Source organism: Hoplias malabaricus, chromosome 2, assembly GCF_029633855.1.
Source record: "Hoplias malabaricus isolate fHopMal1 chromosome 2, fHopMal1.hap1, whole genome shotgun sequence".
Taxonomy (NCBI): domain Eukaryota; kingdom Metazoa; phylum Chordata; class Actinopteri; order Characiformes; family Erythrinidae; genus Hoplias; species Hoplias malabaricus.
The window spans coordinates 12,323,576-12,466,864 of NC_089801.1; the positions used below are offsets into that span (position 1 = coordinate 12,323,576).

General features: G+C 37.7%; 7 protein-coding genes and 3 non-coding genes across 18 annotated transcripts; 5 read left to right on the forward strand and 5 right to left on the reverse strand.

The window, feature by feature from the left end:
- Nucleotides 1-9,522: 9,522 nt before the first annotated feature.
- Nucleotides 9,523-24,786, reverse strand: LOC136675832 (macrophage mannose receptor 1-like). Its single transcript, XM_066652605.1, has 9 exons — nt 24,726-24,786; nt 24,253-24,351; nt 23,891-24,103; nt 21,602-21,729; nt 21,402-21,502; nt 18,769-18,927; nt 13,322-13,466; nt 13,131-13,231; nt 9,523-9,673 (listed from the first exon to the last, which is right to left on the reverse strand). The coding sequence occupies exons 1-9, from the start codon at nt 24,784-24,786 to the stop codon at nt 9,523-9,525; spliced, it is 1,158 nt and encodes a 385-aa protein (XP_066508702.1).
- Nucleotides 24,787-36,620: 11,834 nt separating this feature from the next.
- patl1 (PAT1 homolog 1, processing body mRNA decay factor) lies at nt 36,621-47,743 on the forward strand. Of its 2 annotated transcripts, XM_066661869.1 has the most exons (19): nt 36,621-36,751; nt 38,418-38,517; nt 40,153-40,553; nt 40,716-40,796; nt 40,947-41,147; nt 41,497-41,598; nt 41,796-41,882; nt 42,084-42,295; nt 43,368-43,521; nt 43,732-43,849; nt 44,009-44,106; nt 44,253-44,312; nt 44,492-44,637; nt 44,931-45,090; nt 45,728-45,853; nt 46,037-46,128; nt 46,250-46,399; nt 47,292-47,309; nt 47,640-47,743. In XM_066661869.1, exons 1-19 carry the CDS (start codon nt 36,737-36,739, stop codon nt 47,695-47,697), a joined length of 2,379 nt encoding a protein of 792 aa, XP_066517966.1. In that variant the 5' UTR covers nt 36,621-36,736; the 3' UTR covers nt 47,698-47,743. The 2 variants fall into 2 exon arrangements, with proteins under 2 accessions (XP_066517966.1, XP_066517968.1); XM_066661871.1 differs by lacking the exon at nt 47,640-47,743 and having other exon boundaries at nt 47,292-47,597.
- Nucleotides 47,744-49,259: 1,516 nt separating this feature from the next.
- On the forward strand, nt 49,260-62,812 carry dnaja1 (DnaJ heat shock protein family (Hsp40) member A1). 4 transcript variants are annotated; one of them, XM_066661882.1, is made up of 10 exons: nt 53,086-53,114; nt 53,857-53,999; nt 55,162-55,315; nt 56,339-56,522; nt 57,883-57,987; nt 58,090-58,317; nt 58,632-58,746; nt 59,398-59,513; nt 59,825-59,925; nt 61,314-62,812. In XM_066661882.1, exons 3-10 carry the CDS (start codon nt 55,184-55,186, stop codon nt 61,539-61,541), a joined length of 1,209 nt encoding a protein of 402 aa, XP_066517979.1. In that variant the 5' UTR covers nt 53,086-53,114; nt 53,857-53,999; nt 55,162-55,183; the 3' UTR covers nt 61,542-62,812. The 4 variants fall into 4 exon arrangements, with proteins under 4 accessions (XP_066517981.1, XP_066517982.1, XP_066517979.1 ...); XM_066661884.1 differs by lacking the exons at nt 53,086-53,114; nt 53,857-53,999 and adding an exon at nt 49,260-49,506; XM_066661885.1 differs by lacking the exon at nt 53,857-53,999 and having other exon boundaries at nt 53,081-53,114.
- Nucleotides 51,987-52,059, reverse strand: trnak-uuu (transfer RNA lysine (anticodon UUU)). Its single transcript has one exon. It is a non-coding gene; the product is annotated as a tRNA-Lys (tRNA).
- trnar-ucu (transfer RNA arginine (anticodon UCU)) lies at nt 52,469-52,559 on the forward strand. The gene is given in 2 exon segments: nt 52,469-52,505; nt 52,524-52,559. It is a non-coding gene; the product is annotated as a tRNA-Arg (tRNA).
- Nucleotides 57,194-57,284, forward strand: trnar-ucu (transfer RNA arginine (anticodon UCU)). The gene is given in 2 exon segments: nt 57,194-57,230; nt 57,249-57,284. It is a non-coding gene; the product is annotated as a tRNA-Arg (tRNA).
- A 517-nt stretch (nt 62,813-63,329) lies between the features above and the next one.
- On the reverse strand, nt 63,330-81,985 carry smu1b (SMU1 DNA replication regulator and spliceosomal factor b). Its single transcript, XM_066661875.1, has 13 exons — nt 81,910-81,985; nt 78,567-78,777; nt 75,721-75,873; nt 74,728-74,838; nt 73,876-73,953; nt 72,763-72,891; nt 70,434-70,553; nt 69,559-69,675; nt 68,611-68,738; nt 66,395-66,521; nt 66,139-66,306; nt 65,556-65,708; nt 63,330-64,750 (listed from the first exon to the last, which is right to left on the reverse strand). The coding sequence occupies exons 1-13, from the start codon at nt 81,933-81,935 to the stop codon at nt 64,652-64,654; spliced, it is 1,620 nt and encodes a 539-aa protein (XP_066517972.1). The 5' UTR covers nt 81,936-81,985; the 3' UTR covers nt 63,330-64,651.
- A 681-nt stretch (nt 81,986-82,666) lies between these two features.
- LOC136687461 (uncharacterized) lies at nt 82,667-93,144 on the reverse strand. 4 transcript variants are annotated; one of them, XM_066661879.1, is made up of 12 exons: nt 92,837-93,144; nt 88,370-88,448; nt 86,896-87,007; nt 86,662-86,802; nt 86,457-86,555; nt 86,318-86,368; nt 86,147-86,194; nt 85,405-85,443; nt 85,231-85,328; nt 84,259-84,418; nt 84,063-84,166; nt 82,667-83,101 (listed from the first exon to the last, which is right to left on the reverse strand). In XM_066661879.1, exons 1-12 carry the CDS (start codon nt 92,995-92,997, stop codon nt 83,036-83,038), a joined length of 1,158 nt encoding a protein of 385 aa, XP_066517976.1. In that variant the 5' UTR covers nt 92,998-93,144; the 3' UTR covers nt 82,667-83,035. The 4 variants fall into 4 exon arrangements, with proteins under 4 accessions (XP_066517976.1, XP_066517975.1, XP_066517978.1 ...); XM_066661878.1 differs by having other exon boundaries at nt 85,141-85,328; XM_066661881.1 differs by lacking the exons at nt 88,370-88,448; nt 92,837-93,144 and adding an exon at nt 87,409-87,508 and having other exon boundaries at nt 85,141-85,328.
- Nucleotides 93,145-95,587: 2,443 nt separating this feature from the next.
- Nucleotides 95,588-100,736, reverse strand: rps6 (ribosomal protein S6). The gene is made up of 6 exons (XM_066661931.1): nt 100,608-100,736; nt 99,397-99,528; nt 98,842-99,052; nt 97,853-97,999; nt 96,996-97,153; nt 95,588-95,733 (listed from the first exon to the last, which is right to left on the reverse strand). The coding sequence occupies exons 1-6, from the start codon at nt 100,611-100,613 to the stop codon at nt 95,638-95,640; spliced, it is 750 nt and encodes a 249-aa protein (XP_066518028.1). The 5' UTR covers nt 100,614-100,736; the 3' UTR covers nt 95,588-95,637.
- Nucleotides 100,737-101,993: 1,257 nt separating this feature from the next.
- Nucleotides 101,994-110,844, forward strand: LOC136687476 (alkaline ceramidase 2-like). 2 transcript variants are annotated; one of them, XM_066661926.1, is made up of 7 exons: nt 101,994-102,023; nt 102,773-102,914; nt 103,170-103,284; nt 104,985-105,126; nt 106,486-106,623; nt 107,915-108,052; nt 108,586-110,844. In XM_066661926.1, the coding sequence occupies exons 2-7, from the start codon at nt 102,807-102,809 to the stop codon at nt 108,770-108,772; spliced, it is 828 nt and encodes a 275-aa protein (XP_066518023.1). In that variant the 5' UTR covers nt 101,994-102,023; nt 102,773-102,806; the 3' UTR covers nt 108,773-110,844. The 2 variants fall into 2 exon arrangements, with proteins under 2 accessions (XP_066518023.1, XP_066518022.1); XM_066661925.1 differs by lacking the exon at nt 101,994-102,023 and having other exon boundaries at nt 102,250-102,914.
- The last annotated feature ends 32,445 nt before the right edge of the window (nt 110,845-143,289 follow it).

Genomic DNA, 143,289 nt, shown 5'->3' on the forward strand with positions numbered 1-143,289 from the left:
TGGATGAGTTTTTACTTTAACTTTTTTACAGTACATTTCAAAGTTAATTTTTATTCCACTAAATTGTGAGAAATCTGTCATTACATTTGTCTAATGTACATCTATCCATCCATCCATCCATTATCCACTGCTTATCCGGGTCCGGGTCACAGGGGAAGCAGTCAGAGCAAAGAAACCCAGACCTCCTTCTCCCCAGCCACAGCCTCCAGCTCCTCTGGGGATATACCGAGGCATTCCCAGGCCAGTCGAAATATTTAGTCTCTCTAGCGTGTTCTTGGACTGCCCCGGGGCCTCCTCCCCGTTGGACATGCCCGGAACACCTCTCCAGGAAGGCGTCCAGGAGGCATCCGAACCAGATGCCCGAACCACCTCAACTGGCTCCTCTCGACGTGGAGGAGCAGCGGCTCCACTCCGAGTCTCTCCTGGATGTCTGAGCTCCTAACCCTGTCACTAAGGGAGAGTCCAGACACCCAGCGGAAAAAACTCCGCCACTTGTACCCGCGATCTCATTCTTTCGGTCACTACCTAAAGCTCGTAACCATAGGTGAGGGTTGGGACATAGACTGAATGGTAAATCGAGAGCTTTGCTTTTCTGCTCTCTTCACCACAACGAACCGATACAGAGCCCGCATTACTGCTGACGCTGCACCAATCTGCCTGCTCCATCTTTCCCTCACTCGTGAACAAGACCCAGAGGTATGTAAACTCCTCCACTTGAGGCAGGATCTCACTTCCAAACTGGAGAGAGCACTCCACCCTTTTCCGACTGAGTACCATGGACTCAGAGGTGCTGATCCTCATACCTACCGCTTCACACATGGCTGGTCCAGCAAGAGCTGGAGGTCCCACTCGATGAAGTCAACAAGTCCACATCATCATCAAAAAGCAGACTTGGAATCCTGAGACCACCAAACCGGACACCTTCCGCCACTTGGCTACGCCGAGAAATTCTGTCCATAAAAGTTATGAACAGAACCGGTGACAACAGGCAGCACTGACGGAGTCCAACTCTGACTGCAAACCAGTCGGACTTACTGCCAGCCATATGAACCAGACTCCTGCTCTGTTTATACAGGGACAGGATGGCTCGTAGCAAAGAGCCCAGTACCCCATACTCCCTGAGCACCCCCAGCAGAATACCCCGAGGGACATGGTCGAATGCCTTCTCCAGATCCACAAAACACATGTAGACTAGTTGAGCAAACTCCCACGCACCCTCCATTATCCTAGCAAGGGTAAAGAGCTGGTCCTGTGTTCCACGACCGGGGCGGAATCTGCATTGTTCCTCCAGGATCCGAGGTTCAACTATCAGTCGGACTATTTTCTCCAGTACCCCTGCATAGACCTTACTGGGGAGGCTGAGGAGTGTGATCCCCCTGTAGTTGGAAACCACCCTCCAACCACCCCAGTCTGCCAGTCCAGAGGCACTGCCCCCGATGTCCACGTGATGAGGAACCCGGGGCAACCCCCCCCTCCCCCCGGGATCCCCAAACTCTGCTTCCTCTGGTGGGATTGAGAAAATCCTCGGAGTATTCCTTCCAGTGCCAAATGACGTCCCTGGTCGAGATCAAAACAGTTCCCCACCACCATAAAGAGTGTTGGCGGAAAACCGCTTTCCCCTCCTGAGTCGCCTGATGGTTTGCCAGAAACTTCTCAGAGCCAACCAAAAGTCATTTTCCATGTTCTCACCAAACTCCTCCCACACCCGGGTTTTTGCCTCAGCAACAGCCGAAGCTGCGAGCCGCTTGGCTCCTTGTTACCTGTTGGCTGCCTCCGGAGTCCCCCGAGCCAACCAGGCTTGATAGGACTCTTTCTTCAGCTTGACAGTCCCCCTCACCCAGGGTGTCCACCACCGAGTGCGGGGATTGCCACACCGAGAGGCACAGACAACCTTGCAGCCACAGCTCCGTTCAGCCGACTCAATAATCGAGGTCCGGAACATGGCCCATTCGGACTCAATGTCACCAGCCTCCCCCGGGATGCAGTCGAAGCTCTGCCAGATATGAGAGTTGAAGATCTTTCTGACAGGTTCCTCTGCCAAATGTTCCCAGCAAACCCTCAGCACACGTTTGGGCCTGCCAAGTCTGTCCGGCATCCTCCCCCGCCATCTGATCCAACTCACCACCAGGTGGTGATCAGTTGACAGCTCAGCACCTCTCTTCACTCGAGTGTCCAGAACATATGGCCGCAGGTCCGATAATACGACTATAAAGTCGATCATCAAAATGCGGCCTAGAGTATCCTGATGCCAGGTGTACTTATGGACACCCTTATGCTCGAACATAGTGTTCGTAATGGACAAACTTTGACGGGCACAGAAATCTAATAACTGAACACTACTCAGGTTCAGATCAGTGGGGCCATTCCTCCCAATCACGCCCCTCCAGGGACCAAGGATCAGAATGCCAAGGCCCTGGACCCCAGCTGCCACCCGATCCACAATGCACCAGATCCAGATTACTACCTCTCCCACAGGTGGTGGGCCCATGGGAGAGTGAACCCATGTTACTCTTTCAGGCTGAGCCCGGCCGGACCCCGTGAATGAAAGTCCGGCCACCAGGCCCTCGCCAAGGAGCCCCTCCCCAGGCCTGGCTCCAGGATGAGGCCCCAGTAACCCTACTCTGGGCAAGGGAGGTTGTGTCCCTGTTCTTAATCTATTCATCTTGGTCTTTATGGATCACTCTTTGTCTGGCCCATCACCTAGGAGCAATTTGCCTTGTGAGACCCTACCAGGGGCTATTGCCCCCAACATCATAGCTCCTAGGCTCATGCAGGCATGCAAACCCCTCCACCACAATAAGGTGGTGATCCAGGGAGGGGATTTGTCACAAAAAAATTGTGCACAAAAAATTGGACATTTTAAAACAAAAGAAGCATGTAATCACACCAATCAGGTTACTGTGTGCACTTTAACAAATTGTCATGTTATCATGGTTAACCTCAGTAGCCATTTAAACCCATGTGTGTCAAATTGCATTTATGTTAACATGCCAAAACTTCCAGGGTATGTAACTTTTAATCAGGGTCATTTCAGTAGTTTCTGTTGTCATTATAATTTGAAAAGGACAAACACAATTGTTTGATCATAAATGACTTCACCCAACAACTAACCAAAAGTAAAAGAAAAAGTTTATTTATTTTCTTCTAAAAAAGGCCAAAAAAATATATAAATAAATCACATTCTGCCAGTGTATCTACATTTATGAGCATGACTGTATATACTCATCATTGCTTTCCAACTTTACAGGAAAAGAAAAAATCTTCAAAAATTCATAACAATGTAAAAAGATTATATTCTGCATAATTTAGGAGCATTTTATTGTTCATTTCATCATGAAAATTTCACACATTATTAAAGATAACTGTTGTGTTCAAGTGATGTAGTAAAAAGAATATTGTATGTATTTAATTTGGCTTAGAAAATCAGCAAGCCATAATTTAAAAAGGGGCACCCGAAATAATGTAACCGTGTACCTTTTCGTTCAGACATGGAGGTCCAAACCCGAACCTCAGCAGAGAGAAAGATCCTCTTATTCAACATCATCAATCTGACTGAAGAAAGAGATCAACTAAAGCACAGAAACCAGAATTTGTCAAAGGAGAAACACATCTTACAAAGCAGATATGATTATTTCCTGAAGCAGATCTGTGAGTGAAGTAACTACTCACTTATTGATAAACAGAACAATGTCTTTTCAAGCTTCTGAAATGTTTCTTTGTCTTTTTTTACAGCATTAGTGATTTTTCAGGACTGGAAGAGGAGTGGAAACAGCTTTTACTCTTTCTCCACTGAAAGGAAAACCTGGAATGAGAGCAGACAAAATTGCAGTGAGAGAGGAGCAGATCTGGTGATCGTCAATAGCATGGAGGAACAGGTGTGTGTGTGTGTGTGTGTGTGTGTGTGTGAGAGAGAGAGAGAGAGAGAGAGAGAGAGAGAGAGTTGGATATGTTAGAGTTGTTGTTTTTTTTTTTCTTCCAGAGATTCCTCGTTGACCAATATAAAAAAACATTCTGGATTGGTCTGACAGATAAAGAAAAAGAAACAGAGTGGATGTGGGTGGATGGTGAACCTCTGACCAATGAGTATGTTACAAAAAAGAAGTAGATACAGTCACAAATGTCTCTTTTAACAAAATGTATTCATTCTCATTTAATTAAGTTTGCACTTGAATCACATCAGATTCAGGATTACAGATGAATACTGTATGTGTTTTTCAGATTCTGGATAAAAAATGAACCAAACGATGCTGGTAAAAATGAGGACTGTGCAGTTTTCTCTGATAGAGCTGGATCTGGACTGCGAACATGGGATGATATCAGCTGCTCTGAGAAACACAACTGGGTCTGCGAATTAAATCTGACAAAAAGCAATTTAATTGCAAATCAAATATATTCCGAATCAGATACTTTCCAAGTAAATGATAAGGCAGTCTAGAAAATGCATGTCCCTCTGATCAAATTAATAATCGCAACTTTGAATAACAACCAAAAGCCATTGATTTACTGAACAAAATTATAATACATTTATCACTTCAGGTACTGTGCATTAACATTGGTGTAGTGGAGTATGGCCCAGATCAAGAAATGAAAAGTTTAAGACTCTCCACTCTGATAAGGATTTTTGGAACAGAACCCCACATTCCACAGAATGTGTGTGTGTTGAAAGACTCTGCACACCCCCCCACACACACAAACTCATGCACACACATATGTCTACAACCAAAGACTAAGCAGAACACACTTCAGTGACCCCAGGATGAATGAGTCACCACCTTCAACCCAGATGACTCCTAACCCAGGGTTATGACTCTTTTAAACCGAGGAGATCAAACTAAGTTTTGGAGACCAGGATTAAAGAAGCCCAGTTTTATAGCCATGGGCGCCTAGATTATCTTCTGCAAAATCAACAGATGGCCCCCAGAACTGACCTTATAGTGAACTCTTGCAACCCTAGTTCAAACAAGACAAACAGCATGGACCAACAGTGCCCCCAAGTGAACATTTGCGAAATCACGCTTCTCCCTGCCGCCCTCTAAATACATAACGGACGCGTCGGGGCGCCGCTGTTTATAAACATGTTTTATGCAATATGTATTAATGTTACCCTCTGTTATTCTCAGGTGAATGTCTACTAACTAATGAAGTGATGTGTATCACTGTTTCAATCATGAAGGAAAATTTCTGTCTCTGTTTAGGAAAACGAATTAGTTTCTAACATCTAGAATAGTTGGTAATGTACTCAAGATATATACATACATATATATTTGATAAAATTAATCCAGTACACTCATTATGCTATGCCCAAGTATGTATTTTATCCAGTATTTTATTTTATCCAGTATTTTGTAGGAGCCAAAAATATGAATTCTCTCCCTCTCTCTGAAACGTGAAGGAAGTCACGTGAGCCTCAGACCCAGGATCCAATCAGAGAAAGGAGACCTCCCAAATGGGCGTGACCGCGCCACATCTGAAAAGGGGTCACCCAGCCCTTGACTCGCTCTCTTACACTCTCTTGCTACCTTCTTTCCGAGCTCTCTTGTTTTCGCTCCTTTGTCTTCTCTCTACGCCGACAAGGCGACTCTTCAAAAATAACTCTCTAAAAAAAGGACTTCACACAACTCCCAAGGGACGCCTTGTGTCAGTTAGCAGTGCGATACAGAAACTACAGAGTCACGTCGAGTAATTGTCAGTAATCTTTTCTTTGTTTATTTGTGTTCGTGTTTGTAGCCCAATCCAAGTTTAATTTTACAACTGATCAAAGCAGGTGAAACTTATTCGTGGCCAAAGTAAAAGACACCGCTAAGACAGAGGAAAATCGTAAAATAAGTATAAGCTAAATAATTCGAGATTAGTTCTGGAGATCGGAGGAAAAACAGCAGACTTTCATCTTGATGCCCCTCTATCGGGAAGGATAAAATCCAGCCAAGCCAGTAGCTCTCTGTGAAGGGAATCCCCGGCTGACGTCACACCGTCAGAAGGACTTCGAAAAGTGGCTGACTTATCCGGGAGGGAATCTCCCCACTGATCAGCCTAACTTCAGCCGTGACAAGTCAAGCCCCAGAGATCTGCGGGACATCAGCAGCTGTGATCATAACCCCGAAATCAGCAGAAAAGTAAGCTAAAATTCCTCATTTCCAGAGCTGAAATTGAATTAAATCTCTTGGTATCTTGATTAGATTATATCAGAAAGCCTCACTCCCAAGTCGTACAGCATAGCCTATCTCTAAATTCGAACCGGTTTCACCTGCATTGATTCCATGAGATTTTGATGATTGTGCTATGTTTATCAAAATATTATCTTTCCTTTTAATAAAGTATTTCATTGTTTGAAATAAGTGTGTGGAGTTTGTTCATTAAGAGTCTGAAAATCCTGAAGAACTCACGTAGCGGTGACAGTATTCCCTCTCTAATTAATTGTTAATATTTTTGTCATTTAAGTCAATAATAATTATTATTATTATAAGTTATAATCACTATATAAATATATTGAAGATTGTGGAACAAAAAATGCAAAGCTCCATGTCAGGTAACTGTTATGTGTAATGGTCACATATATGTCAAATGATTAATTGAAAAGTCTGTTTTTTGCCATGGACTGCCCTCCATTTAGTAGGTATTTAAAGTAAAACAAGACAGGAATCGTACCAGTCTGAGTGGGCAGAGAACTATAAACCAAAATATTCTATTCACAGTAATGCCCCCCTCCCCTCCAACATTAAGAAAATGTAAAATCTACTGCTTTCTTAAGTTCTTTCCATCTTCAATATTTATCATCAGAAGTGTGTTCACATTCTTTATACCAAAAATCCTGGTCTAGAAACTTCAGAAGGCATGTGTACAACAGAATTTTATGTACCTCTAACACATTTGACAGCTTACACAAGAAGTTTGAGTTCAATTAGTCGTGCCACTATATATAGAATGTAATCATGAAATCATCAAAAAGCAATTTATTTCAGTAGTTCAATACGGTTCTTGTTTCCTCCCATGGTCCGAAACAACTCCACACACGTTGGAAGGTGGATTGGTGACTGAAAAGTGTCTGTGGGTATGAGTGAATGTGTATGTGGGTTAGTAAGTAAGAAAAAGAGAAGCAAAAGCCCTTATAGCTTTGTGGTTAATGTCTCTGACATTACCTCACCCTTCTGTCACTTTGTGAACTTTGTAGAAAGGTCTACTCAGGGTTCAGTAGTTTAGAAAAATGAGTGTCTTAGAGAGAAATATAGAGAAAATCAATGATGAAAGGGTGAAGATTTGTGTTGATTGAGCTGGACAGATTGGAGAGCGATTGGAGAGGACAGCGGTTATTTATGAAAGTGCAGATGCTGTTTGAGCTCAGGAAACCAGCACAATGTCTGAATTTACCAATGCATGGAGGAAGGCACCAACACAGAGCACAGGTACAGTAACCGAGTACATAAAATAGAGAACAATTCCAGCTGATAGAACTAAAAGATGATGATCCAGACTGGCTGCAGTGTGTTTTGTACTGCTGTGTTCTCCTGCTGATCACCAATATAGTGCTCTACATGAACTGTAAGTACTTTAAAATGGACATGAAACACAATTTTTGAGTCTTCTACATGATTCAATGTGAGCAAATCTATTTTGAGATACTTTAGATAAAGTGATTTTACATTATATTAGAATATATTCATGTTTAATAATAAATAATGCTGTCACTCTGGTTTGCCCCATGTTGCTGTTCTATCAGTGAATATATCAGGAGACTGGTTATTTAAATGAGACCCAGGAGGACAGCAGTCCTGTTAGAGAGAAAAATGCTTGTTGTTTCTGTGAGAACATGACAGAGGATGAAGTCGGGGAGGACTTTATTCATTTGAGCCTTTGAGAAGAGAAATGCACACGGTACAAGGTGAAGTTTACACAGAGTAGCAGCTGGTGGTTTCTCAAGGTGTGGAGAAGGTGGGCAACTCTTGCTGGTCCAAGTGTGATCACAGCATTAAAATGACTCCTGCACTGAGTTGATCTGTCTGAATGCTAAACCACAAAATACTTCTTTTAATTGTAGAAAGCATGTTACTTTGAAATGGTTCTACGTAAACATTTTATTTTATGTTTTTAATTCAGATATTTAAAAAATGACCAAGAAAAGGAGAGCCTGTCCCAGAACATCTTTTCATTATCAGAAGAGAGGGTGGCAACAAAGTGTTCTCGCAAACAGTAAAATATTTCCCGGGAGGAAGATGAGGAAGTGTAGAATAACTCACCTTGTTAAAAGAGTGTGCCAAACTCATTGCTCTCACATTCTCTGCACACGAGGGGAAAGTTTCTGCGATTGTGTTTTGACAGGGGGTTGCATTCCAGACAAAATATACTCCAAACCAGAAGGAAAAGTAGACTATAACGCATTAATTTCTTTATTCATTATCTGTGACCATTTATCCAGTTCAGGGTTATGGTCTGGAGCATACTTGGAATTATTGGGCACCAGTCTTTCACAGGACACACACACACACACTCGCATGGACACTATTGAGTTGCCAATCCACCTAACATTGTGTGTTTTGGACCATGGGAGGAAACCGGAGCATTGGAGTCTTCTCCTTAGGTCCTTGTGCCCTACCTACCTCCTGACCTTATTTAGGAATATACTAAATCAAATCAAATTTATTTATATAGCGCTTTTCACAACTGATGTTGTCACAAAGCAGCTTCACAGAATTCCAAATCAGACATGAGGCGGGACGTTGGCGCAGCAGGTGTGTCGTAATCACACAGTTTGGAGGTTGTGGGTTTAAGTTGCACTCTGGGTGACTGTCTGTGAGGAGCTAGGTGTGTTCTCCCCGTGTCCATGTGGGTTTCCTCTGGGTTGTCTTGTTTCCTCACTCTGTCCAAAAATACATGCTGGTAGGTGGCTAATGAAAAAAGTGTCCATATGTGTGTGTGTGTCACCCTGCGAAGGACTAGCATCCTCTCCAGGGTGTGTTCCCGCCTTGTGCCCAGTAATTCCGGGTAGGCTCCGGACCCACCACAACCCTGAACTGAATAATCAATGAATGAAAGGATAATTCAGGCATATGGTGGTTTTTATTGTTTTTTTATTTTTGTTTAGATGTTCCTCAATACACAAAGCATAATTTTCTAGATTTGTTTGACTGATGAAGATAGAGAATCTGAAATATGAAAAGGTTTGTGATCCCAGAAAAAAAAAATTAAAACAACAAAACTATCTTTCACTGAATATTCTTTCAGGATTTTCATTTTTAATACTGGACATTTTAATAAAGAATGGAGTGGGAATTCCCACAAAAATATAAACTACTCAGAGAGAGAGAGAGAGCATGAGTTTGTGAGAGAAGTGGGAGGGTTTGTGTGTGTGAGTCTTTTTTCATGATTGCATTGTAAATGTGAATTAATCTCAGCAACAAGCAGGGGGAGCTCTGGAGACATGGGTGTGGTGGGATGTTTGTACTTGAAGGAGAAACACAGGGGAAATGATTGATAGCTATGTTAAAAGAAATTACTAATTCATAGCAACTAATGAATTACTGCAGCATTTTACAGCATAGCATATGTATATTCACAGATCCATCCTGCTTTGTAAGAGCAGGGTATATCATTCCATGTCATCAGTGGGTCAGAAGTCTCTGCAAAAGCAACACAGTCCTCATCTCCATGTGCATCATTGGGTTCACCAGTTTTCCAGAACCTTGAATAAGTAACAAAATATCACATAGATGTATTTACATATTTTTCTTGGTTTGAACATATGTATGCACAGTTTTGTGACATTTTTTACATTTTGAAAATGAAAGTAAATAAATGCATATTCTCTTATAAACGTACTGAACATTTCAATCAACAAATGCACATTGCACCACAACCACACATTGCAGCAGTATGACCCTCAGCTACTTGGTCTATAGTAGTTATGACTAGGTTTCAAGGACTGTGGCAGCTAGCTTGAAAGCAGATGTTTCCATTCTTGCCGCCTCTTTTTCCTTCTGCTTTCTTGAATTATGTTTTACTGTCCATGAGACCAAACCACACATACACTGGATGAATGTGCTGGAGATACATTTTTAAGAGTGGTTTGGATGTGTGTGACAGAAAATTTCTAATTGTACAATTGTTCAATTTAGCTCTTACCAGACTTTCCTCTGTAATAGCAGTCAGAGCCAGCCCTGACCAAATTGGAGCCCTAGGCAAGATTTTGGCTGGTGTCCCCTGGCTGCCTCATTCATTCATCAATCGGTGTAGGTACACATTCACAGAAGTGGCATCACTCCATGTGTGTGGGGTTTTTTCTTTTTTGCTAGTAGCTGTTTATTAAATTGGCAAACAAACTTTATCTAGCTAGTAACTTTACTCCAAGCATCAGATAATCACTATTACTATAAAACAGGTAAGAAATTAGTAGATTTGACAAATTCTGACTTCATGTTAAATTATTGTTAGTTTAAAATAATAATTGCTGGAACAGCTGTAATAGTAATTATTATAACAAGAAAATATATATAATATATATAGCAAGAAAAAAATGTATTTAAGTAGTAGATACTTCACTGTGTCTCACGTTATGTACAAAACAAAAACTGCAAAATCACACTGATTCTGGCAGCACATAATAAAATAAAATAATCAGAATGTAAAATATGAAATTCACAATAAAATACTACAGTAGGTTTAAATTAAATACACTCAAACTTAATCTCTGTGGATATTATTTTACATAATAAAAATGATGACATTTTCTGCCATCACAGCTTTTCAAATAAATGCCAAGCACAGGTAAAAAATTCCACTCACAAAGCTTTAACAGTTAATGTCCTCAGTTCACCAGAAATTAAAAAGTGTAATTAAAAGAAAGTTGTAACACAGTGGTAAATATGGCTGTTTTTATTTACAAAATATAATCAAGTTGGTCAGTGACAACATCGGAGATATAGCCTTTTTGCTTTTTTGTCATTTGTTTGTCATACCTGCTGCGCCACGTTTGGTTATACATTATAGAAATTAAATCTGCTAAGGCTTATTGTTTCCAGTCTGGTAAGTCTTGTATATTACTGAGTGTGTTTCCATGCCACCAGAAATTTTATTACTGGATTTAACCCATTAACTGATTATTATGATCATATTTTAGACAGCATTCTTTGTTTAAGATTATTTTTCAGATTTAATTGATTGGATTGAAGCCGTTATAAAGAGATCTCTGTAATAAGGTTTTTCTTCTTTTTTTTTTCTTCCACCATGTGGAACTTTATTCTATTTACTTTTAGCTTTCCTTATTTGAGCATTTACAGATAACTGGATAAAGATACATTTCCCAGAAATGTGCACACTGACAAAAGTAAATTATTTCATTGATACAACAGTTGAATATCTGGGGTCAAATAAAAGTCTACATAAATATTTACAAGTAAAGCATTTCTATGATGCTATGGCAGTCCTTAGGGGTTGGTTGGGGAAAAAATGTTGAAAGTACATTCCTGACTCGTATCGTACTGCAGTTCTACCGTTATTTATTCATTTATTTATATATTTTTGGAAGTAACACACCAAAAAGTTTTTAAAAATATTTATAGCATCACAATTTTAGCCTTTAAAAGCCAATTTTTTTCTACTACTGGGGTGCAGGGGTAACATATATGAAACAAACTGGCTAAAACATCAAGGATGAGTTTTTGGGGGTTTTTTTCAGTTTAAATAAATTAAATAATTTTGTCAATTCTGGAATTTTTTGGGATAAATCATATATTTTCATCCTGTATGTTTTGGAATGGTTTTTTGCTAGTTTCATATATTTTTTTTCAGTTACAGATTTTTTTTTCACTTTTTTTTTCACATTTTCAGTTTCAGACTTTGGCCCGATTCTGCAGGGGGAAGTGGGACATCAGCTGAAAGGGGCATGGTTTAATGACTGACAGCATAACAATAAAGGTGGAGGACCTCCCTCATTGTTGATTATGAAACTGAAAACTGAATAGCAAGAATTCGAAAGTGAAAAAATAAAACAGAAAAAAAAACAGAAAAAGATATAAAACTAGACAAAAATATCTGGAATCCGAAAACATCAAACTGCAACAGACAAATATTGAAAAATTGAAGCAAATTCTATTTAAACTGAAAACAAACATTGTGGACTTATTTTACTTTTGAATACATTGTAGTGTTTTTCAGGCATGGTGGCGCAGCAGGTAGTGTTGCCGTCACACAGCTCCAGGGACTTGGAGGTTGTGGGTTCGTGTCCCGCTCCGGGTGAGTGTGAGGAGTTGGTGTGTTCTCCCCGTGTCTCGTGGGTTTCCTCCGGGTGCTCTGGTTTCCTCCCACAGTCCAAAATCACATGTTGGTAGGTGGATTGGCGACTCAAAGTGCGTGTGTTTCCCCATGAAGAACTGGTGCCCCCTCCAGGGTGTATTCTTGTCTTGCGCCCAAAGATTCTGGGTAGGCTCTGGACCCACCGTGACCCTGAACTGGATAAGCGGTTACAGATAATGAATGAATGTAGTATTTTTCAATCTCAAGATCTTTCTGTTTTATTTTTATTTTTTTTCAAATGAACAAAATTTTTCATTTATTCATTCATTGTCTGTAACCGCTTATCCAGTTCAGCTTCGCACATTCATACCTACGGACACTTTTGAGTCTCCAATGCACCCACCAAAGTGTGTTTTTCACCCATGAGAGGAAGTCGGAGCACCCGGTGAGTTTATTGTGGCGTGCTGCATGATAGTAATAGAATATAAAGATAGAAATCTGATTGTTCTGACTTATAATGCTTGTAAATCTGTTAAACCGATTCTTGCAAAAATCTGATTTTCTTAAGTTATTAGATTAATGTGCTTGTAAATGTTCATTTGTAAAATACAGGTCAGGAAATGAGCCCACATAAGTGAGCACTAATCTAAGTGGACACCAAATTATACTGCACTTTAATCATTTACTTTTTAGGTATGAACACTGACTAGAAGCTGTGTATTGCACTGCTCTTGTTCTGGCCATGTCTGAGCTCAAGTTGAGTTTGGACACAAACCTATTTGTACTAGCTAGGATACATATTTTGTCTGAACACAAAGCACTTTTGTAATCCAGTGTGGATGAATGTCAGCAAAACCTGTAAATGTGAAGTGACAAGATTTGGGGGGGGGTGGGACACAGCTACTCACTTAATGGTCAGTACTGACCCATCTACCCACTTCCACTCTCCTTCATTTTCTGCATCAGTTAAACCAAGCCAGACATATAGGTTTAGTTTTTTAATGAACTCCTAGAACAGAACAGATAGAAATTAGAATAAGCTCAGCGTTCATCTCTCTCTCTCTCTCTCTTTCTCTCTCTCACACACACACTCTCGCACCTGTTCCTCTTTGCTGTTTATGATCAGTAAATCTGCTCCTTTAGCTTTGCAAACATTTCTGGCATCACTCCATGTTTTGAAGTCATTAGAGATGTAGTAATAGCTACTTCCAAGTGACTTTATTCCTTGTAGGTAAGAAATAAAGCTGGTGATCAGCAAGTGAACAAACAAAAAATGCAAAATACACTGCCGCATGTCTGTAACATCTGCTGTCAATTCTAACGACCGAAGAAGAAGTGAATGACTATAATGTTTCAAGTCTTTGGTCATATTTATGAATGAGAATAAATCGATGCCAGAACAAAATGAAAATAATTCTTTCTTTTATAAAGGACCTAAAAAATACATTTTACTTGGATGAAATTACTACTCTCATTACTATGTCATAAATATTGATGCATTAAAACAACAATCAGTCATTTTCTACAGTTATCCTTCATTAATACACCTAGTGGCACAGCACATTCATTAAGGTACTAATTTGTGAGGTATGTGAGTTGCACTAAATGTAAAAAAAGTATATTATTTTAGAGGGTGAATCTGTTTTTTTACTCACCGAATCGTTGTAATAGATCCGTATTGGTGCATTTATTTGCATTTAGAGCTTTATTTATCTGCTCTTTCTCCTTAGTCAGGTCCTGGTAGCTGCTCTTCAGCTGATCCCTTTCCTTGATCATGACCTGATTGCTGTTCTTTAGCTGATCTCTCTCTGTAGTCAGATTTTTGATGCTGGATAAGAGGGTCTCTCTCTCTGCTCGGGACATACCATCTTTCTCTTCTTTTATATTAATGTCTGCATTAAGAAAACATTACCTTTACTTAAATTAGCTCTTACAAAAGACTTTATGGTTTCTATATTTGCAATCAGAATTATGGACTGAATGGAACTGTAATATGTATTGAACTGTTTGTATTTTCTTTTTATTTGAAATGAGATATTTGTGTTTGAGAATATTTACAGTTCACGTAGAGCACTATGATGGTGATCAGCAGGAGAATGCACAGCACTCCGAGAGACACTGCAGTCAGTAGGGAACATCCGATTCTTGTTCTACCAACTAATCATACATTCTGTTGCTGAAAATAAGTTCTTAATATTCATACTCTAAATCATGCAAAGCAATGAATACATATATATAGAGCAGAGGTAATGTATATTAACACAACAGAAATAAAACCTTGTTTAGCCACTGTTTTATTTATATATACACATATATATATATATATATATAATGTGTGTGTATATATAAATAAAACAGTGGCTAAACAAGGTTTTATTTCTGTTGTGTTAATATACATTACCTCTGCTCTGTGTTGCTGTTGTCTTTCTCCCTGTGCTGTTTACCGGCACTCCTAAAGCATTTACATTTTCATAAATAGTTACAGTATTCTCCACTTGCTCTCTTCTGTCCATCTCACTCAGTTCAACTCCTTGTGCAGTTTTGTACATTCCCTTTGACACTATCTTTCTGATATATTTGCTTGGTACACACTGAGGTGTTGCTTTTATAATGTTAATACAAAATAAGCATAAGGAAGGAAGTGCCCCTACTTCAGTGTTTGTGGTTTAAAGCAGCTTGTGTGTCCATGTTTAATGATCACATCTCTGGCATCTCTCAATTCATAGCATTTAAAGTTTGTGGCACATGTTCTTAGTCACAAACCAATTTCTGTTGCAAAGACTGAACCTTTTGTCAAGCCTGTTTTAATCCTTTATATTAAATTATTTGTTTTGCTTACAGGTGAATGTTACAAGATGGTGTAACTTCTATAAACATGTTATTCATATTTTGCACATTTAACTTTTTTGGAGTGTGTTGTATGTGTAAAATTTCAAATGTGTTCATAATTAGCTAATATACAATTAGCTAATATATATATATATATATATATATATATATATATATATATATATATATATATATATATATATATATATATATATATGCGCAGGGATTAATTTACCATTTAATTCAGTGATGTAATGTGGGAGACCCACCCATGGATTCTCATGGATTGCACAAAACAAAAATAAACAATTTCAAATATATTGTCTGCTACTTTGTTAAATGTTAAACTGCTCCATGAAACCCTGTGTTCCTACTAAACACATTTACTGTTATTTCAGGAAAAAAGATTGATTTTAAAAACTGATAATGATATATCAGTGATGAGAATGGTAAGGAGGAAGTAAGTATGCACAAGTTTCTTAACACATCAGTTTTTGGCTGATTGCTTTTTTAAGCTGGCCCTGTGTCATCTCCTTTCTGTTGACTTGTTGAGTGTTTGTGATGGTGCCTTCAGTGTTCGAGCTTAATTCCTCAGGCTTTTATTATGATTCCCTGAACTCTAAAATCAACTTTCATAAATATCCCCATTCATCTCCACTTTCCTTCAGTTAATTTCACTCAGGTCAGAGCTGAGTGAATCATATCAGCCATTCTCCTGTATATCTCCTCCCATCTAATTTCAGCACTAACCTACTACACAGCAAAAGTAGAATGGTTTGCTCTGAAGCTTCAGCTGGTTATTAAAATATATGTTGTTGTCAGGAAATAAGCACAGAAGAAACACACTGGGCATATTTTTGTGTATGTGGCTTTAGGGTATTTACAAGCACAACTAGTTCTCCACAATGCAGTGTTAGTAAAATATCATTCAAATGTTACAAATGAATTTTTGTTGGGAGGACGTCTTAAATTGCTCCCATCAAAAATTAATAAAACTTGCTTCCATCATCCACAACTCTTGCCAGGATATCTTCTGCTTCTCTAGATTCTCCCATCAAAGCCACTGACCTTGTTTTGTCGGTGATGCTGCTGTTGTTCACTGTGCCTCCTCTTCATGCTCTTGAATAAATCTAGTCATCATTTGCCTTCATTCTGTGATGTGGCCTTATGAAACGCTTTCCACAAATCTTCTGACCCAAGGCCTGCTCTTCTACATCGTACTTGGCCAATCACATCCCTTAGCTCTTATGAGCTCCTGGCTACCTGCACAGCCACCCTCGGATTCCACTTACTTCCTGCTTTTGTGACTGGTGCCACTGCTTTTATCACTGCATCCCTTGATCCTGACAAAATCATCTCACAACTCATCTTCGCACATTTAAATTCCTGCATCCCTCTCCCATACTATGCCACACTATGTAAACACTGCGGCACCCCTAGCCAAATCTTTATCGCCATATTCATGACTTTTTCCATCCTCTGTACTACTGTGATTGGAAAATCATAAACTGTCAGTGGCCATATAATATGAGGCAGTAAGCCAAACTGCAGACACCACAGTTTCAGCTTCCCTGGCAAACATAATCTATCAATGCTATTAATAGCCCTAACCAGCCTTTAGGCGCATAACTTGCTCTGTGTCATTTAGTGCTGTACTGTAGTCTGGCCCCGGGCCAAATACAGCCCGCTGTAAGATTTTAATTGGCCCGCATCATCACTTGACAGAATACATCATTAGTGGCCCACTGGCACTTGGCAGTTTTTTTCTTTTACCTGATGGTGGCAGTAGTGGGCTAATGTATAGGATATGGCACCACTGTGTTAATGAACTAAGCTAAACTTAAACACCATTCATTCCTCTGGGCCAGCAAATTAATTCACAGAACAACATTTGGTGATGGCTGCAGCAAAACACAATGCAAATTTGACAGTGAGAACCAGCAATTTCAAGAGAGGGAAATATTTGCAGTAAAATGTTGGATTTTACACTTTTAATAGTTAATGCTCTAAAATGAAATTCAGTAGTTAATATATATAAACTGTTTTGTAAACGTGTTTTCATAGTTTGAATACATTGTTGTAAATAATTTATGAATAATTAGATTAGATTAGATTCAACTATGTCAGCTGTCTCTCTCAAAGTCTTTACCCTGTTGTCAGCTGCCCTGTTTACAGCAGTCACTAGCTAATCTAGATAAGTCATTGTAAACATACACAGGGTAAGATGTAAAATATCCTATGCCAATCCATTAGAGCTTCACATAGCAAGTTTATTATTGCAAGCAATGGTCTAATGACTTTATGTTTGATTTGTTTAAACAACTGCAAACATACAGGATCCAGTAAACATGAATATGATTTTGATGAGCTAATTAAACTAAACAAATCATTTTCACTAACAGGACTGAAGTAGCCTAAGTGTACCTCAGGGCTGATTTGAGGGTTTATCAATGAGTCAATGTGACTTTGGGCTGATTTTGGATTTTCAAGCGAATGTAATCAGTTTTATAAACGTCATGAAATAATTACTACAGAAATCAGAGGGGAGAATGGAGTTGATTTCTTTTTTGATGCCAACTAGTTTTGACATTGTGCTAAAAAGGAATCTAGGGCTGTTGTTTTTTTTCCTATAAGGGAAGAGATATATTGTGTTTTGACCTTTTCGTTGACTGTCAGGAAATGTGGGCACCATGGCTTTGCAATATGGTTAGAAAATAATTTGTTGACAAATTGCGAGTTTGGTTGTTTGAATGCTTGAGCACTTATCAGGGCTTTGCCTTGGAGAGAGGAAGGCCTCCTGATAAGTGTGATGGAGAAAAAATTGTGATAGAGATAAAAATGTGATAAATGTTATTGGTTTTGAGTTCCTGTTGCCCAGAGTATGTGGCCACAAGGACTGAGGTTTACAATGAAGAGCCCAAATCACTGTCATATATATTTTCAGTAGAAAAAATTGAAGCAACAAAGAAAAATGGAAATTAGAACAGAAATACAGATGTTCTCTTCAGCAACAGCTCTTCTTATGTTTACACTTTCAGTTATGGTCCTTCCATGTTTAAAATACAGTAGCATATTAATATTTACATCCTTACATGAAATCTCTGATCAGTAGAATTACCACACCCATATACAACACTTCAGTTCATGGTCGCGGTGGGTCCAGAGCCCACCTGGAACACCCGGAGGGGGCGCCAGTCCTTCACAGGGCAACACAGACACACACACACTTTCACACCTACGGACAATTTCGAGTCACCAATCCACCTACCAACGTGTGTTTTTGGACTGTGGGAGGAAACCGGAGCACCCGGAGGAAACTCACGCGGACACAGGGAGAACACACCAACTCCTCACAGACCGTCACCCGGAGCGGGAATCAAACCCACAACCTCCAGGCCCTCCAGGAGCTGTGTGACTGTAACACTACCTGCTGCGCCACCGTGCCACCCATATACAAAACTGATCTGCTTTAATGTGTATATTTTACATCACATGTGCATTCAGTCATTTATTACCACCAAAATTAGCAAACACTATTCGTGAAAGTGATATTTTATTAATTTAGCATTTTTACTGTTAAGTGCAACACGCAAGATGAAGAATCACGTTTTGTAGTTCCTGAACTTTGTTTATACTCTATAGATTGTGTCATCCACATATTTTATTAATTACTCCTTTAAAAGGAATTAAATGAAATCGACAATTCATGTAAATTACTTGAGCACTTTAGGGGAAAACAGTGTGTATTCACAGATCCATTTTGCTGTGTAAGAGCAGGGTATGTCATTCCATGTCTTCAGTGGGTCAGCAGTCTCAGAGAAAACAGCACAGTCCTCCTCTCCATTGTAGTCATTGGGTTCACCATTTATCCAGAACCTAGAATTAGAGACATCATATTTCACATAGGTGTATTAAGGTGTGTTACTTTCTTTGTACACATGCAGTGGTTGGACAATGAAACTGAAACACCTGATTTTAGACCACAATAATTTATTAGTATGGTGTAGGGTCTCCTTTTGTGGCAAATACAGTGTCAATTGGTCTTGGGAATGACATAAACAAGTCCTGCACAGTGGTCAGATGGATTTTAAGCCATTCGTTTTGCAGGATAGTGGCCAGGTCACTATGTGATGCTGGTGGAGGAAAATGTTTCCTGACTCGCTCCTCCAAAACACCCCAAAGTGGCTCAATAATATTTAGATCTGGTGACTGTGCAGGCCATGGGAGATGTTCAACTTCACTTTCATGTTCATCAAACCAATCTTTCACCAGTCTTGCTGTGTGTATTGGTGCATTGTCATCCTGATACATGACACCGCCTTCAAGATACAATGTTTGAAACATGCACATGGATGCACGCGGTCCTCCAGAATGGTTCGGTAGTCCTTGGCAGTGACGCGCCCATCTAGCACAAGTATTGGGCCAAGGGAATGCCATGATATGGCAGCCCAAACCATCACTGATCCACCCCCATGCTTCACTCTGGGCATGCAACAGTCTGGGTGGTACACTTCTCCCGGATGTGGGGAAAACAGTAAAGGTGGACTCATCAGAGAACAATACATATTTCACATTGTCCACAGTGCTTCTTACACCATTGAAACTGACGTTTGGCATTGGCATGAATGACCAAAGGTTTGGCTATAGCAGCCTGGCCGTGTATATTGACTCTGTGGAGCTCCCGACGGACAGTTCTGGTGGAAACAGGAGAGTTGAGGTGCACATTTAATTCTGCCGTGATTTGGGAAGCCGTGGTTTTATGTTTTTTGGATACAATCCGGGTTAGCACCCGAACATCCCTTTCAGACAGCTTCCTCTTGCGTCCACAGTTAATCCTGTTGGATGTGTTTCATCCTTCTTGATGGTATGCTGACATTACCCTGGATACTGTGGATACTCTTGATACATCACAAAGACTTGCTGTCTTGGTCACAGATGCGCCAGCAAAACGTGCACCAACAGTTTGTCCTCTTTTGAACTCTGGTATGTCACCCATAATGTTGTGTGCATTGCAATATTTTGAGCAAAACTGTGCTCTTACCCTGCTAATTGAACCTTCACATTCTGCTCTTACTGGTGCAATGTGCAATTAATGAAGATTGGCCACCAGGCTGGTCCAATTTAGCCATGAAACCTCCCACAATAAAATGACAGGTTTCAGTTTCATTGTCCAACCCCTGTATATGCACCATTATGTGAGTTTTGTTGATATTCTGGAAAATAAATAAGTACACATTCTCTACAGAAAAAAAAACACTCCTGGACATTTGTTAAATGTATTCTGTGTTCAAATGGTCAAATCTTTTGCACTGTGAGCTGTATGAGACAAACTCTTGTGCCTTCCAGAATGAGAAAATAGCAACTACACTTTAGTCCAGCTCCAAATCACTCCGCGTCTCTAACCAAGCCTCAAAAACTATGGCCTTTTACTACGTTGTCAGTCACAAAGTGAGGGTTGGTACCATCTAGTTTGAATCAGGAAATTTCCAGTTTTCCCATGCCATATTCCAGTGCCATGGAACTAAAATAACGCCATACAGCTGGCAATTTTCTGTGGCAGAAGTATTCTCACTGCTGAAAATTTTCATATGTAGTTCATGCAGGAGGCATGACATGATTTCATTGTGAATTCAGAAAATTACTTGCTCTTGTACTAGGAGTCTAGCAGGGTAAAATCAGGTTAGTGTCCTGTACAAATGATTCTGGCACTTGCATTCACACTTCAGTTAATATCCAGAAAAAGGGTTATTATACACTACCTATAAATACACTACACTAAATATAAGCTGACATACATGTGATGGAAACACAAGTTTAAAATTAGCATTAAAAAAAATTCTCAGTGTACACATCCTCAATTAAGTTATTGCTAGACTTTCCGTGATTGCAGTTCTTCTAATAACCACATCTCAGAACTAGTTATTTTGTGAGGAGTTTGAAGATTATAATGACTTCAGCCAAAATTTTCTGCTTAAATATATGCAAAGAAAATGTGTGCTATGTACGTCATGTAAATGTGAGTAAGTATGTTTAAGGCAGGAAAGCAATGGATACTTCTGCTTACATTTCCTGTACTGAAAAGGAAGTAGTGTGTGTAGTAAAAGCGGTGCAGACAATTCAGAAAATTTGAAATTTCTGCAAAAAAATGAAGCGGATGCGCTGTTATCAAACCAGGAACAGGTGCATATAAATATAAATTTGTAAAAGAATGCACTTTTCACTGACCAGAAGATTTGTATCACTGAGCCTATAATGGAACGGGTCAGGACTGAACTTGATCAGGACTGTACTTGGTCAGAACTGTACTCTTTTATTATGTGATGAGATCTGAAAACAACACAGCTACTCACTCAGTGGGCGCTAGTGACCCGTCTACCCACTTCCACAAGCCTTCTGTTTTTTCATCACTTAAACCAAGCCAAGTATATATGTCTTGTTTCTTAATGAATTCCTAGAAGAGAACAGATTGTAAAACAGAATTATTTAAATCTCTCTTCCTCTTCCTCTCTCTCTTTCTCTCTCTCTCTCTCTCTCTCTCTCTCTCTCTCACCTGTTCCTCCTTGTTGTTTATGATCAGCAGATCTGCTCCTTTATCTCTGCAGTCCTGTCTGGACTCATTCCATGTCTTAAAGTCAGTAGAGATGTGGTAAAAGCTGCTTCCAAATGACTTCATACATTCTAGATATATACAAAATAATTTTGGTTATCAGCAGGAGAAAAAGCCCATAAAACAGTGATTGTTTATCATGTAAAAGATGGTCATGTATATTTTCAAATTTAGAGTCTTTAAGTTTAGCTCTTAGGGTGCTTATACACACACCTACATTGTTTGGACCAAAAGACCAAAATATGGCCCAACCCAAGGATGTATTCTCTTTAAATGGGTTTCATTTTGTGTGCAGTGTTAAAACACTTTTTTTGGATGGTTTGGCCTTTCTGACCAATTATTTGAAGTTGAGGCAGTATAAATGACAGAGATGGACATGACCAGGTGATTTACTCACTGCCTTCACTCCTAATAAAATGTACAAAAATATTTAAAAACTTTAACTGTATAATAACTATACAATGCTGCTTTCAGTGAAAAAAAGTGTAGCATCCATGAACAGTTAACATTATTTTATATAAAACCTTTGTATGTGCATTTTAACATGAGGAAAAATAATATATAACACCCCCCTCCAAGATTCCACATTGATTGTCTTGGTTTTAATGTTGCTTTACTATAGTAAACATGAATAAATGCTATAATTTAAAAAAAAATGAAATTCCCAGTGCATTATTTCTTCTTTCTGTGAATAATAAGCTGGTAAATAAACAATAAACAAATGATTAACAACAAATTTCTTTAGTGTACTCAGTAAACTGCAGTGTTAAAACAGCACTTATTGATTTAATATATAGAATGTAACAAAACATAAACTTTGGTTTGGAACTGGTCTGGAATTTTACATCTCAGAAAAGCTGTTCAGTGCTGACTGTCATTGTCTTATTTTAGGTCAGCTGTGATTTTAGCTGAGAAACATTTATATGTATTTATTTATTTATCTGGGCAATCACTCTCTTGCCTCTTGGGGAGGAACAAAATGTGGTGTGGGCCAATATTTCCTCAGGGTGGGACTAACCAGCAGAGAAGAAACCCACAATGTGTGACTCCTTCCTCTGCTCAGGATGCATTTACTACATTATATTTGGTAACATTTTAAATTACAGCCTGCTAATAACTGGGTAAGTACAGATTAAGTACCTGTTAAGTAAGCTGTAAGATAAAATAAGTACTGAGTAAGTAAAGAGTCTGATACTACAAATATGTGATTATTACTTGGTATATCTTACAAACACTTTACAAATAAGGAACGTAACTATGTTCCGAATCCATTGTAATTCTAAGCATAATTATAGATTAAAAAATTGAATTAAAATCATGGCAGTTTAAGCAAGTGACTATTACTGTGATTTTTATAAATAAGGAATGCAGCTACTATTTTGAATTGACAGTAGTTCTGAATGTAATTAAAGATTCTTTCAAATTATTTACACTGTACATACAGAGAAGGACAAGGTCAGCTACTTTCATTACAGGCACTAGAAGAGTTGAATGGTGCTTTGTACTCAATAGGTTCACAACATGATTTACCAAAATTTACAATAATTATCATCACATACTTAGACTTAGAAAATATTGTACACTGTTGAGCCTATATGTCTTGAGGAATTATATGTACATACCTAAATAATGAATAAATGATTAAATGAATTGTAAGATACCCAGTAATAACCACATGTTTCTAGTATCCTTTCCTTTACCCCCTAGAACTCATTTTATCTTATGGCTTACTTAACAGGTACATACTCTGTACTTCCCCAGTAATTAGTGGGTTGTAATTTAAAGTGTTACCCAGTCAGCATTTTCTCCAGTGATTTCTCTTCATTGTAAGATACAGCCTGCCAGTTACTTGCCTGAATATATGAGAGGTTCTGCACTAAACCTATTTTGAACATGGATGCCTTCAAGTATGCACCCACTGAGCATGAACTGGTCTAATAAATGATGAGAGAATAATTCAATTTTTCATGTGAGATTTTTCATGAGGTATATAAATACCACATTCATAAATATTGATTTCAGATTACTTTAGCAGGTATTTTATTCATTATCCTTAAGCCACTATTAATATGTTAATATTTTTAAATTTTACATTCAGGTTACTATTATATAATTGTCCCTATGTACTTCAACTATGTATTATGTACCCGGCTTGTTTTACATAGCCATTTTAGCAGAACAATACAGGTGAAGGTGCATTTAGAGTTTTGTTTTTCTGTTCTTTCTTCTCACTCAGATCCTGGTTTCTGCTCTTCAGCTGATCCATTTCCTCAGTCAGATTCTGGTTTCTGTCCTTTAGCTGATCCATTTCCTCAGTCAGATTCTGGTAGCTGCTCTTTAACTGATCTCTCTCTTTAGTCAGATTTTTGATGTTGATTAAGTGGTTTGCTCTGAGAGAAAATATGTTTTTGGACATACTGTCCTTCTCTTCTTTCAAATGAATATCTGCATGGAAAAAAACTTTCAATTTCTTAACTAAGCTCTTATAGTAAAGTTTATATATTTTTCATTTGAAAGAGAAAATATGACTAACTTTATTAATTGTTTGTTTCTATGCTTTTGTATGTTTTTGTATTTGAGAGTGAAATACTCACATTTCTTGTAGAGCACTATGCTGGTGATCAACAGGAGAATGCACAGCAGTCCAAGACACACTGCAGCAAGTCTGAAACATCTGACTCTTGCTCTAACAACTGATAAAAAATGAGGAATTACACAAAATGAGGAATTTCTAAATATTCATTCATTCATTATCTGTAACCACATGTCCAGTCAGTACTTCACAGGGCAACACACAGTCACTCACACGTTCCAACCTATGGACACTTTTTGATTCGCCTATCCACCTACCAATGTGTGTTTTTCGACCGTGGGAGGAAACCGGAGGATACGTGCTAAATATTTCTTCAATATATTCATTATATTAAGTTGATATAGAGTAATTCAAAATTTTGTCACTGCTGGATCAACATAACTTAAAATGTCTTTTAATGGAAGGTGATTGACGTATATTTTTATACATGTATATGTATTGATGTATATTTTCAATTTCACCATTAGCATTTACGATGGTGATGGAGGTAGCAATCAGGGCCTCTAAGTGGGTTGCATATGGGTAGAGGTTGCATGGTGGTACTCGGTTTTCCCTAATCAGGGCTTACATGGATGGCATGATGACCCTGACAACTACTGTGTCTTGCACACGGAAGTTGCTGGGGAAGTTAAATGATAATCTCAGGTTGGCTAGGCTGAAAGTTAAACCGAGCAAGTCTAGAAGTCTCTCGATTGTCAAAGGAAAACTTGTACAGGAAAATTTTGGATAGAACGAGAAATTATTCAGTACTGGAGATACCAGTGAATAATTTAGGTAGATGTATACCAGTGCAGCGCTAAATGATATTGACCAAGTTGTGGGAATAATGGCTGAATTGGTGAAGGCTATTAATAACATTGACAGACCATGTCTGCCAGTGAAGTTGAAATTGTGGTGTCTGCAGTTTGGCTGACTGCCTCGTATTAGATGGCTGTTGACAGTTTATGACATTTCAATTATAGAAGTAGAGAGGATGGAACTGCTTATGAACAGGCTATAAGGAAGTGGCAAGGGGTGCAACAGTGTTTAAGTGGCAGGCACATATTAGACCGGTGGAGATAGGCGTTAGGGGATTTGTAGCCAAGTCTGCCACATCACTGCTTGTGCAGTTCGGCATCAGGGGCTGGAAACTAAGGACAGCTTATCAGAAACAGCTGAAAGGTCTAGTCAGTGGTTGTGGATAAGAAGAACACAGACTAGTTGGGGAAATGCACTGTAGAGGTTTAACGGTGCCCGTGGGGCTAGGTACAGCCTTAGACACCAGGGAGGACAGTGTGGATTTATGGTTGTTGAAACTTAAGAGTAAGATAGGAGTGTAAAGCTGGCTTGGATAGCGGTGGGTTTGGGGCGGCAGACTTCACTGTTGAGCCTTCTGGAGGTGTTGTGGGCATAATTCAGCAAAACACTGACGAGGAGCGGTGCCAACCTGATGACCCCTGTGAAGAGCTAGTGATGCAGTGGGTGGTTTGGGTAGTCATGTGATGGGCTTAATGATTAACCATAGATGTAAAGGGTAGCTGGTTGCTGATCAGATCATAAATGGCCACTTCAAACTTAGGGTGTAGCTGTAGGATTGGAACAATAGAAATTATGTGGCAGCTAGTAGGGAGAAAGTGGGGTGGGCCCTGTGTGAAGCTCTAATGGATTGGCACAGGATATTTTACATCTTATCTTGTGTATGATTATAATTAATTGTAAGTAGGTTTGCACCATTTAATTTAACATTGAAGTTTCACTGCAATGTAAACAGCAGCTGGAGATTTGATTTTATTAGTGTGATTATATTAGGCAATCACACTAAGGTTCCTCTTAAGTTTTAAGTTACTTCTTCTTGTCCTTCTTTATCTTTCAGTTATTATTCTACCTACTTAATGTCTGGTTTAGTCTGCCTACAATATTGCGACATCGTCTTTAATTTGTGCATCTTATTGATGACATGTATTAAGCATTTGGATATGTGCACCCGTTCAGACCTTTTTTTTTTACATTCATTACTATAGAATTTTTTCATTCATTCATTCATTCATTATCTGTAACCGCTTATCCAGTTCAGGGTCGTGGTGGGTCCAGAGCCTACCTGGAATCATTGGGCGCAAGGCAGGAATACACCCTGGAGGGGGCGCCAGTCCTTCACAGGGCAACACACACACACGTTCACTCACACCTACACACGTACATTTTTGAGTCACCAATCCACCTACCAACGTGTGTTTTTGGACTGTGGGAGGAAACCGGAGCACCTGGAGCAAACCCACGTGGACACGGGGAGAACACACCAAACTCCTCACAGACAGTCACCCGGAGCGGGGCTCAAACCCACAATCTCCAGGCCCCTGGAGCTGTGTGACTGCAACACTACCTGCTGCACCACTGTGCTGTCCAGATTTTTTTCAAGCTACTCTAATTTGTCCAATTTAAGCTACTGCCACCAGATTTTCAAATTAATTTTTCCACCTGTGAAAAGTCAGAATGTCCTTGTGTTTTTAAAATGTTATGAAATAAAGAAATATATTATTTTCAATAAGAGACATGTGGGTGGCAGCTGCAGCAGCTCATTATTCCATAGTTATGGGGCTATGACTGCAAACCACAATCTCCCCTTAGCTTCAACCTATATTTAGGAACCACCAGAAGGAGCTGATCATTGAATCTGAGTGAAGCTGATGGAACAAACATTTGTAGAAGTTCAGAAGGATATAGGAGCCAGTCCATTCAATGATATATAAACAAACATCTTAAAATTATTCTAGAAACACCCAGGAAGCCAGTATGGAAAAATATATGTTCCTCTGTGTGTGTGTTCTTATTTAAAGTCAAGTTGCAGCATTTTGGACCAGCTGTAAACATGACATGACCAACACCAACATAATGAGTGAATGAGATAAAAGCACTTATGCCTCTTTCAATATCATTTAAAAAATAAAAAGGACGTGATTTTGGTCGGCTGAAAAAAGAAGATATAATGACTGAGTTTATCTGTTGTTCTAAAATAAATTATCACTTCTATAGTTTTTACAGTATGTTTTATATAAGTCTGGAAATATAAATGGCATAAAGGGGCATCAGAGACATTACTGCATCCAAAATTCATAACTTCAGTTTTATTTTCAATTTAGCATCTTCCAGGTTAGTGTGGCACGGTGGCGCAGCAGATAGTGTCGCATGTCACACAGCTCCAGTCCCGCTCTGGGTAAATGTCTGTGAGGAGTTTGGTGTGTTCTACGTGTGCTCTGTTTTTTTCTCATGGTCCAAAAACACACGTTGGTAGGTGGATTGGTGAATCAAAAGTGTCCGTAGGTGTGAGTGACTGCGTGAGTGTTGCCCTGTGAAGGACTGGCGCCCCCTCCAGGGTGTATTCCTGCCTTGTGCCCAATGAGTCCAGGTAGGCTCTGGACACACTGCAACCCTGAACTGGATAAGGGTTACAGATAATGAATGAATGAATGAATGAATGTTCCAGGGTTTAATATAAATAAACCTTGAATGGTAAGTAAATGTTGAAAGTGTGTTCCTCCCTGTATAAAACACGTTAAACAATTGAAAAAATATTTCCATAATTTCTAATAGTTTTCTCTTTCATTTGCTTTCTACTGGTGAAAGAAACCAGAAGGGTAGTGTGGCATTACATAATGACAAAGGTAGAGGGCGTAAAAACACCATGTGAATTTCGCGAGCACAGGATGTATACTGCACACATTGAACATAATCTTTTTCTGGGTTTTACACTCTCGATATAATATATTTTAGTTTCATTCCTGCGCCGAGCTCTTTTCCCCTCGTCACTTTCTGCGCTTGAGAATATTTTCTGCACGTGTGAAATGGGCGGGTTTGTGGGTGGGGGTCGGTGTAGTTTCTCCCAGTGAATGCTACTTGCTGATGTCTCCTGGTTCAGTGACTGTACGCCTCAGACTATAGGGCCTTCTACAGGAACACAAACATGGAGTGTGGTTCCAAAGCAATCCCATAGTGTCTCTGTACAGTAAGAGCGAGAGGAATACAAAGTAAACATATTGATCAGGAGTCGACTGTCTCAGTTTTCTAAAGCCTTCTTGCAGGTAACATTTCCATATGTATATCGCGTATGCTATTATGCCCAAAAAGGGAGCAATCCAACTTAATAGACTGCATTGCACACACAATTTTGCAGCAGTTCTTTCTTAATTATAAATTATATATTTACAATAAAGGTCAGCTGAACATTTTGTTTCACTTGTGGCTGTATGATGGCCAACATACCAGAGTCTCTGCAGTGGCAACCTATTGAATTGGACTGCTGCCTTATGGGCCAAGTTGGTACACTAATTCTGAGCGCTAAAAATCCGGTAAATACATGAATTAATTAGTCAATCTGCCGCTCTTGCTGGTCAAAGGTGGTACATGCTAGTTTTTAGTACTCAGCTACATTTTTTTTGCCGGACCGCCTACCGGTCCGGCCTGGAAGAGGCGTTTTCTGACTGACTGGCTAACTCCACTTCGGTGTACGTTTTAGGACAGACCTCAGCGTCAGTACTCAGGCATTGAACAGAACGGCATCGTCCCTCGTACGGAACGACTTCAAGTCTCGGGAAAACCATCATGTCTCACAACTCGTGTAATTAAACATCAGGCTTCAGACCAAACGGCCTCTGCCCAAACTTCCTCGGAAAAAAATCTTCAGACCAAACAAACCTAAAATATTGTAAAGGGAAGTGGTGCTGAGACAGTTTGTGGTGTTAGTGTGTTTATAAAACTTCACAAAGCTGCACACAGCCTCCTTAAACTTCACATGCTTTAACCTGTTACATTGAATAAATAAGTAATTGTAATTCTTAATTCTGGTCTTCTTTGTTCATTGATGGTTGATAATCTAGTATTTATTTTTAAATAAAATGAACAAGAAAAAACACTGATGCCTGTGTAATATATTATGAACAAAACTTTGTGGTCCTTTTTTCATTTCTGCATTTATTAGTCCTGCCCTCATATTTTCTGTAAAACACAATCCCATAAAAAAAATCACATGTAAACAAAGACACTGAGATGAAGCACCACAGCTTCTCCAGACCTTCAAATGACAAGGGGATGTATTTTTGGATTTGGGATTTCGTTTTTGAAATGCCTGAAAAACCTCTGTGACAATGGTTATATGGTTATATAAATCTTTAGTGAACACTACATACGTTTAAGAACAGTTGTCATCATTCATTATAGTTGAGTACATTTAAATTGGATCATAAAATGATCAACAAAGACCATTTTAATCTCTCTGACCAAACTCACATCTTGTATGTAATTTAGAGAGTAACAATTTAACATTTAACCGCGACCCTGAAATGGAGAAGCAGAAAAGAAAATGATTTCCAAATTTGATTTTCCAAATTTTGAATTTTCATGGAAATATCAACATTTTATTATCAGATTTACAAGGGCAAAAACAAAAAGCAGCAGTGGCCAGGCTGTAAAAAAATTTTTTTTTGTAAATATTATATATGATTTTATCTGACTTAAGGCCATGAACATTAAATGTTAAAAAGAAAAACTCTAAACAAGTGATGAAAGCATGATATGGTATAAAAAATATAATCCAGGAAAGGCCTAGTCCTTCAGGAGCAAGAATGGGTTAAAATTCACCCCTTTGCCAGAAAAAATAAACTGTCAAATCTCATTGTTAAACAAACAGATGAAACTTTCACAGACCATTTAAATATTCATCTTTGCTGTAATGCATGTCTGGTTTGATAATAGTTTAACAAGGTGAAAAAAAATTTATATCAAGTTAAATACTTATTTAAACATTATGTATAATAATAATAATAACAAGTGCAGAAAAAGAAAATAACAATACTATTATTAACAAATAATATTATTAAAATACTTTGTTCAAGAATAAATTACTTGCCTTGCTCCTGCCGTGCGACCAGTGCTTCCGGGTAGGCTCCAGACCTTCCGTGACGCAGAACTGGATGAATTCATTTAATGAATGAAAATGTATTAAACTGATGGATAAACTGATGGATGTAGTGTTTTTTTCTTTACCTTTACACTGATATAAATAAAAGGTTTTCCTACTTCTAATTTCCACTTAAAAGACAATTTAAAATACTTTAAGTTTAAATGTAACCATTGTCAGGAGAAGAAAATAATCAGCAAACTATTACACTAGGTTCACAATAAGCATGTTTTACTCTATAGAATCCCATTAAGTAAACAGTTTAATGTAACTGTTAAAATTGTATCTCCTCAACAGTTAATTTTGCTCACATGTTGAAAATTATAACTGCTACAATATCAAAACAATGATACTATTAATTAAATAAAACACTTAGATTTACATGTTAAGCTCCTCTGTAATAAACGATTGTAAATATTTTTATATTTTGTATTTATATTAAGGTTCTGGTATGGTTCTTTTAATAGTTCATAGATATGACGAAGGGAATGCACAATAGATATAACACAGCAGCTCCTTCCTTGACTGTGTTGCAGGCACTGAATTCTTTTTTTTTTTTTTTATTATAGTTATTGGTTCAACATTATATTTCCTGTTTATGTTCTGTTTTCAGTTATAACCAGGTCATTAAAGTTGACTAATTACTGCTTACTGGTTTCATTAATGTTTATATACACACAATAATATATTTAAACAGATGTTTGTAGGTGTGTGTGTGCATATGCATGCTTTTTTTTTTTACCTATCATCCTGCTACCTGTCATCCTTCTTCTCCTCTTTGTGTTGGCACAGATAAAATGAAATAAATAACTGATGTCTCTATTTGACCCCGGTATATGACGTAAAGAAAGGCCCTTTTTTTTCAACTGGAAACGCTGAAACAAACAGGAAATACAGAAGAGCTGTAAGGGTCTGTGGCTTCTGGTTTGATAAAAAGATTAAAACTGCAATATGGGAAAGTGACTAAATTAAGTAAAGTTTATGTTGAATGTAGGGGGAGGTTTGAACATCACTCATTTAATCTATTTTTCCTGTATAAAGTTGTCTGTTTGTTTTTTATTTTTTATTTGTACACAAGGACAGTTTACAATCAACACTGCACGTTCCATTCAGCACTCAGGACAACCTAGAGCACTAGGAGCTTTACCCAGTATAGAATGCCAGTCCATATCTGGATAAACACACACAAACACAGACATTCATTCACATACACTCTCATTCAATCACACCAGAACAGTTTAGAGGTGCTAGTTCACCTGACCAGATGAAACTGGAGACACCAGAGGAAACGCATGCAGCCGCACAGGGACAAGGAAACTCCACCCAGATGGGACTTAAATTCAAGATCCCAGCACTTAGCACTGAACATGCTAACCACCATTATCTTATCTAATGTGTCATATACCTTTTTGAGTTTTTAGTGAGATATGTCTGATACATAGAAGTGATTACATTACAACAGATATTTTTATTATTAGTACTTTGTTGCTTATCCGTTGTATGCAATGACTTCATGAAATCTGCGATTCATATACATTGTTGCATGCAGATTACCATTTCTTAAGATGCTTTGCCCAGCCTTGTCATGCTTTCTTCCCTTAATATGGTATACATACTTAAATTTAAAGAAAGCTACTGGTTTGGCAATTTGCTTTGAAAAACACCTGTGAGCTTGAGCACAGAAGATGGACCTATATGTCTCATATTTCACTATGATACTTTCTTCAGCAGTTATGTCATAGATGAAGAGAAATGTGCTTGAACCTGTGGCAGCCATACATGTCCAACATGACACGTCCATCATGTTTCACAGATAAAGTGGTGTGCTTTTTTGTCTCCAAACATTGCTCTTGCCATCACTCTGATAACACATTAATCTATCTTGGTCTCATCTGTCCACAAGACCACCAGAAATTGTTAACCTCTTTTAAGTATTTTATTTGAACTGTAATTTTGCCGTTCTGTTTCTGTGGCTAATTAGTGGTTTGCATCTCGCAGTGCACTCTCTGTATTTCTCTTCATGAAGTCTTCTGCAGATAGTAGTCTCTGAAAAATAGACGTCTGCTTTCTGAAGGCTGTTTCTGATCTGTCTGACAGACAGCTGAGAAATGTATTATAGTAAAGATTCTTCTTTAATTAGAAGTGGCGGTCTTTCTTGGCCTAGCAGTCCCTTTGTGATTAATGAGCTCAGTTGTTAATTTTGTTAATACCAAAATTCACCGATGTCTCTAATAGTTTTATTCTAGTTTTCCAAACTCACAATAACTTATTTGACTTTCACTGGAACAGCTCTCACCCTCATGTGGAACAGTGGCAACTACAGACTCCAAATGTGTTTAAAATCATAGAAGAAAGTCTATGCATCTTCGGCCTGCACTAATGAAGCAATAGAAGTAATCATATCATCATTAATAGAGTAATCATAAACTCCTGCGAGCCATATGTCTCAAATATTATACTGCCCTAAAATGAGGGTGTCTGTGTACAAAACATTGCTGTAATATCAAAATGGTGAGACTGAAATATATGCAAATATTCTTAAAATCTGAAGGGTGTTTTTGAATCACTTCAGATTTGGTTTGATTTTAAACTATGGAGTAAATGTGTCTTTGCCTCAAACATTATGTAGGGCATGGTATATTTCTTGTTGATATTATGCTTCTGTTCAGAATCTAAATGCTACAGAATTGGATAAGTGACTTATTGGGACAGCATTAAGACATAATGGGAATCTGAGAATTTTTAAAAAATTGACTTACATAATAAATGAAATAAATGATTTCCTTCATTAAAAACCATATTATTAGAAATGGACTATTTACATTAATTAAGATTTTTGTTCCTAAAATAAAATTAAAATGTCCATGAATATAGAGTGTAGTTTTAAGCTTATGTTAAAATAAAAAAATAACATCGAAATTGCAGAATATTATATATAATTGTAAACAATTATACATATGCAATTAAAATATGCTATTTGTAAAGCAATGATTATGTTTTGAGAGAGTATTATCTTGTTTGAATTATTTCTGTTGAATATTTATATTAAATTGTAGTTTTTTACTGGTAAAATGTGTGTTGATATATGAACAGGCATTTTAAAATAGATAAAATCCCTGAATTAATATTGTTTAAATTTGCTTAGATTACATAATTAATGCATTAAATTAAAGAAAATGGATACACAAATTGACCAAATTAATAAGTACCTATAACAACTGAGGTTATATGAAAAATTATAAGTTAAAGTAGTTTAGATAGAAAAGAAAACACCTAAAGTACAGAAGAGAACAAAAGCATTTGTTGATTATTTATTATTCATGTTTTTTCTTTTCCTTTCTCTCTCTCTCTCTCTCTCTCTCTCTCTCTCTCTCTTTATATATATGCATTAATTCTCTTCTGCCGTAACAGAACTGTTGTTTATAATACCCGTTAGCAGAAATAAACAGGAAAGAGGCAGGAATGCACTGGTGCACTGAGCTTACTGAAATGGATGTGGTTTTCATATGATACAAAGATAGAAACTATAAGAAAGTCAAAGTCTGCAAATGTGATGCTAAAACTCTTGCATGGCATTCACAGCTGTCAAAACACTTGTACTGAAATGAATAATGTTAAAATAACATAAATTTTATACAGCCAAATTGATATATATATAGCGTTTAGTCTGTATTGATATTTCATTTGCACAGAGGTTTTTTGATATATTATTAGCATCTCATACCACATTAATTATCAGTATAGGGGTATTATATTTCACTTATCATGTTTAATAAGGAACAATGTATAAAAAGGAGTTGGGGTCAGTTGTGTTCATTTTAGAACAAGAACTTCTCAAGACCATCTGGGTGCAAGAACTCTTTTAGGTTGTTTTTTTTTATGATTTGCATGGAAAATAGCATTCAAAAGAAGAGGTGAAACCAAACTTTAATCTAAAATAAATGTCATTGTAAAATGGTCATTAATTAAATAGCACAAAATAAAATGTGAAAGATATGTCTGCCTTGTTTCACTTAGCAATATTACAGTTATAAACAATTAAATTGTTTAAAAAACTTAAGTTTTTTGTCTGATTCCTTTCCCAACAAAAAATGTCATTACCATTTATTTAGTTGTGAAGACTTCTAATGTATATCTGCTTTTATGTGACACTGAGAAATGAATAACATGGATTTAAACACTACGATGGACGATGGATAACAACTCACTTCTTTGGGACACATCCTAGAGCTCTCATCCACATCCTAAAACAATAAAAGTGTAAATATGCAAAATATTTATATAAGTTTTTTAAAGTTTTGTACAATGAGATTTGGAACGTGACAATGTAATGTATGACATGGGCTTATTAACGTGTTGCTACACTGGCGCCATCTGTTGGTATTTGCATGGTAATATAATATTTTTTTGGAAGATTTAAAATATGTTTGAATACTAGTCAAAACGGATTTACCTTTTTTATTTTTGTTGTTGTTGTTGTGTTTCCTTTTTTAATTTCACAAAATACCACCACATTTTTTCTGAAGTTATAAATGTGGCATAATATTGTTACAACCAAACTCTCTCTTATTATTATTATTCAGTCTGAGGACATTCATCGGGTGTGTTTACAATGTCATGAAATCAGGATTCGAGTTTACATTTTAATGTATAGAATGAAAGAAATATCTTGCTGAAGTCCAGTCTTTCCTTACCTAGATTTAATAGTGATATCCGGAGTACAATCCACCCATGTCCACAGCCCCCCATAATTAATCAGACCAATCCAGAAGCTGGATTGCCTTAAAGTCCCTAAATAAACAAGGTTATACTCTATAGAATGGGACCCCCACATGGATAACAATGCGTTTACAGAAACATGCAGCCTACTAGATGTCATTATAATGGATGTTTCGTAACATGAAGAGGAAGCATTGAAAATAAAATGTCTGATCCTTGGCATTATGGCCAAATAAATACCAAATAAAATTTTCAATACTTGTACGTATATGTTACATTTGGATTTGTCAGTAGTGTTCATGTGATTTATGGCCCTTAGGGAAAAAAATAAAACCCAGTCAAACATTATTGGTTGTTTCCTGGTTGTGGATTAAGCCTTGTATAATTTGGTGAATCTACACTGGCAATCCTTTAACATGAAACTAGGTTTGAGAAAACCTAAACCATAGTCATACACCTGGACTATGCATACATACATACATAGATAGATAGATAGATAGATAGAAAGAAAGAAACAAAGAAAGAGAGAAAGAAAGAAAGAAAACATAAATTTAAGTCCTGGAGTCGAAATGAGATTTATGAAATTAATACAACTTACAAACTGGTACAAAACTAAAGGTAATGCAGGTGTATTCTGGAGTTTACCACTTCATTGACAGCAAAAGCTACCATCACAGTGACAGTTTTTCTGAGATTGTAATTCTGATGCATTCTTTAAAGAAGATTTGTATGATAGCGATTCTTCATTTTGTATAAATTCATATTTACCTAGTTTCTTTGGTTCTGTGTCCAAACATAAGTTCTCATACACTTGACTGTGGCTGACACACTCATAGTCCTCTACATTCATATAGATACCCTCTGAATCTTTACCTTTATCTCTCTCATGTCATGTGGGCAAAACTCCTGTAGTGAGAATGTTGTAGATTTGACTAAATTCATTCATACAATGTAACCACTTATCCAACTGCTGTATCCCAAAATGTTGCTGGTTAGCACTACTTATACGGCCTAGGATCAGATGATTTTACAAACTGAAATATTCCAATTGGTTTAACTTGATCAGATTTAATTAAATTGCATTTTATTAGCTTACTTGTAGGTTCTGTATGTTTATCTTGAATGAATGCTGCTAAAAAATTATTCATTCATTCTTTGTCTGGAACTGCTTATCCAGTTCAGGGTCACGGTGGGTCCGGAGCCTATCCGGAGTCACTGGGCACAAGGCAGGAACACACCCTGCAAGGGGCGCCAGTCCTTTGCACACTTACACATTCATTCACACCTATGGACACTTTTGAGTCGCTAATCCATCTACCAACATGTGTTTTTGGACTGTGGGAGGAAACCAGAGCACCCGGAGGAAACCCACACGGGCTAAACATTGATGATAATGTACATATATAAAAGTAAAGTTATATCTTCTAAGACTTCAGAGTGAATGAGCAGCGAATGACTGTGTTTCGTTTTGTGACATCACAACATCATATAATTCAAAACAAGTTCTCACATAGCACATACTCCCTGTATGGTCTGGAGAGTGAACTGTGATACTGTTATCTTCAGCCATGTTTATTATTACTTCAGACTCATTAAACAAAGCTAACGGATTCATCGCTTGGGTGAAGTCCCCCAATACCACGTAGTAGAAAATTGTCCCACTGTTGCTGAAGTCGGCCCCAGAAGCCACCGCGTCATCTATAAAAACAAACCCGCCAGGCGCGCTCCCGAGCTAGCTGGGGCGCGTTCACGGGCAGTCCGTTGTGCGCGCGTGATGTCTCGCGCAGCGGTGGCTCTTGGGCTAGTCGAGCTAAGCTAACGCTTTCGCTGCAGATACATGTTCCGTTTTCAGGTAAATTCCACTCTGCTATTTTGGTTTTGGTCTTCGTAAAAATGACTTACACCTGACTACTGAGAAGAGAAGATTCTGGACCTTTGACGGTTATTTTTTTGTTTAAACGAGGACGTTGTTTATCGACGCGTACACAGCTAGCAGAGTTTTATTCGAGGCCTAACCTTGGTACAAATCACTTTCGCCGGGATATGTTAAAGTACAGTTAGTAAAGACAAACTATATCGCCTCGGAAATGTAGAATATATTGTCAGTAGAAAAACTGAAGCTTGTCTCGTATTCGCCCGTTTCTTGTTGGAATGGCCAGTTCCACCTTAAATAGTTCCATCTTAAACGGTGCAGCCGCGTGTTGTCCGGTAGTTTTGTGATCATAGTACGTGGTACTTTTATTGTATGCGTAAATCGTACCTATCTACAGTTCCCTAAATGAGTGTTAGTTCCATCTAGCTGCCACGTTTTTTTTCTCATAATATTTAAATTAAAGCTAATGTCTCCACTCCCTTAGGTCTCCCTTAATGATCGTTGTTTATCCCACACATATATAGCATTGTTCAAATATCCGAGACCAATAATTTTCTGTTTCTTTTATTGCCACTCAGAGCATTCATTGAGCTTTTTTTCAGTGGAAGGAAATGTTACAGAGACATCTAATCTAATGTCTTTCATGTGTAGTCATCTATATTTTGCTTCCATTCTTAACTGACTTGTTTTAACGTTTTCAAAGAAATCCCTGTGGGTGTTTTTCCAAGACTACAAAGATCAGTCTTAGTAGTTGGTTGCATTTACATTTTGATATGTGGGCTCAGGGATGGCCAGTTGTTTTTCTGACAAAACAAGCAGCTGCGTTTCTTGCAAGTCGTCTTTGTCTATAACCTTTCCTTGGTATATTTATTTAGACAGCGACACATTCTTTCAGACACATAATATTGTGTGGTCTCCTCATAGGGTAAGGTTGGATGGAACCATTGGATTTTCTTCCAGATTTGAACAAGAGTAAATTTTGTATATTCTCTGTCATTAAAAAGCTTCAGATATTGTAAATTGGGTAGTTATAGTTGTGGTCTACGTTTTCTTTTCCTAGGTCTTTGCATACATTTTGGAGCACTTGTTTTCTTGTATAGTATATGGAAGTTTATTTAAATGCAAATATATAGTGATATATAGAAATTGTCCATAAATGTCTGCTGAAAAATGAGTGTCCTGTATTTGACTTTACATTAAATATATGATTGCTCGTCTCTGATATTTGCACAGTATCATGTCAGTTACCTTTCTATCATGGTGTGCAAGTTAGCTAAGGTAACAATGTCATGCTACACATTTTGTTCCAAAATATAGATATACATATTGTATCAAAAATGTTTGTGTCATATTCTGGCCATATTGCCTGCCCTTATTGGCAGTAATATGGAAATGTCTGCTGTTACTGCTGCTGCATTTTGATTATCAGTGATGAAATTGGATATGGTGGGTTTGACCTAGAAAGCCTACTAAGCATGAACCCCCAAAGACCCCTCTGCTGGTGTAGTTTGTGCTTAGAGACTCTGACATGTTTCAGTTTCAACTTTCCTAGTTTACTTTTTTTTTTTATCCCCTTGAACAAACAGCTATATTTTTACACTTGTTCTTAACCCCTGCTTTCTGTTTTGTTTCTGCCTTGTTCCAGTCCTTTGATGATGATTGCACCCTGGAGGAGGAGGGACTGGTAGAGGAGGAAGATGAAATCGACCAGTTTAATGATGATACCTTCGGGGCCGGGGCAATCGGTAAGTCTGCAGTGTTTATGCAGCTCAACACTGGCAGCCTGTGGGCGTGGGCTCTCAGCATTGTATTCCCAATTTAAAAATCAGACTTGAAATAAGGCCTGAACAGGTTGTTTAAATTATAGTTATGCTATTGAGAGCCTTATTGCTTACTATGTTTGACGTAGAAATATGCTTTGGTTTGCAGCTTGTGTGTATTAATTGCAGATGTACTTATTTATGTATTATAAATCTATGGTTGAATTACTGCTGTTCTCAAAAGCCCTATTCAGGCAGGATTAATTTTACATGGACAGCTCTGGTAATGTAATTTTTCCGCAAGAGGTCAATAATGTGTATGTTTGATTTGCACTGGATAAGAAATCGTGGTGAAATTAACAGTGATGGGAAGGGCTACTCGATTCACACATTGTCATCTCACAGTGTGGATCATACCCAGCAGAGCTACTGGAGTTCATAACTGTTCTGAGATCAGCCCTCCCACCAAGAACATACAGCCCTAAACAACTTTACCTTCTAGTCCTTAATAAAAGATTAAGGGGCGTGAAGATGATAAAAAAAAAAACTTTACTAGTCCTTCACACAGTTGTTATAACCGATATTATAAACCATTTAATGATAATGACACAGGTTCATAACATGTATGGAGGCGTCTAGTGTGGACAAAACATGCCTACAAGTCGTTTTGTGGATTTGAGCATGGCGCATCGCTCAGCCACTCAGCTTTTACTTAAACCGTATATTTCATCACTAAACGCCTCCTTCGGCTCCAGCGTTCTCAAGAAAACCGGGGTATTACACTGTTACCCCACATTTCAATACAGACCTGATTAATATCACCTGGGGTCAGTTTTACTGCTGCTTTTACAGTAGGTAATAGGCTCAGGAATCTTTCCTGAATGGGGAGCACGCACTCTGGAAAATTGCAATAATAACTTTATCCCCAGGTAAAACTAATCCTGTCTGAATAAGACTAAAGACAGCTTGGGCATTAAAATACCTTGTACTTGTTACCAAATGCCATGTTTATGTTTTCATTTATGACTGTAATATTACTGCCAGACTGAATCTTGATGCAAAAATTGGATGTGATAATCTTTTTGGCATAAAACTAATAAAGTTTGAGTGATATAATATTAGTTTATTTAAATCACATTTGCAGTATTGGTCAAAAAAGGGGGTCTCTCATGACATAAGGTTAGAGAAGTGGATTGGGACACTGGTTCAACCAACTTTACTATCAGGAAAAAAGAATGGGTGCAAGGTTGTGCAGGAACTATACTCTTTTCTCCCTCTGCGTTCATGGCTGAGGTGCCCTTGAGCAAGGTACCAATCCCCAACTGCTCTCTGAATGCTGGAAGGATTGCCTGCCATTCTGGGTGTGTTTGTGTTCACTGCCCTAGTGCCGTTGTGTGTGTGTTCATTGCCATGGCTGGGTTATATGCAGAGGAACAGTTTCACTGTACTATACAATTTCCACATTGCTGCATATGTGCTTGAGCTCAGCTGTTGTTCATAAGATATTTAGGGCTATTACAGCAAGGTTTACACTCCCCATACTTAAAAATGAACCTCATATTTGCCTTACCTGGGGTGTAATATTAACAAGTAAAGCTTAGAGGTTCCTCTTGCCCACAGATGATGACTGGCAGGAGGAGCACGCCCGGCTGGCAGAGCTGGATGAGCGAGTGCGGGATGGGCTGCCAGGAACCGGAGACTGCCCTGCTTCCACCCACCGTCCATCTGCAGACAGTGTGGGATACCCCTCCTCTTTCCCTCCATCCTCATCTTCCTCACTCCCTCCACCCGGATTAGAGGAAAAGGCCGGAGGTGACCTGGCTGAGTCACTGACCCGCCTCATCCTGGGCTCTGATCCTGCCATTGCCGGTGTGGGTGCTGCAGAGCCAGACAGATCTAGGCTCCAATCTACACCTTCCAACAAGGCCCTGCCTCCAACGTTAAGTGGCATGCCAACCTCGCTGCTCAGCTACCAGCAGCAGCAACACCTGCTGCATAGAGGGGCTGGACCATTGCAGCAGGTGGGCTTCAATATTTATTTAGATATGTATTAAGTGCAGATATTTTTCATTGTAAAAAATTTTTTCTATGACCTTAATATAGGTTATGTAGGAAAAATGATGTAAATACCACAAATTTAAATATAACTCATTCTTTTTTATCTGTTGTTCTGTCTTTAACAGATGAACTCTCACAGTATTTGGGAGAACAATATGGGTTTTGGTCCCGTTAGTGTTACTCCTGGACTTGTAACTCACATGGAGGTAAAAAAAAGAAAAAATATATATAAATAATATATACTGTCTGTCTTTGTTTACATTGGATATTTAATATATTATGTAAATACATGTCAGAGTGCATGGAACATGCAAAATAATAAACTTGCCAGTTGACATATTTTTACTCTCTTGTAGGACTCTCCATTACTCTCCATTATCAAAGAGGTGGGGCTTCCAAAGCGCACACCTCAAGTCAGCAGAGAGGAGGGTCGGGACTTGTCTGAAAGGGTACCACCACCTCGTTCCTCCTCACCTGTGATTGGAAGTCCCCCTGTAAGGGCAGTACCTATTGGAACCCCTCCTAAGCAACCCATTGGCCATAATCTGAATCAACAGGTATGTCAGTCATAGTTAACAGGTTTCAGGCAATTACGTATAACTATCTGTGTATTTACCAGATTTGTGATAACGTTGTATGTTTTTGCCTGATCCTACAATAGTGTGACATTGTACTTTTCCATTTCTTACTGTACTATGTGGTTGGGAGCTGTTTAAATATTTTGCCCTGCTTATTTATAAACAGTGACTTGAATTCAGGGTCTGTTTCTCTTCTGAGGCTTCAGAGCTTCACACTCAAGCTTATTGCAGTGTTGCTATTTATGCATAGTAGAATTTGTTCTGTCCATCCTTAATTAGACAAAGCTGAAAGTAGATGTGTGTGAAAGTGTGATGTTCTTTTTCCCAGATCCACCATCCCACTGCGGTGCATGTGAGAGCTCCAGTGCAGCACCGCTATCCCCATCCCTTCCCTGAGCGCCTCTCTCCCAACACCCTCCTCAACATTGCTGTGAGTGCCCCTGTATGACCCTATCAGCTCCTTTTTTTATTATTTATTCATTTTTTTCCCTTCCTCTTTCACTGCAGCCTTCCTCTTGGTTCTTGTTGTCACTTTCCATTTGAATTCCAGTCACTAAAATCTTGTTCCAATCACTTAAGAGAATGGGGAGACATCTAAATTGTTTTCTCTCTTTGTTTTTCACACAGAACTCTCCACTGTGTCGTCCTCCATTTGCTGCTGGAGTAGGTCCAGTCCTATCTCAGATACAGAGGGCCCATGTGCTCAACTCTCAGGTTAGACTCCAGCTATGAAGGGCTGATACTAAGGACACACATGTGGTTCTGTATTTAGAAACTAACGTAGTGTAACTGTAGGGATTACTTACACAAATTATAATTAGTTTCTACAACAGTTAAGATGTCAATCAGTACTGGGGTAACAAAGTTAGACAAAAACGACACACAAATTTATCCCCCCTTTCTTACTCTAAATAGGTTGGTCCTTTCTCAAGAGGTCCTGGTCCAGCTCCCCCAATGTTAGCTGGTGGGGGTGGGGGCTTCAGACCATTTTTTGGACAGCCTCCTCCTAGAGTGGGCCCTCATGGACCTCACCCTCCTCCTCCTAACCATGCTCCTATCCGGCATAACACTACTCACCTCCATCCCCAGCACCGTAGGATGCTGACCCAGAGGATGCAGAGCAGAGGGTATGTTACTTATTTTATTACTAAATGTATTAACAATTTAGGGCTGAGCAATTATATTAAATCAATAGAATGATTGAATAACTTTAATTTTTAAGACATACCTTTATAAAAATTGTGCAATAATTGATATCCCTGAATCCTTAACCCTCTTATTCCTTATTTTGTGCCAGGATTGTGCTTTTTTATTTTATTTTATTTATTTATCTCTCCCCCTATATGTGTGGTTTGTACTGTTTGAAATACACAAAAGCAAGCCCTGCCTTTCAGACATTTTGCTTTCATGTTTGTCTGATCTGTATGTGATGTCACTTTCTGCCCATTTGGAATTGAGTTTCCAAAGACAGAGTGGTTTGCAGATACTGAAGAGTCTACCAGTTTTTCTTTGTATAGTAGTGCTACTACAGTGCTTAATATTGGCTTATTTATGTATCAGTAGATAAACACACACACAATTAACTAATGGTGTAAAATTATGAACCTATGAATACAACCTTCATTATACAATTTTTATGCTTGTCCTTCGCATTCATGCTAAATATTTTTAAGCTGTATGCTTCTTCTTGTTTCTTCCAAGTAGGTTTACTGAAAAGGGAAGCTTGCATCTAAAAATTGTGATGTTTGTTTGAGAGCATGTTAGCACAGCCACAATCATGTATCATATTGAAAACAGACTAGATCTAGCTTAAGTTCTTTTCATGTATAGCATATCCAGGGTTTTCAAATGATTATGAAGTTTATAATTTCAGCTAATGACATTTTCAGAGCTACTTGTTTTATTGTTGACATTTTCATAGGTGGAGTCTGATTGCAGACTTGCCTTTTAACTGCAGACTGACTACTATGGAGAGAGATTAGTCTCAAAATACTTGACAAATGCATAAATGTTAATCCACCAATTAAACACAAGCCACAGATGTTTCACTATTCACAACAAATTTGCAAACAAGTTACACTCACCGTGAATTACGGGCTGTTATTCTTCAAAGGTATTTGCCAAAATTTGCATTGCTTTTATGAAAAATGTGAAATGGCAAGAAGATTGTTTTACGTGGTGTGGTATTTGTTTTTTCAGTGATCGTGGTGGAGGCAGAGGAGGTGGAGGAGATAGAAGAATTAGGGACCCCTACAGTAATCTTATGACTCAAAAGGAGAAGGACTGGGTTGCCCGTATTCAAATGATGCAGCTCCAGAGCACTGACCCCTATTTGGACGACTACTACTACCAGGTACACACACTGCATTTCCTTTAATTACTCTTAACAGATACATAGGCACCAACCGTTTTATTAAGTTGTAGACTTTGATTGCACACTAGCCTATGGCATTGTTATATAAGAAATGTACCCCATATTATCAGATATGATGGAGATCATTAAAATTGTGTCCAGATTTTGACATTAGAATCAAATTCAGTGTTTTCTTTTTCAATGCTTAAGAATTATTATGAGAAGATGGAGAAGCGCCAGGAGCGGGACCAAGACAGCAGCAGGAAGGAGCATGCTACCAAACTTATCACGCCTCAGGTGGCCAAGCTGGAGCACACGTATCGACCAGGTAAGTGCACATTACTGCATTCAGCAGTGATTCTGTGCCTGTTGGAACAAAAGAATCAAAAATGGTGTGGCAGATCACTTTTGCTATACATGTGTGTTATAGTAACTAAACTTTAGGGGGGTAATGTCGTGTCCATATGTGTTTGTATCTGTTTTACAGTTCAGTTTGCTGGTTCACTTGGTAAGCTCACAGTTTCTAGTGTGAACAACCCCAGGAAGATGATAGATGCTGTGGTGACTAATCGCACTGATGATGAGGTTAGCTCCCTTTCTCTCCTCTAAAATGAATTTCTCCCTCAGTAACATTGGACATACGTACTGCATATTTGAAAGGTCTGGACAAATTTCACTTAGTCCGGATTCACTTGTCTTTGAGCCTGATGTGCCTTGACATGATTTTGCAGGAGAAGAGAGAGAAGCAGGTGTGGAACAAGAGGCGACAGATCCTTTACACTGTGGAAAAGGTGAGGACAATGGCCACAAACAAATGATGGCCCCTTTTTTAAAAAATGATGCCCCCCCCCCCCCCCCCCCCCCCCCCCCCAAAGTGGATTTTATTATACCATTTACATTATGCTGCTTCAAGATTATTCTGTTCACTTTATTCAATGAATCTTATGAGTAATGTGCTTGTGCTGTGCAGATGTACAGTTTGCTGCTGGAGGTGCAGGACTTTGAGAAAAAGTTTCTACAGACCCCTGAGGAGCAGAGAGAGGCTCTGCTAGAGCAGCATAAGACTCACACGCTGCAGCTGTACAATTCTCTCAAAGAGAAGGAGGGGGATGACAGGTAAGGAGGAGAGAAGGCAAACAGAGTGAATTGTTAAAGATAAAGAACAGTGTGCGACTGGAAATCAACTGAGCGCAGGCCTTCCTAATGTACCTGGACCTTGCAGTTTTGAGTGACCTTGTCTGTCAGTCAGATAATATTTTACCTGATATTGATATTCTTTGATGTGACCCATCCCTTAACTACCTGTCTGTGATTAGTGGAATAGTATTCCCACAGAGAGCATTAGTAGTAGTCATAGCAGTAGTTTTAGAGATTGTTCTAATTAATTTTAGTCTTTGTTCTGTGTTCAGAATCAGTGATGAGCAGTGTCTGATGATCATGTCGGTGCGAAAGGGAAAACGCCTCATCTCTAGGCTCCTACCCTTTCTTCCTCCACCACAAGCTGCTGCTGTAATAATGGGAATTGCACGCAATCTTCCAGCCTTGGCCAAGAAGGACAAGCAAGATCAGGTAGGCACTGCCTCAGGGCAGTTTGAAAGATGTGATATAAGTATTATCTATTAAAATGTTGTATAACTGTCACTAATTATTTCAGATTGATAATTCAGCAAAAACCCACTAACCTCAGGTGTAGTCAAACTGGTAATGGTAGCTACTGTTATCTAACAGTAATCTCAATACGTATGTAACTCTTGATGTCTGGTGGACTTTTATAATAAGCTATACTATTCCTGTATTCTGGTCGTTGATCAGAAGAAAGATTTTATACAAAATATGTATCAGATAATCAATTATTTGGGGTGATTGCAAAGTGTGTGAAATACATGGTGCCTTTTTTTCAGCACAGTATGAGTAAGTTTCATATTAGAAAATGTTTTTCTAATGCTCCTACATTGGTTTTGTAGCGTTAATCTCTGTGTTGCCATGTTTAATTTACCGTCATCATTCACTTCAACTGAACAATGTTTGTTTAATGAACTGGAGAAGGAGAGAATTTTTGCAGGCTCCAAGAGCAGATGTTCTCAAACATCTGACCTTCCCAAACACTTATTAGTGGAATATCATAACAAATGGTATTGTGAATTTTGAGCCATTTTTTTGCATGGTTTTAACACACACTTTTTAACACACTGTCCTCCTCTTGTAGGTTCTTTGCTGGTTGGTGGAGCCAGTTGCAGTTGTAATCCAGTCAATGTCTAGCTCGGCCCTCACTGATCTTTTACAGGAGTTGCAGGGTAGTGAGGGTCAGTTCCCCAGAGTGCTGCAAAATAAGGTAACAGCAGTTATCATCTTTGTTTATCAAGTTTATTCATTCTAAACCAAAGAAAGCGATGACACAATATTGGAATTTAAACAGTTTTTAAACAAGATATTTCTTCTGAAATAGAATGTTATTTTGGTGGCTTCAGTATTATTTTGTATATTTAACACATTTTAACACTTTTATCCTCCTCAGTTTGGGGTGACGTTGCTTTATCTGATTCTGAGTGAAGGAGAGAGAATGCAGAGCTCCGATCCTAACTGTCAGCTCATGGATGACAATCGATGGTGAGCACAGAGTTGGAGTTATGGTGTTGTTACATTGCTGTTCATTATTCAGTCACTCCTTGTGTGATGTGTAGGAGGGTCAGGGTCTACAATTTTGTTTGTTTTTGTCCTCTCAACCCAGGACGGAGTTGGTGTTCTCAGTGACGAGGGAGCTGTTGAAGGTTCCCTCTTCCTCCCTCTCTCCTCCTCTCTTCACCCCTCCCAACCTTCTCTCCCTCTTCTCCCGTTATGTGGACAGGCAGAGACTAGAGCTGTTGCAAGAAAAACTACAGTGAGTTTTCTCACTAACACAAAAACAAATACATCCACACTTTATCCTTATGAGCATATGTGTATTCCTAGAGTTGTACGGTTTAAATAGATTTTAAGGGTTTAACATGGTAACGATAATATTAAAAGAGATGTCCCGTGAAGTATTTTTGCCAGACTGGCCTAGAAGAGGCATTTTCCTTTACTGACTGGCTGACTCCTAATGTTGAAACGGTACATGAACTTTTAGTTCAGAGTGAACTTAAGGTGATGCTGCTACACCGTTTGTGGTTAGTTCAGCCGTATTTCACACAGCGCTTTTCCACCAACAAGGAATCAGAAAGGTTCCCGTTCGTGAACTAAATTTGGAACGGTTCTGTGTGTTTCCACTGACATAAACTGGTTTGTGAACCAGAGTAATTTGCTCCCAGCAGGAACAAAAGAAGAGTAAGTTCTTCAGTGCGAACCGTGGCTGAATAACAGGAAATAAGACAGGAACATACTCCTTTTGTGTGTGCTTCTGGGGCTGTGTTTGGCGCAACACCATGTGCGTTGGCCAGAGCCTCTGCTTAGCGTTTGTTATCTTAGTTTCTGCAATGTTCACAAGCTCAGCACTATGGCTCAAAACTCTGCAACATTTACACACACATATCTCTCAAAGAGAGCAGGATGCTGAATGTCTTATTTCACCTTAGTGTGTTTATAAAACTCAATATAGCTTTGCAAAACCACCTTAAACTTCACATCAACTTCGCACAGCCACCTTAAACATCAATCCGTTCTCTTCTTTTATAAACTGAGAAATAGTTTGTCATATGTAGATGCAGGCAGGACTCTGTAATCAGTATTAAAATCAGTATCCCACCATTTTAACAGTTTTTAACCTTTGTTTATATTTGTTTTTTTTTTTATAGGATCACTGCTTTGTCCAGGTAGAAGTTACTTCAAACACGAAGTTGCTGTGGATGAGAGATTGACTGTTAATGTTTGTGTGTGAGTGAGAAGTAATGTTTAGGGCTGATCATGATTTTAATCCAGCAGAAAACTGTCACGTCCTTATTTTTTTTCCCTGTTATGAATTAGGTGAGTCTGTCACAATGTCTGTGTATGTCTGTTTGTGAGAGCGTTAGATGATGAACAGAGAGGGTAATCTGCATTTTTAAATATCTTGTTAACATTGATGCCTGTGCTAAACATGGAATTAAAAGTATTTCTATTGTATAAAACAGACTCTGATGTGGTGTTTTGCTCTCCCTTCGTAGGCTAGGCAGGAGGAAAGGATTACGGGTATTTCAGAGCACTTCAGTGTTATGTTGTTAGTGTTGTGGGCTGAGAGAACAGGTATCCCCATAATAGATTTTTATGTTAAGGTTTTTATATTCAGCAGCAATAAAGATGATTCATCATCAAGAATTATTATGGTGTAATTTTATTGTGAATAAAATGCCATCACTTGTTTATTACATTACTGGTGAAAGCAGTACATGCTTTCAGGAGGGTTATAAAGAGGGTTAAAAGGTTAATTAAGAGAAATATCAAAGGAAAATAATTGGAGCATTAGCACTAATTAAACAGAAAAAGTCCATAGAAATATGGTAGACTACCAAATCCTCCACAAGAGAAACAGAATTTAAAGTATCTTGGAGAGAAAAATTAAGCTCTGCTTCCATCAGACATGACAATATACGGGGAATTTTTTTTTTGTTTGTTTTTTGTTTTTACACACACACATTATATATAATTTTAATGTATCTATTTTTTGCATGACCACCTACCGGGCGTCCTAGAAAGCGCATTTGCGCGTACTGACACCTAATGTTGAAACGCGCTTGCGCGAGTAGGAACTGCTAATTAAACCGTGTTTCACAGAGAACTTAGGGTAGCACAACTACACCGTCTGTTAGTTCAGCCATATTTGACGTTCCAGTTCGTGAACCAATTTTAGAACCGTTCGGCGGTGACCAGAGGTCCTCTTTTCGGGACCAAAAATATGCGTGTTTAAGGGGTTCAGGGAGTTGAGAGCTGAATGGAGAGACACTTGCGCCGTTTCAGCGCTGTAGGTTCATCATCCACCGCGGTGCAGCTCTGTTTTTTTACTGGAGCCTCGACCAGAAATGTGTTGAACGCTGTTGAGGTAATATTTATCATAGTCTCTTTATGTCTGGAGAATGTTTCTGTGACACAGCCTTTTGTTATCTACTATATGCCCCTATAACGACACGGATACAGCTCAATTTTCTGACGAGTAAATTATCGCTACATCTACACAGCGTTTTAACTTTTCACGAAAACGGGCAAAATGGCCGCGTTATTAAATCCAGAACACCAGAGCGAGGCGTTAGGTGTTACTCAAAATAAACGAGACTGGGAGTTTATTACAGCACCGTTTAATTAGTCGGACCCTTATGGAAATTTTGCGATAAGTCAGTAATAAATATCTAGTTCCCAGCGATGCCCTGTTCCTTTATCAAGTGGGGGGCTGCCGTTGTATGCTTAGCTGAACCTATTTGTGTTTTAGGTCCTTTACACCTTTATTTGCTACACCTGGGAATTTCTTTTTTAATTCATGCGAGAACTTACATTTACGTTTCGGCATAGCTGCTCGAGATGAGGGCAGGTACATGAGCTTTGCCTGACGTAAACAAGGACTGCTGATGTGCAGACGACCAATTAAATGTTTACTGAGAAGGTTATCGAACGGTAGCTCTACAGTCAGACCGTCCAATCAGAAGATTTTAGGCTACTTCACCACGCCCCCTTCTCAAATGAACCAATCGAAGTAGGGGAGGGCGGGACTAGTTTGTGAAAGAAACTTCTCGAAATTCTACGTAAGCTCTAGAAAAACAAAATCCTGGACGTTTGTGTTTTTAAGTCTGGAAAAGAGGACATGTCCTGGTAAAAGAGGACGTCTGGTCACCCTAGGTAAACGAGTTACTTTAACATCATCTCAACACGGTGCTTCAGTTTTGTAGCTAGCTTTGTGCAGAAAATAACAGGCTTTCCATGATTATACACACGCTCAGCAACTGAGAAGATAAACTATTTTTTATATTATATTATTTGTAATTATTGTAAACAAAGACCTTGATATGAAGCACCAAAGCTTCGCCAGCCCTCCCAATGACAATGGTATGTATTTTGAGCTTTCCTGTTGAAATACTAGAAAAACCTCTGTGACAATGGCTAATGACCACGGTGAAGTTAGTTTTCTTTTAGATATTCGGTTTTCCGGCGTCAATACCTTTTCAAAATAAGGTTATATCTGCCACAGGGTTATCACTATCGCTACATATTCTGAATGGTACGAACACAGAGAACAGTGCAGTTTTTATGGACGCTCCGGTGCATTTGATATATGCTCCTTTTCCTTTCAATAGCTAAAAAAACAGACCGTCGTGCTTAAATTGCAGCCTAATTTGCTTAAATACGATTAAATACGTACTTTCCTGCCGCCGCTAACAACAGAAGACAATCTTCAATAGCTTCGTTTTCACTGTGTTTATAAACATCAGATTGGCCGTGTTAGATACTCGGAGTGATGGGGAAGAATGCACAGCAAATGTGTTTTCATACTGACCTCTCATTAACAGTTAAATTCAGAATTTATGTTTCTCTCTCTCTCTCTCTCTCTCTCTCTCTCTCTCTCTCTCTCTCTCTCTCACACACACACACACACTCACACACTCAGTCTGTCTCTCACTCTCTGTCTTTCTGTCTGATCTGATCTGATTCACCCAGGAGGGGTCAGGTAGTGAGGACTGTGGACACAGTGAAGAATACCAGAGACTGTGAGAAGTAGTGAAGCAGAAAGCTTTATTTAAAAAGCTTTATTTTAAATTCTGATTTAAAGAGAATAAAGAGCATGTTAAAGTTCTTTCTGTGTAATTCTGTTTTTGGAATCTGTTCTTTTAAATGTTAAACCTTTATTTTTTAATATAAAGTGTACATTGTGTTTGATATCATACACATGATTTATTTTATCAATAAAATGATTGATGGATGGAAAATTCTCGTTTTTTATTGAATTTTTAAATTTATTTTCTTATATATAAAATATATTTAAATCAATAAATCTATAACAATTTGCTTAAAATATGAAAAAAATGTTTTACAAAAATTGTCATTTGAGAGAATGACAACAAACAGTAATGAGTGTTTAAGAAGGTCAGATGTTTGAGAACATCTGCTCTTGAAGCCTGCAAAAAGAAGTGTGATTTGTCTACAATGCACAGCTGAATTTAAAGTCCTATGTAACTTGGTTAAAAAGTTATTGAAAATTACATTTCTAAAATGTCGATAAAAACCAAGATTTTAATTTTATAGACAATCCAAAGGGTGTGCATGCTTAGTGTGATTAATGTCTACAATGCACAGTTGATTTTAAAGTCGTATGTAACTTGGTTGAAAAGTTAATAAAGAAAATAAATTTAAAAATTCATTAAAAAAAAGATTTTTTCCATACATCAATCATTTTATTGATAAAATAAATCATGTGTATGATATCAAACACAATGTACACTTTATATTAAAAAATAAAGGCTTAACATTTAAAAGAAAATATTCCAAAAACAGAATTACACAGAAAGAACTTTAACATGCTCTTTATTCTCTTTAAATAAGAATTTAAAATAAAGCTTTTTAAATAAAGCTTTCTGCTTCACTACGTCTCACAGTTTCTGGTATTCTTCACTGTGTCCACAGTCCTCACTACCTGACCCCTCCTGGGTGAATCAGATCAGACAGACAGAAAGACAGATAGAGTGAGAGTGAGAGACAGACTGAGAGTGAGAGAAGAGAGAGAGTGAGAGACAGACTGAGAGTGAGACAGTGTGTGAGTGTGAGAGAGAGAGAGAGAGACAGACAGACAGACAGACCTAAATTCTGAATTTAACTGTTAATGAGAGGTCAGTATGAAAACACATTTGCTGTGCATTCTTCCCCATCACTCCTAGTATCTAACACGGCCAATCTGATGTTTATAAACACAGTGAAAACGAAGCTATTGAAGATTGTCTTCTGTTGTTAGCGGCGACAGGAAAGTACGTATTTAATCGTATTTAAGCAAATTAGGCTGAAAGACGATGGTGTGCATTGCTGTAGACAGAGTCTAGAAACGAATGCACGTCGTTGCGATGTCAAAAACGGTCTGTTTTTTTAGCTATTGAAAGGGAAAAGAGCATATATCAAATGCACCGTGTCCATAAAAACTGTGCACTGTTCTGTGTTCGTACCATTCAGAATATTCGAAAAGAAAACTAACTTTACCGTGGTTGGTTAGACACTGTTAAAAAGACACACTGTACATAGTTTATACATAATTGTAATAATTAACTTAATGTTTGTTTTGAAAAGGAAGTTAAATAAAGGATGGGTAATTTTGAACTGTGAATATATCATTGCAAGTGCGTCTCGTAAATAAAGTATTTTGAAGATGTTTTTTCCCTCATACTTACAGTATTGTCAATTGATTATACAATACTTGAATACTTGTGTGTACAGTGGATACACTTCTCGTTATACAACAATTTCTCATTATAAGGAGTGTCTACAAACATTTTTACTACTTTGTATTGAAGAAGAAAAGCAACGGTAAGAGAAAAAAAACGTAGCGCCCGAACAGGGACTTGAACCCTGGACCCTCAGATTAAAAGTCTGATGCTCTACCGACTGAGCTATCCGGGCTCTAGGCTTTCTCTCAGGGCTGTATTTACAGAAAAGGTTAGGGTTGGGTCACCCTTATATCGTATATAGTGTATTTAGTACATATAATCACATACTGCGGTGTGGTAGCTCATATTTTATCTCCTTATTTAACGGTTTAACATTTCTTTACATATCTAATCAAATACCCCCCTCTACCGGCGATATATTGCTACTTCGGCATTGTTTTAACGAGGTCCAATAAAAGTGGATTAGAAGTGTTAGGAAAATCAGTTAAAGTATAGTATATTATTAAAAGGTTCGAACCGCGACCCTGAAATAGACAAGCGGAAAAGATAAACATGGTGATGATGATGATCTTTAGTTCGTATGAGGCTATCTCCAAAGTCTTCATACTTCTTAGGTTCAGTTGTAGAAGAGTTCAACAGGTGGCTCCGTGGCGCAATGGATAGCGCATTGGACTTCTAGTCAAGCACTGAGATGTGATTCAAAGGTTGTGGGTTCGAGTCCCACCGGAGTCGCAGTTTTTGTCCGTTTTAGAAGCACGTATTTTATCTAAATGCATGTAGATGTCACTAAGCTTTTTACCCCAACGCTTGATCAGATCAGAGAAATGCACTGTACGCTGTTAATTCTACATTCTTATTTTCATTTGAAATACACTTGTCAGTAAACATTGAGTGTGGACAGCCTCCCCTAGCAGCAAAATGTATTTATGCAATTTACATTGCTAACAGAATTGGTTGCTAATTAGTATTAGCATTTTACATTTTTACATATGAGCAGCAGAAGTACATAATATTCCAATATGAATAAATAGTTCATGCTGGTGGCCTGGCTTCCACGTACTCACAAATCCAAAGTTGTAACATTCACCTACTAGACATTCCACATCATTCTTTAAGATGTTCATTTCCTGGCCTTGGTGGGTTTATGAGTAGGATGTGTGGTCTTGTAACTTTTCAAGTTTTTAGTATTATGAACTACATTGATTACTGCAGTCTCAACTTTAACATAAACACTGTCTTTTTATTTTCATCAGTTGTTTGTCGAACACTGTCAGCAAACACCATCAGGTGAAGTTTTTTGTATTTTTTTCCCCCTATAGCATAATATGCTAATATTTTTTCAATATATTGTCTATATATTAAAAACTCCAGCTGAACTTCATGCTTTGCTATCTTCTGTGCATTTTGAATTTTGACTATGCAGGCTTAATATGAAAATGAATATACAAAACTTTAAGAATTTCACAGCTGGGTTTTTCAAAATAATCAGAACAAAAATGTATGTAATTTATTGTATTGTTTAATTCTGGTTTATAACATCATTATTAGACACCTGAGGACTTTACACTCTTTTTTGCATGGATCTAACTAAAATATCATGATTTTTGATGTATCTAACAGAGTTGAAAATGTATCCATTTTGTATTAATGTAGTATTAGAAAACAAACGTTGAAGATCTTAATTTGTTCCTTATCTAAAGAATCAGTGATAGCATTCCATTGAGCCACTTTCACCCTGGCCTCAACAACTCCAAAGACTGATTTGAATCTTTATTCTCTTCTTGTGGTTCTTTTCTCAGCCTCCCACAAAAACAAATGTTGCTACAGAGGCATTCAGCTGAGGCGTCTGGTTCTTACCACCAGCACTATGTGGATGATTCTGATTAGTGCTTCTCTGAAATGGAACATTTCTCAGTAAATTATTCTGCATGTTTACACCTTGAAGGTGTAATCATGTATACTGGTTTGAAGAAGGAGTGCGATTCTCCTTTAATACCTTTTGCTGAGGTACGCATGCTGTGTTGAACAGGGTCCAGACATTGAGAAATCCCTCAGTCAGAGAGAGTGGAGAGTCACTAGAAGCTTCTAGAAGTTCCCCCGCCTCCGACTACAGCTTGTTACTACATTACACTCAGGTTCATGAGAACGGCGCGGACTACTCTCTCTCTCACAGTAAGATATTTACCTGTGAAATACAACCATTAAAGTACTGTCGGTAAACGGTTAAACGGTCAAAATAACGACGAATCATTTAGTTTATACACCCGGGAAAAAGAAACGGTGCAATTAAGGAATTCCTAGATAATTCGAGTTCGCTTCTTATTCAATCTTCCGTTCCACCTTAAATGGTGCGGCAGTCAACGATATCCGCTGTATTTCTCGAAAATATACAACTTAAAAAGAATAACAGATACAAAGTAAATGTAAGAAATTGGCTTCTTATATGCTTTTACCCGTTCACTTTAAAGGTGAAGCTGTTAGCTAATGTTACAGCGGTAGGGTAATTTTAAGGGATAAAGAAAGCTTCCACTTTAAGACGTTCGGTGTACACTAGCTTATAAGAATTTTGAGTTCCACCCTAAAAGTATACGGCGGTTACACATTCAACCTAAAAACTACGACGAAATTGTATTCTTAAGAGTCTGCTTGTTATTCTATTTGTCCTTTCCACCTTAAATTGACGCTGGACTACAACTGATGAACCATTTAAGGTGGAACTGTGAAAGTCGAATAAGAATCTGACAAAAAAATGAAAATACGGATTCCAGCGAATTTAGTTTTGTTTAGTTCAAATAGCCCGTGTAAGCGATATAGAATAACTGACTAACCCTTCGAGCGTTATCTATAAAGCTGCTTAACCTGGATCATCTGACTAAGGTTGTCATGTAACAGGAACTAACTTAGATTTGGCTTAGTTTGGCATTTCTAAAGCTAACATTTTACAAGTACCTGTATAATGCTAGTGATAGGTAAGTTATTTTTTAACAGTTATCTTGGTTGTCAAGTTACCTTGCGATGAATTGCACATCTCTTTTTCCCTGCGTATATTGCACTTCCCAAACCTTGAAGCTGGTTTCAGTCTCCATATTGTGAACTAATGAGTTGCTATTAAGATCCATTAGCATGGGGCCTGTTGGACAGTGTCAGTGAAAAAAAAAATCCATAGTAAATACATTTTATAATGAATGACTAAAACAATTAAGCGAAACATTTCTATGTAATGTTTTCCTGTAGAGATTCTATTGTATTTCTGCAACTTAGAAATATTTGCATATTTGGCTGGTATATAAATGGTTTATATAACTAATTCAAAACTTCTTTTTTTTTTCAACAGTTTGATCTACTTAGTGGCCAGCATGGTGAAAGAGACAGGTTTTTACGACCTTCTGGGTGTAAAGCCCAATGCTAGCCCAGATGAGTTGAAGAAAGCATACCGCAAACTGGCCTTGAAATACCACCCAGATAAAAATCCAACTGAAGGGGAGAAGGTAAGTAAATGAATTTCCAGGATTGTTTAAATCTATAATGTATACGAGTTAGCAATCATTGATTTCACTGTGAGGGATAAGGGGAGGTGGCTAGAGTTACCACTGTCTTCCTGTGTACTTGCCCTAAGACTTGAGGCTTCCTTGACGTGTGCCCTTTGGTGATGTTGAAGGGTCAGCCAAAGGGGAGCAAGGGTTACAGGAGTCAGAGGTTTGAGAGCATAATTGGGACACACTTCGTCTTGTTTCCTTCAGCTGTGTACGCCAATTTTGCTTAAACACGATTAGCCATGTTTTGCAGCCACACTGAGCTTAACTGTACAGTGTTTTATTAGATGAACAAAAAGAAATGTGTTGAAAGTTTTAAGATAATGTGTCATCTCTTCATGTGTAGAGGCATTTCTGTAACCTATGAGTCTATCATTTTTTGCTCTATATTTTACAAAACTGTACATTACACTGTACATGTCTGACTGTGGATTACTTTCTGTTGGGCATTTTGCAAAGCTTTCTAACTATCATTACTCAAAACAGGTGAATTTTCCAGACATATTAAAGCTGGAATATGACTAAGAGAGTGGTTTATTCAATATATTATACAAGGCCATGATGGGGCTTACTGACAACCCACAGTGCTGTTTTATCAATCAGACGTGTATATATGTATGTTTAAATATTTCTACATACATGACTGGTTTCCAATGAGCCCCACTTCTTTTATCAGGAATATATTAGTTCTGTTAAATAAAGTATAAAGGTGCTGGCATTTAGTAATTTAGTAAACATTTCATTTTAAAAAATTAGCGTTAATGCAATCATTTCAGTTATTGTGATAATCACACAATTTTGCACATGTACGTCAGTTAGATAAAGTTTCTGAAATTTAACCCATCCGTGGCAGTAAACACACAACCCCATGCATGCACTAGTGCACTAGGGGCAGTAAACACACACAAACTCACCCTCTCTGTGTGGTCTCATTTTATTCTGAACTGGTTTGAGTTTGTGTGTCTTATCTTCCAACAGTTTAAACAGATCTCTCAAGCCTATGAGGTGCTATCAGATGTGAAAAAGAGAGAGCTGTATGATCGAGGAGGAGAGAAGGCCATTAAGGAAGGTGGCAGTGGAGGTGGAGGGGGCTTTGGTTCCCCAATGGATATTTTTGATTTGTTCTTTGGTGGAGGGGGCCGTATGCACAGAGAGAGGAGAGGTACTAAAGTTTCTAATTTTCACAAGTTTCTCAATTGATTTTCCTGTGTATGGCTAATAACTAAATGGATTACTGATTGAAACGTGTTAATTTATGAAAGGGTGAGGCATACCCCCCCACCCCCATTCCATTCCATCAATGTACTGCCAAGTCCTCAGGTGTTTACATTCGGTTATATCAGCACATGTTCCAGATAAAAAAAAAAATTTAGAAGACACAAGTACAGAAGAATCTCCCAGTCTGTAATTAAGAGTAAGACCTGTTTTTAAATTAACAACTGTAATGTAATGTTTAATTATAAAACATACCAGCCCCACTTAATTTTCCAAATTTTCAAAAAATCATGTTTACTGTAGTCAGTTCAGCTGCTGCAGGATTGTAGTCCAACTCTGCTATAGATGCAGAAGATTACGTCACATTCTGCTAATCTCTCAGGCAGTGTTAACGCCCTTTGACACGTTGCATTCATAACTATGAAAAAGCATACGAGCCTGGAGCAAGGGAGTATTTCCACCAAAAGTGCACCTTCCATTTTTGAGTATTTTTCACAGTAGGATTTAGCCAGAACTGGCTGCTTGCATTTACTCTTTTAGACCTCGGGTAGTGCTTGAATTGAGGATTTGTTTCTAGATGGTTTTCAGACTTGTATTTTCCGCTATGTGTCGCCAGGTGGCTCTGTGGCGCAATGGATAGCGCATTGGACTTCTAGTCAAGCACTGAGATGTGATTCAAAGGTTGTGGGTTCGAGTCCCACCAGAGTCGCTGTTTATGTTAATGTGAAATATTATCAACATCATAAAATCCTGTCTAAGGAGGGTGTGTGGCATAATAATATAGGTTAAATAATATGTATTGTGCTGGTAATTTTGTGCCTTATGCTGCTAGTTTTTTTCTAATGGATATAGTTATGCACCAGGTCTTAATGGAAAAAAACAGTATTAACCTCAGTTAATATTTGTTTTTCAATAATGACCCTTTATAATTTACTTGTGGACATGGCTTTTATTTGCTTCTCATTTCATCAGGGTTTGTGAAGTACAGGTTTGTTGTGGGTATTTGTACATCCTCTAGGTTTCTAGGGTCTAGACTATAGAAGAAAAACCTGTTTCTTTGCTTTATAAGGGTTACAATAAAATGTAAATTTGAATGTAATAGTATAGCAAAATCAGATATACTTTATTGATCCCAGAGGGAAATTGCAGTTAAGAAATGTCTTATACAGTTAAGACCTGCAGGGGTCAGTGCAGGTTCTAAAATCTTTTAGCTGTAGAAATGTTAGAAGACCTCAATCAGATTCTAGCTTAGGGAAAATTTGATAGATTTTTGAGTCCAGTAACATGTCATGTTCTTGTTTTCACAGGGAAAAATGTGGTACACCAGCTGACAGTGTCTTTGGATGATCTTTACAATGGAACCACTAGGAAGCTGGCTGTACAGAAAAATGTCATATGTGAGAGATGTGAAGGTAACATATCTGGACATAATGAAATAACTAATTTCTCTTTCTCTTTCATGTTTTCCAAGTCATCCTTTTGCTGTCTTTTAACATATGTGGTGTTGTGCTCAGGACGCGGGGGCCGTAAAGGGGCTGTGGAGGTGTGTCCATCATGCCGGGGCACCGGCCTCCAAGTGAGACTCCATCAGTTGGCTCCTGGCATGGTGCAGCAGATCTCCACTATCTGCGTTGGCTGTCATGGGCAGGGCCAGCGCTTGAGCCACAGAGATCGCTGCAAAGCCTGTGCTGGGCGCAAAATCCTGCGGCAGAAAAAGATTCTGGAGGTTCACATTGATAAAGGTGAGGAGAGGAATGATCTTTGTGTTGTGCATATCTGCTGTTGCAAAGAATAGCAAATACGATGCAATGCTGAATAAAAAAACTTTTGACTATTAGTAGCCTAGTGGCTCCTAAATGTGGTGTTCATGAGTACAATATATAAATCATTAAATAATATATGTATGTGTGTGTGCACACATTTTCTGTTGTTTCATCATCACTTGTTTGTAGATCACAGTTTAGCCATAGAAAATTTCTGCTGGTTAATGAGGAACCATTTTTCAATAAGTAGAGCAGGCTGTCTTTAACAGGGCAGATCATCATTTGATTGGCAGGTATGAAAGATGGACAGAAGATTGTTTTCCATGGGGAAGGAGACCAGGAGCCTGGTCTAGAACCTGGAGACATTATTATCGTCTTGGACCAGAAGGATCATCCTGTGTTCAGGAGGTAAGCAACATAAGTGCTTACATGTACACAGTGTTGATGCCTGTTTAAAGTCAACTCGATTTGCCTTCATTGACATAGAACATCTAAAGCAAGAGTGCTTTACTATTGAGGAAGGTGTGTTGACAATACACACATACACAGAAGGTTGAATTAAAATAGAACAAGTTAAATCAAGACTAAAGAAAAGCACATACAACACAATAACAGAAATTAATAAAACTGACAGGAAATACTTTTAAGAAGATGAACAATTCAGAAGTAGACTGGACTTAATAAACCATGAGGTGACCTTAGGCTGTACCAAAAGCAATAGAAATAAGGTAGATGTTACAATTATATTTATACCCATCAATTTATTATGAGATCAAATTTATTCCAGAGCCTATGGGCAGCGACAGAAAAAAATGTAACGTTTGGTTTTGAGATGTGTGTTGAACGCTGACAGGAGTTGGTGTGAAAATGACATAGGGCTGAATTTGGTGTAAGATAAGTGATGTATTGTGGATCTAATTCAATAAGAGCTTAACAGTAAAACTTTTAAAATTTCTATTTCCTGTTTCACTGGTAACTATTGTCTTTGTGTAAAAGCGAGACTTCCTAAACAATACTATGCTACATGTTTTTAATGTGTTGCTAATCATTTTCTCACAGACAGGATGAGGACCTGTACATGACGATGGAAATTCCACTTGTGGAGTCATTGTGTGGTTTCCAGAAACCTGTCAAAACACTGGACAACAGAACCCTTCTCATCACTTCTCATCCAGGTAAATATAAATGTTCCTGAATTCACGTCTGCTCACTTTTACAGGCACAAACCTTAATACATGTAGAACCAGTACCAACTGACTCCTTCTTAGAACATTTTTAAACAGTTATTACTTGTTTGAGATGTGGGCCAAAGTCACTTTAATTGTTTCATATGTAAGTAAACCATGTGCTGTGGGTAGTTATCATGTTATCAACCCATATCCGTACAGTCAGAGGAATTAGAATCGAAAAGACTTTGTGAAGCAGTGCAGTGTTTAGATGTGTTTGGTAATAATGATATATGTATAAAATCTCTTGTGTCGGGCAGGCGAGTTGATCAGACCAGGCGATATAAAGTGTGTGTTGAATGAAGGGATGCCTATGTATCGTCGACCATTTGAAAAAGGCAAACTCATCATCACCTTTAATGTAAGTACAGTGTATTTTCTGTCAACAATCCTATTATTTTTACTTGAATATGTGAAGAGGCGGCACATTGGCACAGCAGATAATGTCGCTGTCACACAGCTCCAGGGACCTGGAGATTGTGGTTTCAAGTCCCGCTCCAAGTGACTGACTGTGAGGAGTTTAGTATGTCTGCATGGATTGGCGACTCAGAAGTGTCCATAGGTGTGTGAGTGAATGTGTCGCCCTGTGAAGGACTGACACCCCCCTCCAAGGTGTGTTCCTGCCTTGAGCCCAGTGATTCCAGGTAGGTCCGGACCCACGGTGACCCTGAACTGGATAAGCGGTTACAGACAACGAATGAATAAATTAATATGTGAACTTTTTTTCCAATGTGTTGATACTTTCCAAGTAATAATAATTAATTGAGGTGAAACCTTTAGATTTGAGCCATTAATTAAGAAGTAATTAATGTTTTTTGTCTACTCGGCACACAGTGCCTACTGCGTGCACGAGTAGGAGCTGTTAATTCAGTCGTATTTCACAGAGAGAACTTAAGGTAGCACCAATACACGGCTGTTAGTTCAGCTATAATTCGCATTCCAGTTTGTGAACTATATTCAGAATTGTTCGGCTGTTCCCTGGACAAGTACTTTTGGGACCTAAAAATGTGTTTTTAAGGGGTTGAGAGCTGAATTGAGACACACTTGTGCTGCTTCAGCACTGTAGGTCCATCATCCACCACGGTGCAGCTCAGTGTTTTAATGGAGCCTCAAACAGAAATGCGTTGAGGTAATATTTATCACAGTCTCTATGTTTGAAGAACATTTCTGTGACACAGCCTTTTGTTATCTTGTTTAACAGAAAGTCATCTTGTCTGTTCCTATAAAGACACAAATACACGAACACATCTCAATGTTACTGACTTTCTGACAAGTAAATTACATGTGCACAGCTTTTTGTTTAACTTTACATGAAAACAGACAAAATCTCTGGGTTATTAAAGCCAGAACACCAGAGCGAGGCGTTACTCAAAATAAACAAGGCTGTGAAGTTAGAAATTTAAGTCCGTAATAAATATCTAGTTCCCAGCGATGCCCTGTTCCTTTATCAAGTATAGATTACTTGGTTGATAAAATGTTAAGATGCTTCGTTTTAGAAATGTTCAAAAACAAGTAATAAATTAATTTTATATTTTATTACTTGTTGTTGTTAGTATTGTAAAGACATTGATATAAAGCACCAAATCTTCTCCAGACCTTGACCTCATACTTTGAGCTTTACTGTTGAAATGCCCAAAAAAGTTTTTAATATTTATTTATTTAATATTTGGCACAGTCATTTATATATAATATTTACTTGTAAGATGTACTCTGTTTTAAATTAAACATTGATCTGTTTTATTTTCCCAGGTTGTCTTCCCTCAGTCAAACTTTCTCCCTTTAAACAAATTGAAGCAGCTGGAGCAGTATTTCCCCGACACACGAGAGAAAAGCGAGCCTGAGAGCATGGACGATGACCTCTACATTTATGCTGACCTAGAAGACTGTGACCTCAGCCATCAGCAACGACATTACCATTACATAGAAGATGAGGAAGACTTTCACTCAGGTGGAGGGGTACAGTGTCAAACCTCATAGGGCTTCCATCACTTTAAACAACCTCGCTCTTCTCCTCTTCATCCTCCTCTATAGATAATGATATCTATTTTGGAGAAAAGTTTGACAAGAATTGGAGGTTGGAGCCAATGCCATTTTCCGTCTGCTGAATTGCCTCTTGTGCAATTATGGGACCTCTTTGATTTGTGACTGGAAAAATCTCTTTTTATTAAAATTAAGAATTGTGGATAAGTGTACAATCCAATGCCTTTTGGAGAGGCACTCATTGAGAGGATCTGTTAGTGGTTTATGTTGATGCCTGCAATACAGTATCTATGGATTATTGTGGAACATCCCACTGCAGCTGGCAAAAGCATGAAGCAGTCTTGGTGAAATGACAAAAACTAAAGCCATGTCCTGTTTTTGTTGCTTTTTTTTGAGGTCTGCAGTGTACTCTTGTTATATTGTGACTGATAATGACTATTAGTCCATGCTTCTTTCAAAAGTTCAAAGTTTTTCCACAAACGTCTAAAACCAGTTTTACGTTTAAGAGAAGACTCTTTAAAAAGGTTTGGTGTGGAGAAACGGACAGGGGAAGAACAAGAAATTAATTGGTGCAGAAAAGCACATCATTAGACAAACATTTTCTTTAAGAGTCCTATTTGCAGTCAGTGCCACAAACGCCTTTGGTAAAAACCCGTGCCTACTTAGCTGTCATTTTTCTGAATGAAACAAACATGACCATGAACTTACATCTGAATAAGATCCCGAAAAGTATTGTAAAGAATTTTTCCTTGTGTAGCAGCTTTTGCACAATAATAAGTTGACTGACAATTTTGTATCATTAGTAGCTTTTCATTGTGATGTTAAAGTTCCCAAATGATTCATTATTTAAGAATGAATTATCACTTGAAAAAAAAATCTTATTAATTTCATATCACAACAAATGTATGCAGAATTGAGAGGCAAGAACAAGTTTGCCTTTCAAAGTAACTTAACAAATCCTTATCTTTTCAAAAGTTTGTCTGACTATTATGTTGCAGAATCTTTACCTGTAAAGTCTTGTTAAATATGTAAAGAGCCAAATGTATCCTTCCCTAAAAAAAAAAAAAAAAAAATTGAATTGTGCAGCGAATGACTTAATATTTGAAACCTTACTAGCTTGTGTGTTTAAACAATGTACGGATTGAAATTTCTGAATATGTGAAAAATCGTGGTCTTTGTTTCTTGAATGCCATGTTAACGTTAGTTTTATAAGGACAAATTGTGTAAACATTTTTACCCAAATTTATAAATTAAATCTTTCTCTGTAATCTGTGCTTCATGGTATTAGGATGGGTTTTTTGTACACTGCCTCATAAGCAGCATTTTGTGTTCATGACTACAGTTTATTTATTACACCCAGAGCTACCTCTCTTGAGCGGAATCTGGCTGTGAATAATACTACATAGAAGCTGCACTATATTGACTTAACTAGGTGATTACCTTAGACTTGGAGACTTAGTCTGTCAATCTCCACATACATTTTAATTCATTTATTTAAATTTCCACAATTCCAAAGTTCAGTTCATGATCCCAAGCATGGGGTTGTGGCTTGTCCATTGTTCTGAGAACACACATGGCTCCTTTTTTGCATTATTTTCCATTTTATTTTATTTTTTTCTCTTTGTAATCATTCTGGCTATTTATTTAAATTAATATATTTTACTTTAATTTCCAGGAAAGGAAATTTCTTGATTTTGCATAGTACAAACCGCAGATTTAGTAAATGTTGTGGAAAAAAAAATTCCCAGTATGAAATGAATAGGAACAGTAATCCTTTATTGAACCATGACAGAGAAACTCTGGCAACCTGAGACGGAACCTGGCCTATATGCAATGAAAACAATACTTTTGCCTTTGTTTCAAAATATAGATGCAGGTGGAATTCCACCCTGTAACTGCAACAGTGTGCTGGCAATTTTCTCACAGAACATGCAAGCATGGTTTACATGTCATACAGTAAACTTAATTTCTCTGTGTGGCACTAGACAAAAAAATAATGAAAATGAAACCACAAGCTTAATGAAAGGCTCAAAAGTGAGAAAATGTGTCAGTTATCAAGCTGACTGTAGGAATGAAATCACTTCATTTTCCTGTACCTAATGCCGCTTAATGAATTTACATAGTAAAATCGCCTTAACCCACCGTCCATAAATATTAATGAGAAGCCGTCTGCACTATGTACATACATAAATCCATACTCAATACATACATTACACAAACATACAGCATTATTTCCATAGTTGCATAACCACATGCAAGTGTGAGGTCAAGTGTTAAAACACACCAAGCCTTCACATCAAATATTATACTGAAACAAAACATTGTGTCCACACTAGAATGTTCAGTAGTAGATCTAATGTAATACAGAGGCCAGTCTCGGGCCTCATCGCAAACTCCACTCAAGTATAACTTCTTTCTAATTGCTTTCATAATGAATTGGCCCGTGCTGGGGAGCTACTTGTTCTCACTATTCAAACAGCCCCAGTTCTTTCATTTCCGTCTGTGCTCCTTTGCTTAACATGAACAGTCACCATGACTACAAAGGCTATGTCTAACCCAGACACCGTCAGGAAGAAAGACCAGTATGTGTAGTTTCATATGGCTACAACTGGCATGCATATTATTACTGACATAGACGACGCCACAGATCCCTTCACTAAGAATACGTGTCCTATGTTCATGCAATGGAGATTTTAGTGGAGAGATGACATTAAAGTGAGGATGCACGGATCCTGTACTCTCTTTGGTTTCCTCTCATGGGCTAATTCTTCTATCTTCTGGCTGGTAGGACTTGCTTTTTTTGGCCATGTAAATAGTCTGACCATTCTACCTCCAAAATATAGACCTCCATCCGACTGAATTCTAAAATTCAGGTGCTTTATGGGTGACTTAAAGGAAATGTAATATTAATTTGTTTAGTTGTGATTACTATCTTTTTTTAACTTTTAAATGTATGGGCTTTGTCACCGAATGGAAGACTTTCAAATGTCAGACTAAATACTGATGCATAACTCCAGAGACCTGTATGTACAGGGGTACCACAGAATCAGGACTTGGAACCACTACACAAACGCAGACTAATGTAGTTTGTTTAGCGTGGTGAGGCTTCAGGGTTTCCAGAGCTTCAGCAAGCCATCATCGCTGTAGGTGGCGATGAGGTTCTGGTGAGGGTGATGGGTAATGCCGATCACATCTTTTTCGTGCACCTGTGGAAGCAGAAGCAATTGTAAAGGTTTTGCTTGAGTTTGTGAAAGGAGCTTTATATGTTGAATAAACTGTTAATTCACAAATATTTTTTTAAATTACAAGTATGGCCTAATAAAGCATATGACTGGAAATCAACTGTTAGCTCAGAAACGGAGGGATAGCCTACAATAATAATACCCTTCAGCCATATTATGAAAACCTCCTTATTTCTACAATCATTTTCCATTCTCTCGGTTCCACTGACCATACAGGAGCACTTTGTTGTTATACAATTACAGTCAGTCAGTGAATACTTTGTTAGCCACCTTTCACCCTGTACCACAGTGCAGGTATGATTTTGTGGGTGGATCATTTTCAGAGCTGCAGTGAGATTGACATGGTGGTGACATGTTAATGTCTTGTGCTGGTATGAGTGGATCAGGCACAGCAGTTGCTGCTGGAGTTTTTAAAGCCCTTAGTGTCACTGCTGAACTGAGAATAGTCCAACCAAAAATATCCATCCACCAGCGTCCTGTGTACACTGATGAAGGACTAGAGGATGACAACACAAATGCTCCCAAGCCTTTGTAGTTTGTCAAATGTTCCTCTTACATGCAAGAGACATTATTGATAAACGATAGACTGGTAAAGAAGAGAGATGTTGCAGTACAGTATCTCTGGTAGAGCAGCATCACCTTAAGCTGAGGATAGGTGCCTTACCCAAGGGCACATCAAGTAGTCTTGGGATTGGAACCTACAACCATCTGGTTGGAAGCTCACCTCTCCTTGCCATTGGGCTACCAGCCTAAAAATAAGAGCCCTTACCGTGAGGGTCCTCTCCAGCTTGCCGGTGATGGTGCTGAAAGAATAGAGCACATAGTCTTCTCCCACGCAGTATATCCACTCTCCCCGAGGAGACAACGTGCAGCAAACAAAATCTCCCCCCTCCCTCACTGCTGAACTGAAACTCCTCAGTACCTTGGAGAGTGGGAGAATGAGAGGTAACGAGAGGGAGGAACAGAGGAAGAGAGAGAGCAAAAGAGCAGATGCAGTGAAAGATTGAGGAGGAGGAAGTGGGTTCAGAGAGCGAGTGAGTCAGCGAGTGGGAGAGACAAACGTCTCGGCCTCCAGGGGTTACACCAGCAAGGCCTAAGACCACAGGACAAGTCTTAAAACCATTAACATATTATAATGTTAACTCTAAATCTGAGGATTTTTCAAGTGTTGTCCTGAAGTAGCCTTGCTTTATATTTTGGAATCTCCCATTTTTAAGATCCTCCATCTAAAGCAGTGGTTCTCAATCCTGGTGGCCACTGCCCTGCTCTGATTCCAACACTCCTAATACAACTAATGAGCCAATTAACCACAAATGAGCATTTATTCAGCCCATGCATTGCTTGATCATTACCTGTCCGTGGATGTTCATGACGACCACTGTATTGGTTCTATTGCACACCACAAAGTGCTCTGGGTTCCTGGGCACGAGAACAACGTTATTCACTGTGATGTCCGCTCCCTCCGGGACATCTGGCGTTTTGATGGTGTTGGTGCAGTCTGTCGTCTTTGCATTCCAGATCTGAGAAAGAGGCATGTGAAATCAGTAGGAATGACAAGCAGTTTAATCTTTCGGTCAGCGCAGCTACTCAGACGGAACATAGATTTACCTTCACTGTGCCATCTGCCGAAGCACTGATGATGTACTGGCCATTGTGTGAGAAGGTAACGTCATTTATGCAGGAAGTGTGGCCTCGGAACTCCTTTAGCATCTTTCCTGATTTCAGCCCGTGAAGTCTGGGGATTTTAACATGGATTAGAAATTTTAATCATCTTTACTTCCTAAAACGTACTGTATGTAGGAGACCTACACAGCCTCTGGCATAAATAGTCCCCTACATCCAGGTCTACGACTAGGTTTTGGGTTGAAAATAACGGTGCATTTACACTAGTCCAATGTGACATTACACCACACCAGATCCCATTTATTTTCAATGGATCCTTTTGTCTTCCTATATTCAAACTGGACAGGATTTCAGTTGATGATACAGGGAATGACATCAGCCAGCTGAAGTGGGGGCATGTTCTCACATCCGTTGCTGTAGCGGAGCAGTGTAAATGCACCATTAGAATAAGTTAAATGGGTGCCACTGGTTTAAAGATGAGGGTTATGGAAAGTTAATATAATACAGGAAAGTAAAGACATTGGTGGATTTATTTGGTTAGTTGTGCAACCAATTCCATTTGGACTGTGCCCCTATAAAAATCTGTGAAGGGCCATGTAGCCAACAAGAATTGAGACACCTCACTTCGAGGCAATGTGGAGGGGTAGTGCTAAGTCAGTAGGGTCAAGGAGTGAAATAGGATCGACCCTAACACCCCATCACCACATTAGTGATAATGAAGTCCTGAGAATGATCCAACAGTTTCACTGCTGTGCCACCCAAATAATTCCTGCTCTGTAGTGGACCCTGTGGGGCTCCAGACTGTTACTATTGAGTAAGAGTGTGAAAGGAAGGCTAACAAAGTATACAGAGCAACAGATGAACTACGGTCCGTAACTGTAGAAATACAAAGTGCACCTATACGGTCAGTGGAGCTGATTATTGGATTATTGTTGTACACAAACATCTTAGTGTATACTATAATATACATATCATTATAATAAAGATGATTTTTAAAATGAAGGAGATTTTTCTTTCTGCACCAATCCCACATTTGAACTAATTTCTCATCCATTTGCTACAATCTGTACCTCTTTAAAATAGTTTGGTTGTTTTATCAGGATAAAGTACCTTGTTTTTGGGGACACACAAGACATGAATATCACAGCTCTCCTCTATCCCCCTGGCCCCCAAAAAATGATGTTCATACATCATACATCATCACAGGCCTGTGATGCCTGAGTTCACGTGTCACCTCACGCGCAAATCCAATTCAGCGTGAGCTAGGAGCAGTCTCCGTTTGTCAATAGAAAGCCAATCAGAGTGCTGCCTTGCCTCTTCTTCCTCTGTCTCTCTCATTCTTTATCTCTCTCTCTCTCTCTCTCTCTCTCTAAGGAATCAGCATAGAGAAGCCTCAGCCTCTTTCCTGGGCGTCAGAGATAGGAATAGAAACATATTATCTGCTCTCTCACTTCATGTGTCTCTGCCACCCCCTTTTTCCTCGCACACTCGGCACGTGGAAAATCACACTTCCTTCCACCCACACACACACAAACCGTGAGCATAGCACTGACACTGCAGAAAGTGCCGCAGTCCAGACTCTGTGTGTGTGTGAGAAAGAGAGAGAGAGAAATGAGTAGGAGACTGAGTGCAAACATGTGCTTCCTAATGAAGCTGAGGGACGGCTGGATTTCAGTTCCTCCTCTTCCTCACTTTCTTTCCTCTGTTGGAATGTAGTCTAACAGCTGCCTCTTTGGAGCAAGCTATCACCAGTCTTAGTCACAGATTCATTAAATAAAGGGTCATACAGTGAAAGAAATGTATTGAAAGAAGTGTAGATATTCAGTGCTGGCAAAATTGGCCTTCTGTGTTTGGTTTGAAAGCTGCAAGTGAGTTTCTTGAATGAAAACAAATGAGCTTTAGTGTGATTAACCAATCAGGCGAGTGTTTAAAATAAAAGAAGCATGGCTATAGGCATCAGGGAAAGTGAAGTGTGGCGCCATGGTTTTAAATGTAGAGCAATACCAGCAATGAGTCAATTTTACAACAAAAAAAAAACCCTAGCTCATTTATAGTCCATAGAGTGGGTCCTACAACAACATATTACACTCTAGATTTATAGCACTAAGAAGATCACAGCCAGGATCAGTTCATTCTTTTGGCTTCTACCAGTCTGCAGTAAAATATGTGAATGAATCACATGTTGTATGATGTGTTTGTACCTGATGGTGTGGTCAAAGGAGGCACTCAGTAGCTGACTGCTGTCCCGACTAAAGCAAATGCAGGTCACCGCCTTGTTGTGAGCTTTCTCAAATCTGCGCAGGCACTGACCATTGTGGATCCTCCACAGCTGTGGGGAGTAAAATATTTTGTTAAATATTATTCAATTAAGTAAAGGCAATAAAGAAGCAACATTTCTTGCTTCAAAATGTTCTAGATCCAATTTGATTTTGCTGTTTGTAATTACATACACCATATTTTAAAGATACACTGTGTGAGGAGCATCCTATGTTCAATGTGATCATGTATCACAAGCATGTGTTTTTCAAAGGGAAAACATAGCTGACTCTAGTTATTATTCAGACAGCTTAGAAGCTACAGAACAGAAAGAGAGAGCTGTACAGATGCTACCTGCTTTAACTCTTGGTTAAAGTTTGCTCTGTAAGCCTTCAGGTGCTTTAACTGCAGCTCTGAAGGAACAGTCAGGTCACAATTGTAATTAGATGCAATGTGATTTCAAATGATTAAATAATGAATTAACTTGATAGCAGCATTAATTAAAGGTAGCCTGCAGACGATTTTGTCCCTGTGAGACAGGCTCTCCAGCTCATAGCGCTTAGGTTGAGATTTACAGTGTGCTATAGCCAAGGATATAGAATTTTGAGGAGTGTATTATAGTTTGTTGATGGTTTACATGGAACAGACTCAAAAGAGCTTGATGCTTTGAGGCTTTTCTGTGGCTGAAAACTAAGTTCTATGTAACACATTCTATTTCAATTTGCATTGATACCACTACTGATTTATATGAGCTACATCGGTCCTTTCTCATCTTAACATTACAATCAACAAAATGCTAGAAGCTATATAGTCAGATACTCTGTAAAATTAAGGGAACACTAGGTAACATTTAGCAGGTAGCTTTATCCATGTGTTTACACTTTTAAATATACCTGTATTTTTCCATCCTGTGCTCCTGAGGCCACCATCTCAGTGTCGTGACTCACTGCCAGACACAGCACTGCCTCATCCATCATCATGAAGTTATCCTGAGCCTGGTACTTTAGATCCTAGACACCAGAGACGTGAGCACACAAGCACCATTCAATCACACACAGGCCACCGCTCAGGATAAAATTGAGCTAATGTGCAGCATTATTATGACAGCACTGAGAACAGTTTTCATTGGAAATATGGCAAATGCATTGTAGTAAGAGATCTGATGCCATTTTATATTAGAATAATAAGGCATCCAAGAGGAACAGATCATGTCAGACGTTTTTGACTGTCGACACTCTGGTAGGGTCAATTTTCTGGTTGTATGTTTCAAAATAACTGCAAAATACTTTCATTTTTTTATTCTCCTCTGACATTAAATATAATTCATGAATGTGTGTATCTACACAGCGCTGATTCAAAGTGTTAAGAAGATCTTTTTACTGTAAAAGCTACAGGAGCGCTGGAACTCGGGCACTGTTATTTTTGGACGGCACAGAGCGTAGATGTGTGTGGATGAATATCACAGATCGGTGAGGTGACCCATATTTCTGCACCTCGGGGAGTTCAACAGTAACCATGTACACTCCGGAGTGAAAATTAGGAAGCACTAAATGGGGAAACTTATTTTTCATACCCAAGCACCAGTCCGGGACACTCCTGCATGCTGGAGGTCATGTTTTCAAGTCTGTGCTTTCAGATTTTTCATATATCTCCAAAATGATATTTTTTACAAGAGAATGCTCTTCAGTTTCATTGTAAGTTAATTAGTGTTTTCATATATCCATTAGATTAATGTGTATTAAAAAATCGTTTTGCCCTGTAGACGCACCTTACAGATTTTTCCCGTGGTGAAATCCCAAACTTCAATGAAACCATCCACAGATCCAGTTATCAGGTACTGACCGTCTGGAGAAAACCGGGCACACTCCACATGGGACTTAGGACCAAACTGTAACAACATAAACACTTACTAGAAAAGTTCTTTTTAATAGTTTTAGTCTTACAGGGATTATAAAATGTGCTTTTAAAATTTTATTTAATATGTGTACATTAATAAAAGCTTAGTGTAAAATTCACTCCCCAGTTCACACACCCCATGTACAGACACAAAGCTGCAATTTTTATTTTTTAAACATGAAGGTTGTAAAATAATACAGCAGTTTAGCATGCACATTCCCACTAAAATTATATGGAATGATGTTACTGCAACAGGCTGTTATAGTAGTAGCAATAATAAGAGCAGAATTTGTAAGGGAGCAAATGTAATGTTCCTGGCTTTCAGAAAGCTAATGTGTCTTTGCAGCTTTTCAGATGAACAAGATATTAAAAAAAGAGTGGTTGAAGCTGTTTTCTCCCTGAGGATTACAGTCTGAATATGCAGTTTTGAAAATGTTATCTATTAAGAAAGCCAATGCATTGTGCATTTTCTAAAAAGTAACAGATCTTTCTGAATTAACATTACATAGAAACGTATCACCTAATCATTTAGCTCTGCTGCATTAAAATCAATATGTCATCAAATATTGGCTTAAAACATCAGTCACATCTAAACATCTGTGTGATAATTATTGTTTTAATTCAAACATCTGCCCATATCTACATTATTTCAGTATCATTGTGCATCACAAGTTATAATAATGTTTTAGAGGGTATACACAGAATATATATAATAACCCCGTTTTGTTTATAATAATACCATTACTCTGATTACATATGCATAGTCCATGGTGTTATGCAACAACCATGTAATAACTGAAAAAGCACTGCTCCAGTTGTGTTGTACCATATATGTGAGGAAAAGTATAAACATTAGCTACAAAACTAGCTACCAAATAATCATGATTCCCTTTATCAGAATTCTTTACAATGTGTGGGCTATGGAACAAGCAAATCTACATGAACACCATCCACTATAACTAATGCATTTACATACACCCACACAGAGGCTCAGTGCCAAGAGCTAAAGGTCCATCTTGTTTGTGAGAGGAGAGAGAGGGTGGATGGTAAAGTGAAAGGCAGATGGGCTGAGTGATTGCCACCTTGAGTCGGATACTTCACTGTGGTGGTCAGTAAAAATGTGCAGTGCCAGAATGAGCTGGACACAACAACAAGCCTTAGGCCCTAAAGCAATTATAGGTGTGTGTGTGTGTGTGTGTGTGTGTGTGTGTGTGTGTGTGTGTGTGTATAATAGAGAATGAGCATGCCTGCTCATTGGTCAGTCCACTTCACCCCATGAATACTAAATATTTGGACCTAAGATGGCTACTGGCACATTATGCAGATGGGCATTAGCTGCTCTGCTAAGCTCTCTGACCTTGAGCTCAGGGTTAACAAAAGCTATGCCAAATTGTCTATTTAAGTTTTAAAGAAGTAAACTGTGTCATCCACTGCCTTTTTACAGAAAGTACAACTCTAATTAGATGAAGAAACACACTGCTGTGTAGTTACAGAATCTGTGATACTACTAGGTGTTAGCATAACTGTTTCTCCAGTAAATCACTGGAGAAAATGATAGATTTCAATTTTGTTTTTTACAGAAACTTACTGTCAGAATTGTTAACTTAGGCTATTCAGTTGTTCAATCTTAGAGGAATATTTAAGGCACAGTTTTAATCTTATCTATAACCACTATCAAAAACTAGTTAGGTTTAAGAAAGCTCTATGCTAGGGCTCATTTAGCATAGCTACATGAGAATTTATTGGAAATTTATTACTCAAATGAGACTCCAAGGTCAGTAGTGTTTGGGACACTTTGGCTGTTTGGCTTTTGTAACTAGTGGAATGCTGTAGACTAAGGCAGTATGATTCTAAGGGAAGGCCTCTAGAAATGTTTAAATGAATGCTTAAGTATAAATGCAGCCCACTTTCTGCTCCAGTATTTTTAAAGTGGTAATTATATTGGTAAGCACTGTAGATGTACTGGTGTCCACGTAATATGTGAAAATATTGCTGGTCTTAAAGCTTCTCTCTTTAATGCGACTCAGTTCAAACACGCACCATGCAAAATATTGCCTTCTAAGGCACTGACATGTTAGACAGCAAGACAGAAACGAATCAAGGTTGCTGCCTTCTGTTTTTGACACAGTCAATAGTCTTAGGTTAGCAGCTTTGCAGTTAGCCGTTAGCTAATGATCTACAGATGCTGCAAAAAGTAGTACCTTAATAAGGCGGCTGAGCTGAGTGGGGAAGCGCTCCTCGTCAAGATCCTTCATCATGGCTTTGCCCCGAAACAGATCTATCGACATCCCAGGAGGAAGGAGACCCTGGTGCTGCTGCCATTTCAGAGACTGGGAGGGAATAAAAGTATGCGGAATTGGGAAGAAGAATTGCTAGAGACCAGAAGAACCGAGGGGGATAGTAAGATTGGTAGAACAGTGGGACTAAGATAACTCTAGAATATGCCCTATATATGTTTTACAGTCACACACAAATATACCAAAGTCATAGATATATAATTATTTCCATTCAAGATGGCCATACTTTTCAAGAACTATTTCAGAATATTATATATAATATTATATATATAATATATATAAAATATATATTATATATTATATCCATTAGGAATGAGAAAATTAAAAGAAAAATTATTTAAAAACTAATTTCCTGTTACAGAGGAAATGGGACGCAAGACCTGGTAGACCACCGAAACCTTCCCCATTAGTTTCTCTTCTAATTGTGAGAAGAAAACTCAACAGTGTGTGTCTGAAAGAGCGTGGCGCTATCAATAAGCAGTTACTGATCAAAGGAAATACACCAAACAGAAAAATGTTGGCAAAAAACAAAGAAGTTGCTGGAGATTTAAAAAATGAAATGGTTGCCACAAAGCTCATTGAGTTTGTGATTACTAGGATCATAAAATGCAATCAACCTCTAAATCACATTTCACAAATGCACTCGGCCCAGAGACGTCCCTGAGTGGTCCTTTCACACATGTAGCACACAGCAGGAGATTTTCTGTGCCAGACATATCGCAGCAGGAAATGTGCTGCATGCTTAAGCAGTGGAGCAGCTCCTGTGCTGCGCGCACAGGAGACACATGATTCTCCAAAACATAGATGCAAAACGCCAGAAAAATCTCATATCATGTTTAGATTTTTATATTTTAACTGAAAAATCATTTTTTATTGATCTCTTTCTTTTCCCTAATGTCAGAAGTGTGGGTATAGACTGGATCTTATGGTAAAGCAAAGCCAGAGCAGATGTTACTTTAAGTGTGTCACAGTGTGTAAAACTGAATAAATACATCATGATGTTCTAGTTCAACTTACCAACACTGCTAACGATCCAAACTGTCTGAGCGCTTTGGTTTCTTGTAGCCTGTAGAGTGCACCCTCACATATACGACCCTGCGCAGAGAAGAGTCTCTTCAGCAATTTAGCATCACTCCTAGGGATTCAAGATTAAGGTTGTGTCCAAAACAGAAGGTAGAATCTTAAATGCACTGCTGCCAATGCTGTCTCATTAGTGCTTTAGAAGGTAGTGTTTTGACATTAAAGCAGCTGCAACCAAATCACATTTTGACACACGTGAAAGCTAGCAATACAGATACTGATATGCAAAAGTTTGCTAGAAATATATAACATATTAAAATCACCTAAACCTATTTCACCATTATATTGAGGTCTCTTTGTGATTGTTGTAGGTAGGGTGTAAAAAAATTCTAAATTCTAGGTGTAATTAAATAGATTTGATCCAGGTTCAGTATTAATTTGCACTTGGTTTTGTTGTGATGTAGATATTGTCTTATGATATTCAGGATGATTGTGTGCCTGACATATTTGTGTCTATGCTGTTTTGAATGTAAACAAGTAAGTTCCTGATATACAACTAATGAAAAACGAGATTCAAAAATGTTAAAATTATTTAATACCTTTTCAGAGTCTCAAAGAAAAGAGTAAAATCATGTAAGGAACCTCTCAAATTAATATGCACAATAGATTCTCCTATTTGAAAAATCAGTTCAATCATACACTGCAAACAAATATATAAGATAACATTTAAGTACATATACAGTACATAAAAGTATGGTTATTATTTACGTAACCTATGTAAACAATCAGTATACGTTCTCAAGCTTAAGTTCTTTAGTTTCCTTAAAAATAAGAAAATAGAGAACCCACCTGTCCAAGCAGAGCCATGAGACGAGAGGGTGGGACCACGCTGACCTCTCCAGCTAATGCTTGAGCAATAGCCTGCCTACGTTTCTCTTTACTACTGCCATCTGGATATGCCTGGAGTGGACAGAGTTAAAGATGTAATTGGAGAATAGGCATACATAGAAGCTTAAGATCAGTTTTAGAGTGTAAATATGTGCAAATGTTGATTTTTTTGTTGATTGTCCAAGTATCACACTTGAAAATTAAAGTGGCTCATTCTCAGCAGTCTTTAAAACTGGTCATTCCGAACAAGGCTGTTCAAATGGGGTAAGAAATGTGCTGTGTTGTTTCATCCTTGTAATATTTTGACCAAAGGATTTTTCTTTATGCCCCCAAAACTGTGATAACATGTGGAAAATGTGGTACAAAATGCCCCCTTAAATCATCATTAATGTGGTCTTTATATGATTTACCCATTTAGAGGAAACAACGCTGATTTATTTCAAATGTAATTATTCCTCTCATAGTGTCCAGAAATGTATATACATTAAGCTAGGAAAGGCCATTTTAAATTGCCTTTTAATTTATAATATAGTCTAAGGGATTAGTTTAAATTCATAAGAGCTTTATAAGTAATTAAAGGTATATTCCAGGCGAAACTAGCACTATGTTATTTTTATTTTCATGTAACAGCACCCCTCAGCTTCAAAGTTTAGCAATTTTTCATTTGTGTGCTATAATATCTAATACGCATTTCAACAAAACAAAGACATATATTCCACATTAGCCAGATTTTCTTTAGAAAAAAAAACATTTCAATCATCTCACCCTCATTTTTTCACCATGATGCAGATGTAATTTTTCAAAAGCTCCTCCTGCTTTTAAAGTGCATCATTGCAAGTAAGTTATGCAAGTCTTTAACCCAGAATGTCTCACCCCTTGACTGTTACTGGGCACAAGATGTAGTGCAAGTTAAGTTTAGCATTTCAGCCAGACTGCCCTATTAAGAGTACTTGCCTCATTGGGATCAAAGTATGGGTTGGTGAGCAGGGTTTCCAGCTTGGTGTAGCGTTCAGGCTGAGTGTGTTTGAGCATGATCATGGGGTCTGTTTGAGTCAGTAAACAATGGGCTGCTCCCAGCTCTTTTAGCTCAATCAGCTCCAGCACCACCTGGAGACACAGACATGGACAAGTCTCTCAGATCTAGTTTAATCTGCATGGGGGCTTTTCAAAGATAACAAGAACAACAACAAAGCAAAACACTTGATAATCAATTGTAAATCTGCAGGCAGCCACGACTACCACTTACGTGAAGACCTCAACTATTTTTCTTAAAACAATGAGTACATTGAGCATATATAAGCCTCATATGTGTTAATCTCCTTAAAAGGTCCTGGCTTCCATTCCTCATTCTCACTCCAGCTAGCAGCTTTTTTGATGTTGCCTTCTTATTAGGTTTAGGTTGTAAATTTCATTTCAGTGTTGAGAAGGACAATAAACTAAAATTTCTCAAGAGCAATTCCTGAAGGGGAAGTACTGTTTGTTGTTTTAAGGCTACAGGTAGTATGTTCACCCAGTAATACCAAGAATGTTCTGTAGACAGCACACTATCACCTAACAGATTCTTAAAGGAAAACCACAACGGCAGGCTGTGAAATAAACCACTTTCAGCAGGACAAAACGGCAGTATCTCTTTATTAAACAGGTATATTGCAGAGATACAGCATCAGTGTGAAATCCGAAATAATAGTAGCAACAAGCTCAAAAGACATGCAACCTATGACTACCAACATTTGTAAACAACCTCACACACAAAAAATAAAATAAAATAAATAAAAAAGCCACATTTGTCTTAAATATTAGGACCAGGCAACTTGTGATGGTAGGCAGTGGAGCAAAAACCTGAGAGGTGAATACAATCTTTCAGAACTTGAAAAAAATCTTGCACTTATAATGAACAAATTATTAAAGCATTACTGTCTATTATTTAAAAATATACAGTGAAATTTACAATGATTATAGTGGAGAGATTTGTCCATGGAATTTCTGCCCCTGGGATGTAAAAAACCTTGGGATTTAAGCAGTTAAACAACCCACTCTCTCAATTACCTTAAAATTAAATGTACAATAACAATTTCATATCTGTTGAATATGTCTAGCTCTCCGGCAGATGTATATTATGTCAGTGAGTAAATGCTCAGTGCCTTAATATGTATCTCACTCAGCGAGTCCCCACTCAGAGGACAAAGGAGGAACCCAAGCGCAGAGCTAAATAATTTCAGTGTGAGGATTTCAAAAGAACACCAAGTCCCAGAAACTGGGACTTAAGGACTGAACAAAGGTTTTTTTTATTTTTGCTTACCTTTGTTATTATTAATGAAGAACACTCGAATCTTATTTTTTTATTAATTTATAATATCTCCTGGGGAGAGCAAACAAAGTCTTGAAATGGGGAAAAATAAACAAGAATGAGTTCAAATTGTTGTTTTTTGTTTTGTTTTTTAAGAGAAAAAGAAAGAACCTTGAAAGGAGACTTTTGAAAGTACACACTCAAAAAGCCCCTACCAAAATGACTAGCCAGTTTGAGCTCTGAAACACCAGGACTGAGCAAAAGAGCGTGGGCGAGCTTGGCTTTGGGTCGACACAGGTGTTGCGATTTGCCTCTGATTACTAATTCTGTGTCTCTGTCTAGCGGCCTAGGGCTGGTTCCTTACAAGTTTGATAGTATGATGATATAATATGATGAACAGAATAATTAATAGTCACAGAGTAATATACCTTAGGATAAATATATAATGAGACCTGAATTATGCTCAGTCTATCTTTCAAATGTTCATTATTATTAAATGAACAAAATATCATATTGCTACTAGATATAATTAGTATAGAACAGTGTTTCTTAAAGTGTGGAGCATGCCATTGGTATTGCAGGTGGGGCGCAAAGAATCTGAAGAAATTAGCATTTTATGCCTGTCTTTATTAATGCCTTCCTGTTTTGCCAATAAAGTTTACTCAATAAAAAGCACCCACTTAAAATGGATTCATTAACAGCCCTTAAACATAGTAAAAGAACATTAGATAGGAAACCGGAAAAAAGTAGCTTAATGTTAATTTTAATCAAATGCTTTTCCACATCATTATAAATGCAGTATTTGACTGCCTTATTTACTTAGGAATCAGCTTATAGCTAATATTTTGGGCTTTGACTCAGCAAATATGTCCCCCACCGATATCAAACTCACACCTACGCCCTTGCACCTGCCTTTACTCATTTTTGCACCGACTTAAAAATGAGAAACTGAAGCACAATTTATTTAGTGGCCAATTTCCTGAATTTGTCTTATTTTTGAATATCGATGTTAATGTTGTATCGTGTGCTATAAGGTTAAGCTACTGTTTAGAGATAGAAGTTGATGTAAATAAATTAGAAAATTGTAAACTTGAATGTGTTTTTTATTACCATTTTTGGGGGTGATATGGGACAGATGGGACACGGGAATTCCCCTTCGTCTGAGGTGGGGTATGATAGAAAAAGAGAACCACTGGTACAGAATGTGATTTAAATGACAGACATATCTAAGGGATTCAACTTCTTTAAGGTGCACTGTTGAGAACCCAAGGGTTACGTCGTGCAAAGCTTAAATAATCTCTGTAGAAATGGAAGAAATCAAAATCAAATTCAGAAATTCACATTTTGTGTCTCGACTCATTACAGAAAACACTAAGGTTGGTCAGTACATAATACAAACTTCTGCAAATGCTTAGTGTTCATGTGAGAATATTGCTGTTGAAAAGTCACCATTGTAATAATGAAACTGTGCAGCTCTACCACCTTCTTTTCCACAGGAAGCTAGAATTCTCACCTGTTCATAGAGGTCAATCAGCAGTTTATCTGGCAGTTTAAGATACTGAATGGCGAGCAGGACTATGTCCCATTGGCCATTGTTAATGTCGCCAATGAAGCTTTCAATGCTGTCCACGGTGTGCAGGGAAACAGTGGTCTCCTCCTGGAGGGCCGCCAGCGTCCGGTGCAGATTATTCTCCTTCAGATACTGCATGATCAGCCGGATCACACTGCCAGGGGAGAATGAAACATTTGAGTGATTGTACAACCCAAGTAATGATGTGTGTATGTAAATATATTTAAGGAAAAATAGTTAACTATGGAGTAATGCAAAGCTAAACAGAATGTCAAAATAAAAACCTCATTCCCAGTTAAGATATTTTTCAAATGCAATAAAAACAAGAAACTGGGAGTTGTTCATTATTATTTCATTTTTATTTAACTGACAAAAACACAAGAGAAATTCAACTGATTCACTAAAAAACTTGACTGAAGCCTACAATATATGGCAAAAAAGCTGGAACAGAGGTACCACTGTGTTATATCACCTTTCCTTTTAATTACGATGTTTAATCGTTTGAGAACTGAGGATACCAATTGTTAGTGTTTGTTACCAACTATTGTTTCCTTACAAGTTTGATAGTATGATGATATAATATGATGAACAGAATAATTAATAGTCACAGAGTAATATACCTTAGAATAAATATATAATGAGACCTGAATTATGCTCAGTCTATCTTTCAAATGTTCATTATTATTAAATGAACAAAATATCATATTGCTACTAGATATAATTAGTATAGAACAGTGTTTCTTAAAGTGTGGAGCATGCCATTGGTATTGCAGGTGGGGCGCAAAGAATCTGAAGAAATTAGCATTTTATGCCTGTCTTTATTAATGTCTTTCTGTTTTGCCAATAAAGTTTACTCAATAAAAAGCACCCACTTAAAATGGATTCATTAACAGCCCTTAAACATAGTAAAAGAACATTAGATAGGAAACCAGAAAAAAGTAGCCTAATGTTAATTTTAATCAAATGCTTTTCCACATCATTATAAATGCAGTATTTGACTGCCTTATTTACTTAGGAATCAGCTTATAGCTAATATTTTGGGCTTTGACTCAGCAAATATTATTCTCAGATTATTCTCCTTCAGATACTGCATGATCAGCCGGATCACACTGCCAGGGGAGAATGAAACATTTGAGTGATTGTACAACCCAAGTAATGATGTGTGTATGTAAATATATTTAAGGAAAAATAGTTAACTATGGAGTAATGCAAAGCTAAACAGAATGTCAAAATAAGAGAAATTCAACTGATTCACTGAAAAACTTGACTGAAGCCTACAATATATGGCAAAAAAGCTGGAACAGAGGTACCACTGTGTTATATCACCTTTCCTTTTAATTACGATGTTTAATCATTTGAGAACTGAGGATACCAATTGTTAGTGTTTGTTACCAACTATTGTTGGTAATACCAATTGTTAATTTTTGCCAGTTCTTGTGTGACACAAGACTTCAGATGCTTAACAGTCTGTGGTTGCTATTGTCTGCTTCCCCTCTTCACAATGTGCCACAGTAGGCAAATCTGATCTGCAGACAGGCCAGTCAAGCAAACAAAAATTGTGTCTACCAGCAAGTACAGAATAAGACCTGGCATTGTCTTGCTGATATAACCATGGACTTCACAGGATAAGTTGCCACATTTATGGGAACATATGTTTCTCTAAAGACCTAGTTTTCTCCTCCAAATGGTGAAATATACGACAATCTTGCAAAGAAAGGTTCTATATTATGTAATATTTTAAGATTAGAAGTTGCACCTTAATTATTCCTTAAACTGTCCTTTAATAAATAATATATATATATATATATTTTTTTTTTTCAGGAATCAATTCAAATTTATGCAAAATAATATTCGGTGAAAACACTGGAATTTTTTTCTTTGTGCTGTGTTCTTTTTTCAGGTAAAGAGAATAAACACATAACAGATTCACTTTACATTTAATTGTCTGGGAATGGGATTTGTAGTCAGAAGACTATAGCACTATTAGTAGTGGATCTATTTATATAGTGTTTATGGTGTGTAAATGTAGAATTCGTTGTTTAGGGGCAACATGTAAAAAATAAATAGCAATTGATATCAAGTTATTACTTGTTAGCATTTTTGTGTTGTTTACATGCTAGAAGAGATACCATGAAACAAATAAGCAGTCAACACCATGGCTGAGCATATCAGATCAAAAACTGCTGTGTTCAATAGCCCATCTCAAAATAAAAATTTCAGACAGGCAGGATATGTCATAACCCTAAGGGACTACTTCGGTAAACTACTTGCAGGGTGGATCTCTTGAGCTGCAGCAAACTGGCAGAGGCATAAGTTGATATAGAGGTGTGGACTAATTGCATATTTATAGAACCCCATGAATTAAGGTAAAAGTGTAGAGTAACAGCCAAACAACTTTTAAGTCATTAGGGATATGGTCTTGGAAAAATTCATTTTTAGGGCTTTTATTAATGAACAAATAGGGATTTGAATGTTCAAAGAACCTGGAAACAGGTTGTTATCTATTATGGACCACCTGTTGTATATGGTATGTTATAGAGGCTTTTGTATCAAACCTATTTCACTAAGACTGACACAGGCAGCTACGAAGAGAGAGTCCTAATGACTGCAGCATCAGCCATAACATTATGAACACCTCAGTTTCTATGCTCTCACCTGCATGGACCATACAGCAGTACCATGTAGTTCTACAATTAAAGGCTGTAGCTCTGCATACGTTGTTTACTCTCCTATTGCACCCTGTTTTTCGATGGTCTGGACCACTCCAACCCACCACAGAGCAGGTTTGATTTGGCTGGTGGATAATTCTCAGTGCAGCAGTGACACTGCCGTGATGGTGGTGTGTTAGCTGAAAATAATCCACCACCTGTGGTGGTCCTGGCCATTAAAGAACAGGGTGATGAAGGGCAAACGAATGGACTAGCTATATATATATATAGATAGAGAGAGAGAGAGAGAGAGAGAGAGAGAGAGAGAGAGATGAACAGATACAGACAGATAAGATGTGTAGATCGATTGATTGATATATAGGTAGATACAGATGTATCGTCGCTGTCCAGAAACAATTATATCCCCTTAATGACGGGCTTAACTAGAGACTGAACAAACCTTCTGTCAGTGTGAATGTTTTTTCTGGAGGTTTCGGAGCATTCCTATTGGTCCATCGCCGCGCACACAACAAAAACAACAACACTAACCGCTGTAACCCAATAACAAACGTTACAAAGCACTAGACGCGTGTTTTTGGACAGCGGGGATATATCTCGGTGGTCGCTTGTTTACTCACTCCGCGGTTTCCACGTCCAGCTCCATGTGCGCGTGTCCGAGCTCGTCTCTCCGCGTCTTCTCCACGCTGACGGCAATGGGACTGTGCGCAGATTTCTCGCGCTCCAGCCTCGTGTGGATCCCGCGCCACGTGAACGCGCCCCGTCCACGTGCTGAGGTCCCTCCACTTTCCACAACACTGATGCGGCTTTTGGGGAGAAAGAAGGGGGCGTGCGCGCGTGACGCAAACAACGCGGGGTGGTGGGGCTGGTAGAGGTGGGGGGGGGGGGAGAAATACATGCAGACCCGCCACGTTCAAGACAAAAAAGCGCTACACGCAGGGCATCATATGCCCAGCAAACACAGCTACGTATTCACAACGTGGTAAAAACCACTATATTAGTCATTTGGAACGTTGTGTAAATATTGTCAGAAAGTCAAAATGAAACACTTTATAGGGTTGTCACAACGTTTTTGTGCAACATTACACTACCATTCAGCAACAGATTTGCAACATTCCAGAAGGCCCCTTTCCTGTATTCTGCAACATTCTGACAACCTAAAATGTAATTACTCATTTATAGTCACAAAGTAGACATAAAGTTACATCACATTATGCAAATACTGTTCTATATTTCTCATAGTAACATTGTCAGTGCATTTTTCCTGATCCACATCATCAATCATTTTTAGTCTGTTACAAAATACGGACATTACTGTGGCCAGAACAGAGATACTTAAAAAACGAGATATCATAGATTAAATTATGTCATCCATTTTGTTTTCATATTTCAGCATAATTACATGATAATGTACTTGTCATAGTTTTGTTTCCAAAATTGCAATGATGCAAAACATAACTACAAGCATTACACAAACATAATAAATATCAGACAATCACAATAAAATTCAGAATGCAGTTTAATCAAAAATAATTTTACAAAAAGAGTATGCACGTTTATACACATTACACACAAACACAAACATACACTCTTTACAACAGTTAAGCTCCATCCACTCACATTGAAGTTAAGAACAAATTTTAAACACAGAGCACAATAAACAGGAGTCAGTCAGAACAAAGTTCATTTATTCACACAACAAAAACAGTCTGATGAATTCTAAGGAACAGTGAGGTTGGAAAATGTTCATGTAGAAGTAAAGAAATTATAAGATGGTGATTCAGATTCCACTGGGTCTGAGTTCGCCAAAGGCTGTGGAGGGGAGGAAATGAGACAATTCAAAAGTGATGAACATTGCTTGTATCCCTATAATTGTGCTACAATTGCCATATAAGGAGCACTGTGTAAGATTTAGTGACATGTAGCAGTGAATTGGAAAATCCCTCCCTTCTGGTGCATCCCCATCTTCTCTGCACCTATCCAAGTTTTTAGTGGGGCTCATTCTTTCGTTTTTTTTTCTACTGCACAGATATAAGATATAAGTTTGGTGCATGTACTGAGAGCAAGGCAGAAAACGCATGTCTCGAGCTGCAGCACCTGCATGGCCAAACATCATCATCTATGAAAATGATCACTGAATTCATGTTCTGTGACTCTTGAACATAACCATCTAAAAAACTTTTATCTCATTTTTTATTGCTTTGGAGAGCGGCTCCTTGTTTGCACGTGGTCATGCACTGTGAAATGCCATGCATCCCAAAAGCCCCTGAGTGTTTATATCCAACAAAAAATAATGGAAATCAGCATGAAGCTTCCTGTCAATTTGCAAACCTACAGAAAAGTGATGTATGAAATTACGAAATCAATCCAAGGTTCAGATGGAGTTTTTGTATGTGAAAGTAAACCAACTATGAGCTTCTTGCCCAACCAATTCCAGAAACGATCCTAGGTGAGGATTTGAGTATATGGGACTGGAAGTATGAAAGGTTAACAGTAGAAGTGACTGACATCTGACTGGTACAATGACCTCATGCAAGCTGTGCAGTGTTTTTGCCTCCTTAAAGTATGTTTTACTGTCAAACAAATGTTGAAAAAATAAAAATCGGTGCATCCCTACTTCTAATACCTAATGATGCTTCTCATAATGCTTCTAGCACACAGATTTGTAGTTACAGGTGATTATACTCTAATAAGCATATGGTTTTATATTGCATTTCTGCTAATTACTCCCCTAAATCTTACACACTGCATGTTTCACTAGATTTTTACTTACATTCCCTTTTCGTCGTGCAATCCCTGGTGCATGCTTCAGAGTTTCAGATATGTGAGCCTCAATGTCTGCTGCGTTTGATCCTGGTTGGCTTCTCATCACTGCTTCTGCATAGATGAAGCATACATTTTTAAACCCAATCAACATTGATTTTTTTCCATAAACATCTAAGCTCGCAAGTACAGAGAAATACACTCACTCATTATTACTCTGTAAATGGTTAGATTCTGAAGTGAGATTTTCCCTTTCCTTCCTTTCAGACTAAATGAAGCCCATATTCTTGAGGATGCAATTGTGCGCATTGTACGTCTTACTGAATCTCCAAGGGAATGCCCCCCTAAGGTGGCAAGGTACCTGACCTATGAAGAGAATTGTATAGTTTACAGTTTTAATTTTCCTATTTATTGGAAATATTTCAACTTATAAACAATGGATTGATGGTGCGTATGAGAGGGTTTGATGGTGTGTGTGAGAGAAAGTTTAATGGTGAGTGTGAGAGCGTTTGATGGTGTGTGTGAGAAGTTCAATGGTGTGTATAAAAGGGTTTGATGGTGTGTCAGAGTTTGATGGTGTGTATGAGAGGATTGACAGCGTGTGTTAGAGGTAAGTTTGAAATGGTTATTTAGTAATGAAAATGGTTTTATATTTACATTGATAAGTCAAAAAAAAACCTTTTACAGATTAACAATTAAATGGTTCTTTGCATCATGAAGGGTTTCTTCAGATTGATTGAAAATGTGCTATAGACGGTTTCTGTATAGTGCCTTTAAGAGAAGAGTTCTGTATGGCACCAAAAATGGTTCTATTGTTACAAGCTTAACATCATAACAATAGAAGATTACTTTTCTGAAAAGAACCATCTATAGCACATTCTCCATCAGTCTGAAGAACTCCTTCATGATGCAAAGAACCATTTAATCATGCAAAAGGTTCTTCGAGTGTTCAGGGTTCACACCATTTCCCTTAATAAAGAATCCTTATAAAACCATCAATTTTAACTGTGTAGTTGTCTATGCTGCATTTAAATTGGATTTGTAATTATGAATTTATTTTATATCATTGGATTAATTGAGCTTGTCACCATTTTTCTTTCTTCATCTTTCAGCTTAATTTCAATCTTATTAAAACCCTCCATATCATCCACAGTGACAAACTCCATATCCATTGGTACCTCACTTCTAGCATTAATCAGCTGTTTAAGGAGAAGGCTTTGTTCCTCCTGCTTCTGCAGCAGCTGGTCAAGTTTCATGAGGACATGCATTTGAAAATCTATGAAACAGAATTTTGTCAATATAATTTCCAAACATTATCAATAACATTAATGAACACTTACAAAGAAACTTACTGTCTCTTTGAGGAGGGCGCTCTGGTTGAATGGGTGGTCCTAAAATAATTGCAGAAAACATTTATATTCTTAATATTCTGTTAAAATTCCAACAGGCAAAGGCTGTGTAGTAAATTATTATTTTACTGGTTGTTTTCCATATAAACAAACATCACTGTCTGAGGGCTAATGCTTCTCATAGTCACAATTCAGCAACTGTTGAAATGCAACAGAGACATTTCCACAGTATTTGCTATAATGTTTAAAAGTACAAACAAACAATTTTTTTGTTTTTCAGATATCAGCAGCCTGCATTTCTTGTCATTCATGCATGTTCTAAATCATTCCAATCAATGCCCACTCTTAATTATTCTAACTAATGCTGCTCTGTGTGTGTATGTATGTGTGTTTACTGCCCCTAATCCCTAGTATGAGAGTGTGTTCACTGCCATGAATGAGTTAAATGCAGTGGTCAAACTTTGTTGTACTATTGTACAATCATAAAGCATGTAAGAAGTAGTAAGATGTAATGCTTCAATCAAATCAGCATTTTGGCTTCCAATATTATATTAAGATTCTTCACTGACAAATATAAAAGTCACAATAAAGCCTTAAAACTAGTCAAGTAAACTAGAAAGGGTACACGAAACAATAATAATAATAAAATAAATAAATAAATAACAATGTACATTTTCCATACATGAAAACCAATACCAAACCTGCATCACAGAAAATAAAACAAAATGTATTCTCTGTAACTCACTTTGGGCCATTTCCAGTTCTCTACCCACAACCACAGGAATCTCGGACCCTATAAGTAACATAATAATGTCTACATTATTTCATTTATTTAAACATGCCAGATTTTCCCTTCTATTATTGTTTGTATGTATATGTGCATGTGGCTGTTTGTTATAAAAAGAAAATAACTCACAATTCGGCAAACTTGCTGGTTCTCTTGCCATATCCAACCCTCTTTCCATATCTAACACAGGCAATATAAACATTACATATACATGAATGCATTCAGACATACAACAGTTTTAATATTGATCAAATAAATAATGCCTTACCTTGGTAGAGAGCACATCTTGTTTGTGCAAGAAAGTCAGACAATCTAGGTGGAGATCTAGCTTGAACTTTAGGACCCTTGGTAGGTTTGAAACTATCATCTGCAGCACACAGTTAAGTAATATTTACTGATATATTGAACACCAAATTCTTAATATATTAAGACACATTGCCCTTTAAAATACATGCATCATATTAAATATTTACCATCCTCACTGGCAGAGGTATAACACAAATAGCGAGATGGTGGCCTCTTTTCCCTTAGCTTCTTCCCACTCCCATCTGACTCCTCTAAACAAGAAGTGTTCTCTGCCTTCCTCATTAGCTGATGAGCTGTTTTATAATCAACTTTGCAAAGAATTGGTGCCCAAGAGTTAAAATATTTGCTTCTAAACAATTAACAATAATGATTACAATGAGCCTTCAGAAATTGATACACACCTGATGATTTAAAAACTCTGACTTCAAGTTTTTTCCACAACGCTTTGTCGGGCAAAGATCCACGTTGAATCAATTTTTGTTTATTTTTAGGTGGCCAGTAGCAAAAGTGTACCTAAACATATAAGTGAAGTTGAATTACTTTGATGGGCCTCAACCTTTGTTTTGCAAACTCTCATATTTGCTGCTTTCTAGATTTAATTAAGCAGCGATTTTCTACGTCATTCAAGTGAGTGTGTTTAAGGAAAACATCAAAATGTGCATGTAAGGGCTACTCTAAAGCCAGAACAGGAAGCCATAAAATTTACTAGCATTTCAAGTTTACTAGCAAGTAAGATCATGTTACATACTTTCAATACTACTCTTGAAACACTGGACAAGCTTTACAGACTGGTGACAAAAATCCAATTTAACAAAATAGTAAATTGCAATACACATGTCTAAAAATGTAAGGAGTATTGTTAATTTCATATTAGTGTTATATATTGAATGATCCTAGGATCAGGGACTACCTACCTTAAATCTACATTCACTGTTCTTTTATTAGCTCCACTGACCATACAGGAGCACTTTGTAGTTCCCCATGTTATTCAATGGACAGGACCCATACAGAACCCCCACAGAGGGTATGATTTGGGTGTTGGATCATTCTCAGTGCTGCAGTGACACTGACATTGTGGTGGTGTGAGTGGATCCGACACATCAGTGCTTCACACATCAGAGCTTTTAAAACCTATGCACACTCACTGTCCACTCTAATAGACACTCCTAACTTGTTAGTCCACCATGTAGATGTAAAGTCAAAGACAGTAGCTGATCTGGTGCTGCAGAGTTTGTATAGGTTTTCCTCTAGTCCATCAGTGGACACAGGATGCAGCACACAGGACACTGTTGGCTGGAAATTTTTGGTTGATGGACTATTCTGAGTACAGCAGTGACCCTGAGGGCTTTAAAAATTCAGCAGCTGTGTCTGACCTCTTGTGCCAGCACAACACACACTAACACATCACCAACACGTCAGTGTCACTGCAGCGCTGAGAATGATCCACCACCCAATTCATGCCTGCTCTGTGCATCCTGTAGTGGTTCTGACCAATGAAAAACAGGGTGAAATCAGGATAAGAAAGTACGCAGAGAAACAGATGACTGCAGTCTAAATGTAGAACTACAAAGTGTTCTGGTGTTTTCAGTGGAGCTGATAAACTGGATGATGAGTATAGACACAAGGTAGGTTTTCCTAATTCAGTGTATAAATTGTTAACTACCTTAGTGTTTTAAACTGTAAGCTCTAAACTCTAACAGTATTTTAACTGAAATGAGGTTTTGTCAGCATACTGTAAAGTTCATACCTGTGTACAAACCAGTATGGATAGGTCAATTGTCATAGGTTTTGTTATAAAAACTACAAAAAACTGTGTACCAATCACATAATAATGGTATAGGAATTACATGCATTACATTAAAATAAAAATCTTACTTCAGATGTTCTCTCCACCCAGGAATCCGGGACAACAGCCACACTTCGCTCTTGTACAAATTCAAGAACTGAATACATACTGTTAACATATAAAAAAACATATATAAGTTGGTTATCTGATATTCTATTGCACGTCATCAACTTAACCTTGAATCCAGTTTCTAGTCCTGAATTTTAAATAATTATTTATGTTTTGCGCTGCCTACCAGTGTTTAGTCTAGTCATTTTAGAATTCAGGAGCAGTAAACTGATTCAGGATTTGGAGTCGAAGACCTGTGCTGTATTATTGATGCTGAATGACAAGCAAATGTAAATATGAGGTACCTGACTTTTTTCTTGGCCACGAAATTTCACAATTCCATTTTACAATTATTGAATTCATTATTTATTCCTTGTTTGTTCATTTACATATATACATAGTTCTTGTTATTGCTGGGACGGCTAGTTACTGAATGCAGTTCATTCATTCACTCCTTATGAAGAAGGGTAAGGTACAAAATATGATTTCCTCGGTGAATTTTGATTGCCCTTTTCATGATTTTATTTTTTGGCACCATCCTTATGGTCATGTCTCCACAGTGAAATGTATATGCTCCAATGAATGTTGAATCACATGGCTCCACAAACATTGGCATTGGTTGGCTATAAATGCGGCACAAATATCCATTCTTTGTGTCATCAACAATTTCACAACACTGTCCATCCACTGACAGAAAAGCATTATCTGGTGTGTGACAAGTGAATGTTTCTCCTCTTTTTTTGGTTTGTAATGCCATTCCTGTCTCACTCTCCCAAATTCTTTTTGCAATCTGCACTAGTGGGTTTTTAGGGGATCTAACCATTTTCTTCAGTGTCTGCATGTAGTTCTCAAAAGGAAATCCAGAACAGTTATCCAGAGAATCATGAATGATTCCATCAGTTGCTATATGTAGCAAAGAATGCACATTGTATATTAAAAACTGAGATCCATATAGGTCCCTGCCTTCAGCTACAAAGTACTCCAAAAGACTTTGTGCATACATCCCATATTGTTTCACGTGGTCAGGACTTAACAAAATGCACAGTGCAACACTGAAACAAAGAAAATGCTCATATAGGTCTTGTCTAAGTACACCAGGCAAAACAACTTTACCTGTATATAGCATAAACTGTCTAAGTTCAGTTGCCTTCCATCTGTCTAGGTGTTTCAGACTCCTGGGTCTTCGGGCAAAACATGTGGGAATGTTTTTCTGGAGATCTATGAGCCTAGTACTAACAATTTCAACCTGTCCTGCAGACATCATTGTCTCCCTGCTTCGTCCTCTTTCTCCTCTTGTCCAGATGAGTAGTAATTTTTTCATGACACCAAGACAAGTCTGGTGCATATAATCAATTGGAAAAGCTTTTACCATGTCAATTGGTAGTTCACAAAATGGTGTACCACCATGATGGTGTTCAGCTTGGCTCTGTGTACGGAATGTCCTATCTGTTCTGAGAAATAAGTGATCTATTTGTTGGTATGTCACAGTATTCTGCCAGGTGCCTCTCTGGTGACATCTATCACACCCATAGTAAGCAGAGTATTGCTTGGTGTTTTTAACCATTGCACGTGCAGGTGCATCACAGACAACACATTTTATTTTGATTTTGATATTCTTTCCTCCTATGTCAAAACCATTTTGTAGTACATCTTTTAGATCAGAAATGGCATCTTCAAGAAAGGACAAGTCTGTTGGTCTATGGTTTCCTGAGGTTAGAGTGAGAGGGAAGACGAATAATGGATCTAAATGCACTGCGCATAGCACTGGCCACAAGCAAGTTGCTGAGCTCTTAAATAGTGGCAGCCCATCAATATTTAGGGAAAGCTCCAAATACTCTAATGATGCTATTTTGTCCTGTGAATAGCGTTCCATTAGTCTTGACAGTTGGTGTCTTAATTGAAAATGTACATACTGCATTCCAGATTTAATTGTTGTTTCTACAGATCTAGCTGTCTTCAGAAGTGTGCGGGTGGTTAAAGGTACTGTTAAACCAACAGAGCTAAGGATTTTCAAAAGATCATCAACAGCCCTATGTGAAACACTGTTATCATTCACCCAGCATGCAAGCTGTTTCTGTATATCTTGTTTCAGCTCCTTTTTCCTCAGACTTGACTGAGAGGGAGTTGTACATTATATGTACATGTGTTACATGCAACACTGCAGCCAATCTCAACAGTGGCATCTTCGCTGTTTGCCTCATATAAGGAATAATTGCAGTCAGTCTCATTGTCTTCCTGGCTGTATTCCTCAGACAAGTAAGGACTGCAAATTGTCCCTACAATAGGCTCCTGGCTGCTTGCCTCAGATATGAGAGAAGAAATTGTTATCATATTTTTTTCTGTTTTGTTTTCTGAGACCCCTAATCCTCCAAGAATTCTCCTGGCTGATCTCCATCTTTTGAGGTAGTCTTTCCTGCTCCATCCTCTTTTAACCATCCTTAAATATTAAGAGGTCCAATTTAAAGTCAGAAACTCATCAACTGTTATCACAAATCCATTATTATATTGCTGTAAAATAAGAGTGTAGGAGTGACTGGGTCATTAAATAATTTAAAATATAATTTACTCTGACATGCCAAATGTCGTAGAATAGCAGTTTGTGAATTGATTATTAAGTGATGTTACCTTAAAAGACTGTTTGAACGACGTGATAGTGGGTGCCAGACAGATGGGACATAACATTTTCAAAGTTTTGTGGCCATTTAATATTACTCAATCCATTGTACAGGGAATACATCATAGAAGGCATTACCACCCACAGTTTATAGCACAGTGTCCACCCACAAGAAGACCTACCAGAGTGCCTCTGTTCAAACCATGAAACCAAACACCACATTACATGGGCTCAGAAGGTTGCTAAAAGGACGCTAGAAGACTGGCAACATGTGGCTTGGTCCAATGAATCGGTTGTTTTGGACTGATTGTACAGTGTGTATGTGACCCAGACCCCATGAAGACATGGACTGGTGGACCTTGTGCTCCCATATCCTGCTGAAGCTAAAGAACATTGCACTGACCTGTGATCGCTTGTCTTGGTAAAGTCTTCGATTATGTATTCCTTGCACATGTTATACTGTAGATAGAGGAATGTTAAATGCCCACTCAACTTTGGAAGTGGAACATGCCATCTGTCTGACACATGCTCTCTTGCCTTTTCCAAACTCTGATAATATATGTCGCCTTGACATTAGCATGCTGGCCAATGTTCAACCTCACTCACAGGATAACACCTCACAATGTATACAGGTACGGGCATTGCCAAGTCATCCTCTGAGGTAACACTTGAAAATCAATTTACATAACGCTACTCCATGACATTTGGCATGTCACTGTACATTAATAAATATCGCATTGGGAAAATAAATATTACAAACTATTCATTTACAGTATTTTTACATATTTGATTACATATTTTAAAAATTCTTTGAACAATAAATTGATAAATAAATATACATTGATGTATAATGAGTTAATGCATGAGTTCATTATTCTGAATAATTCATTTTTGTTTAGAGCATCCTTGATAGTGTCCTAATTACCCGAGACCTGTAAATTTGCACATTAGTAGTATTTAAGTGTAGAATAGAAACGTTTTAAACATTTTAACTAAAGTAAATGGGTTTTACATTATTGAGAATATGGATTAAAAACTTTTGTATTATTATTCTAAACTTCTAAATGGTAGGTTAGACCTATACGCAATTATTAATTACGAGATGATAAATGTATTTCAACATGTGGACGACAGGAAAACGGAAAAAAGAAATGCACACATTAAGTCCAGCTACCTCATAGTATCCACATAACACAACAGCAAGTGAAATTGCCTACAATTTATTGTTTGGGCAGTAAAAAGGTAGACATACCAAGACATTTATGTGGAATGCGTCTGACTGAACTTACAGTGAGATGCGTTAGCATTTGCCAATTAACCCATTCATGGCACTCGCAGTCACTCAAACTCTCTTTTGTTCAGACACACACCTCTATCAACATTTCCCTCAGTTGTAGCTATACAGTACGATGGCAAAAAGACAAAAGTATTTTGTCTATTGTAGTCATAGGAGTTTTAGAATCAGAAGAGTCGACTCACAACACCCTTTTGCCACACTAATACTCGTTTAAAACGTCAAAATAACTTCAGGACCAACGAAAAAGGCAGGCGACTATTGGAAGAGGTGTGGGACTCGAATGCTCTTTAAAATTATAGTTTTAAATATTAGTATATTAGTATAACTTATTAGTTATACGTTCTGTTCAGTAACATTAGCTAACTAGCTAACATCAATTGTACAAATAATGCTGATAAACTAAGCAAGAATACTGACCTATCTACCCAGAATTGTCTGTAAATGGGGACTATGGTAGTACGTATATAGTATACAAAATATACATTCGAAAATGTTCTAAAATTTATATTTTATAGTCATAATTTATAAATCACTCACCTGAAATCCTGTGAGACTTCTACGCAGCAACGGTTCTTCGCCAACTGACAAAAAATTGAATTTCTCTCGTGCCCTCTAGGAGCAGGTTGCAGAAAGGTGGACACAAGGTTGCAGCGGGACCAGTAGAATCTGATTCGCGCAGTTGTCATAACGTACTTCATTGGTTATGTTGGCACCAACCCACATAGTTCATAACTGCAACCTTTATCAATAGGTTGATAGAAAGTAGATGCAGGGTTTTATTGCCACCAACCTTAGTGCAACATATTAACAACATAGTAAGAGAGTGCCTGTTAAGTAACGTGGCCACCAACATAACCACTCCTAAAATACAACGTTGTGTGGAAGTTGTGTGTTTGCTGGGTGGTTATTATTATGTGTGAATTTAACCATGAGTTCAGCTAATTTAGGGTGGGCCCACTGTGGACCCCCACAGCAGTCAGCACACACATGAATAAGCCAACTGGCTCAATTGACCCCACATCTGGATGTGTTATGGGACCACGATAAGTAAAAGATACCCAGTAAACAAGGAACGTCCCTGGACGTTCAAAATAGGTCTAAAAGTAGTCTGTCCATCAAGGACATATTGTAAACGTCAATGGACGTCCAAAATCCATCTTAATAAGTTAGTTAAGTGGTGACCAATCGATAACGTCAATGAACGTCCAAAATACGTCTAATAGTCGTCTTTTCAATGTCTGTGTTTGGACGTCTTTTCATCTTTCATTTTCAACCTTAAGAGAACGTTGATTAGACGGCGGTCATTACGTTATTTCAACGTTTAATCAACGGCTAAATGTTTACTGGGCAGGGTCAAAGCAAGTCTCTGTAAATTTAAAAAAAAACTCAGGTCCTAGGTGGCCTCCATTTAAATAGAATTACTGGGCTGTCCACGTTTATCTAACAGAGGTAGCCCACCTGAGTTCCACTAATATCCCGCCAGACAACAGCGTGTGACCACCTTGAATCCACGCAGTTTGTTTTACTCGTGTGGGCCACACTGAACTGTGCCTGATCTCAGGCGTCAGCATTGAGCTCTGGAACAGTGAAACTATGTTCTCTGGAGTAATGGACACTACATAGAGCTGTGTTCTGAGGTTTGGGCATCCCATGTCAAAGGCATATCCGTTGAAATAACACTGAAAGCCTCGCTGCCCAGTCGTGTCAATTATCTCCCTGCTAACCAATGTAGTGCACTTGAAACGTCATTAAATAAGAGCTTCAGCGCTCAAGCTGTGCATTACAGGCCTGACACCAGCTTTTATTTTTGAGTCCTAGCTGCACCACCACTTCCTAACTGACAGTTCCCACAGTGTCAGGACCTGTTATGCAATATAGAGAGACTAGAGAGCTATTTGAGAGAAAACTAAACTAAATACATCGGAGGCGACAGACATCCAGCAGGAACTCTTCAGCCAGTCAGCGTCGAGGTGCAGCGTGCCTCGAGACTGTCCAGGTGCTGAACTCCAGCGCGCACCGCTCTCTCCATTGGCTGGATGTGAAGGCGTGGGCGCAGACACGCGCTCCCAGCACACAGCGGACCTCCAAAAATGGTGCGTGAGGGTGGGCTGTCTGCACCGGGGTCTGCTGCTCATCAGCAGCCTCAAACAGCCCGTGCAGCACGTGCTCTTTTGGAGGGAAAAACCCGTTTCACACGCCCTCTCGTGGTCGTCCAATTATTGTGAGGGTAGGTGGGGTTACGAAGAAACACACAACACTAAGCGATGTCCCTGAAGATACTTATACACATGAAATTGCACACACTTTATTTCAACACCATAACCACTTCTGAAGAAAAACAGAGCAGCATCTGTTGAACTGGGATGCCGTGAAACAGCAGCACGTGAGTCTAACTCAAAGCTGAATGATGGAATGCTGAGTGGTTATTTTGAGCCCCAGCACTGAGAAATTATTCAATATGGAGGAAAAAAACAAGGTGAGAACCAAGCACACATGACTTTATAGAACACTTGGTAGACTTATTACTAGCATAGTTTCACAATTTTTATTTTTCACGGACCTTTAACAGGAGGAACAGGGCCTCAGCATTGCAGAAATGGCTCTATGTATCTTTTGGAGGAAGGTAGGAAGCAACCTCCCCCCTTTTGATTTCTGGTCAGCATTTTTTTGTCTGCCTCACCCAAGTCTCCACAATCACAGCACGTGTGAATAGATGAAGATAAAGTAAAAAAAATACAAACACAGAAAATGGGTGCATGTCCCTTTTGCTATTTATCTACATTTAACCAGAGCTTGCAAACTTCTGGTAAATACCTATTTGTAGCATATGCATTCTTTCCAAATTTCAACAAACCCCCCCCCCAGCTCCCCCCCCCCCTTCTTTAGTTGCACACTAAGGTCATGTTAGTTGACCAGAAAACGACTTATTACTAACTTAACCAAAACTTATTGTAAGATATTTTGTCCTAGCAGAGACGGTATAAATAATTTTATCCGGCATTCTGCTGCCGCCGTGTGGCCAAACTGGGTATTACCTTTAGAATTCTTGTCCAGCTGTTTAGAGCGATAGTCTTAGATCAACAGAGATTCATTACCAGGTGTGCAAGTAGATTAACTATATATTCTGTAGCTTACACATCTGATACACTTCAGACGGTCTAGTTTTTCCCAGAAGAGCACAATGTTATAAATACTTCTTAAATTGGTACACTGCTATTAGCTCACTGCAAATATTTAAATTAAGATATGTCTGACACCTCAGCAGAAAGGAAGAAAATGCATTACAACTTGGCATTCAACAAAATGGGGTTTTATTTGTGATGTACATCGAGAGAGTTTTACTTCTGGCTGGACTCTGATTTGGATGTGGAGGCTCTCAGGGAAGACAGACGGCGTCTCTTGGCGATCTTCTCCTGGCGTTTCTCTTTGGCCTCCTGCACAGGGGGGAGACAAGTGTGAGTCAATCTTAAAACCCAACCAAATCTAATCACTAATGGTGCTACCTCATCAGTGAGTGCATGAAGGGAGGCTGCAGAGAAACTAAAGCCTGCTACACACTATGATCTTATACTACTTTGAAACAGAATTCTCAGAACACACTGGCCCTTGTTCATTAAAATTTAAAAGATTCAGAAGAACTTTCACAACATGGGGGAAATTACAGATATGATCACAGTTGAACAGCTATGGTGCATGAAATCAGAACTATATACATATAGCATGCCTTGCTTCAGATGTTTAGGTTATACTGGATTTTGAGGCTTGAGCCAATGGCTGTGCTTTAAGAGTCAAGTGTGACAGGACACCCTATTTATTTAATACATTTCCACCTTCCCTTTGGGAAAACTTGCTTTTGATTCAATATGGCAGCCATGTTCTGGACATCAGCCTAAATCACAGGGCCCCTCACCTATTACTTGCTGGAGTATTCAGATAAAAGACTGTCCTGCACTTTTGACTCACCTTGTACCTGTACATATGTTCAATTTTTAAATTAGTATGATTTAATATCATAGGATGAGATTGTGCTGCATGATTAAGCCTACTGTTTTAGGAAAAAAGTATGCATTATCAGTGTATTCGACAATTTACACTAGCCCTGCTTAATTTTTGGGTGGCATCAAATGGGCAATGTCTAAAGAATAATAAGTAGGTGTAGGAGAAAATGTACATGTTACATGTTTACATAAGTACAAACACGATTTCTTTCATGTTCTAACATCTTCATGCTCAAATTGTACTAGATTTGATTTGGCTTAAAGATACAAAGAGGACAATGATAAACATTAAGTGTCAGTGAAATCTGCAGGTGCTTAATTTATGATCACATTTGACAACACGTAACTTTAATGAATAAGAGTTACTGTGCAGTTGCCATTGTCCTAAAAATCAGACTGTATAAGATTTCCCTTGATAAATCCATGAGAGAATATTCTGGCATTGCAAAGTCACGGTAGATTATAGACACGGTCTATAACCTACTTATTATAGACTCTTTTTGGCCTCTTCACAATCCGCAGCTGTGGGAGCACATTACTTGAGGATAAGCAACAAGTTTACATCATGGTGGCATAGTTACTGTGTCAGTAACTATGCCACCATGACTACTGCAGTATCTTCTTTAAAGCTGTTGCCTTAGTCTAGTACGCAGTCCTTAATTTTCTTAGCCAGAAGTCAATTAAAACAAAGACTGTACCTTCATCCTCTTGGCCAGCAGCTTGGCATACTCTGCAGCCTCGTCCTTGTTTTTCTGGGTACGCTGCCTCTTCAGAGCAATGCGTCTGCGCTTGTGCTGCAGCACGCGGGGAGTCACCAGACGCTGAATCTTGGGGGCCTTGGTCCTGGGCTTCTTGCCTAATTAGGCAAGCAATATTTAAATTATGAAACCGACTAACACCAAATAAATACAGTTGAAATTGTGACAGACAGACCTATGACACAGAACTCAACCTGTGACAGACAGACACCAAGACATTGTTTCATACTGGGATTATAAACATAAAGAACACCATTTCTTCATAACAGTAAGAAAGCAAAATTTGGCAGAGCAATGCAGTACAACCAGCCAGAGAAAAAGGTCAGGTCGTTATCCGGTTAGCAGCTCCACTGTTACTGTGGCACACACTGTCCCACCTCTGAGGCTACTGATCAGCCAGAAAGGGTCTACTGGTGTGCCCCCACACAGAGATAGATACTTGAAGTGACATATTACCCAAAGAAAGGTAATTCTTATTTACTTGTTTGATTTATTATTAAATGTGACAGCTGCAGTAATTCTTTTGAACTAAAGCCACTTCAATCAGTTTAATTAATTGAAACAAACCTTTAAAATCTGAGCATTTCAATACTCTGAATTAATCCATCAATTAATCACCACTCCTACTTTAATCGAATGTACAGAGCCTTCTTACTCTGTAATCCTCTTTGATAGGATCTGAAACCTGAAATTGTTACATCAATTTCTAAATTAGCTAGTTTTCCTCCCAAGTACACCTTGATGGGATACCAAGTAGCAACACAAACCACAAACTCAGTTTGCCAATGCAACCTTACCTTCTTTAGTGAGGGGTCTCCTGACCACATACTGTCTGACATCATCCTCCTTGGACAGGTTGAAGAGCTTGCGGATCTTGCTAGCTCTCTTGGGTCCCAGGCGGCGAGGGACGGTGCTGTCGGTCAGCCCAGGGATGTCCTTCTCACCTGGACAGAAAGAAAAGAAAAACACACCACATGTATACTTTAAAAATATAAACAGAAACTAGAAAATGCAGTGTTCAAATGGGGCAAACAAAGACTTAAATCATGATTATTCTTGTTTCTGGACAATACTCCTTGAGAGGCCACCTCAAGTTTATTTATCAGACAAAGATGGCATTGGGGGAGCATGCAGTACAACCAGCCACAGAGTGAAAAGACTGTCTGTTATCCGGTTTGCAGCTCCACGGTTACTATGGCACCACACTGTCCCCCTTTGCAGCTATAGACAAGTCAGAAAGGGTCAACTTGGGTGCTTAAAGCCTAGTAAGTACTGAAGATAAAATGTGTGTTTTGAGCAATTTATTTTAACAATCTGTGCTCAATTTTAGCTTTACTGATATTTAGGTTAACTAAAGACATATAAACAACTTCATGTGTGAATGCGGCAAAGTTCTAACATTGGTGAGGATAGTTAAAAACACTGAGATGGGCACGATAGCACCAAAAATCTTAAGTATATATCCTCTTTGGAATGACCTTAAAATAAGATTTCAAATGATTTTCCCCCATTTATACGAGTATGTGTATTGATATTGCCTTACTGGATATCCTATTTTATGTCAATCTGTCTTAAGTAGCATTGTTCACATTTAAATAAACGATCCACCCCCCACCCACATTGTGCTATACCCACAAATGAGTGTTTTGTTTATATGTGTGTGTTACCTAACAAGTGCAAAATTAATAAATAATTATAATAAACAACAACCAGATTGATATCAGACTTTCCCACATTCTCCAATAATTCTGGCATAAACCATATGTTCAAGTCTAATACTACTTACCTTTCCTTACAATAACCAAGTTCAGCACACTGAGGTTAGCATCGACTATGCAGCCACGAACTGACTTGCGCTTGCGTTCTCCAGTGCGGCGTGGCCTGTAGCAGGAGTGACCCTTACTGAGGAGCAGACGCACACGGCCATGGGTCAGAACACCCTGCTTCATAGGGAAACCCTGTTTATCGTTGCCTCCACTGATGCGCACAACATAGCCCTGAGGATTAAAAACAAGGCACATCACAAGTTAACAAATGAAGTGAATCCACTACATGGATTATCCCAACAGAACATCATTACTTCCATCACACAAAGACAACAGGCCAAATATTGACACCTAATATGTATAATGTGGGTAAAAACAGGACAACAGTAAAAAGACTGTGGTAATCTACAAGTAATCTTTCAACATCTGCACCTAACATTTATGCTCTGTATCAATTCAAAAGCCTTCCCACACGTAGACAGACTTACTACAGCAAAGACAAACACTACCTTAGAAATAAAGGGTGCCTAACAATGGTGTAAATCATCTTGAATATTGTGTATAGGAACACTTACTTTCCACTCATCTCCCAGAGGATCAGCAGGGAGCTCTGTGGCCATGCGTTTCTCATAAAAAGTCCTGAGCTTGCGCTCATCATCAACCTCAATGAGCTTCTGACAGCCAGTGGCAGGGAACGAGATATTGAGCTGTTGAAAACAAAAGACAAAACAAAAGTTAAAAAATATATACAAGTTTAGAAATTAAACAATTTAAACCAGTGAATCTACAAATATTCTTGTATGTAACGTTGAAAGTTAGAAACTGTGGTCAACAAAATTCTCAGGGAACTATTAGCCTCAGCACATATGCATAGTAGTATACTATGCTTCACGAAGAAAAAATAAAGTCATCATACCAACATTACACACTGCTATCTGATCTATAGCGATTCCATGTAATCATTCTGTGAGGTTACTATTTGAGACTTCCGATGTTAGGCTCCCATTGCCATCACAAGTTCTAGAACTGTCCATTTAACACCAGGGAATTTTGAATACCGTCCAAATATAAACATTTAGTGAACCCAACAGAGTGAACGGTTATACTTCTACACTTTAGTGAACCCAACAGAGTGAACGGTTATACTTCTACACTTTAGTGAACCCAACAGAGTGAACGGTTATACTTCTACACTTCATATCTACGAACAGAGAATCTTTTAAACCAACTAAGTGTGTCAGCCAAACTTCTTTTCTTGCAATACCTGACCATTTTTTGTTTGGGGGAAAAATATTTACGACACAAAGTGTACATATATAAGCATCGCTTCTAAAGAGGGCTGCTTTTTTGCAAAGTTGGCTTCCTACTTAAATTTGCAATCCACCTTAAATGCTATAGCAATCACGGTAGCATTTAAGGTGGAGCACAGCTTGAATAAGCTACCAGCTCCTGCCTTGCTAACCATTTCACCAAACTAACATTCGTGAAGTCCCTTCTCAAACAAATGCTTTAAACGACCTCAATGATCGGCACTTTTTTCACCGCCGCTTTACACCATGAATTGCCCGCACGTTTCTTGCTTCATAGCCCGCCATGTTTCTAGAAAACCAAGTGCTCAGCAGCTCAGACTCCGACACAATCAACAGTCATCCTCCTTAACCGCACAGCACTTTATACATGTTAGATACAAACAGACATGTTTAAAGAGTTTACTGGGCAAGCCAGTGTGTATTTAACCCCCAGCTATAGGATTAAATTAATTAAATCATATTTTTTAAGCCCTCACCTTCATGTTGGAGGACTGACTCAACCGGAGTCCACCACGAAAAAGAGGCCGGATACCGGCGTCATACTCTCACTAAGAATCTAACAGTATCGCGAGACTTACACCACAGCGTCATTAAGAGTCCTTGTGCCGTTTTATAAATTATACATATATTTATAAATTTATATACATGTTTACGTCAATATATTATACATAACAGATTATAAATAATCCATAAAATGCAACATATTTTTAAAGCAAAATCCAAAACAAAATTATCACATTGTTAAAATGAATAATATAAAAAATTAGTAAGACATTTACTGAATAAAAGCCGAATCACCAAAACAAACGAACAAAACAGAACCATACTGATGAAAGTAACGTATAGGTAATGAAAACTCAAATATCATCTACAGTCAGAACCTCAGTAAAGGGAGAGCTGAAAAACTTTGATTTTGCTCACTCGGGCGTGCTTTTTGACTTGAAGGTTAACTTATCTGGCTAACTCATGAATCCCATGGGTATTCTATATTTTTCAAATTCGCCAGATAATTTAGATCACTTCTAAATTATAAAATAAAGTTTTTAACCTTCTTAAATTGTCCACGTGCTGTAATTTCTACAATTATTCATGGGTGAAAAAAGCAGTCAGGGCTGACCCTTTACACTTTGAAACGGTCTCGATTCGTACAGCCATGAGGGCGGGGCTACAGACAATTAATTGGAGGTGGTACAGTTGGAGATAGTTGGGGGATATTGAATGAAGGCGATTGTTTACAGCAATATTAATTAATTTGATTTTTTTCGGAAAATAACTTCCTGCTACAACACAGATCTATTTAAAGTACCAAATTAATTGAATGAATGCTTATTTTTCCAAAGCCCCCAATATTAGCATATGAGCTGAATTTATAATTAATTGTCACATTACCTTCCATAGACATAAGTGTTAATGCAACAAAATCTACCGTTGCATAATAATGAGCAAACTCACATGAATATGTCTGAAAGCATTCACTATAAGGACTCTACTACTTCAGTTCCCTATAATAATGCACTATATTGTAAGAACAGAGTCAGTCAGAACATACATGACTTGTGTACAGTCTGTAAGCTCAGTGTCGTTACCCTGGAAATGCACAATCTTGAGTTTGGAGGTGGTGGGTAGAGGCCGAGAACATAACGGTGGAGTGTTTGTTTTGCTGATTCAAATAACAATATTTTTTCTTCAGAATCGTATATAGCACATCTAAACAAAAGTAGGATAGCCCAAATTCATAGTGTACAGGCTTGACTATGGCATGATTTATTTTCTGGCTTTTACTGCTTTGTGTAATACTGCTCTGTGGGACAACCACCCGAACAGAAAAAAACTGATTGCACTCCTCAGGTGCTAAATAAATATATTACTTCGAAAAATACTAATTCTAAGAGGTAATACAACAAATAATGTTACTTTGAATGTTTGAGAATGTGTACAAGAGCCCTGCCAATCAAAAAGTGGGCGTGTGCAGGCTCTGATTGGCTGAAAATGTTCCCCCAGTGACCTGTTGCTTGTTGTGCGATGTTTGTGAAAACAGACCGGGTTGGCAGGTTGTCACGTGACCGTCTGCCGTTTTGTTGCGGCACGCGCTCCAATGGGTTAAAACGAGAAGCGACATAGAAGCGCGCTCTCTCGCGCAAGTTCTCAGTTCAGTAGACACAAGTAAATATAGAAAAAAAGCGCGAGAGTTTACCCTGAAACCGCGGCGGACTATAAACAAGCAGCAGGAGGAACTGTCATTGGTAAAGGAGAGAAGAAGAGGACAGGAGAGAGAAAAAGAGAAGATAATACAACAAGAGAAAAGAGGATAAAATGAAAGAGTAAAACAAAAATGGTGAAACAGAAGAGAAGACAAGATAATAGAAGAGAGAAAAAGAGAAATGTAGAGATGAGAACAGACAATGACATGAGATATGGTAATAGTGAAAAAGAGATTATAAGAGGGTGAGTGTTGTGTAGGTACGGTGTCACAGTAGAGTGTGTAGTGTAAGTGAAGTGTAGTTCTACAATAGTAGCCTATAAGCCTGGGAATGAGTAGTCTGAGTTTATTGTATATGTTTTTATTTAGTTCCATAGTTCTATAAGTGAAGTGTGAGTAGGCTGACACTAGTCTGAGTAGTGAGTGTATTCTGTTTCATAGTGCAGTGTCATTATATAGTAAAATAAGTGACAGGATGAGTTCTCTGAGTCTTTGGGAGCAGCTTCAAGCCGGCAGCTCAGAAGTGGACTGGTGTGAAGGAAACTACCTCATCTACCCCAACATAGCTGAGTTTTACAACACGGTCAGTGCTGATTTTACTGTTTCTTCACTAATTGTGTTTCACTGTTTTGGAGTTTGAGATGAAACAGGTCTTTCATGTTACTTTCAAATGATGGAATGTCACTTTTCATTCTACAGTAGCCTATTCTTGGAAACCCACATGTTCTACTTCTTTGTGTCTGGCAGCTGTGGGCCATGTCAGAAATATGTGATATTGTAAACTACTGGTATTTTTAGATAGCTTATACTGTATTTCTAATCTCATTTATAATTTCAGATCAGCAATATCTTGTTTTTCATCTTGCCTCCCATTCTGATTGCCTTATTTCGCCAATATGCAACATATTATAATCGTGGAATTTATCTTATTTGGGCCCTGCTGGTTGTTGTAGGTAAGTAACCTTTATCTTTGTGTGGTTTTACTGATGTCATTGACAAATATGGACTATTTTTAACATGAAATGCAAAGAAATTATACATATTCTAACAATGCTGCTATTTTATTTTACTTAAGTAGATATAGACATTGAGATTTTCATAGGCTCTGAAGTGTTGAATGTTCTTGTACACTACAAGTTGAGTTCCTCCTTTCAAGACTCTTTATACAGCCCTTAGAATAGAGAGTACCTTGTGGTTAGCACAGAAGTTCATGCAGATAAAAATGTAACTGTTGGAGACGGTTTCCTCAGAGATATCATAGCCCTCAGTTTCCTTGAGAGATAGCCAATGCATTTCACAATGCATCTGTTTTGACTGATAGTGTTGTATACATAACAGCAGGGCGTAAACCAGAGCACAGAGAATGTAATTAGTATGATCATTAGATTTGCTCATTTGATGTGGTTGGTGTAGTGTAGTGGGTAAAGATCAGGGTTAAGTTTACAGATACACCATGCTACACCAATAAGAGTCATCTGCCAAGACCCCTTGCACAACAGTCACCTACAGTACACTGCAGTGGATGAGAATGTCTTACAAATGCCATCAATGTAAACGTAATGAAGCCAAGATCAACCAAGGGTGGTGACCTAAGTGCTACATTCTGTTGTGGTGTATTAGATGACAAGCACTAAACAGATTCTACAAGAAAGTCAGTATGGATATTCTCACCTAAAACATAAACTATTGCATTGTTCAGCTAATTTTAAATGGCTGTTTCCAAACCCACTTATCTAGACTTGCCTGTTACGCCTTAAATGTCGGGCTTTTCTAATAAAACACTGCTTTAGTTTGACCTGTTATTAATAAGAGTTGTCTACTCCAATTTCATCTAATCCACCAAGGACAATTAGCATAGCACACAATGGATTGTAAAAGTACAATGTTTGGCATAACATGACAACAGTGAGCGTACACTATTGTTTTCTGCATTATTTCCAAACTGCAACTTCAACAAGGTGGATGATAAACATAAAAATACCATTATTTGTATCTAAAACGTGTAAGACATTAAAGGAGCAATCAAAAATTTACTTTGGGAATTATACTTCATTTTATACTGACACTTAGTGGCCAGGTTCCTGTTCTAAACTTATTTTTCACGTGGCTGTCACCATGTTGAGGACTGAGTTTGGTGTTGATCTCATGTCAGTTGCAGTTTATTGCAAAAATGTAAAAATGTTAAATTGGCAAATACATCGACTGATGATTTATTTCTAAGCAACTGTAAGCAAGTAACATCTAACTTTAAAAGCATACTAACTTCTTATCCACATATCATGACATTTCATAATATTAAGACAATACATAAAAAGGTAAAGACTTTCTTGTGTTATGAATGAATTTCTTGAAACCTCTGCCAACCAAATGATGCCTCATAAACATCCTGTTTCTGATCAGATAAACATCAATAAACACGTGATGCTTAGTTATTTACAAACAAAACGCCCACAGATAATGGGCTATGCTTATGGTTTATGGTTCAAGGAGGCCTTTCTATAAAAGTTATCATTTATATTTGCTATGGGAAAATAGCCAATAAATACCATTACATAACAAATTTCCTCTGTATTTTCATTACTCTTTATAAGAATTGCAGTTTAGAATGGAAATGCTAAATACACGAATACTAACATATTAGACCTAATCACAGGCATTGGCTCGACATACTTCCATGCTACCCTCAGTTTCCTTGGTCAGATGCTGGATGAACTGGCCATTCTCTGGGTGCTGATGTGTGCGATTGCAATGTGGTTCCCAAAGAGATACCTGCCCAGAGTGTTCCAGAGGAACAGGTGAGGAAATACATACCTGCACTTTACTCTTTTTCCTAGTGCAACCTTTAAAAACATGGCAAGGACCTTAGGGGAAATACAGATAGATACTTGTTCAGATTCTCCTTGATTGCATGAATTTCTTAAATCAACAGCATACATTATTTAAAATCATTATTTACTAACTGTTAAAACTAGGTATTGGATGATAATCTCAAATAATACGGACTGCCTCAAGGAGAGGTTTGGAAAACGTTAAACCAACACATTCACACACAGAATAACACTCTTTACTGGAATAATGTTACTTCGATTTATTCTAATGTTGGATGATATTTTTTTTATTTTTTATTTTTTTTTAGCAAATAAACATTTACTGCTCAGATATATAGATTTTTAAATCTTATAATCTCTGGTGCCTAAAACCTTTGTACAGTACAGTACTGTACATACTGTGATAACGCATAGTTTTTCGTAAAAAAACTAAAAATAGACTTAATCATACAGCACAATCTCATCCTTCTATGATCTTATATCATTCTAATTTAAAAATAGTAACAGCTAATAGTAACAGTAACAGCTTAATATCAGACTACTAACATTGCCTTGTAATGACAGTCATCTGATGCTAATTTGATGCTGAAGAATAGCTTATTTCCTGTGCATATTTCACTTTGTCACCACAGGTTTACTTTGATCTGTCAGTTGAACTCTGGCTCATGTGGCTTTTGGTCCACTTCTGCATCCAAGAATAGTCTCACTAGACTTATCGCCAGGGCTGGCCTAAGCTTTATGGCAGACTTCCATTGCACATTCCTCCAAATTTACCCTTTGTGGCTGGTCTGGGGCCAGCTTATTGCTTTGGCCATTATATTTATGGTAAACATTCAAGTTAGGGAAGCTGCTTCTGGATCAGTGCTTTATAACCTACTTATACCCAAGCAATCAGTCTGCTTTTGGGATTGCATTGTCCCACTGCAAATTTAGAAGAGGCAGATCAGACGTTTCAAATGTCTATTTCTGAAAGGAGCTCACAAGGATGACCTGTAGCCTAGTAGTCATAAGGCAATAGGTCACTGCTGTTTTCACAGTGACCAAGAACTTGCATACGGTGAAGATTATGTTCCTTTGGCAGTGTATGCAACTATAGTTGCATATAGGGATTATTACTCTGATTGATTGGCCAAGGCATGTTTGTTTCTGTTGTTTAACAATGAATAAAAAATAAAAATAATCAATGAAAGGTTAAACCCTACCAATTAGCACTGTGGTAAAGTCACCACTCATTTGTTTCAAGGGGACTGTGATTATTAGAGCCAGAAAAATACATCTCTGTTTACACCCTGCAGCTGTCTAACCATGGTTTTCGTCTTTTGGCAGGTTCCTCTTTAAACTGACAGTCGGTGTCCTGTCTGGAATCACAACATGTTTGGCCTTTGTGAAGCCAGTGGTCAACTCTGTCTCTCTGATGACTCTGGGCATCCCCTGCACACTTCTGTTAATTACTGAACTCAGGAGGTCAGAACCCCACATCTGACTCTATATCTTTTACTTACTAATTTTTTTGCAGATTAAACATAACAACTAAAAACTATAAAATTGCCAAAACAAATAAAATATATATGTTAAATATATAAAATATTTTAAAAGTTTACTGAAAAGCAGATTGACATCATGGATCAGTGTTTTTTTTTCTTATTTTTTTCTTTAAAGTCCCGCTCCGGGTGACTGTCAGTGAGGAGTTTGTTGTGTTCTCCCCGTGTCCGCATGGGTTTCCTCTGGGTGTTCCGGTTTCCTCTCACGGTCCAAAAACACACATTGGTAGGTAGATTGGCTATTCAAAAGTGTCCATAGGTGTGAATGTGTGAGTGAATTTGTCTCCCTGTGAAGGACTGGCGCCCCCTGAAGGGTGTGATTTCGCCTTGCGCCCAATGATTCCGGGTAGGCTCCGGACCCACCACGACCCTGAACTGGATAAGCGGTTACAGACAATGAATGAATGAATTAATGTATTTTCTTTACATTATCATCTATTAAAATGCATACATTTACTTAACCATGTTGAACTGTTGAAAACATTTTTTGTATTAGTGATGTTATGGTGTTGCTTACAGGGGTTTATAAAGTCTCTGTGTTGTTTACTGGAGTTGAATACATTTTTTTAGTTAATATGTGAGAATTAACAACAAAGTTTCTATGACATGTTGGAAATTTGCATTCTTATAGCACAAACCATTGATTTCTTTCATTCATTCCTCTTTTGTAACTACTTCATCCTGATCAGGGTTGCAGTGGGTTCAGAACCCATCCAGAATCACTGGGCACAAGGCAGGAACACACTTGGTCAGGGCTTGCTGGTTTCAGCACAAATTAAATGGAGGACTACTCTACTGCAGGACTATTGTCTCCTGGCCTGAAAAACTGATTATATTTTCCCTTTTCCGAAACTGGAACAGGCTCTTTGTTTGGACCACACTGACCTGGCATGATTTTAAACTCTTATTCCGCTCTCAAACTGACAACATGTTTTTTCCTCTTCTTCATCAGTCTCGACACAAGACTCTTAGCCGTTAGTCATCCAGCTATTGTTTTGGCTCAGTCTTTTGCTGCTGTGGGTGTTGATTATTTATTTTTGTTATTATAGAGTATGGGGGTAGAGATCCTGTTTCTATTTTTTTTTTTTGGAGTTTGTAGAATTTCTGTTCTGTGTAAAACTTGTTTGACTTGTCTCGTTTATTTACTCTTCCATCATAAGTACTTAGCTGATAGTGTGTGTGTGTGTGTGTGTGGGTGTGTTTTCTCTAAGCAGATGTGAGAACCCACGTGTGTTTAAGCTGGGGCTAATCTCTGGAGTGTGGTGGGCTCTTGCTCTTCTGTGCTGGATCAGTGACCAGATCTTCTGTGAGATGTGGTCCACTATCAACTTCCCATACTTGCACTGTGTTTGGTAGGTGCAGTTTAGAAATATGGAATATTAAAGAGCCCATACTTGTCATTTGATCCATATTGCATTTTCCAGTAATTTTTGGGGTGTTTTTCAAAAACAGGGAAGCATAGGCCTGGACTGCAATCATCCTTTTAAAGAAAAAATTACAGTTCAAAATGCTGTGTAGTCCATGAGGCTTAAATTCTGTTTTAGAAACCATCCTGTGGATGTATGTAATTCAACAGTCTTAAATCAATTTCCAACATTTCTGGCTACTGTGCCTTTAAAAATGAAATATGTAATGTGTCTCTGCTCTGATTGGTTCCTTATATTGAAGGTTCCTAGGCTGAATTACTCTTTTTAACTTTGATGTGAATTGAGAGGTTTTGGTTGGTTGGATTTCTGACCTCACAGAAACAGCAAATATAAAACAGGCAATTTTTTACATCTCATATATATGTACCACGTGATTAGAGGTGGATGCTTGGTATCAAAAACAGGAAGTCTCATTTATTTTCACAATAATATAAATGCTGTTTATCTCTTCCTCTCAGGCACATACTCATCTGTCTGGCCTCATATCTGGGCTGTGTGTGTTTCGCTTATTTCGACGCAGCCACAGAGGCTCCAGAGAGAGGACCAGTCATACTGTTCTGGCCCAGCGAGAGGTGGGCTTTCATAGGGGTCCCATACATCATGCTGCTTCACACCCCACGGAAATCTTCTATAAAAGTGACATAGAGGCTTGGAACATGGTATACAAGGACATTTAGGTCCTGTCATGAGATGATAAAGTGACATTAAGGAATGTGCAGGGGTTCATTTTTTTCTGATTATTTTCTCAGTTTAACATACTGGACAATATATAAAATAACTGTCACCGTGCCAAAGGTATAGCATGAATGTTGTTTTTTCATTTTCATTCTGTCCAAATGGTGTCATATAGAAAACCAACGAAACCTTTAAAAATGGTTGGTAATTCTCAGGTAATCAGGTCAAAAGGAAACATGAAGGTGTCACACTGTGGCTAAATATATGTGCTAACACATGCTATCTACCTCAGGTAACCACCCTATCAATGGTGGGAATTCATTAATGCACAATATATATTTGGTAAAATGCTAAAAATATTTTTTGGAGTGTTGAGGTGCCAAATATTTTATACTCAGTGACTCATGATTTACACAATGCTGATATCAGCTCTCCAAACCAAGCAGTGAAGCTGTGTCCATCATCTGGGGATTTATATCCATTATTGGGCATGATAACATAATAAACACAAACAGATACAAGTTTGGGAACCCATTCCTTTGGGAATTCTCTGCTAATACCTTTCTGCAATTAATAACTTTTAAAATCTTATTTTCCTAAAAGAGGATTGTAGAGAGAATGGATTTACATTTGTTTTAATTTATATAAATTTAGAGGTGGCTAAATAAAAAAAAGTAACAATCCTCTCCAGGATTTCATTCCATCTGCCTGAGGTCTTTAATTATCTCAAACCGGCTGAAACAAACTTCTAGACTGTATTTATACCGTCTGGACCTGTATTGGCCACCTCTTCTTATTAACCATGTAATTACACAGACATTTAGAAAAATCAGTGGGTTTCCTTGATTAACAGATGGCCTTATATGCACAATTAGATTATTTGTAATAATTATTATTATTTTAAATGTTTATTCCTCCTTGGGAAATATAAATTCTGAAGCTTATGCATGATTTTAAGTTGTAATTTAACACTATGATGACAGTGCTTTGGTTTATGAGCAACTAATATGCATTATAGACAAACAGTTATGCTTGCCAATATTTAATATGGTTGTTTTTTAATGTTTTACATTTTACATGAAGTTCCAGCACTGAAACTATTGAGTTCAATTCAGGCTGCATTTTAAGATTGGGCAAAAAAAGAGGTTTTGTTGAAATACAAAGGTTCATTAAGTTCGTGGAAAATGAATCAGTCAATGTAAACACAGTGTGTTCAGTCATAGCAGCTCCATATAAAACACTTGATTTAACCTCTAAGGAACTCCAGGACTACCTCTGAGCTCATGATAAGAATACACACGTATGTCCTAAAATATGTGGACTCACTTCTAATGAGTAATTTTAACCACTTTCAAGCAATTACCTAAAACTGACTTACAGATACGTTATGATCTACATACATGTGTACATTTTATGATCAAATGCATTGACCAATAAAATGGGATACTTTAGAGCAGTCATTCAGGTCATCATTGTTAATAGCAATATTTGGTGAGAGTGGCATGAAGCCCCCAAATATTAGACTCTATACCTAATCATTAAATATCAGCCCCTGACCTCAACTCTTGTGGCTGAATATAATCAGACCTTCACAGAAATGTTTCAACAGGTTGTGTAAAGCCTATTCATATGAGGGTAGACTATAATTACAGCAAAAAGAGACAAATGTCTAATATGACCTTTGAGTATTTAATGAGCCGGGTTCTACAAATTTTCGACTCATAGGGTACATATATAATTTACAATGATATAATTTAATTAAACTTGTTTCATGGGAATGTGTGTATGTGTGTGTGTGCTTGGTACAGTAAAATTGGAAAATAAATTATATACCATAACATATGTAAGTACAGAGGCATAAGAACAAAAATATGTACTATCCTCAAGGCCAAGTCCAACCATTTTTTTTTTCATAATTTCTGCATTGGTCAACTCAACTACTGGCAGCTTGCAGCTAGCACAAGTGTAAAAGTGAATTTTTTTTGGCATGAATTTAAAAACAACAACAAAAATACAAATAATTGATTTGTTATGTAGCTACTGAATGTAGAAAAATGTATACCATTTAATTAAATAAATCACTAATATATTTTCAGCGCTGAATTTCACTGCTCACTTTCTAAAAGCCATCATTTTTTACTAAATACCTCATATTCATTGATTTTACTTTTGACCTGTACTTTGTATGTTAATAGTATGCTAATATTTAGTATATTATACTATATATTAAATGTTTTATACGTTATACATGTTATTATTATCACTATTATTGTAGTTCATTCAAATTTAAACGGGGAGTGCAGAGTTGAATTAACATGTTTAACCTCAAGGTGGCGACAGAATAACAATATTTTTTGACCCATTCATTTAAATCTTACATGGTATGAACGCAGAAGCCAATTGCTAACCTGAGGTAAACTGTGAGGCGTGACGTACTTTTGGAGTGTCAGGAGGGTGCGGGTGAGATATGAGATAACAAAAGATATTTAAACGATTCTTTCATAAAACCATGAGTGCCGCAATGGCGTCTGATGTGTGAGTGAATAATGTTCCCTCAGTTCTCACACCCAGCCCAATCTCAGTTCCCTTTCTTCAATAGAATTTTTGAGGGTTATAAAAATATCTTGAGCAGTAAGGTTGTCTCCCACCTCCTACTTCTGAGACACTATATAAGAGAGTTTTCCAACAGAATGCGTCCACCGTCCTTAAGCATGATTTTATGGAGAAGAAGACATGATAAAACTCTAGACAACTGGTTTCAAAGTGAGACCTAATACCTTATTACCTTCCGTCATGTTAGCATATGGTTCTTTAAAGCCCATCAGAGATTCCTCTGCTCTGAAAACACCTGTTACAATGAGCTAATTAAAAACCCCTTCCAAATTTGTGGTGGGTGTGATGGAGTGAGGAGAAAGCTTCAACAGTCACAGGCATATAGTGAAGCACATCAACACTGCTCTACATCACAGACAAAACAAATAACAACAACAACAAAAAAAATTACGTACCATATATAGTTCAACAAAACAAACACTTGCTATAAATATCTGGTGCCACATTCACTAGATGAGTTCTGACAGGTCAATTTGAATACGAATATTTTCCCCTCACACAGAATTCAAATATATTTTTGTCATGCCATATTTACAGTCTCCTTTGAGCATCTTCCTTTCACTCAGATCAGTAGATCACACCCCTGGAGTGACAGCATGGACTCTGGAATGTTTAATTCATCTCTGACGGTGAACAGCAGCTGGCTCCTGTGGTACGACTGCTGGAGTCCATTATTCTACATGTACATTTTCTGTGACATTAGCAACGGATTGCTGGGCTTATCCACAAACATTTGGGTCATAGTGCTAATCCTCAAGAACTGGAGGACTCAGGCAGCCCAGGAGCTCAGCACCTTCAACCTGGCTGTTATGGAGATCATCTGTTGTGTCCTTTCTCAAATACTGGTGCTGAACTTCCTTGTGTTTAAAATAGCCTGCATCAGTGAAGCATCCTGGTGTGTCTATGAACTCAACATCATCAGCCGTGCTGTCTTCCAATGTGGAATGAGTTTGGAGCGCTACTTGGCTGTGGTGTGTCCTGTGTTCTTTTTTAAACATTGGCACATGAGATACAAAGCAGCATTTTTGATTGCTGGGTGGCTCATAACTGTCTTCTTATGCGTCTTCACAAGTATATACGCAATGTGCACGCTTTTCTTTGTTGTCTTGGCCATGGAATCATTTTTTAGTTTGTCCATACTGAAGGTCCTCAAGCAACCCAGTCCAGGGGAAGGAGGGAAGAAGACAGAAGAACTGAACCTGATGAAGAAGAGGGCTTCTCGGACTGTGCAGATAATCCTGGCGTCTGTGATGATTAACTGTCTCCCAATATTCATTGAGACACTCTTAAGTAATAAAATGTCTCGTTATAATTTCCTGTGCGTGTACAGACCTTTGGGATATTCTTTTGGTGTGATGGGTAGCTTTGTACAGCCTCTGCTTTACCTACATCGGACAGGGAAACTTTCTTGTTTATCCCCTAAAGGATCTTTACAGAAGTAAACTATCTAAGCTTATAAAATCATCATATTAAATGTACATGAAATAAACAGTATGAGAGTATTGGCTTGGACATTTTCTAGATTTTGGCTGCAATAGATGTCTATCCTTTTCTGGGAAAATTAGACAGTAGATGTTGGATAAATTTAATGAGGACATAAATCGCAAGGTTTACTGATTACTTCTGCATCTTCCCTTCAACCGATCTCAAAGATATGCTACTCCACTCTAGAGAATGCAGTTCCACAGCTCCATAGTCCACTGCTGAGTCTTCTATACAGCATTTGGCATTGGGTTTGGCGACTGTAGACATTCACTGTCTTTTAAATGTGCTATGTAAATAAATATGACTTGACTTGACTTAACTCTATACAAGTTATACTAGCTGAGTACGTGTGATGGACACTTATGTTAGCAATGGATTCTCCCTTAAGGCTGTATTTCAGTCTGGAAACATTTATGAGAATGGCACAGACTGAAATGTCTTTAGAGCATATTGTATGTTCTCTTTATGTTATCTTTAGCAATGTCATTAATGTTTTGCATTTATGTGCCTCATTTCTATCTTGCGGATTTCACTGCTCACAATCAATTGTAGTTGATTTTATGTGAATTTTAATGAATTCTTTGCTAATTGAGCCTTTTCTCTCATGCCTCCTACACTCTCTCTTTCATGCGCAATACATAAGACCAGAAAATTAAGAAACAAAGGAAATTAAAGCAGGTGAGAAAGTGTGATGCCCTACAAGGGACTGGTGCCCTGTTCAGGGTGTGTTCCTGTTTTGCTAACATTAGTTCATGGTGGGCTCCACCCTGACCCTGATCTCAATGGAGCAGTAGCAGACGATGAATGAATGAATGTATATATAAGCCATAGTCACCCTAAATGACATTTTTGACCACTGACTTGTTCATATTCCCAACCTATCAATCTTATTTTGGTTCAAGCCATACATTTACACATTTTGCCTTCTCTTCCTATACATTTTAGCTGTTGATTATTTCTGTAGAACTCCACCTGAGATGATTCATAAACCCAGGCGACATTTAGCACCAGAGCTGTGCAGCAGTGACATTACAATCTCTAAATTCCTACATGAAAACAACTTCTCTCAAACAATGCTGTTCATTATACAAAAGCGTATTAGAGACATTTTTGTTTCATTCAGCTGAAGTTGTTTCAACAGTTGGAGAATATATTTATGACCAGTTTCTTTAATATGTGTTGGTTATATTTATAACTGAATGATATTACATAGGAGCTCAACATAGACATTTCAGAAATACAAGAAAATGTGCAATTTATGCAGCAATAGATTCCATAAAATATACACAACGCAGAAATGCTTATTGCATTAATATTTTGTCCTGTGCATATTGTGATGAAATCAATGCAGGAAATATGGCAGTTTAAAACCTCATGACTCTCATTGTTGCTCTCTATGTTTGTCACATCATTCCACTCTTCAGTTCTTTCCCAACAGGGGTGTGACAGTTGAGTGCAATTAACCCTGCATTGTTTATTTAAACAATGGTTCACTATGAATACCTAGTTTTCCTTAATTTATATTTAATCATTCATATCTTTCACATCCCAAAATATTGTTCTTTTTTTAGTGTTAATGCCTGACTTAAAATAGCATGATGTTGAATGTAGCTTTCTAATTTTCCACACTTTTCCTCGTTTTACTAAATGTTTAAGTAACTGCGCTGATGTTAAATATGACTGACACAGGCCTTTATCTTTCAACGCTACAAGTTCTCAAAACTGTCCAGTCTTTTTCTGGTCCATAATGCTTGTGTCCCACTATTGCCCAGTGTACTGTTAGCTTTGTGAAAAACACATTAAAGAAAAGGTAATTCTGAACACACCAATTAAAAACACTGGTGTTTTGCTGCACTTTCAACATCAAGATATTCTCAAGGCCAGTAATAGTTGCCAAAGTCTGAAGTGTGAAGCTATTTGGGGGGTGGTGGTATAGATGTAGTGAAGTACAAAAGGGAGGCAGTGTAGAAAAAAGAAAACGTGATAGTCTCACTGATGGACTCTTTTCTAAGTTTCCAGTAAATTTCTAAGTCATCTGCATGTTCACCATGGAATTAATCAGCACGTTTATCAGCAGTGACCTATTAAAGAAACCAGTCTTTAATCATTTTGCCTGTATCTTTGGGGACGTTGTCTATGACTAAACACACACACACACACACACACACACACACACACACACACACACACACACATATATATATATATATATATATATATATATATATATATATGTGTGTGTGTGTGTGTGTGTGTGTATGAGGAAATAAATACACACACACACACATATATTTCTATAGCTTATTAAATTTCTCATGACTAAACTCAGTATGTCAATATCATGTATATTATGTTATAATATTGTTTTTAAAACACTTTATTTTAACCTGGCTACACCAAATTTAATAAACATAACCCCACCAGATGTCATATGCAGTCATGAGAGATCATGAGATTTGTTTTAACATAGTTACATTTTATAACACTAATGAAAACAATTGGCCATGTTGATGTCAACCTTCAGTTGCATCCTTTTTGTAACATTGTGTAATGTTAATGTAATTATACATTTCTGAATATTGATAGATTAATGAGTGGTCAAGGGATAGTTAGCAAAATGTGCAACAAAATACAATTTAAAGTGTCAACTAAGCAATTAAATGTACATTTTTAATATATTATTATTTGAAATGGTCAATATTTATGTTTTGTCTGCTTTTATCTTTGCATGAAGATCTTCTGAAATGTGGAATAATAGTTAATTTGTGTTAAACGTGGTGGTGGAGGGTGGGTAGCTTTCATGTGGTGTGTAATTTATGTAAACGAGCTGGCTGTGCAGAACATAAGCTTTGCATATGTGGTGTCACTGTTTGTTCAACAATGACAAGCATAAATCTAATTCTGAGTTATGACTGACTGCATGTGCAAATACATAAAAGACCATTAAATCTTCCATTAACAATAAATAAGACAACTAGGTTAAGTCAAGTCAAGCGAAACGAAACAACATTCCTCAAGGTTCAAGGTGCTACAAAGAACAACCAACTACACAAAGTGCACGTGTGCAGCAGCATGTGCAATCATGCAAGACGATTTAAAATAAATGTGACAATACAATAAATACGGAAGACGATAAGTCCACATTTCAACACAAATTCTGTAAAGCTGCCTTGTGACACCAGTTGTATAAGCATTTGGTTTGATTTGATTTTTTTTTTTCCATAGTAAAAACAAGGACGAATTTCATCTGCACATCATTATGCTGTTATCTATAAGAATGTATTAAGATTTTCAATTGTATATGATTTCACTCCACCAGGGTGCTTGTTTAATAATACACCCACAAGAAATAAAGCATGAAAATATTATTTTAAAAATGTACAAAATGTTCTACGTTACTTATTGGCATTTAAATTCACTGCCAACTCGCCTTTTTTCTATTGAGGACCAAACCTGCCCAAATGAAAAAAAATGAAAATATGGAAAGAAAAAAGAAATGAGGAATGTAAAAACAAAACAAAAATATTATTACATATAATTTATATTGTGTATATGTGTGCATATTTATTAATTTTATTAATTCCTATATACATTTATTTATTCATTTAAAAACATATATTTTTGTATTCATATTTTTTACTTTTGTTTGATTTGCTTATTCATTTATTTATTTCTGTATTTCATCCTCAATATATGTTAATGAAAGGGTTTTTCACATTCAGCCTTAGCAGTCAAGTCCAGAACAGTGCAGTTGAGAGTCTAAAATACTTAACTTCATAAAAGCTTTTACTTTCTGTTACAGGTTAATTGTTTCAGCAGCATAGAGCACTTATTATCAGTAGTAACTGAGATAAATATGTTGCTCCTAGGTCATTGTTTTAGTAAATTAAGCCACATTAAGTTTTTTAATTAATGTCTTTACTGTTTGAATAAAGCTGAATGTCTCAATCAATTATGTGAACCCAGTTCAGGAGTTCAGAAAAAATTAATAAACCTAACATGAAAGAAGGCAAACGTGTTTTTGGCTGAACATTTTTCGCACATTCACAGCTCATTTTGACCTGTGTGAACTGCCAAGCAGACTGAATGTGCTGCTCCATCTCTCCGAGCAGAGGTGTTGCCGAGGGAGCTGTGTCTCTGGCTGTGCCCTGTCTCTGGGATTATATTACATTTTTTCATATAAATTAATTTTAAAAATCATGTAAAAATGTATTTATAAATTGATAAAATAGTAAATAATACAGAAATAAATATATTGAGTAATAAATAAATGCACAAAAAATGAATAAAAATACAAATTACATCATATATAAATACAATTAATTTATTTATTGTTTTACAGTCCTCATTTATTTTTTCTTTCTTTAATTCCACTTTTATTTTGTTTATTTTCCATTTTGGCAGATTTGGTCCTTCATAATTTTCATGCGAAGATGTTATAAACCTGATGGTGGTGCTGATGGTAAAATAATGATGGCTGGCAACAAGATAGAGACACCCAGAAGAAACATCAGAAAGCCTAAAAGAATTCAAAACACTGGTATAGACGGCATATTCTAGTAAAACACCACCCACAGGCAAGTTTAAGAGCACCTAATAATAACAAAAATACGTAATGAAAAGTGTTGACATGTCTATTTTGAAAAGTGTGATACAATAAAACGGTGAACATTAGAAATGAAATCAGTTCTACTGTTCTTCTGTCTTCAGATAAAAATGGGATCATCTGCTATTTGTGGACACAGTCATTTTATTGGTGGAAAATGGAAATATGTAAATGGTGAAAAATGCATAAGATTTGCATGCTCTGTGACACCTTTATTTTCAAATGATACAATAAAACAGCGTAATCCTGTGGCTAAACAGTGTGTACCAACAACAGCGTTTCTGATGTTTCAGTGTTTCAGGTTGGTATTCTCTTGTTTTATAGTTTCCATTTTATTCAAGTTTGTCAAGTCTGAAAGAACTTGTAGCCTATGCAATCTTCTGGAGTTAAAGTTTAAGTGCTTTAGTATTATTAATGTGCCTTCATTTGTAGGACACTTGTGCTACGGAAGATTGATGAATACCACCAACACAAATTCCACATTTAACTTAATGGACACACAGCTTAATGTCATCACCAGTGCAACAATTCTATTTATACAAGGGATCAACTTCTTTCTAGGTATTCCTCTGAACATCTACATGATCTTTCACTTCATCAGAGCTGGAGGACTGGACGAAACTGTGATTTTTATTCTGAGTCAGTCTATCTCTGAAATTCTTTTTGCCCTGTCAGCACCAGTGTATGCAGTGTGCATTATAAAAAAGGACATGTGTCCCCTAAATCTATTAAACTTTTTGGTTGGATTTTTCTTGTTTGCTTGTCCACTTTTCCAGTGCTGTGTTTGTCTGGAACGCTACTTGGCTGTGGTCCATCCTCTTATCTTCCTGAGGTTCAAACCTCTAAGATACAGATTCTTGATTGTGATCTGGACCTCTGTGCTCCCTTGCAGCTCAGTTGTCATGTTTACCTCTCTGAATGTGACTTACATCATGTTTGGAATCATCTACATTTTGTTTCTGTTTGTGAACGTATTTTGCTGCACTTCCATTCTGATAGTCCTCAGGCAGCCCAGACCAGGAGAGAGGGATATGGGGAAGCAAGAATGTGAGAAGAACAACATAAAAAAGAAAGCCTTTGAATTAGTTTTCTTCAATTTACTGATATTTTTAATACAGTGTATACCAATGGATGTTATCTTAAGTGTAAGGCCTGCTATCAAGTCTGAAGGTGTCTACAACATGACATTAACCTTTTGTGTAGCAATGAATATTGGTGCAGGTCTTATGTCAGTGTTGTTTTATCTCCATAAAGCTGGTAAATTAACATCCCCTAGATGTGTTTGAATGCAATTTTTAAATTACCCTTAAAGAACTGTGTGAAATTATCTACATGGTTAATCCTGATGTGACATTTTTGTATAGCCACTGTACTTGCACATAGTACTAAGAAGGTATGGAATAATAAACTGAGTCAAATCAAGTCCTTGTTGAAAAGAAAGGTATCTTTAAACTGTTGTCCATCCCTCATTTCAGTTTCTGGGGTGAGTATGCCCCAGTACACAAGGTCCATAAAGGCATTATTTAGTAGGTTAAGTATAGAGTATATTTAACTGGCCCACAAAGAGCCCTGACCTCAACCCCATCAAACACCTTTGCAATGAACTAGAATGGAGATTGGAGTGTCTAACCTCACAAATGCTCTTCTGGAAGACTGGGTTAAAATTCCCGCAGACACACACAAAAATTCACAGGAGTTTGATCATTTAAGTGATAAATGTCAACAGCTATATTTCATACTGATATACACATTAGGAGCTCTGACAAAAAGTGTAAATTCTTGTAGATTAGTATGATACAAAAAAAGAAAAAGAAAAAGTGGAAAAAGAAAAAGTGAGGGATTGTTGGGATATGTTGGTATAGTGTTTTCTGACTGAATGCTTTGAAGGAATATTGCTATCCTGATTATAGTATTCTCATCAAGGATGATTGTCTCTCAACCTGCAGGCAAAAGAAATCATTAAATTGATTAATGACTCTAAAGATTATTTAGATCTTATGCTGCCTCCACAGTTTGCTGATGCTAATATATATATATATATATATATAAAAACACAAACACATACAACACACTTGGAAATTCCTACCACACTTAACAGTTTCCATAAGCTAGCTATTAATCAACTTTCTAAAGCATACATGTGTAATGCCAGCCAGCAAGCTGCTTGCTCGTGGTGCTCTTGGTGTAGGTTTACAAATGCAGTTTTTCATTCAAACTTCTATCCGTATCTTGGCAGAAAAAAATATCTGTGACAAAACCCTCACCTTATGTTTTCTACCTTATAAGGGCATTACTTTGAGTTAAAAATGTGCCAGTGGAAAATTTGCATGCCAGGTGAACATCTAAAAGGAGAATAACATAGGAACACTTTTGATTTGCAGTGTGTACCAAGGACCACCTTCTTGAATATAGTTTACATGTGCTCTTAAAGATAAAGACAAAATATTGAACGTAGGCATAACCTGCAAAGCTTCAGGTTGGTACCTTATATCTTAATATTTGTACATGTTATTGAGGATATTGCAGGGCAGTAAGTTAGTGGATTTTTGTCTGAGCACATATTCATACTGTACTTTTCCAAATTTAAAAGCACGACTGCTATTAATTTCTCTGTAGAAGTTCTCAAGTGTGAGTATGGAAAATTCCTACTTGAATAACAGTACTTGTAGTGACCAAGTAAAATGCTGAAATACATATATTGCATAAGGACCAACATGTTCTGCTAATGCACAAAAATGTATAATCAAATCAAATCAAATTTATTTATATAGCGCTTTTCACAACTGATGTTGTCACAAAGCAGCTTCACAGAATTCCAGTAAGACAAGATTTGACATGAAATGTAAAGACAAATGTAAAACCCTCAAGTGAGCAAGCCAGGGGCGACAGTGGCAAGGAAAAACTCCCCCAGCTGAGGAAGAAACCTTGGGAGGAACCAAGGCTCACAAGGGGTGACCCATCCTCCTCTGGTCAATCTACTGGTGATGATAGTTAGTAGTCCATGAGTACTTCAGTGTAGGGACAGCTTCAAGGCACTTGGTGGTTGCTGGAGCGTGGGCAGCTGGTCTGAAGCGTGGAGGAGGATCTCGACAGTCATCCATCAGTGTCCAGACAGACAGGTGGGCAGTCGTTTACTCGGAAAGATGTAAAGGGATGGAATTAGTTTTGAACTGTTTTGTGTTTGTAAAGTAGAAAATATGAAAATTTCCAGAGTGTGGCTAATGACTCCGGCAGATCTGACTATGACAGCATTAACTAAAAGGAGAGAACCAGGAGGACACACAGACACGGGAGCATCCTGAAACACTGGCATCCCTCCGCTCCACCGTCAACAAACCTGAGTGATCGCGAGAAGCGGCGGGACGACAGCACCAGCGTCTCAGTTTACTATAATTCCCTGTGTCCATGCACCCCCCGGATCTGCCGCCTTTATCTATGGGGGAGCATTAGCTACCAAATGATAAACTAAACAAATGAGTTTTTAGCCTACATTTGAAGATTGCGACTGTGTCTGAGTCCCGAACATTTTTTGGAAGATCATTCCAGAGTTGGGGGGCTTTATAAGAAAAGGCTCTTCCCCCAGCTGAGGCCTTCTGAATTCTGGGAACATTTAAAAATCCAGTATTCTGTGATCTGAGTGAACGTGGAGGCTCATAATAGGAAATTGTATCTTGAAGATATTCAGGAGCAAGCCCATGTAGAGCTTTATATGTTAATAACAAAATTTTGTAGTCAATGCGGAATTTAACAGGCAGCCAATGAAGTGATGATAAAACTGGGCTGATATGTTCAAATTTTCTAGTTTTAGTGAGGACCCTAGCTGCAGCATATATATATATATATACTATGGTACAATTTAAAAAATGACATGATTTTATATTTAGGTTTACGACTTTATTACAGATTGTACCTAGTTGATTTGGGCCTCAGATTATAATGTGCAACATTTATTTTTGCCAGCCTTTTGCCGTCCTTAGCTTGAGAAAATATGCCAAATTGAGGTAAAGCATTTAGCTTTGTAGGATGTCCACATTTCTGTTGTCTTCCTCATCATCTGATAAGTTATATCTGACACTGTTGTTATAAACTCTTTTCGTATCAATGATTAAAAATGTGTATTATTGCACACAGACATAAAGATCCCTAGCTGTAGTTTTAGCTATGTGGGTTTTTTGTGTTGGACCAATGGCATTAGTTTAAGCAGCAAGTGAAAAATATCCAGTTACTTTTTTAATGTTTTCCCAAGTATTCAAACTGACTCTATATTACTGTTTCACAAGTGTAAAAAGCAAATACATATATAGGCTACTGCATTTGACATTTTTTTAAAAAATTGTAATTTTCCTCCACCTCAATCCATAGTATTCTCACAACCACAAGATGAATGCCACTTTCACAAACTCAATGCTAAACTTGGATGGCCAGCTCACTTACATTGCCTCAATGTTACTTGTATCCGTCCAGATCATCTACTTCTCTCTGGGTCTTCCTCTAAACTTCTATGTGACTGTTCTACTCATTAGAGCTGGAGGACAAGATGTGATTTATACTCTGAACCAGTGTCTCTCTGAGATCTTCTATTACATCTTCATTCCTCATCAAGTGCTATGTGTGGTAGACGTCAGTCTCTGTTTCCTCAAGCCACTGGGCTTTTCCGTAGGAATCTTCATTTCAGCTCGGCCACTCTTCCAATGCTCTATCTCTCTGGTACATTTCCTGGCCGTAGTCCATCCAGTTGTTTTTCTAAAGCTAAAGCCATTGCGATATAGGTTTGGGTGTTTGTCTGGAATCTGAACATATGTCCTGTTTTGCAGCTTTACTACCATGCCCACTTTTCCAGTCATGCTATTCAATGTTTTTGGATAAATTTATATAATTTTCTTCTTTGTGGATCTCTTTTTCTGTATTTTCATTTTGATAAGCCTCAGGCAGCAAGGGCCAGGACAGAGAGAAATGCAGATGGAGGGTAGTGTAAAAAGAAACTCAAAAAAGAAGGCATTCAAAGTTGTTTTCATTAATCTATTGACATGTTTAATGCAAACTATCCCAATGGGTATTGTCTTTATCCTTGAGCCTTTTATGCTCAAGGGTACTTTTAATTTGGCATTAGCCATAAGTGTAACAATAAATATTATTGCAGGTTTTATGCAAGTGTGGGTTTACCTCTGGAGAACAGGCAGATTAACATGTATTGAGTGTTTCTGAATGCAGCTTTACTGTTGAGTCAAACATACATTTTCAGGTCTAGATAACTAGGTCCTGATTTTGTGATAATCTGCATGCTTGATACATTAAACAAAAACAATATCATCACTGTTGAGGAAGGAATAAAATTTTGTTGAATTTTATTTGAATGATTTTTGCTTAAAATATATATAGTGCTGTGGATCACTTAAAAAAATTAGCTAAGCAGACAATTTCCATCCATCCATTATCTGTAACCGCTTATCCAATTTTAGGGTCGCGGGGGGTCCAGAGCCTACCTGGAATCATTGGGCGCAAGGCGGGAATACACCCTGGAGGGGACGCCAGTCCTTCACAGAGTAACACAGACACATTCACTCACACCTACGGACACTTTCGAGTTGCCAATCCAGCTGCAAAGTGTGTTTATGGACTGTGGGAGGAAACCGGAGCACCCGGAGGAAACCCACGCGGACACAGGGAGAACACACCAACTCCTCACAGACAGTCACCCGGAGCGGGAATCAAACCCACAACCTCCAGGCCCCTGGAGCTGTGTGACTGCGACACTACCTGCTGCGCCACCGTGCCGCCCTAAGCAAACAATTTGCTAAAGTTAATTGTGATTAATCGTACCGTCCCTTCTTAAGTCTGAAGCCTTTAAAATGGCACTTAAATGTACAATATTGGTATCAATTACAAACTGGCTAGACTTCATTATAATAACGAGTGTGTGTGTGTGTGTGTGTGTGTGTGTGAGAGAGAGAGAGAGTGAGAGAGAGAGCGAGAGAGAGAGAGAGAGAGAGTCATGATATTTCATATATTGTAGCAAAAATAAAATGTAATCTACCTTCTGAGCTCAGCTGAAGTGACGTGTGGTAATGTTATGGTTGATCAATGTATATGCATAAATATACATACAATTTGCATACATTGAAAACTTGAAATGTGAAGGTAAAAAATACACTGCAGCCAAGCAGTATCTGCAAAGGATTTTACTAAAAGCAACCGCACACACATGTGCAGAGAAGCATGGCGTTTATGGTAGAAACAGCAATGCCTCAGGTTAGTAATTGTTTTTTAAATTGTTATTAATAGTTGTTGTCTGATAACATTTCTAAAAATAATCATGAATAACCAGGAGGATGAAAAAACACAAGTTGCCATGGAAGTCATGAATGATAAAGCAAGGCCTTACTTTTTTAAGTAAATATGAGCTAAGAAATTTGGTCACAATAAAAAAGGCAAATGGCATTTTTTGTATTTCCATCTATTTTTATTCTTTGGATGTGTTTTAGCAAAACCTACAGTCTGTATAACTCCAATATAATTTATAGAATTTTTCACCTATTTGTTCTTGGTTTTGACTGTTTGTTATGCATAACTTTGTCACCATTGCTTGTCTTCATCTCACTTTGTAGGAGCCATTCACTATGATGAATACTACTTTCACAAACTCTACAGAAAACCCCACTGATTTATTTTCCTACATTGGCTCTGCACTATCAATTGCCATTCAGATATTCAACTTCTTTTTGGGCATTCCTGTAAACATCTACGTGATCGTCTTCCTCACCAAACATGGACGACTGGATGAAAGTGTGATTTTTATTTTGAGTCATTGTGTATCAGAAATTCTCTATGCCCTCTCAGCACCACTTTATGTCATATGTTTTCCAGTTTTTCATGCCTGCCCATCCACAATATATGGCTTTTTCATAGGGGTCTCCCTGTCTGCTCGTCCACTTTTCCAGTGCTGTGTGTCTCTGGAGCGTTATCTGGCAGTTGTCCACCCTCTAATCTTCTTGAAGTTCAAAGCTCTGAGATATAGGTTATCATTGTCAGTTTTGATCTGGATATATGTGTTTGGTTTCAGCACTACCTTCATGCTTACCGCTCCACACTTTCCGTTCACCCTTTGTGGAAGCCTCTATTTCATCATTCTCTCTGTGGACTTCTTCAGCTGTGTTTCTGTTCTTAGAGTGCTCAGACAGCCAGGACCAGGAGACAAGGAACTGGGAAAGCAAGAAAGTGGGAAGCAGAACATTAAAAAGAAGGCCTTTCAAATTGTTTGTGTCAACCTTTTGGTATTTCTAATGCAGTCTATACCAGTAGGAGTTATCTTTAGCCTTCAGAACACTTTTGCGACTTTCAGTATTTTCAGCTTGGCAATAAGTGTCTGTGTAACAGTCAATGTCGGTGCAGGGTTTATGCAAGTGTTGTTCTATCTCCACAAAGTTCATAAATTAACATTTACTGGGTGTTCCTCTTGCACCTGCAGGATGGAATAAATTAACATTTTTCTTTTCAAGTAGTGAGACATTAGCTTAATTCCATATCTTATACAAACTGATAACCTCCTAATTTTAAATTATAATAGGTGTAAAAGGTAAACGGTATTTGTTTTTTATTTAAACTTATTTACATATTCTGGTCCAGATGCGTTTGGGTTTTTGTTTGCAATATATTCAGCTATCATTTGAGTATATAACCTTTAAAGTAAAAGGATACATATTATGTCCATAAAATGTCATAGAGTATTCTTGATTTATACAGATCTATACATTTCAATGCATCAGAACAATCAGTTAAGTTTATTAAATGTGTTTTGTGTTAATACGCTATTAATATTATGTGTTTTTAACCACGTAACCTAGAAATATAGCTTACTGTGTTATATGAGCTGACAAATTAAAACATTTTACAACACATCTCGTGAGTGTAGGTTGTAAGATTAACTATTAAATTGCAACAGTGCAAGCAAGAAACATAACATTTCCATGTTTAACTCCAAAAGACTGTGTGTGAACAGTAAACCAGTTGTTCAATTGGTGCCAGCACACTGAAATTCGCATATAGTGTGATCAGTGGTCACATTTACAGTACTTAGAGCTGTATTATATGAAGAATTATATAATATTATGTGAACATTATATGAGTTTGCAAGAAAAAATAATGATCCACAACATCATTCAGTTTAATAATTTACTATGGAATAGCTCAAGAACAGCTGTGGTTTGCCTCTTATGTCAAATAATTTATGAATTGTACACATTTTCCTCTGAGATTTAAGAATCTCTTATTTTTTTCTGAGGTTTTATTAGTAAAGTATGTTTTAAATTTTTTGTAAATGTATTAAATTAAACTAATAAAAAATATTACTGGGTATGTCTCAGTCCCCTCTCCGTCATTTATATGTTGTTCTGTTTGGATCCATGATGAAAACATTCTGAGCCGCCCAGAATAATAAAAAAAAGAGACCAAACCCTTACGGCTGAATCCTAGAGATCTTAAATTTCTGCAAGATTGCCTAATGCTGCAAGGAAAGATATGTTATTCTGTTGCAGTTTGATGCATTTTAGGTCATTAGGTTTGGCAGGTTGATCAGAGAACTAACCCAGCAGCTAGGCAGCAGGACGTCAAGTGAATGGCACATTAACTTTTAATGCACATAATGCCATCAAAACACAGACTAAACAAAGCTTCATTGTAATTTATTATTGGATTTCTTTTAGGGATGATCTTAAAGGACACCATCATTACATGAATATCAAGCATCTAATGAATTAAATGTTTAAAGCATTTCATTAATAAATTCCATTAAATTATTTTATTAATTCTTAATTTTTCTTTCCTAGTCCAAATTTTCCCAATGTGTTTTCCTTTACCTGTTTAACAGTGGAAAGTCCACACACATCCAAAATATTTGCATGCATGACAATCTGACATGACAGATACCATAAAGACACAGACCACAGCAGTGGGCAGTATGTACTGTGAACATTATTTTTACAGCAAATTCTCCAAAACACTAAGGAATAGTTAATTCATTTAGGAACTACAAAGCTGCAGGTAGGTATCTGTCTGTCCTGTAGGTGTAAGCTTTGTTAGATGCCTTTGTAATTCATTTTTTTAAAAAATGTTTTGTCAAGATATCTTCTGGTTTAAGGGGATCAGTAGGTTACGCATATGCTTGCAGTTAAAATCTAAATCTGTTATGTTTTAAAGTTATATATTAAGATGATGAATGCTCCATTGATTTCTGATTTCAATGTGTCCTGCCCAGTTTGTGTCACATTTCTTTGTCCTCACTTTTCAGACCTTTTCTCCACTGCAAGATGAACAATACCATCTTCAACAACTCAACACAAGATGATCATTTAATTTATAAAGCTAACATGGTGTTTATGTGGGCTCAGGTCTTCAATCTCTCTTTTGGTGTTCCTCTAAACATCTATGTGATCTTCTTCTTTACCAGAGCTGGAGGAATGGACATGATTTTTACTTTATGCCACTGTGTCTCAGAAATAATATTTGCTTTCTCCTTACCGCAGTATATTCTATGTGCGGTAAACGCAAGCCTCTGTTCTATGAAGTTACTGGGATTTATTGTCGGATTCTTCACATCTGCTCGGCCAATTTTCCAGTGTTGCGTGTGCCTGGAATATTACCTTGCAGTGGTCCACCCTGTAACCTTCCTGAAATTCAAGCCAATGAGATATCGGTTAGCATGCTTGCTTGTGATCTTTGTGTATGTGCTGTTTTGCAGCTGTTCTGCCATGCTAACATTCCCATACATGAAGTTCAACATTACAGGCAGCCTCTACATGATCATCCTAGGTGTGGATCTCTTCTTCTGTGTTTCTGTTCTGAGAGCTTTAAGTCAGCCAGGACCAGGAGAGAATGCAATGGCAAGGCAGAGGAGTGGGATAAGAAACTCCAAAATGAAGGCATTCAAGGTAGTTTTGATCAATCTACTGACATTTTTAATGCAAACTATTCCAATTAGCATAGTTTTTACTTTTAAACCAACTGACTTGACCTTTGGTACCTTCAGTTTTGCATCAGCTATTAGTGTGACAATCAATATTGGAGCAGGATTTGTGCAAGTGTTGTTTTACCTCCACAATACTGGTGCATTTAAATGCAGAAGCAGGGCTCCAAACTGATGTTTGCTTTACACTCTGTAAACCTCATGGAGACTTACATATATTTCTGATTGTCTCAGTTTAGTTAAAGATCCTTCAATATAGACATACAGAATTTATTTAAATAAAAAAGTTATGAAACACCATGTATTTCTGATACATGAAATAATAAACTATTTGGTTTAAACTTCTCCGAAAGTGATTGTCATTTATTCTTTGTTGCTAAGTGTGTCAAAAACATAGCTGATGGACCCAGATACAAAATTATTCCCCTTTATTTTAGAGGTGCAGAATGAACTGTATAGGCTCCGTATCCTGGGTTTATTTTCTTCTTCTTGGTGATGATTCTCACTAAAAGTGTAGAGCTAAGATAAAATCTGAGCAAGAGCAGAAAGCAGAAAATGAAAGCATTTTCCGACCCAGAATGTTTGCTAGGCAAAGAAAACACGAAACACGTTTATCTTAATTTATAATGTCTCAAAAATATAGGACTTCTAAACATGAAATATATCCAAGAACACAGATTAGACAAATGTTGTAAATTAGTTATTTTACAATAGGTAGTCCATAAACATTATGAAGAGGTCTTCCAGTTTGCCCAGAGGAAGATGACATAATAAATTCAGGGAATCAAATGTTACATGATGCAGTTTCTGCTGTGCTGATCCCAGAGTAGCAACGATGAGGCTTTATTCTTTCTATTACAGGTCACTAAAGTATCCCTATGATTTTAAAGCTGCAATTTAACATTTACTATTTACTTCATCTTTCATCTGGGAATAGAATATCTGAACCTGATCATTTGTTTCCTTAATATTTCATTATACTATATCTTATATACTGATAATTTCCTGGTTTTTTTCTTTCATTCTGATATAGAGGGCTATTACGGTAAACTGTTTTATCTAGGCTTACTTAAATTGTTATCTGAACATAATTATTATTCATTTCCAGATGCACTTGGGGGCTTGTATTACATATATACAGCTTTCATTAAAATACTGTCACGGCTGGTCTGGCTTGTTCATGCAGGGTAGACTTGGATGGACTGCAATTAATGAATTGGGCCCTACAACACATTTAAGTTCAAAAACGCATGACATTTACATGCAGGACATCCATTTACAGGGAAAACAATGTGGACATAATATATGAAAAGAGGACTGCATTCATGTAAATACCCCACACCTGTGAGTAGACAAGCAGGATATATAAAGTTGGACCATCTATGCATGAAGTAGGTATGTCGTTTGTGTCTTCTGGAATTAATTTGAAAGCTACTTAAATAAGTCATTATCATAGATCTTTTATGTGTTTTCAGATTTGATGAAATGATATTCTACATAATTTTCTCCAGATTTCTTGACTCTCCCTAATCGCCAACTGTGGCATAGACCTTGCTTGTGTTTGTCCAAAATCTGTAGGATATATTCACCACCTAAAGAAGATGAATTCCACCTTCACAAACTCATCACTTAACCTAATGGATGACCAGCTTAGTTATATCACTTCAGTTCCAATTTTAACAGTTCAGATGATCAACTTCTGTCTGGGCATTCCTCTCAATGTATATGTGATGTTCCTTCTCACCAGACCTGGATCCCTGGATGAATCTGTGATCTTTATCCTGAATCAGTGTATCTCTGAAACTCTCTATGCCCTCTCGGCACCAGTGTATGTATTATGTAAGTCATTTAACATCTATTCTGTCAGACTACTGAATGTTTTTTTTAGACTCTTCATTTGTGCTAGTCCACTGTTCCAGTGCTGTGTATGCTTGGAGCGTTACCTGGCCGTGGTGCATCCTGTTATGTTCCTGAAGTTCAAACATCTGAGATTTCGAGTAGGATGCTCGATAGTGATTTGGGCATGTATGCTGTTTTTCACTATTACCACTACAGTTCTCCTGCTGCCATTTGATTATTTTGCAGGTCTCTATGCCATTATTATGGTCATAGACCTCTTTTGCTGTGTTTCAATTCTGAGAGCCCTCAGGAAGCCAGGACCTGGAGATAGAATAATGAAGAAGGTGGAAATTGGGAAAAAGAACTTTAAAAATAAAGCTTTCAATATTGTGTTTGTAAATCTAATGACATTTTTAGTGCTTGCTATTTCCCTGAGTGTTGTACTTTGTGTTAAATACTGTTTTTTTCAGAATGGTATTTACAATTTGGTATCAAACGTCGCTGTGACAGTGAACATTATTGCAGGGTTTATACCAGTGTTGTTGTACCTCCACAATGCTAGAAAGCTAAATTGTCTTGGGCGCTTTGATTGCACATGCATTGGACATATATAATCTGTGTTTTTTTTTTTACCTTTGATGAACCACATACATAGTACTAGGTCTTTAGGAAAATGTGTCAACTTTTGCTTTGTGAAACTGCATTTTCTAAATTAAAATTTCATCTTATGTAATCAGAAGTGTACTAAATATAGTTTTAACGTTTTATCTTGCTCGTTTTTGCATATGGAAAACATTATATACTGCATGGGAGAAATTCACAGCAATGGATAAATAAAGCTACTTCCTCCAATCATTTTCACTGTTATAGTTCTCACCTGTATGAATATTTAAATCTTTTGGCTGATTATCTTATCCATGGCAACTTACAGTTCTAATCATTATACAGGCAGCAGACTTGCCCGAGCACTATTATTCGCATAATATAATGGTCCTGTTTAAGGTGGGGTATGAATCCTAGTCTGCCACTGAGTTCCACTCTACACTACTCTACAACAACCATGGATGGCACTTTATTTTACATTTATTTGAAGCCAAGTTATAGTAAAGCATTTCATACATTAAATAAAAATATATATTTCAGATTCAATACTGCAGTTACTTTTAATAGAATTGATATTATTCAACAGTGCTAGCAATTCTCTGTAAATTGCTAAATTAATCTCACACAGAATAGACTCAAGAAGGTATATACTTGGAAGATACTTGGTAGCTATATACAAGCCATGCATGTTCATATGGCTGAGAAAATAGACAGGATTTTACTGTCCTATAATTGAAAAGTAAGGTGTTGTTTACTCTGCCAGCTGTTGTTGGAATATGTGTATGCAAATGTGGGAGCTTTTTGCATGAAAAAGGATGCTTTATGGACTGATTTATAGTGAATGACCTGACACAACAAAAAATAACATACCTGCAGTGTTTATAGAGACTAAAGGCATAAGCAAATATTTCTTATGGCCAAATACTAAGTATTTTACAGATGCAATTTGATTTATTTATTATAAACATCATTTGTATTTATTTTATATACACTCTGATGTCTGAGACACTTCAAAAATAGTTGGCCAGTTTAAAATTAGGAACACTCTCAGATGTTCAAACCTCTTGAGAAGTCAAACGAACACAATGTTTAGTCCATTCATCCCGATATGAGTATTTTCACTGTCCCCTTTTAGTTTATTTGTACAGATTAAATTTGCACAAATTCAAATTCTGAAGAGGCTACTTCAATTTTCAGACATTTTATCCTAACTTAGTAGATATGCTAAGGAGCTTTCAATTAGCATATCAACAAGCTAAGTGCCTGAGATGTCATTGTTGTCATGGAAATAGTTTTAGAAGCTTCATGAACTACATGCTTCTGTGACAGATATCACCATAAGGGTTTAGGAATAATTTTGCAAACCACTGTCGATAAACACTGCATTTACTAATGTATTTAAACACTTCCCTATTCAGAACAGATGTCACATGCCAACCAATATCAGAAACATTTCCAAAATTTCTCTGCTGGCATGCATCCAAATTTAGTAGAAAAAATGTTATAAATATATATTGTGCTCTGAAGATTCAACCTTTTGAATGCACCACATAACTCCCTGTGTTAATTCTTGCTTCCAATCAATACATAAGAATGGAAAAAACATTATTACTTGTCTGCACCTCAGAAATGCATAGGATTTGCATGAGAGCCTTTTACAAAGTGATTGAAATGAGAAGTTGGAGGAAATACTCAGGACATACAGTCCACATGTATGCACAGTGGACAGCTTTTTAGAAAGTAAAACACCTGTGAGGAGATTGATACTGTGAATTAGGTAGGAATTGCATTTCATTCCAACATCTAGTCATACATTCAAGTCATAATTTATTACTATTATTTTATTCTCAATTTTGAACGAGCCTACATTCTTGATGTAAGTTTAATTCTAAACATGAACATAAGTTTCATTCTAAACATCTAAACAAGTTTTACATTTCTTTTGTTGATAACTTGTGTTATTTATTATTCTTCTTGGTTGCTTGTTTTTTCATCTCTCTAGATGTTTTAGTCACAGTTATGTCACTTTTGCTTTATTCCCTGACTTTGAAGAATAAACACACTGCTGCAAGTAAATGAATGCCACGTTCACAAATTCAACGCAAAATTTAATGGAATGCCAATGGAGTTATATTGCTTCAGTGCTACTCATGACAACACAGATTATCAATTTCTTTCTGGGCATTCCTCTAAATATCTGTGTGATATATCGCTATACCAGAGCTGGAGGAATGGATGTATCAGTAATATTTATCCTCAGTCAGTGTTTCTCTGAAATATTGTATGCCCTTTCTGTACCACAGTATGTTCTTTGTGCTGTAAACCAAGATCCCTGTTTTGCTAAGCCTCATGGCTTTGCTTTTGGGCTCTTTGTATCAGCCCATCCACTGTTCCAGTGCTGTGTGTGTAGAGCAATTCCTGGCCGTGGTCCACCATGTAATCTTCCTTAAGTTCAAACATCTGAGATATAGGTTAACATGCCTGATTATAACCTGGACATGCGCGCTGTTTTGTAGTATTTCCACAATGATAATCTATCCACTCTTGCCTTCTGGCTTGTTTGGAAGCCTATACTTTATCTATATGATAGCAGATCTCTTCTGATGTACATCCATTTTGAGATCCCTCAGGTGAACAGGACCTGGAGAAAGTGGGAATAAGGAAAGGGAGAAAAAGATATTTGAAGTTGTTTTTGTGAATCTACTAACATTTTTGTTGCAGTCTGTTTCACTGGCAGTTACATATGGCCTAAAACACAAGATCTCGCTCAACTGTACCATCAATAGTTATCAGCCTTTAGTTTAACAAATATTATTTGTACAGGGTTTATTCAAGTGTTGTTTTATCTGCACAAAGCTGGCAAATTAACATTCCCTATGTGCTTTAAATCTATGATTTATGTTCGTTTTACCTATACTATTTACATAATTGAATGACAATGGAATCTTTTGATTTTGTAAATAATATCATACTTGAATTGTTCAATGATTGTATTTACTTGAAAAATTTTGGCTGTTCAAATTTGGCTAGCCATTATTTTTTTTTAATCTGTGTTGTCACAGCAATTGTAAAATAATATTGTTCATTTATTAATTCTGACAGGCTTCATATAATGAAGAATAAATCAACAATGGATGGTTCGTCATACTGTCGGTCAAAAATATAACAGCTGAATTACAGAATTCAGTGTAATATGTTTACACTTGAGGGTTTGGACCTAACAGCTAGCGAGCAGCTATTGGTCCACTGGCATAAAAAGGCTGGCAAACCACTGACTGTAGACCACTGCTGGTTGGCCCACTGAGGGCAAAGTTGGAGGTCCACTAGTGTTTTGCACAGCGTTTTCTGGGCGGACAACTGGAAATGGAACAGAATTTTAGACAAGATGCCACATTTTAGCACTTACATTCACATTTACATTTTTTCCTTCATTAGCTTCTTTTGTTATCCTTTAGACATAAGATTAGTAAATAATTTTAATCCAGCACTGTGTCAACATTTTTAGCATAATCATTTTATATCAGGCTTATACTCATTATTATATCTTTCATAGTTGTTGGTAATATTTGTATTAGTTTGTTTTCCAGAATAAAATCTCTGTGAATGTAAAATCTGTTTGAGGAGATTATAAATGAGTTATATCCTGTACAGGACAGTAATCTGAGTGGTCTGATGGTGGACCAGCAGTGGTCTACACTCAGTGATGTGCCAGCCTTTTTATGCCAGTGGACCGATATATGCTCGCACAAGCAGGAGCTCATGCATCCATGTACAAAAAGTCCAAAAATTGTTCAAAGGTATCTGTTAAAAGACCTCGAATCCCTAATAATTGTACGATGTAGAATACAGAATAATTACATGACTTCAGTGGTCATAGGGCTGGATATTATAGCAATAATAAGGATAAAAACATGTCATATTAAAACATGTTTAAATTCAGAATAGTTTTCAGACACTCGTTATAATTACTAAAGATTCAGCTACTTTGGAATTGTGGGTCCAATTGCAATTGTGTCATATAGCTTGAAATAAAAAGGGATGCTCCGGAACAGCTGCATATGAACATAATGACAAGAGTCGGCTGAAGAGTCATTTGTGATCCATAACTAATCATCCAATACCAGTGCCTGACCTTACATTAAAATTACAGCTTCAATATGATTGTGATGCCTCACTGGCTGGGCCTCTTTAATTGGGCTCAGCACTGCAGAATCTGCACTGTGTAAATTTTGGCAGAGAGTAGATAACCATCCCACTCCATCCCCCTTCCCAGTGATTTCAGGGAGAGCCCCAGGACCATAAAACCCAAATCTTACCTAGTGTTCCTTTAACTTCATTGAATCCTCACAGAAATATTCCACTACACAGATATTAAAATAGTCAAAGATCTTATCAGTAAAAAACACACGTGACCAATTCTTTTGGTTTAGTAAATACACTTGCAAATATATTAGACTTGAGTTGAAAGTTAGTGATTGGTAAGAGAAGAAAAAACAAAAGAGAAAAATAAAAATAAAAATAAAAAAATAAAAAAATATTACAGCTATATCCAGAGAGAGGACACCATGGATGTAAAAAACTTTATTTTCAGGGTCATTGTCCACTGTGGAAAATCTGAAAACAACCTTCACATACTCAACTCTTAACTCTTAATTGAAGACCAGTATTTGTTTGGTGTCAGTACTGCAGTAAACATTCTCAGCCATTTCTAAATTTGCATTACAATTTTCCTAGATATTTCACACTTTCTTTACAACTCCAGTGTCCCTGACAGGTATTTGATATTCCTAAAATGATTCTGTGATCAAAGCACTGTGTGATTTGAGGTGTTCTAGATGAAATTATGAAGACAATGAGTTAATTTTTAAGAAAAAAAAAGTTATTTTACATGCTGCATTTAACACACTGACTTATTGTGTCATTACATATCGTTTTTGCCATTGTACTACTGCTTGCTTCTACTTTCTACACTGCAAGAATATGAACACCAACCTTGCAAAGTTAACAGAGTCGTTTACTACAACCACGTCTTCACCCTGTATCTTGTATATTTTTATCATCAATTTCTGTCTGGGTCTTCCTCTAAACATCTACATTCTCGCAGTCCTTATCCAAGCTGGGTGTGTGATTTTAAACCTCATCCAGGCAATCTCTTAGATCATTTTTTGGCCTCCAGACACCAGTTTATCATACGCAATGTGGATGAGACAAATATCTGCTTTCTGTTACCACTAGCATTTTTCACTGGTACTTGCAGGACCTCCTGCTTCCTTTTTCAGTGCTGTATGTGTTTTGAGCACCACTTAGCTGTGGTTCACCCTGTTTTTTTTTCTGAAGATCAAATCCATAAATTATTGTTTAGAGGACCCAGCTTTGATATGGATTCATTCAGTGAGCTATCGGCTTTGTGTGTGTCGCCAATTGAAGGACTGGCGCCCCCTCCAGGGTATGTTCCCTTCTTGCGCCCAGTGAGGCTTCAGACCCACCACGACCCTGAACTGGATAAGCGGTTACAGACAATGAATGAATAAATTAATTAATTGATTTAATAATAATAAATGGCCAATCATTTCAAAGCAACAGAAATTTCCAAAATGCTATCTTATACTCTAATCAAGTGTACAAATCAGGGGGAGAGTTACACACAGTAAATTCAAAACAAAGAGTTACACACAGTAAATTCTCCAGTGTTAAGTCAACACTATTAGTGTTAACTTAACACTGAGAATGTTAAATTATTACACTAACAGTGTTAATTTAACACTAGTAGTGTTGATTTAACACTGGAGAATTTGCTGTGCAGCCTTGCCCTTAAGCGAGGGAATGCCTTGCACCCTTCCAACCTGAATCCATGTTCTTATAAGATGGCAATCAATTTGACAGAGGCAGTATATAAACCATATTTACTAGATACTGAGAATCAACACTTTAAAAAAATTTGCAAAATTGGTTCACATATTACGTCTAGAAAATTTATGGTTGAACCTTAAGACTCATAGATTCTGGTTTTGCACTGGCAAGGTATTCCTTCCCTTAAGGGCAAGGCTGCATTGTTCCTCTGGATTAGAGGGTTTCTCTCAATTATGGGTGCCAGATTTCAAGATTAATTTTAACTGCCTTTATAATCATACACAAGATAAGATTTAAAATATCCTATACCAATCCATTAGAGCTTCACATAGGGCCTACACACTCTCTTCCTACCTGCAAACACTAAAATTCCTGTTGAATCCTACACACCAACACTAAGGTTACTGTGGCTGTTTACGATACGATGAGCAACCGGTTGCCCTTAACAACTATGGTTACTCATTGAGCCCAGCCCATGAGTACCCAAGCTACCCACTGCATCACTAACTCTTCACAGGGGTCATCAGGCAGGCACCTCCTCTCATTGGTGTTTCACTGAATTAAGCAACCCCTCCAAATGCTCAACAGTGAAGTCTGGTGTCCCAGAGCCAGCCCCATCCGAGCCAGCTTTACAGTCCTACCTTACCCTTTACCATCAACAAGTGTAAATCCACACTGACCTCCTTGTTGACTACGGCTGTATCTAGCACCACTGGCACCGTTAATGCATGCTCAGTGCCACCAGTTCCATGTGAAATTTACATGCTACATCACCAACAATCCCAATAGCACCTCTACAGTGGATTTCCCAAGTAATCTTTGCTCTCTTTATCCACAATCACTAACTAGACCTATCAGCTGTTTCTGATAACTCCTTCACAGGTGCCCTTAGTTTCCAGCCACTGATGCCAAATTGAACAAGCAGGGATGTGTCTATATGAGTCGGATATAAGGGATATAACGAATATAAGTGTCTATATAAGGGATAAGTACATTTATGTATATTGTGTTTATTTCCTCATAGTTTTATTTAGATGTATGTACACTATATGCCCAAACATGTGTAGACACCCCTTATAATTAGTGTATTTAGCCAATTTAAGGTCCTCCATTTGCTGACATGGATGTTCAGCTGTGCACCTACTGTAAGTTGAATTTCTTTAGAAAAGCATATGATGAAATGAAATGAAATACTTTGGAGCAGCAGTGGCACTGTATAGTTGTTGCATGAATTCTCCCTGAGGCTGACACACTAATTCATGTAAGTTATGTTTTCAAAATTTTACTTAAATGTCTTAATTCCTAAATGTGTCAAAATTTAACCTTTAAGTATGTTACAAATGTCTGTTTAAACCTTATTGCCATTATGACTGTATATGTTAGGATTTGCATGCATGAGAACACTCTACAGAGTGACTGGGTGTGACAAAGACAACACAGGTGGATGTACACACACAGAAAGACGTACACACATTACTTCGAAGATAATCACCACACATAAATGTACAGCTGGACCTGTAGGAGAGAAAAAACAATACGACCAACAAAGGAATCACATTCTTCAGGTTGGTACCTATTGTAATACCTGCTGTAATATGCAAATGTCACTCTAACCTGTAATACTGTATGTGTTCTGGAAATAAGTTACTGGTGATGTAACATATTTGTTAAAGTTGTAAACTAGATGAATGATGTTTTTGAGAGTGTAATATACTAGTTTTGAAATAAATAAATAAATATGGGTGAAATTACTATTGGTAACCAACATTAGGTTCTATATGTTACAAAAGCCTCTTTTGTTGTAAAAAAAACAAAAGCTATGAATTTATAATGTTTAATTGTTTTTAATAACATGCTTATTCAACTTTTTAATGAAAACCAAGTGTATTTATAAGTGATCCTTATCCTTCTTATGAAAACTATATCTACTATTCTTGAAGCACTTTATACTAGATGTTCAAAATTGCTATAAGACCTTGACTGCATTCAACCCCAAGAGCATTAGTGAGGTCTGATAGTGATGTTGGATGGTAAGTTTTGAACTAATCCCAGAGTTATTTGTTTGTTATTGTTTGTTTACTTTTTCCCTCCTCACTTTATAGGACATCTTCTCTACAACTAAGATGAATTCCAGCTTCCCACATTCAGATCTTAATTTGATGGACAAGTGGCTCAGCACTGTTTCCTCCACAGTTGTTCTATGCAATCATATCATCAATCTTACTGTGGGTCTTCCTCTAAACAGCTACATGCTCTATTTCCTTTTCAGTGGAGCTGTAGGGCTGGATATGTTTGTGACTTTCCTTGTGAATCAGGTGGCTTCAGAAATTCTCTTGGTTTTTGCTTCTCTTTCCATCATGTGCAATCTGAAAGCTGATCTGTGTTACGCTAAACCCCTGGGTTTCTTCTAGGGTATTGGCATTTCCTCTCGCATTGTGTTTCAATGCTGTGTGTGTTTAGAGCGTTACATGGCAGTGGTTCATCCTGTTATCTTCCTGAAGCACAGTCAACTGAGATGTCACTTGTTGTGCTCAGTGGGGGCCTGGACTATCTCACTTTACCATATAAAATTTTAGGAGTTGTATGCAGTGCTGTTCTAGCAGTGGATCTCTTCTGCTGTCTCTCCATTCTGAAAGTCCTGAGAAGACCAGGGCCTGGTAAGATGCAGAATAAGGAGCTCAGCATGAACCTGGTCAAAAAGAAGGCCTTTGTTATTGTTTTCATCAATCTGGTTACATTCTTAACACAAATCATTCCAATGTCGGTCATGTTTATCATTCAAACCAAAATGTCAGTTTATGTTTTTAACTTGGCTGTTGCTTTTTGTACATCACTTAATTTTATTGCTGGGTTTGTGCAACCAGTCATTTTCCTGTACAAAGTTGAAAAACTAACTTTCCCAAAATATTTGTGAAATCAGAAACAGTGCTAATATGTCTTTTATGATTTAATGTATGGACACCTTACCTTGGATACCTTAACCTTTCATAAAATATGTACAAAATGTTGGGCCATTTTGTAAAATTCAATAAAATCTGTCTGTGTTTGTTTATTATCTTTAAGTTTTATTTAACTGACAAATGCACACGGAAAGGCTTTCCTCTGCTGTCAGTGAACAACTTGATTATTCTTCTTCTTTCGGCTGCTCCCATCAGCCAATTCGAGTTATCGATTCGGCACAGTTTTACACCAAATGCCCTTCCTGACACAACACTCTCTTTTTATCAGTGCTTTGGGAACTTCACAATGCACACTCTCACCTATGGACAATTTTCAGAGTCGCCGATCCCCCCACCAACATGTGTTTTTGGACTGTGGAAGGAAACTGGAGCACCCGGAGGTAACCCACACAGACACAAGGAGAACACACCAAACTCCTCACAGACAGTCACCTGGAGTGGGGCTTGAACCCACAACCTTCAGCTGTTTTCAGCTACTTAGGCTATATAAAGAGTAGACTAAAGCATCTCAACCCCTTGGTAAACCTAATAAAATGATAAAACGTCAATAAAACTATTTGGGCTAATGTTCCATCTCCAAGTTAGTTAGGCTCTATTGTAAACGCAGGTGAAATATCTTCCTTAACACTAGTAGCTCATGTGCACACTCACTGGATGAGAAAATAAGCCTAGACATTTTTATGCCTTCCATCCTAAATTAAATAGTCTTACATGTGAAAACACTTTTTAAAAACACCATTCACCAACAATAACAGTAAGTCAGTCTAATTTCTGTCAGGACCGAGGCGGACACACATGCTTAAACACAATGACTTAGTGGCCCAATGAACAGACAAGACTAAATGACAGTGGAATGTCCAACAAACATACACCAAGACAAAGGGACTTATATACACACAACGAGGGGGCAGGATGACAAATGAGACACTGCTGGGGACACTGACGAGGAGAAGGAACTAAGGCGGGACTAGGGCGGAGACGACAGCAACAACAACAACAAAGAGCCATGTGCTACGTGAGCACATGGTGGAAACAGACAAGACAGGGCCAGGGCGTGACAGTTTCATTATTATAATTTTATTTGTGTGCTGAGTGGTAGGCTAGGACAAGGCTATGTTTTTATGTAGGTGGTTAGAAATGAAAGAAAATCGCACATTTTAAATGTATGTAATTTTATATAAGTATACATTTTTATAATGCTAATAAATTACACTTTTTGAAGTATTCAATGTTTTGTCCTAATGTATGCATTAAACCAAAAAAACCCGTATGAACTTATGCATACATTTGGTGTGCTTCAAAAGATTATCATTGATCTGGATGGGAGACACACACTATCTAAGAAAGTGCAGGTCCTTAAAAACAGACTTTGAGTGAACTTTTTTGGAAGTGAGTCACTGAAGAGTAGATTGGCCTCAGACCTGTCTCTTCTAATGTGTTTGCCCTTTTTACCACAGTTTTGAGGAGAGCTACATTATCTTCTTAGTTCTCTTTTTTGTATGCATTTGTGTTTGTGACCTTTTTGTGCATTATTTTTCAGTAATATATTTGTGAATATGAAGCACTTGGATGCATGTGCCTTTTTAATATCAACTATTGCTTATATTTTACCTGGCACAGCATTTTATACATTTGAGGATTAATTAATGAATTATCTAAATTGAATACTGTAATGATGGGAAGCAAGAAGTAGTTCCAGAGTGACTGTACACTTTTATGAGGCATTTATCATTTTCCAACAGTGTGTTATTAATTTCCAACTCATGCTTTAAACTTTCAATTTTCTGTTTTTTTTTTTTTTTTGTAAAAGTTGCTTTGTGGTCATGTTGTGTTTCATAATTTCATAATTTCATAATTTGTCAAAGCAGATGTCTTCAGCACGTTCAGTGTTATATTAGTTACCAGCACAAGGGTTCTACGAATACTATGCATTTTCTTGATGTTTTGATGTTTTTTTAAAAATGTATATTGTTAATAACGGCAGACGGTATCGTTACAAATACAGACTTTGTCAGTTTTTTTTTTTGCCATTTATCCATTCTTAAAAAATAGTCAGTGTTGTAGGTAAATGATTAAGCTGGATCAAATATGGGTTTTCAAAATGTTATTTAAATAAGACATTAGCTTCTACATGTCAAAATGGAATATGTCACAATATGTAATAGCTTTATCAGGTATTCCAGTTTATCAGTTAATACAATGGTGGTTTAAAAGATCATAACTGACTGTCTTTAAAGCAAAGTCATGCTGATTTAACATAATTAACAAAAAAAAAACCTTCATGTTTGTTTAAAATAATAGTTAATTGTTTAACATAAAATATAATGTTGAATGGACAGAATTCATATTTAAAATAAATTTCTTCATAAATATCTTTCTTTATCTTTATCATAAAAACGTAATGTAAATTTAACAAATAATTGATTATCCTTTTAAAAAAATCATGTTGATTTCACCCAATAATATTTATCTTTATCATATAAAATTCATGTTGATTTAACAAATATGAATTGAGTGTGGGGCAGCAGGTTAGTGTCGCAGTCACACAGCTCCAGGCACCTGGATATTGTGGGTTCAAGTCCCGCTCCAGGTGACTGTCTGTGAAGAGTTTGGTGTGTTCTCCCCATGTCCGCATGGGTGTCCTCCGGGGGCTTTAGTTTCCTCCGACGGCCCAAAAACTCGTTGGTAGGTGGATTGGCGACTCCATAGGAGTCCATAGGTGTGTGTGTGTGTGAGTGTGTGTGGCCCTGCTCAGACACCCTACTAATGAGGGTGCTGGGCAAGACTACTAATACTACTTTTACACCTTTTTAATTTGCTTCAGCTTGTCACCTCATTACCAAATTGCATTTATGTCCAGTTTTTCATTTGATATTCTTTCATCTTTTTGATTTAGATTGTTTCCTTCAAGGGACAGGCCATGGACATCAACCTCACAAACACAATCTTCTGTGAAACTTACATCTATATCAATGCTCCAACTGTCATTGCTTTGGTCCTGTTCACAATAAATCTTTTGGTCGGTTTACCTTTATACTCTTACATTGTTAAGCTTTACACCCAAGGAAGAGGGCTGGGTGTGTCTGGGAGTTTTACTCTCAGCCAGTCCGCTGCTGAAATAATCTTCTGCACACAGCACACTTTTGGATCCTGTGTAATGTAAGTGACAAATTTTGTTCTATGAAACACTTTGTGTTTTTTGTTGGGAGCTGCATGAGTCCTCTGCCCCTGTTCCAGAGCTGCCTCTGTGTGGATCATTACCTGGCAGTGGTCCATCCTGTTTTCTTCCTGAAGTAAAAACCAATGAGGTACAGACTACTGTGCAACGCTGTGATTTACTGTGCTACAGCCCCCTAAAACAGGTCTAATGACGTCCATGTGTGTAACACAAATAATGTGGCTGCATAAAGGGTCGTGCGACCCTTTATGCAGCCACATTTATGCTTTATGCTCGATCGTGCCGCTTCTCCCTATTCAACATAAGGAAGATTAGGCCATACCTAACTCAACATACAACACAGCTCCTCGTTCAGACGTTAGTAATCTCCCGTCTAGACTATTGCAACGCCCTCCTGACAGGTCTTCCGGCCTGTGCTGTGAGACCGCTACAGATGATCCAGAATGCGGCAGCACGCCTGGTCTTCAACCAACCAAAAAGAGCACATGTCACGCCCCTATTAGTTGAGCTGCATTGGCTACCCTTAGCTGCTCGCATCAAATTCAAATCACTAATGATGGCCTTCAGAGTATTCACTGGTTCTGCTCCCATCTACCTCAATAGACTCTTAAAACCATACGTTAGCGCCCGCCCTCTCCGTTCCTCAAAGGAGCGCCTACTAACACGACCAACCCCCCGTACAGGTCAGTCGAGGCTATTCTCATCTCTGGTACCAGGCTGGTGGAACGAGCTTCCAAGCACCATCAGAGCAACAGAAACCCTCTCTGCATTCAAGAAATCATTGAATGCTCTTCCGAGAGTATCTTTTGCACTGAATGTCTTTCTTTAATGCACTTATTACTTCCTGGCATATTGCACTTAATGTAAGGTATTTTGTATAATTTGTGCTGTAGTTCGAATGTTAGATCCTCTTTTGTAAGTCGCTTTGGATAAAAGCGTCTGCCAAATGCATAAATGTAAATGTAAATGTCTGTACATTGCCATAAATTTGAATTGCTTCAGGTTATTTAATGACTTTTTATCTGGTGTCTGCTGACTACTCAGAATTAATAAAGACATAAAATATAGTAATGTAACGTGCTTATTTTATAGTTGCCAAATTGCTTTCATAAAAATGTAAAATTTATTGTCATATGTTGGACACATACTGTAACAGCAGAAGTATGGTCAGACCCAAACTAGAGCTATTATATAGCATCCCTAACATCCTGAAGGATTGCTCACTAGTGTGTGTTTGTGTGTTCACTACCAAAGATGGGTCAGATGCAGAGAAGAATAGAGGTGTTCTTTTTCTACTTCTTCTTATCTGCATTATGGCGAAACCCAACTGAAACCTCTAAATTACATTTGAGTCGTTAGGGAACAAATATACACACATGACACCATAAAAATCAC

Excerpts from the sequence above, each read along its gene's own strand:
- rps6 (XM_066661931.1), bottom strand. Across the intron at positions 98,000-98,841 it reads CTTGGTTATTGTAAGGAAAG|GTGAGAAGGACATCCCTGGG; the intron begins GTAAGTAGTATT and ends CTTTCTGTCCAG. Across the intron at positions 97,154-97,852 it reads GAGACCCCTCACTAAAGAAG|GCAAGAAGCCCAGGACCAAG; the intron begins GTAAGGTTGCAT and ends TTGCCTAATTAG.
- smu1b (XM_066661875.1), bottom strand. The coding sequence starts at position 81,935 with ATGGAGCTGGACGTGGAAACCGCGGA. Across the intron at positions 70,554-72,762 it reads AGCTCAGCCGCCTTATTAAG|TTTGGTCCTAAGTCCCATGT; the intron begins GTACTACTTTTT and ends ATGTTGTTACAG. Across the intron at positions 69,676-70,433 it reads CCACGGGAAAAATCTGTAAG|GATCTAAAGTACCAGGCTCA; the intron begins GTGCGTCTACAG and ends TCTGGTGTCTAG.
- LOC136687476 (XM_066661926.1), top strand. The coding sequence starts at position 102,807 with ATGAGTTCTCTGAGTCTTTGGGAGCAGCTTCAAGCCGGCAGCTCAGAA. Across the intron at positions 103,285-104,984 it reads GGCCCTGCTGGTTGTTGTAG|GCATTGGCTCGACATACTTC; the intron begins GTAAGTAACCTT and ends ACCTAATCACAG. Across the intron at positions 105,127-106,485 it reads AGAGTGTTCCAGAGGAACAG|GTTCCTCTTTAAACTGACAG; the intron begins GTGAGGAAATAC and ends GTCTTTTGGCAG.
- patl1 (XM_066661869.1), top strand. Across the intron at positions 40,554-40,715 it reads GGGCTGGACCATTGCAGCAG|ATGAACTCTCACAGTATTTG; the intron begins GTGGGCTTCAAT and ends TGTCTTTAACAG. Across the intron at positions 43,850-44,008 it reads GGAGCACACGTATCGACCAG|TTCAGTTTGCTGGTTCACTT; the intron begins GTAAGTGCACAT and ends TCTGTTTTACAG.
- LOC136687461 (XM_066661878.1), bottom strand. The coding sequence starts at position 92,997 with ATGAAGTACGTTATGACAACTGCGCGAATCAGATTCTACTGGTCCCGC. Across the intron at positions 84,419-85,140 it reads AAGATGAAGAAAGAAAAATG|GTCAGGTACCTTGCCACCTT; the intron begins GTGACAAGCTCA and ends TTCTCTTCATAG. Across the intron at positions 83,102-84,062 it reads TTGCACGACGAAAAGGGAAT|CCTTTGGCGAACTCAGACCC; the intron begins GTAAGTAAAAAT and ends TCCCCTCCACAG.
- dnaja1 (XM_066661884.1), top strand. The coding sequence starts at position 55,184 with ATGGTGAAAGAGACAGGTTTTTACGACCTTCTGGGTGTAAAGCCCAAT. Across the intron at positions 57,988-58,089 it reads CATATGTGAGAGATGTGAAG|GACGCGGGGGCCGTAAAGGG; the intron begins GTAACATATCTG and ends TGTTGTGCTCAG. Across the intron at positions 58,747-59,397 it reads GATCATCCTGTGTTCAGGAG|ACAGGATGAGGACCTGTACA; the intron begins GTAAGCAACATA and ends ATTTTCTCACAG.
- LOC136675832 (XM_066652605.1), bottom strand. The coding sequence starts at position 24,786 with ATGCAACCTCTACCCATATGCAACCCACTTAGAGGCCCTGATTGCTAC. Across the intron at positions 24,104-24,252 it reads CATAGTGCTCTACAAGAAAT|ATATTCATTTGAAAGAAGAG; the intron begins GTGAGTATTTCA and ends TTTTCCATGCAG. Across the intron at positions 21,730-23,890 it reads GAGCAGAAACCAGGATCTGA|AATGTATGAAGTCATTTGGA; the intron begins GTGAGAAGAAAG and ends GTATATATCTAG.